Below are 126,669 nucleotides of genomic sequence, written 5' to 3'. Positions count from 1 at the left end.
GGGGGAGGGGAGAGATCTCTTTTTACCGTATTATTTTTAACAATAAGCAGGCGTCAAGCAAATGTAACCTTTGAAGAGAGGGGTATGTGACTTGGGAAGGGGAAACTTCGCTCAAGAGGCTTGGGAACCTGAAGGCGAAGGGTGCCAGGCACAGAGAAAGGGGGTGTCCTCCAGACAGGGGAGCCCTGGGGAGCTGAGGGGCCTACCAGGGTTTGCAAAAAGGAATGGCCCAGGTCAGTGGAGGAAGGGTGTTCTAGAAACCTGTGAGAGGATTTTCTTGCCCACAGGCTCAGGCGCGGATTTGAGAACCTGCGTTGGAACACGGAAGTATGAGCTTGGGGAAACACAGGACCAAGTCCCACCCTGTCTGCTGCTGATTGGCCCAGCATGCACACCTGACCCCCAGCTGGACCAACTGGATTCTTACCTGCGGGGTATAAAATTGAACCTAAGTGTGCACATGTGCTCAGCCAGGAGCTTGGAGCTAAGAGGTTGCACGGAAACTGGGGACTGTAACAGATTTCATGGGCTCCGCTGAAGCCAAGAACGGATGGCTTCTGTACAAGAACAGATCTGTACAGAGAGAATGGCGTGAGAGCCCGTGGCCCTGGAAAGGAAGAGACAGAGAAGAAAGGAGCCTTGGCTTCTGATGCTACATTTCCCAGAGCCACTTTGTAACCCCGTGGGATTGTGGAGGTGAAAATTAAGGCTCAGGAGCTGAACTGACTTGCCTCAGGGTCCATAGTAAGTATGGGGGGGGTAGCTCCCATTCGAACCCAGGACCCTCTGGTTTTAAAACCAGTGCTATTAAACACCCCCAGGATACTGTTAGGAACTCACTGGCTATGGGGGAATATCAGAACCCCAGCACTCTGGGAAGATATGGAAAACTGGTCTCTAGAGAAAAGAATGACTGAATAGATGAATGCACAATTAAAAAAAAATTTTTTCCCCCTATTCTGTGCTTTGTCCTAACATCTCTGCCCAAGATTCTCCAAACTCAATACCTGCCTTAGGCCACCAGCAAGGGAGTTCTGCTCTGGACCCCATGCTTTTGAGGACTCCCTCCCCCCACCAAATCCCTGTGACCAATGGGATTGTGTCCACCCAGAATCTAAACCTCCCTTGGAGATTATACTCTGGGAACCTGTGGTAGACAGGATGATGTCCTCAAAGATATCCACACCCTAACACCTGGGACCTGTGAAAGAAATTTTGCAGATGTGATTAAATTAAGGACCACAGGATGGGGAGATGATCCTGGATTATCTGGGTGGGCCCAACATAATCACAGCATCCTTATAAGGGGAGGGGAAGGGTCAGAGAAGAGAGGTGTGGTAATGTCAGCAGAGTTCCAGTGAGTCACAGCCATGAGGCCAGACAGCCTCCAGAAGCTGGAAAAACCAAGAAAATGGATTCGGGTGTGAAGACAAGGAGTCAAGTTCTCTCATAGAACTCTGAGAATCCTAAACTTCAACTTCGTAGCCTTTCTGTCTGTTAGGGTATATTTGTCAAGGCAGGAGGACCCAACAAATTGAATGGTTTGCTGGCTTGATTTTATAAAGTTTAAATAATTAGACATATGGTATGTGAGCCTCCCTGTATACTCTTGGGCCGGCCTTGCAAATCTTAGTGGTGGGCCTGGCCAAAGTATCAGTTAAAGAAGAAAAGCCTGTTGCCAAACCACTTCATGTTAATGGTGCTTCAAGGAGGAAGGTCAAAGAGAAAGGCAGTTCCCTAAAGGGGGTGAAGTGAGGCAGAGAGAACAGCAGTTATGGGAGTTAACAGGAAGAAGAGGTCACTGGCAAGTGCTGAAGTTCTCAGTATCAGAAAGGAGAGGCTTGCAGGGAAAACAGAGGACACACACACACACACAGATGGGAGACGAGACCATGTGACCCTCAGAAACAGAAAGGAGATTGGCCGGCCTGGTGGCTCAGGCGGTTGGAGCGCCGTGTTCTTAAGCTGAAGGCTGCAGGTTCGATTCCCACATGGGCCAGGGAGCTGTGTCCTACACAACTAGACTGAGAAATAACAGCTTGAACTAGAGGCCGGGGGAGGCGGAAAAAAGAGGGGTGGGGGAAGAGAGGAGATAGAGCACTAGAGAAGGACAAAGTGCAAGACAGAAGCTGCTAGGTGGCAAAATACAAACTCCACGAGGGCGGGACTCTGGTAGATTGCTTGGCTACCACAATCACTGTACACAACCTTTTCCTTTGCCATTTTCCATAACAGAGGCTGGAAGGCTAACATACTCAATTTCCCAGCCTCCGTTGCCGCTAGGAGTGACCATCTGACACATTCTGAGAAGCAGCTAGAAGTCCCTGTGAAAGGTATACTTTTCCCAATAAAAAGGAAAAGCCTTGCCAGGAGGAAAATCCTCCACTCTTTCACTTTTCCTTCTCCTTCTTGCCTGGAACCAAGAGGTGCTTCATAGAGGGGCAGCAGCGATTTTGTAACTATGAGACAACCAACATGAGCATGAAGGTCTACGCTCATTTTGGTAGAACAAATATATGGAGAGAATTTGGATTGTTGGTGGTATCTTTGAGCTACCACACCAGTCGTGAACTTCTTTTTGTAAGCCATACAGAAACCTCAGTCTGTTTAAGCATACCTAACAGATCCAAAAAACTTACCTATTTTGTTGACTATTGTTTCCAGTGCAGAATTGTGCCTAGCACAGAGTTGGTACTAATCAAAAATATTTTAAATTTCATTCAACTGGTTCTGAGACACACTGCTATATTCTTATGCTGACCCGTCTATTTTATATAAACCAGATTGATTGTGTTCTTTTCTTGCAGCCCAACAATTCTAATCAAGGCAAAGGGGTTAACAGGATCGGGTTAGGAGTGGCTACTTGAGAGGTGAGCAGAAGGTGGGCTTTGGGGAAAGTAGGACATGATAGCCTCGGCACTGGTCCCACTGACATCCCCCTCCATCCGTCTCTCCACATGGCAGCCAGAGGGGCATTTACAAACAGAAATCAAATAGTACCCCTCCCCTACTTAAAGTCCCCTCTCTCCATGGCTTTGCACTATCCTTCAAATAAAACCCAGCCCTGACCTCGACCTCAGGGGTCACACCCCATGTCCTCCTCTCATCTACCCTCTAACTTCAGTTCTCTACCCTTCAGCCACACTGGCTTTCTTGCTGTTCCTCCAATAAGCGAAGACCACTCCTGGCTCAGGCCCTTTGCACATGTTGTTCCTTCTGCCTGCGAGCTCTGCCTCCATAAGTCCACATGACTAGCTCCCTCATCTCCTTCAGCACTCTGCTCAAGACACCTCCTCCGAGAGGCCCTCCTTGAACACGCTGGTGATTACATCCCAGCTCAGTCATGCTCTAGCTCACCATCACTTTCTGAAATGATCTTGCTAATTTTTCTGCTTGCATATTTACAGTTCATTTCCCACCTCTGGACACTAAGTTCCCTAAGGGCAGGACTTATGGTCTAATTGTCCACCGCCTGGTATAAAATAGGAAGTAAGGGGCCGACCCGGTGGCTCAGGCGGTTAGAGCTCCATGCTCCTAACTCCAAAGGCTGCCGGTTCGATTCCTACATGGGCCAGTGGGCTCCCAACCACAAGGTTGCCGGTTCAATTCCTCGAGTCCCACAAGGGATGGTGGGCTGTGCCCCCTGCAACTAGAAACGGCAACTGGACCTGGAGCTGAGCTGTGCCCTCCACCACTAAGACTGAGAGGACAACAATTTGACTTGGAAAAAAGGCCTGGAAGTACACAGTGTTCCCCAATAAAGTCCTGTTCCCCTTCCCCAATAAAATCTTTAATAAAAAAAAAAAAGGAAGTAAGAAAGTAAATGCATGCTGAGTGACTAAATAAAGGACGGACGGGGGAGAGTTACTGCACTCAGTTTTGTTGTAACCTTGGACTGCACTTTCGGGCCAGAACTTAATCCCTATGTTTGGGAAACAGATATTAAAAAAACCAAACATAATCCAAATATTGATTCCAGTGAGTTCAGCTCTAATGGTAATGATAAGAATAATAATAATAGCAGCAAACACCTACAGTGTGCCAGGCACTGCTCTAAGTGTTTTGCATGGATTAACTAATAATAATAATATTAACTAATAACTATGAGAATTCTTATAACAACCTTATGAGGTGAGTCTTCTTGTTATCCCCATTTTAAAGAGGAGGACACTGAGGCTCAGATAGATTGAGTGACTCGTCCAAGGTCACACAGACAAGAAGGGACAAAGCCAGAATTTGAACCCTAGACATCTGGCCCCAGAATCCATAACTACTGGATTCCTGAAAACATCACAAGGACCCCACTTCTAGAAGGCATTCACTCCCACCCTCCATGACGTTTGTCCTCCAAGCTGACCCACCCCAGGCTGACCTCTGAGGCTGATAAATGAGCTCTGACCCCTCATCATTTCCCAGCATCCTCAGGGCTCCCAGCGGCCCTCCAGCCCCGCCCGGAGCCTGCGCTGACCCTGCCTTGAGCTGAGTGAGCGCTTCCTCCACGCGGGGCTGGTTGTAGCGCACCATGTAGCTGTGCATGTCGGGATAGTTGCTGCGGATGTTCTTCTCCGTGGACCCGTTGGGCACGGTCCCAAACTTCAGGGGCGGGTACTGCTCCTGGGGCCGCTGGAACTGGGGCAGAATGGGGAGTTACTTGGGTGCCCCCTTAGGGGCTTTTGGGTAGAGGATGTCCTCGACCAGATGCTCCATTTTGGGGGACACTCCCCAACTGGTGGACACCCGAGTGCAGAAGTGTTTCTCAAACTTGCTCACCGTGACCCACAGTGGGAAACACTGCTCCCCACCCACAGATATCTATACATTGGCACATAGGTACACATAAGCAGGAGTGATATTGAAATATTTAACACCCTGCATGGCCTGATCGTGGTCCAATCAGAAAAGACACTGGCTACATAGCTCAAGAAAGTTTCCCAGAGGCCCTTGATGGGCCAGGCATTAACCCTTAACTTGCTGGATCATGAGAGGTCCCCGGGCAGCGGCTGGCATTGGGGGGTGGGGCTGGGAGCAGTTATTTTCCAATCTGTTCAGAAATAGTTCACTATTTTAACAACAGATACAGCCAGACAGGTGTCTGCTGCTTCAATGTCAAGTGTGTATATGACTAAAACAAATGTTTCATAAAACCATACTCATCCTAATTATGCAGATGCAGTCAAACATATTTTCTATTCTATTCCATTCCATTTAAAAAAATTGCTGTGGACACCCATTGAATTGATGTCTCAAACTTCTAATAGGTCATAACACCCGGTGAACCACTTTAGTCTCAAAGCATTCTCTGCTGACCACCAGTCCCTGAACAAAGTGTGACCTACGACGAGGCAAATACAGAAATCGAGAGGGTCAACATGGAGGGCAATGTTGACAGAACAATTTTATGGCTGTTGAGCCTCACATATTAAAATTTGGGTTTGAATTTTGCATGGCTTTGTTTTAAATTTTGCTTTTCCAGTAATTCATTTCTACTGCATTTCACAAAAGATTAGAAATTTCAAAAATTAGTCCTTCTTCATGGTTTGAGAGGAATGGTTGTCTAGAATATCGCATTTGGCACTACTTCAGCATTTGGGGATACTCTCTTTCCCTGGAAATATTTAAATAGTTCATTGTGAACTCAGAACATTCCATTCTACCACTGTGGAACTCTTTCCTTAGGGCAGAATCCCCTTAGGCCCTCCCACATGCCAAGCTCTGTGACCTCCAACCCCAGCCAGCACTGCTCTCCCCAAACACACACACCTTTCGGTCACTGAGCCCAGACACGGTGTCCACGTACTCCTCCTGGATCATGAAGGCGGCCAGGTTGGCTGTGTAGCTGGCGAGGAAGATGACAGCGAAGAAGGCCCACACCAGCACCATGATTTTGCTGGTGGTCCCCCGGGGGTTCTCCACGGGCACAGAGTTATTGAACACCAGGGCCCAGAGCAGCCAGATGGATTTCCCAATGGTGAAGGTTGAGCCGCCAGGGCCTGCAGGGGGCCAGGAGGGGGGACATGGACCCCAAATCCCTTTTGCTCAATGAGGGAGCAGAAAGAACTACAATTCCCAGTGGCCCTCAAGGCCTTTGCCACCAGGCTCTACCCCAAGGCTTGCTGGGAAATGTTCTATCAGTGGTTGGGGGTTTTGAGGTAGGGTGATGGAGGAAGAGGACTCACGCTTGCCCGTGGCCAGGCTGCGGTTGTAGCCAACGGGACTGAGGTACTCGAAGATGAAAACAGTGACGGCAACCACGGTGAGGCACATGACGAACATCATCACCCACACGGCAGGGCTGTAGGGCTCTGGGGACAAGGGTCACGTGGTCATGGCTCAGCCAAACAAAGGATTGGGGGACCACAGATATGTGAACAAGACGCAGCCCAGATCCGACCTTATCTTACTCTACCCCCTTCCCATCTTGGGAACAGCCTCATTGTCCACCTAGACCATTGGGAGCCAGTCTCTCTCAAAGACAGCCATCTCAACCATTTCCGTGGTTTCAACCACCTAAATATGTTTCCCGAGCTCCAGATCCACTTCTCCACCTTCCCCCTGGCCATCCTCCCAGGCCATTCATGTCCCACACTGAGCCCAGCACCAACTCCCCCGTTCCCCATCCTGGGAGTCCCACCATCCATCCAGTTACAATGCAAACCCACCCCCACCTCCCAATTCCTGTCCTTCTCCCCTCCCTTCCTCTTCCTCACCAACCACACCCTGTCAGTCCCTAGCCTCATCCTCCTGGTCCTGCCCCCGCCTCAGGCCTTGTTCTCTCTCCTAGATCATCTCCCCAGTCTCTCCCCCACCAGCCCATCCTCCCTCACCATGGCCCTAGCGTCTCTTTCTACACCCAGAGATGACCTGGCTCTCAGTGACCTTAGCTCGCAGCCCTCAATGGCTCCCCAGTACCCCAGGACAAAGTTCCCACCCCTCAGCCTTGCTTCCACCTTCCTCTCCGGTCAGATCACTCTCTTAAAAACCCATTGCTTTAACGGCCCACAACTCACAGTTCCCTGAACAAGCCACACCCTCTCTGCCTCAGTCTCTACAGCTCCCTTGCCAGAGGTGCCACCCTGACCTGTTCATCAGACAAGGTCATGTTCATGTGTCCCTGCCTCATACTGCTTCTGGGAGTTCACTGACAATAAGCCCAAATCACCATTTCCTTGAGATTAGTACTGGCTGATTTGACCTCCCTGGGCCAAGTGCAAGTGGCCAGCAGGATCACCACCCTGGACTGTCACTGCAGCATCTGGGGACATGCTTGTCGCCTCTGCTGGGCAATGTAGTGGGGCATACTTTTATGACCTTGTCACTCCCCTGCTGAAGGCAGGGGCCCCACGTGGTGCATCTCAAGGTGCCCGCACAGCCCTTGGTGAAAAGAGGCCACAAAAGACATAGATGGGGAAATATACCAGAAACAAAACACAAAGGAAGGCTGTACCTTCTCCCAGCCCTTCCTCCTCCCAGGAGCTTTGCTCAGACTTCAGAGAGCAAGCGGGAATTGACAAGAACTGCGGCCCTTGGCTGGATGTACACTTCTCTGTCTTCTCCAAGCTCCGTAAGTGAGATCTCTATACTGTTCCAATTCACCTCAAAGCCACAAACCAATCCAGGTGCCAGCTTCCTAAGCACACCCCAAGCCTGTCTCCTTGTCTCACCCTCATTGCCATCTTCCTACCACCACCTGTAGTTAAAACCCTTGCCATTTCTGTAAGAGTAAAACCCAGTCTTCCTACCAAGGCCCTGGGCAATCTGCCCTGTCCCCTCAGCCCTCACTTCCCACCCCTCCTCCAACCTTACAGGCTATTTCACAAATACTCCATGCACATTCCTGCCTTGGCGCTTTTGTCCTTGTTGTTCCCTCTGCCTAGAACACTTTTCCATCCAGGTCGACAATGGGCTAGGTCACCTACTTAAAGGGGACTGCCTGCCCACCCACAGTAGCACCAATCTTATTTCCTTTCTTCTCTTCCTCTGGCTTAATTTCTCCCAGTATTTGTCACCATCTTAAGTAATCTTGTCCCTGTATCCCTTTATTTTCTGTCTCCCCCACAGGCCAAGAGCTTTTAGAGGGTAAGGCTTTGTGTGCAGTTCAGAGTCTGGCACATAGTAGGTGCTCAATAAATACTGTCTGATGGCTGTATTGAGCACTTACCATGTGCCAGTGCCATGCTAATTTCTTTTCGTCACTTCATATTTGTATATGAGGTTAACAGGTTTTGTGGGACCTGAAACTTATACAATTTGAACGGTTCTCTTTAAGAAATAAAGAATACAAATTTAGGAACACAAAATCCGGTACAGGGCCCTGAAGAGCATGAGCAAAAGAAGGCTCCTGAAGCTCCTTAACTTCATGGGCAAAATGCTTCTGGGAGGAGAAATTACTTCTTTCATGTTACGGATTAGGAAACTGAGGCTCAGATGTAAGGCGACTTTACCAGTCACATCACTAGTACAGGCAATACCAGATGAGACTGGGGCACATAGCTGCCCTGGCCCGACCGCCCGTCCCTGGGCCCCAAACTCACCAAGGAAGGCTGAGGGAGACACAGTGCCGTTGCTGCGCGCCACCATCACGCTGATGCCCGTCTCCACGAAGGGGACAGAGAAGTCCACAATCTCGGACCGCTCCTCGTTGATGGTGAGGGAGCCGATGGCCATGTCTGCACGCTGGTAGAATACCTGGGGTGAGGGAGTGAAGCGGGTGAGGGAACCCTCCTAGCTTAGGCGGATAGAGGCAGGAGGCGGGCAAGACCAGCCGGGGAGGGGACCAGTGACAGAGTGAGAGAGAGGCTAGGAAAGTCGGAGTGGACGTTAGGGGGACGCGAAGTGGAGCAGGAAAGATGGAGGTGAGAGTCTAGCAACCAGGAGTGGGAAGAGGCGGCTCAGGCCGTATCCCGCCAGCTCTGCAAGCCCTCAGAAGGTTTTGGGCTGCACCCTCTCGGCCCCACCCGCTTCTAGGAGTTCCACCCTCCCACCCCACGTCCTCCGACCCAAAGTGTCCTCTTGGCCCCGCCGCTCCGCCAAGTGTGGGGTGGGGGTCCTTCTCGTGGCCACGCCCCTTCAAATCCAGGCGTTCGGTCTGTTTAGCCACGTCCCTCCAGCCAGAGTTCTCCCCCTCGCGGCCCTGTCCCCTCGGATTCAGGCTTCCCGCCCCCCACCTGTCCTGACAACACCCCCACACTGTCCCTGCTCGCCTCACCTCCCCGATCATTCCATTCCAGACGCCGTCGATCTTTTTCCCGTGCTTGCCGTTGGTGACTAGGTAGAGGTCATAGCTGAAGCCGATGGTATGCGCCAGCCGCTTCAGAATGTCGATGCAGAAGCCCTTGCAGCACCGCTTTTCTGGGCGGGGGGCATCCGGCGGAGGGCTGCGGGGAGTGAGCAGGCTTGGGGACGTTGGGGACCCCCGCTTCATGGAGGGAGGGACAAGCAGCAGCTAAAACTGAGGTTAGCCCTTTCTGGGGAAACTGAGGCTCAAAGGAATTAGTAACTGTCCAAGGTCACCAAGCTGGAGGGCTTTGTGGATCCTGGGTCCCAAGGGAAGAGGGGGCTGGGGCCAGAACTACTGGGCTTCAAGGGAGAAGGATTTTGAAGCTGGAACTCCTGGATCCCAGGTTGGGTCACCTGTGGGTGCGGTTGAGCTGGCTCCGGCAGGGGACGGAGTCTCGAATGCAAGTGCCGCTGATGGGGTCAGCGGACTCCACAATGACAAAGGGCCTCTCCTCCAGGGTGGCCACCGTGAGATGCTGCGTGTCATCCACTGGCTGCAGGAAGCGGCCGTAGCGGGACCACAGTGGGTACTTGAGGCGGAGGGTCTGCTGCTCCCAGCTGCCCACCTTGGCCAAGAAATGGGGATTCAGGCTTCCTGGGGGCACTTCTAGGATGCCCTGGCTTTCATGGGATTCCAAGCTCCCAGCTCCTTCTCCCTCAGATCCAGGAGTCTGGGCTCCATCTCCCTCCTCCACTTATGTCTGGCCTCCCAGTTTTTTCTCCCAGGACCCAGAAGTCTGGGCTCCTAGCCCCTTCCTCCCTCAGACGCCAGAGTTCAGCCCCCGTCTCTGCCAGGACCCAAGAGTCTGGGTCCTCACACCCTATTCCTCTGGATTCAGGAGTCTAGGCAATCTCCAATGCCTGAGATCGGGGTTGAGACTTACCACCTCCCAAGTCCTGTCTCTGGTGAGGGAGATGACCACCAGAGAGGGGTTCACCAGGAAACCATCCTCATTGAAGGAGTAATCCCGGTTGTCCCAGGTAATATTCATGAAGTACCTGTCCAGGAGGAAGGGCAGTGACATATGGGGACCTGGACTGGACCTTGGCAGCTGAAGGCAGAGAAAGTCCTCTGTCTACTGACCAGTTCCCAGCCGCCAGCTGGAATCTCTCATCCAAGATCGTGAAAACCCAAATATGCCTCTTTTCTGCTAGGCACTCTCCCCTCACTACCGAGTGTTCCCACACAACGTCCCAGACCCTCGGCCTTGGTTTGACGTGCTAGAGACCCTGTATATTCTAGCCCCATCTGCCTCTGCAGCCCTCTCTCTGATCCCTTCCCACCCTCAAACTCTTTCCACTCCAAACCCAATTTGTGCCCCACCAACTGAATGCAAGGTGTCCCCAAACATAACAAGTGGTTTCCTATCTCTAGGCCTTAGCAAGTGCTGTTCTCTCAGCCTGGAAAACATTTATTCTGTCCCTTCTCATCCTGACCAATTCTTATGTCTTCGAGATTCAGCTCAAATGTCCCTTCCTCTAGGAAGAAGCCCCCAAGGGATCCCCAGATCTCTTCATTATGCGATGGCACCCTGTATTCCGAAGGCCTGTCACATTGCCCCAGTCACTGGGCTACATCCTCAGCTTCCCGCTCACTCCCCTGCCCAGGCCATGAGTCCCCAAGCCCCATCCTTCCTGCCCCTGGGATCTCTCTGCCCCATCCCCTCCTACCCATCCCCATAGCCCTCCTGGACCCCTGCCCCAGCCTTCTGGCAGACGTCTAGCCTCCAATCTCTTTCTCATTCAGTCTGTTCCCTATTCCACCCCAGAGAGGCCTTTCTACACTCCAAACTGACTCCACTGCTCCCCTGCTCATAACCCTCCCATGGCTCCTCTGTGCCCCAGAATAATGTTCAAACCTCTCCACCTGGTGTTCAAGGCCCTTGTGGTTTGGCCTCATCTACCTCTCCAGCCTCATCATCCCCAACCTTTAATTATCTGCCTTTATCCACCCTGAGCTATCGTGTCTGCCCAAATGAGCCACCAACCTGCCCAAATTTTTCTTCCCTCTGGGCCTTTGTACATGCTGTTCCACTGCCTGGAATACTCTTTCTGGTGAACTCCCAACCACTCTTAGAATCAAATCCAAACCCCTTAATCTGGTCTACATGAGCTGGGCCCCATGTGTTTTCCCATCCCCTAGTCTTACCCTCTCTTCCTTGCCCATTAAGCTCCAGCCACATTGGCTTTCTTTCAGGATCCCAAGCAGGTAATTCCAGCCACCAGGGCCTTTGCACCTGCCGTTCCCTCTCCTTTCTCTTCACTCAGACCTACCATAGTTCACTACTTTATTTATTTTACCTCCAAATCTCACCTACTCAGACACCTTTCCTGATAACCTCACCTAACCTAGCATCGAAGGTATTTCTTATCACATTCCATCTATTTTCCTCTCAGACATTACTAGTACATGCTAGAATTTTCTTCTTTCTTGTTTGTCCCCTATGAGATTGTAAACTCTATGAAAGCAGGGACCTTGTTCAGCACTATATGCCTTTGTGCCTACAGCAGTGATTGGTACATAGTAGACTCTCAATAAAGGGCTTTTCAATGAATGAATGACTGAATGAGCAATTCATCCTTCAGGTCTTAGCTTAGATATCTCCTCTTCCCGGAAACTTCCCTGACTCCATAGGCTGACCCATGACTTGTGTAACTTAATTTGGAAGGCTGATTGGGGCCAATTAAATTCTTCTCATTTGGAGGGATGGGTAGTGGACAGGATGTGTTGAAATTATGAGTATTAGAAAGGAACAGAATCCTGGGTAAGTGGTAGTAAAAGAGGAACTGGACAGCCTCTGGGAGTGACGAGCAGGGCCGGGGGGTCGTCTTGGCCTCAATTCCTGACATCTGGGTTTCTGCGCATGATCATCTTACCAATAAAGCCCCTTTTCCCTGAGGAAACTTGAATGAGACTCTGCTCCTTGCAACCAAAAATGTCCTGGCTTCGACAGTACTCTTCCCAGTGCCCCCATGATGCCCATTTAACCTCCATTATTGCAAGCGTCATGCTGTGTTGTCATTATCCCATCCGTGTAAGCCGCCCCTACAGGACCCTGCATTCTTTGAAGAGAAGTCCATGGTCTTTTTCACCTGTGTTCCCAAAGCCCAGCATGAGCCCTAGTTCCTAGCGGGCATTCAGTAAGTATTTATGAACAAGGGATGTTTTTCTCACCGTTTTGTCCCTGGAGCCTGATTCCCAACTCACCACTTCTCATTTTTCCCCCTAGCTTTCTTCCCCACCCATTGCCTCTTTCCGAGCTCATTTCAGGATACAGGCCTCTCCTTCCACTGTTTGTCACCCAACTCATCAATTTCCCACTCACAAAGCTTCCTATGGTGGATATGCTGTTTTCTACCAAACTCTGTTCTCCTCTTCTAAAATAATAGCACATATGCTGGGGGCACAGCTACCCAGCTAGTCAATATTCCCCAATCTGCCTTGCAGCTAGCCCAGGCCATGTGCAGGGCGACATTCAAAACATCTAACAATCAGTACAGTATGGGCACTAGTCGATTGAAATCCACGTCTAACCAATCTGCATGGATGTGGCTGTAAACAACCAATAAGCGAGTCCTGGCCACGTGACTACGTTCTTACCAATGGGATGTCAGATTCGTTCCTTCTGCCTCACTCACCCAAAATGAAATTGCTTGCTTTCCATTCCCCCACTCCTTCCTGCTTCTCAAGAGCTGGAATTCAGGCTTGCCCATGACCCAGCTTTGTGTGGAAAGGAGATGGCGGAGCAACAAGTTGGAAGGGTCCTAGTTCCCTGAATGGTCACATGGAGCAATGTGGTCTCCTGATATCCTGGATGGCACATCTCTGGATTATTAAGTGAGAGAGGAGCAAACTTCTACCTTGTTTGGGCCATTGGATTTTTAGGTCTTTTTGTTATTGAAGTTGTTTATACTGTAATTGGGGTATTTCATCAAATCTAAGATGCTATCAATTAGAAGATGTATCACTATGTCCATGTACCATAAAGAGAAAAAAAGCACTGCCCATTAAACCATGAAAAGCCATGAATTATGAGACACATCTTGATTCGAAAGACATTAAACTGAAAAAATGTACATCGCAAAATCATAAAATATAGTAATACACTCATTGTGTCTCAAGTGTTTTTTCCAAATTACATGATTTAAGCCCAGAAAGGAAACCCAATTACACCCATTTTACAGAACAGGAAACTGATGCTCTGAGAGGAGACGCGATCCATTTGAGGCCACTCAGGCAGTGAGTACCTTAGATAGTTACGCTCTAGAGTCTTTCCACGCCCCTCCCACTCCGGCCTCACTCACCTATGTAGACTCTCCCCTCGATGGGTGCGGTTCTGGGCACGACAGTCATGGCCGAGCTCAGGTAGGAAGCCATAGTCACGCAGCAGGGCCTGGGCACCTCTGGCTACTACAGCCACACCAGCTGCCACACGCCGGGCCAGGTCATCCCTCCAGCCAGCCGAGCGCACTGCAAACAGCCCAGCAGGCAGTGGAGCTCCTCCTGGCAGAAGAAGGGGCTCCCCAGGGCTGCCTGAGCCCCCACCTCCAGCCAGCTGGGGCCCCACCATGAACCAGACGTAGCCAGGCCCTGTGAGGCCAGCCTCCTCAGCTGCCCGGAACACAGGCTCGGCCTCCTCGCGGGCACAGAAGAGCAGGCGGATCTGTGCGCTGACACTGCGAAGCTGGGCACTCAGCACGGCCTCACCCGCCCCAGGGTCCAGCGTCAGCGCCCCACGGTGCTCCCAGCCCACCAGACTGCCATCAGTCAGCACCTCGATGTAGGACAGGAAGGCCCGGTGGCCAGGGGCACGTGTGGTCACAGCTACAAAGGATGTCCAGTCATACTCCTCCAGCACCTCAAATATGACCTGGAGCTGCTGCTCTGTGGACGAGCCTAGCTGTAGGAAGGTGGAGCCCTTCTCCTGCGGGAAAGGAGGAGGATGTCAGGCCTCCTGATGCAGTGATCACAGCTCCCAGGAGTCAGTAGGGACCTTCAGCAACCAACAAGGAAGTCACGGCTCCCAGTGGTCAAGAGGGGGGTTTTATCTCCCAGAAGCTGATAAAGGGACCACCGCTCCCAGCCACCACCAGTGGGTCACAGCTCTCAAGAGGGCAGACTGACTAGCTGTCCACAAAACCCACCTCCTTATCCTGCTGGGGCACAGAGCTAGACCTCGGTTAGGTTTAGGTACTGTGACTGAGTTCTAGGCTCATCCATAACAACTCTCCACCATGCACCTTACTTTCTTCCGGTCTGTGCGTGGATAGAGAGGCCCCAGAAGAGAACTCTGAAGTCCGGGGGGATTACAGAGCCACAAGAGGGAGGAGCCTGAGTCTCTGAGCCACCACCTGGAGGCATGCCACCTCCAATCAGGTATAAATGTTTGGATTTTATATGAGTGAAGAACAACCGTCTATTAGAGTGAGCCACTGAGACACGGGGGTTTATCCGTTAGAGCAGTAACATTACCATAATGAATACATTCAGCATCCAGGGAGTGAACTACAGTTCCCAGCATCTACTGAGAGGGACTACATTTCCCAGCATGCAATGAGGGTACTGAAAGTGCTGTCTCTCCCAACTGGAAGAAGCTTTGCTGAATGGGCTTGCCCTTCTCTGGTTTTCCTCCTACCTTTCTTTTCCCTCCTTCTCTGTTTCCTTTTCGGGACTCTCTTCCTCAGTCTGAATTCTAAACATAGGAGTGCCCTAGTCTTCCCTTTTCTACTCTGTCCTTTCTCCCTGGTGATCTCATCTAGACCCATGGGTTTAAATACTGTCTCCTGTGCTATCCAATATGGTAGCCACTAGCCACCTATGGCTATTCAAATTTTAATTAAATAAAATTAAATAAAATTTAGTTCCCTGTTGCACAAACCACACATCTAGTGCCCAACATTCACACATGGCTAAAGGTTATCATACTGGACTGAGTAGATCTAAACAATCTTCACTGCAGAAAGTTATTGGATAGCACTAGAGGTGTTGATGGCTCCTATCCTCAGTTACCATCTCTCTCCCAAGCTCTGGACCTTTCTCCTCAATATCCGCCTCTGGATTTCCAAGAGGCATCTCAAAATTAGCATGTCAAAAACAGAATTCTTGACCTTCTACGCCCCCATCCTCCTCCCCCCACAAAATCTGTTCCCTGTCTTCTGTATTCACACAGATGTTCAGAGCTCAAAGCTAAGTCATCCTTTCCCTTTCACCCACATTCAGGCCATCTCCAACTCTTCTTGGCTCTCTGTTCAATACATAACCCAGTTGTAACATAACCCCAGTAGTAACTACTTACTACTGCCCCTGTCACAATCCCCATTGTCATCACTTTCTTGCCTAGACAATGACAACATCTTCCTAATAGATCTTTGCTTCCATTCTTGGATCTTCCAGTCCATTCTCCAGACACAGCCAGAGTGATCTTTTCAAAATATTAATTGGATTGCATCCTTTTTTGCTTGAAAACCTTCCAATGATTCTATGTTAGAGTCAAAGCCAAAGTTTTCACTATGGCCCACAGGGCCCTGCATGAACTGGCCCCCATTGTCTCTGACTTCATCTCCCGCCACCCCCACCTCTTTGCTCTTTCTCAAAAATATCAAGATTCTTCTGGATTCAGGGGCTTTCCAATATGATAGCTACTAGCCACTTATGGCTGTTCAAATTAGCTGTTACCTCTCCCAGGGAGACTTTCCCCCAGCTCCTCCATTCTGGGCCTACCCCTCCCCATTCCCCAGGTCCAGCTCAGTTGTCACCATCTCAGGGATGCCTCCCCTGACCATCATCTATTGAAGCCCCACGTTAGTCATTGCAACATCCTGTTGTTTTTCTCTAGGATAGAGTTCATTATTTGTTTTGTCTGTCTCCCCATTAGAATGCAATACATTTCCTTTTACAATTGCAGTCTCCAGAACGTAAAATACCCCTGGCACAGAATCAGCCCTCACTAAATCTTCCAGTAACACAATGAGAAGAGCAAGTGTACTTACTCCCTAGGCATGTGCCCTTGGTTATATGTACAAGGGATAGAGCAGCTGTCTTGAGGGGATGAGGTCTCCCAGCATGCAATGAGAACCCTGAAAGAGGACCTCACCCTTGGCAGGTGGAGGTGTGCTGAAGGGACCAAGTTCCCAGCATTCAGTGAGGGCACAGATGGAGCTATGAGGACCACTCTTACTTTCATCCAAAGACACTGAGGGACTACATTTCCCAGAAGGGAACGGGTGTACAGAGAGCAATGCTCAGCAGACAGTACCCAGAGTGGACCACACTTCTGATCAGCAATGGAGTCATGAGGGACCACATCTCTTGATGCCATGGAGCTGGCAGCGAGGAAGTAATAAGTTCACCCCGAAGGTGATCTGCCTACAATTCCCTGGACAACTCCATGCCAAAGAAAAGAAGTTGGACAGAGGCCTTTCCCAGAATGCTCTGGACAATAGAGAACTACAAGTCCCAGCATGCAACAGTGATCTAGTCACAAAGCCACTGGTCTTCACAGCAGGGAACTGGTGGGGATTTAGGCTCCACCCACACAGGTGGCCCTATCCTCAGGCGCAACCCACCACTGTCACACTGGTTCCATCCCTGAGTAGGCCCCGCCCCTTCTCTGCACCTCCTATTAGCTGACCCCTTTTCCTTCTCAGTCTGCACACTAGGCTTGTTCCAAATCTGCCCTTCGTTACCAGAAGTCCATTCCAGCAGGCCACTCCTGTACCCTCTGGAGGCAGGCTTCTCTCCAGGCCACAGCCAGCACCAGAGTCTGCCCCAACCTCCCCTGAAGGCTTCTGGCTTTGACCTCTCATTGGCTGGGCCTTCATCCTTCCAGGCCCACCTTCTGGATTCTAGTTTTCCACATCTTAAGCTGGGTAGGCCCCAGCCCCAACCCCACTCCCAGGACCAGCCTCCTCTCTAGACCCCGCTCCTGTAGTACTAGCGTAGGCTCTGCTTTCTCCATGGCCTCGCCCCTCACCGGCAGCCCCGCCCTTCCCCGACTGACCACACCCTAAAACCCACTTGCTTGCTTGGTGGTTCTACACATCCACAGCCCATCTCTCACTAGTGATTCCTCCCTTTTTCATACTCCTCCTTTCACCGTTGGCTCTTTCCTCCTAGACTCCATGCTCAGCAGGCCGAGCCTTCCTCAGTACCTAATACCTCTCTTTCTTGGTTCCTGTCTCCGCCTTCCTGGCTCCCACTCCTCACTAGACTTAACTTCTTTCTGAACTCCATTCCTTTCCAACTGACTCTGCCCTCGCTGATCCCAGATCCTACCCCTCCCTCCGATCTTGCCATCTCAGGCTGATCCCTTTTTGTTCCCAGTCCCGCCCCCAACTGGCGAGTCTCCCCCATCCCCTGACTCATCTCTTTTGCAGACCCTCAACCCTCCCCATGTTTCGATCATCCAAGACTGGTTTCTCTCAGACCCTCCTTCTAGATGAGTCCGGAGGCAGGCCCTTGCTCATCCTATAGACCACGCCCCTCCTCTTACCTAGACTTGACCCCAGCCATCTGGCTCCACCCATACCAGATGCTGACCCTGAGGATCGGCCCCGCCCCCACTGCAGGTCGCGCGCACCTTGGGCGTGAGCACGAGCGCGGCGCCGCCGTGCACGGCCACGATGGGCAGCGAGGTCTGTGCTGACAGGAAGTCGAGGATAGGCGCGACGGCGGGCGCGCGTGAATCGTCCTCGAAGACGACACCGTGCACGCGCAACCCCGACAGCAGGTCACAGAGCTGCAGCACTAGGCTGCGCGGGTCCGAGCCGTTGAGCACCAGCGCCACCGGCCGCACGTCCAGGCCCGGGCTGCGTACAGCCGCCGCCACGGCCGGGCCCAAGCGGGCCGCCTCGGTCGTGTACGCGGGCCCCGAGAACACGAGCGCCACGTTGAGCGGCCGCGCCCCGCCGGGTACCCCGCCGTGCCCGCCTGCCCCGCCCGGACCCGGCGCTTCCTCCGGGAACGGGCTGGCGCAGGCCAGGGCCAGCAGCAGCAGCATCTTAGCGGGGCCCCGAGGGCCGCCGGGGCCACCGGCGCCACGCATCGCCTGCGGGCCCCGCCGGGCGGCCTCTGAGCGCCCAGGCCCGGGAAGGAACACGGGAGGAAGGGGGGTACACAGAGACGGGGAGACACCGGAAGCAGAGACACAAATGAGAGAGAGACACACAGGTGGGAAGACAGAGACAGGGAGACAAGATACAGAAAGAGACACGAGGATGAGACACAGGGTGGGAGAGACTCAGAGATAGGAGAGGGAAAGGTTAGGGGGATAGATACAGAGATGCAGGCAGAGGGAGAGAAACAGGGAGAGACGCAGAGGGAGAGACGGAGAGTGCAGATGGGTAACGGGGACAGGGAAGATACAGAAGTGGGGGAAATAGACAAGGTACAGATGGGCAGGACAATGAGACAGGACAAATGGAAAACAGACCCACAGAGATGAGATCAGAATAGGAGCAGAAAGAGAGACCCAGGGAGATACGGAGATGCAAACAACAGAGAAATGGTCAGGGAAAGAGTGACAGGAATAAGGAGAGAGATGGAAGGAAAACCAGAGAGGGGTCGAAGGGCTCAGAGTGACAGAGACAGGGAGATGAAGCCGAGAGAGATAAGATGGAGTGACAAATAGGGAGAGAATATTAGGGAAGCAGGGAGAGATGCAGAGATAGACGAAGGAAGGCAGGAGAGGTAAGAGTGATGAGAAAGTTGGACAGAAAGCGGAAGACGGAAAGAAACCAAGGAAGACCGAGAAAGAGACCCCACAGCCATCAAGAGACAAGCACACACGAGATGGAGAAGCAGGCAGATTTAGAGGTTGAGGGAGGAGGCAGCAGAGCAGACAGAAAACAGAAAGACAGAAATAGCGAGGCAAGGCAGAGATCAAGACCCCCAGCAGGGACGTGCCCAGCACAGACATGAAAGGAAGGCCGGGAAGGCAAGTGACAGGAGGGATCAAAAATAAAAGGGAGAAAAAGGAGGGAAAAAAGATGAGAAAGGGAAAAGGGGTCAGGTGTGCGGGGAGAGAGAGAGAGAAAAAAAAAGAAATTAGTAGGGCATCCTAAGGAGAGAAAATGCCCCCCGTGATCTGACCCCTCCCTCCACCACAACCCCCAGCCCATTTTTTGTTCCCTTACTCCTGTCCCTGTACCCCCATTCTTAGAGAGAGAGAGTCATGGCCCAGGCTGGGCTGTGGGGTTGGGGGGCACAGCTGTGGAGAGCTGGGGGATGGGGGTCCTTGGCTCCCAGCCCAGAGCAATTTAGTAAATTAGAGGAAATACAGCATCTCTTCCTGTGTCCCCTGTTGAATACTAGCTAGCTGCCTGGGGTGATCAGGCTGGGAGCCCAGACTCCTGGCTCCTGGCTCCGAGGGAGGAGACCAATGGGGGCCTGGACTCCTGGTTCTCAGAGAGGGATTGCAGCCTACACTAGGGGCTTCCTGAAGGGGTGAGGGTCCATACAGGGAAGGGTTCTCTCTTGGCTGTCAATCAGGCTCCTATCTGGTTGCCATGGCAGCACAGGCCCCACTGACCGCCAGAGTGGGGGAAAGGCCCACACCCTCTCCTCTGCCCAGAGGCCTCTCCTCCCACCCCATCCACCTTCCCAGAGATCCTGGGCCATGTCTCCCCAGGAATGCAGGTGGGGGCTACTAACATGCTCATCCCTCCCAAATCCTGCCTCCCCATGCCCCTCCTCTCCTCTGCCCTTCCCCAAGCAGCTGGCTCAATCAGCGCTCAGAATAGCCCCCCTCTGCCCCAAAATAACCCACAGCTGTGGCCTGGCCCCCGTGGGGTTAACACTTGTTCTCCCTTCCGGGTGGCTGCTTACCCTCAGCCCCTCCTCTGCTCTCTCAGACCCAGGGTCCTGCTCCCTGCTGAAGCCCGGGAGGGCAGCTCCATGCCCATCAGTCTGGGGAGGCTGAATGTTGGGTCTTAACCCCGAGGAACTCAGAGGGCAGCCCCTACCCCTCCGGTACTGAGACACAGTATCCTCAGGCTCCAGAGGTCTCTGGAGGCCCAATGCCCAGAACCTGCACCCTCAAGAACCACATTATCCAGGCCCCCAATCTCTACCTCCTCCTGAGTCTCAGGCCCCATGGGGCCAAAGAATCCCTGTCCCCTGCCCTGTCAGACTCAGCAGATTGAGCCCCAACCCCCTCCTCTCTCAGACACAGATGCCCTGCCCTCCAACTTCTCCCATAGACTCATAAGTCCTCACTCTCGGTCCCTCCTCCCTCGGGACCCAGGAGTCCTGGCCCCCTCCTGCCTCTAGACTCGAATCGGGTGCCCGGCCTCCCATGCCCAGGAACTGGAGTCCAGGCCTATGGCCCTCTCCTCCCGTAAGGACCCCGTTTTGTCTCAAACCCCATCAGTCCCAACATCATAGGCATGCCCCCCTCCAGCTCTAGCCTCCCCAGTCACCCGACTCTGGTCCCATACATAGCATAGCCTACCCGCCCCCCCCCCCGCTGAGGAAGAGGAGGGTGCCAGAGATTCCTGGGGTGTCCCTGTCTCCATCACTCTCCCCCAATCCGTCACAGAAGAGATGAGAGGCCACTTTGATCAACAGCCCGCCCCCCCCCTCTGGTGCTGCAGACGGTGGCACCCCGTTCCCCTCCACCTCAACATCGTTCTCTCCCCACCCTAATCCTAGTGCTTGGAAGAGGCTGGAAGGGTATTCCAGAACCCTGAGGAAGGGGTGGTAGCTTGGGACAATGGGTGTCAGGGGCCTGGGTGCCCTCAAGGTCCTTGGCAGGGGTATTAATAGCAGACTCATAGCTCTGAGAAGGGAGGGGAGAGTGAGAGGAGAGAGGGAGAGGGACAGCCGGCCAGGGGGAGACTGATGCGGGCAGGAGATGCAGAGGGAAGGTGAGATGGAGAGATGGGGGTATAGATATATGGGGTGTCAGGTATGTGGAGCTAGGGAGAGGGAGCAAAGTATCAGAGAAACGGGGGCGTTAGGTCTGAGGTGTAAAAATCCAGGAAAAACGGGCTTAGAGAAGGGGCGAAGGAGAGTCCCAAGAGACAGGGAGCTGGGGGTGGGGGTCAAAGACCCTTGCTCCCATTCAGTCCTTCGCTGAGGCCGGTGGCCAACTTTCCCTGTCCAAAATCTGGGCGTCCACGACCCCACCCCCACCCCTGCATCCCCGACCCCGGCCTTACCTTTTCATGACCCTGTCCTGTGGGGGTAATTGCTGGGGGCTAGGACCGGAACCCGGAGTCCAGCGGCCCGAAGATTAGCGGAGGGCTCAGGAGCCGCTGGGGGTGGCCAGGCCCTGGGGCGGCGTTGGCAGCGGTGGTGGAGACCTCCTGCCTGTCCCTGGCTCCGGCTCTCCCTCTTCTTCGGTCTGTCCTGCCCTGTCTGTCCCCCAAGGTTGCGGCCACCCCGACTAGGCGAGGACGCCGCTACACATGTTGCGCTGGAAGTTGGGCCCCGGACATTGCGGAGGCTGTCGGGGTGTCCTCTCACCGCCCCGACCCCGTGGGGATCCCCCTTCCGCCCACCCGGGGTGCCCCCCTCTGCCACTTCAGCCCCGGCTCCTCCCCCCGTCCATGTGTTGGGTCCCGCCTCTGCCTGGATCATTCGCACCCCCCCTTTGTGCCCTCAGCGACCCCCCCCCGCGTCTGTGTCTGTCTGTCTGTCTGTCTGTCTGTCTGGGTCACCTCTGAAGCCGATGGCTGGTGTGTGTGTTTGTGTGAGGAGCGGGAGACTGCCTGTCTGGGGAACTGCTTGCCCCTTCCTCGCCTGGTCACCTCCAGACCCCCTCCCTGGGCGCCCCCACTCTCAAACACATGCAGAAACACACACGCACACACGCACAACCTCACTTCCCTGGGATTCCCCTCAACACCCCCGGAGCTTGAGGAGGGACACACACACACACACACACACACACACACACACACGGTCTGATGGGGCCAGGCTGCCACTGCCGTCAGGGGCTGCACGGACAGACAGGAGGACACAGGCAGCCGGGGACGCCAGACGCCCAGGTACACACCATCCATTCAGGTTTGGGGTCTGGGGGAGGAAACTGGGGGGGCGCACGACACCCAGGTAGGCGGCTCAGGGTCTGTACAGACAGACAGACCTTCCCTGCCTCCCTCTCCGCGCGCTGCAGCCCTTACAGACACACCCCCCCCTCCACCAGCCCAACCCCAGACACCCAGACCCACAGATCCTCACCCGGCAGATGGCAGACGCACGAGAGACCCCTGGGGGCCCGGCGGACTCACCCAGGCCGACACCCCCCCAGCTGGGCACCGGCGGCGGCGGAGGGAGGTTGCGGGTGGAGGGTGGTGGCGGCCGCGGCTTGGAGGAGCCGGAGCGGGAGGGACTCGCACACTCGCTCTGTTCACACACACACACACACACACACACACACACACACACTCACTCAGGATGCGATTAACATTCAGTCCCCGTCCGTCCCTGCCAGGAGACCCACAGCCCCCACTCTTGGCCTCCCTGGGGACCCCTCCTCCTGCCAGGGCAGGGGGAGGGGTTCTTCCCCCTCTCCAGCTTCCAGCCCCTGCCTTCCTCCTGGAATAAGAGTGAGGGGTTGCAAATAAAAAGGGGGGGGCAGAGGGAACTCATAATCGGGCATTGAGACATTAGCTTTGGACCTGGGGACCTGGACTTCAGGGCCCCAGGGGCTGCTGCCCTCTGCCCCTTCCCCACTTTGAGGCTTAGGAAGTGGGAGGCTATTCCTGGAGTTGGGTCTCTAAGATGCTAGCACCCAGCTTTTGGCTTCTATTGCTCTAGAAGGCCAGGCCTGCAAACTAGGTCTCTATCACGAAGGCCGGAGTCTAGGCTCCTAGGTCCCTTTTCTCTCAGACTCAGAAATTCAAGTCTCCAGACCCTTTCTCCCCCAGGACCCAGGAGTCCAGGTCCCCAACCCCCTCTTTGCTCAGACCTAGGACTCCAGGTGACTGGTGCTCTCTTCCTTTAGACCCAGAAGCCCAGGACGCCAGATCCCTCCTCCCTCAGACCCAGGAGTCCAAGTCCCTGGCTCTTTTCTCCACTGGTACCCAGTAATACAGGCTCCCTCTTCCCGAATCCCTTTCAGGCACTCAGACCACCTGACCCTCTAGCACAAACTACCCTCAGCGTCCACAAGTCCAAGACATCTGGATGTCACCCTTAGGCACTTAATCCATCCAACCCTCTGAGGAAACAATACATCTGTACCCCTTCTTTTATTGAGGGGCCCTGGCATCACCTGTGGGTACTCAAACATCCAGGAGGAAAACAGCATCTATCCCTTACTAGGCAGAGCCTGGCCCTTGCAGGGTCCCTCAAGGCCAGCTGCCCAGCTCCTACCACTCCTGCTAGAGAGGCTGGGCCCAGCTCTTCTATAAAGTGGTGAGGTGGAGTGTTGCACAGGACACCTGGGTCCCTGAGGGCCGAGGCCCAGAGTGTGTGTGTATGTGTGTTTGTGTGTGTGTGTGTGTATGTGTGTGTGTGTGTGTGTGGTAATTCTGGAGTGGGCCTGGAGCCAGGGCTGTGGGCTGCAGACTCCAGGGTCTGGGAAAGCAGGGGTGAAGGCTTACATTCCAGAAGAAGAAGACTGGGGCCTGAATTTGTGGGTCCCAGAGAGGGGAAGGGATTGTGCACCTAGATTCTTTGGTCCAGGATGCTGGAGGCATAAGATGGTTGAGGTGGGACCCTAAGGAAGGGGGCTGGGGGCAGGGACTCTTGGATCCTGGGAGGGGAGTGGGCTGGGGGACTTGGACTCCTGGGTCCTGAGATCCTGGACTTCTGGGTGTGAGGGGGGAGGGGCTGGCAGCCTGGACTTCTGGGTTCTGGGAGGGGAAGAGGCTGAGGGTTTGGACTCCTGGGTCCTGGGAGTGGGACTGGGGCCCTAGACTTCTGGGTCTGAGGGTGGAAGCGTTGGGGTTCCAGATTTATGAGGCCTGGGGGATGAATGTGCTGGGGTCCCAGACTCCTGGGTCTGACAGAGGCTCTGGGGGGCTGCTTTCTTGTCTTTTGGGTGGATTAGAGCTAGAGGACCATGAAAAGCTAGCCTCTGGGTCCCTGTCTAAGATTTTTAAAGCTCAAAGGCCAGCCTCCTGAATCGCTGTCAAGGGCAGAGTCTGGGCATAGACTGCCTGGAAGAGCAGGTGCCGGATTTGGGAGTTTCAGATCCCAGCGAACCCGCAAATTTCTAGGAGGTAGCCTTGGGGGTGCATTCAGCGCCAACTCTGCAAGCCGGCCGGTGCAGAGTAGGGGGCGCCAGAGAGTCAGGACTCCGCCCTCGGGGGCGGAGCCTCCCCGCCCAGACTCCTCCCTCTCCTGCTCTCCCCCTTCTCCCCAGCTCAGGCTCAGCCAACAGCTCCCGCCTCGGCTCCCCCTCCCAGCGCCCCCTCCCAGGAGCGGAGCCCACCCGAGGGCCCCTCTCCCGCCCTCCAGCCCAGCCGCCCGGCCAGAACAGCAACCCCAGGGGGCAGACCCCCGCCAGCCTGCCTCCCTCCAGCCCTGCCAGATCCCCCAACCATGAATCTCTTCCGATTCCTGGGAGACCTCTCCCACCTCCTAGCCATCATCTTGCTACTGCTCAAAATCTGGAAGTCCCGCTCGTGTGCCGGTGAGACGCCCACGGGGGCGGGAGAAAGGGGGGCGAGTGCGGGGGACATCCCAGGACTCGGGGAAGGGTTTGGAGGCGCTAGGGGACCAGTCCCTCCCCCTGCCACTTGCTGGGGTTTCTCCTTCCAGGCCGGGGTCACCGGAGGGTCAGCTCCCTTCACCAAACTGGGGGGTGCATACAGTCTGGTGGGGGTGGCTCCAGGCACCCAATTCAGCCTTCCTCCAGCCACTATCTGGGCGGCCGCCGGGATTCCGGAGCATGAACAGGGAGCCGTGGCTAGCAGGGAGGTGGCTGGGAGTTGGTGACGTGGACCGTGGAGGCCAGGAAGAGAGCGGAAGGGACGCGTCCGGTTCTGGGGGCGTTGAGGTCAAGTGGGGGCCTCCCGAGACCCCACCTGGTGTCTGAACTTGGGAGGACCCGGAGGAGACCGAGGGTGGCCATGAGGCCTAGCCTGGGACAGAGCCTCGGCCTGGATTAGCTCTGGGGCCCGGCTGCCCCCTGTCTGTGAGCCGCGGGAAAGGACCCTGCTCAGGCAGGCGGGCTGGGGCGGCCTCCAGGGACAGCTGCACTCCAGAGCTGCCTCCAGGCCGGTCCCAGGTGCTGGGCCTTGGTTTATTCCCCGCGTAGCCCACCCCCAGACTCCCCCACTCTCTCTGGACCACAGGGATTTCAGGCAAGAGCCAGGTCCTGTTTGCTGTGGTGTTCACTGCCCGTTACCTGGACCTTTTCACCAACTACATCTCACTCTACAACACATGCATGAAGGTAAAGGCTCTACCTCACCTACTGTGCCCTCTTGAGGGGGGACCCAGGTGAGGATCCCAGGGAGGGGGAAGTGTGGGTCCCAAGACTTGTGGCTCTGAGGGAGCAGAGGGCTGGCGGCATACAGATGGATGGTCGGTGGGAGGAGGTGACAGGGGCTGAGACTCCTTGGTCTGAGGGAGAAGGGGCCTGGGGTTCCAGACTTCTGGGACTGAGCCTGTTGGGGGCACAGGCCCTGTGCTGTGAGCTGAAGTGTCCTCCTCCTCATCCCCCGTGACAGGTGGTCTATATTGCCTGCTCCTTCACCACAGTCTGGATGATTTACAGCAAGTTCAAAGCCACTTATGATGGGAACCACGACACATTTCGGGTGGAGTTCCTTGTTGTTCCCACGGCCATCCTGGCGTTCCTGGTCAACCATGACTTTACCCCTCTAGAGGTAGCCTATCTGGCAGGGTCCTTGTAGTGGGGGGATGGGTTGTGCCAGAGTGGCTGTTGACAGTGGACCCTCTCAGAGGCTTCCTTCTGCAAGGATTGCTCAAACTTCCTTGTTTTAGGACATAAAGTTCAGCGCAAGGGCTGTGGACTCAGGTGGTATTAATGCCACAGCAGTAGCACTCACCGTGTGCCAAGTGCTGCTCTAAATATTTTGCGTGTATTAACTCATTACTTTTCACACCAGCCCCATTTTACAAGTGGGGAAACTGAGGCGTATGGAGTCTAAATGACTCGTCCAAAGTCATTGGCGGTAGCCTAGGAATTGGGAACAGGGGTTTTGGAGCCAGGCTAGTTGAATTTGAATCCCAGATCTGTTCCCTTCTAGTAGCATGGCCTTGGGCCTGTGACTTGACCTCTCCATGCCGAAGTTTCCCCATTTGTAAAGTCGAGATCAGTTCATTGTGAGGATTTACTGAAATTAGACAGCATCACCTAGTAGTGAAACACATAGACTATAGAACCAGAGAGCAGTGATTCGAAGCCTACTTAGCAGCTGTGGCACTTTGGGCAAATCAGGTTTTCTGTGCCTCAGTTTCCTCACCTGTAAAATGGGGATAATCAATTCCTACTTCAGAGGGTTCTAATGAGGAGTTAATATTGGTAAAGCACAGTGTCTGGCACTAGGTAGGAAGTGCTATGTCAATGTTTGTTCAGACTGAATTGTTCAATACCATGCTGGTAACTTTTAGGCATTAGCTGTCGTGGTTTTTATTCTGTGGCATTTTGGTGAGACCTGTGCAAATTCCTGGGAGGAATTTTGGGAGGGCCTGCATTAAGTCTGCAATCTCCTGGCTCCTGGAGCCTGGCAGGAATCAAATTCAGATCAGGCTCTCCTCCCGCAGGCCCACTCCTGCCTTGTAGGAAGCTGCCCCTGAGTGACCAGGTGGGCTGATATTTTCAAAAGAAGCCACAATTCAGAAGATTTCCTGCAAGATCTCTTTAAATTTTGGCCACAGATTCAAGGTGTATTTTTAAAAGTACCCTGCAAGCCAGACAAATCTGACATAGGGTGACTTTGGCCCATGGGTCCCAGAAATGTCAGGGAGGCTGCACCATGCTGTGGCGGGAACCCTGGGTGTGGCTGCAGGCCCTAGACTTTTTAGACATATCATTGTCACCACCTTGCCCAGAGCACTCACCCAAGCTGGGCCCATTTTTCATATGGGGAGACTGAGGCTGAGGGAGGCAGTGGGGCTTGCTCCAGGTGGAAGAGGCCACACCAGAACCCAGGCCTTTTGACTCCAGCTATTTTGGTTAACCTCATTCACAGTGGGGGAGGTCACTTGTGTCAAGTGTGTGTCTGGCTCCATGCTGGCCATTCTTAATATAATATCCTGTCTGATCCCTCGGCCACCTGGGGAAGCAAACATCTTCAACCCCACATCTTGGAGGACTAAGGTGAGGCTCAGAGGGGAGAACTCACAGGATCTGAACCCAGGTCCTCGTGCTTTCAAAGCCCACGCTATTAGTTGGTGCAAGATCAATTATTCTTTAATCATAGAGGAAAGTGTTCTTTAAAAATTCAGACATCACGAATAGATAAAATAAATGTGATGAAAACATGACCTTCCATCTACTCTTATGTTGCAATTCTATTCCCAAGGATAACCCCAGGGTAACAGTTGGGTGTGCGTCAATTTAATGGGTACCTTTTCTGAGAGCCTCCACTAACCTGACTTGCTAAGAGCCTTGCTGGAGGACTCTGAGCAATTATGGAAACATACCCTGGAGTCCAGCTGCCTGGGTAGGAAGCTGTTTCTATCACAGTTTAGCTGTGTGACCTTGGCTTCAGTCTCCTCATCTGTATAATGGAGATAAGAATAGGACTTAACCTCAGAGGTGAAGGCAGTAACCAGTTAATACCTATAAGGTGCAGGGAGCAATGCCTGGGGTGTAGTAAATGCTATGTAAGCCTGCATTGTTATGAATATATTTTGATGTTCCCCACTTCCCTCCCACAAACTAAAACAACTGGGGAGGAGCCATACCTGCCATCTGGCCTGGTTCTCTGAGGGGAGGTTTCAGTGGATCTCCAGATCACAAATCACCTCAGGTGGGACTTTCAGATTGCTAAGGACTGAAAAAGGGCCAACAGATGTCTGTAGCCTCTTCCCCCTCCCATGATGCCCTGTCCTGCTTACGACTGATAGTTATTGGTCCCTAAATGTTGGCCTGTGACAAGCACATGGGGAGATCACTTCCATTCATTCACTCATTCATTCATTCAGGCATCAAATATATGCCAGGCATTGTGCCAGGTACTGGGGTCATGGGCTGAACAAGATGTAGGATCCTGCACCTCATGGCTCACATTTTGGTGAGAGCTGCCAAGAAAGAGAATAAATGGGGTGATGTGACAGCCCTTGGGGGAGGATGGTCAGGGAAGGCCTCTCTTAGCTCTCTCTGGTGAGCTGAGGCTGGAAGGAGGTAGAAGAGGCAGAATGTGACAATCTGAGGGAAGAGCTGAGGGAATAGCAAGTGCAAAGGCCCTGGGGGTGGATAGGAGCCTGGCATGTTTGAGGACCAGAAAGAAGTCCTGGCTGTAGCCCAGAGAGAGAGGGGCAGGAATAAGAGATGAGGCTAAATTGGGGAGGGTTTTGAAGACCAAGGTTAGATTTGGATTTTATTCTGGTTGTGATAAGAAGTAGCTACTGGAGGGTTTTAAGCCAGGGGGTGGCCCAGTCTGATTAATGTCTCTAAGGATTGCACATCAAATTTCGCTCCTATGAGGGCAGGAAAATCATCTCCATTTTACAGATAAGTGGAGACCTGGAGAATCTGGGTCTTTTGCCCAGGGTCTCATAGAAGGAAAGTCTCAGAACCAAGATTCCAGCCTGGTCCTTTTGGACTCTCAGCCCTTGATTTGAATCTCAGCTCTGCGACTTACTAGCTGCACGGTATTGGGCAAGTCTCTTTTTCTCTCTGGGCCTCAGTTTCCTCCTGTGTAGAATGGGGAAGCTCAAATAGCCCTTCCCCCATGGGGTCGTTGTGAGGATTAAATTAGAATACGCATGACATGGGCAGAGTGGTGTCTGGCACACAGTCAGTGCCCAGCAGGCTTCACTGTCCCGTTTTCCTCTCTCCCCAACGTCACTGTCTGCACCTGTCACCACAGTCTGCCTTCTCTCCCACCCTGTCCCCTCCCGCCTCATCCTGCCCTCTGCCCCTGCTCCCTGGCCTCCCCGCAGATCCTCTGGACCTTCTCCATCTATCTGGAGTCGGTGGCCATCCTGCCGCAGCTCTTCATGGTGAGCAAGACAGGCGAGGCAGAGACCATCACCAGCCACTACCTGTTTGCGTTGGGCGTCTACCGCACGCTCTATCTCTTTAATTGGATCTGGCGCTATCACTTCGAGGGCTTCTTCGACCTCATCGCCATTGTGGCCGGCCTTGTCCAGACAGTCCTGTACTGCGATTTCTTCTACCTCTACATTACCAAAGGTAGCCAGCATGGGGGGCCCGGCTGGAAAGGGTCCTGCTCCCTTCCCTCTCCTGCCCTCCTTCTCCTCAGCCCTTTATCACTCAAGGGAGGGAGAGTTTCTTCCATCTTCCAGGGTCCTAGGCTCACTGCCATCCCTGGAATTCAGCCCTTCATCCACGGCCTCCTTGAGGACCAAGGAGTTTCTCTCCTCCGCCCCCCACGTCTCTGAGTGGATAGCAAGGCAGCAGGGGCCGCCTTCCTGCCTCCTCCCTGGACCACACACAGAGACCCAGCCTCTGCGTGTTGAGGAGGAGACAGGACAGAGAGGGACAAGGGTGGCCTTTGACTTTTCCTCTCCCGGAATTTGTCCTAAACCCCCCTCCTGCCCTGAGGTTCCAGATCCATAGGGTTTCAGTCTTACACCCACAAGATTCCAGAATTCCTATCTCCCCAGCCCTAGCAGTGCTCAGAAAAGGGATGGCCTCCTCTCAGTTCATTAATCTCTATCCTCACCCTCAGGGATTCAGGCCCACCGAGATCCACTCATTCATTCATTTAATCAACACATTTATTGCACATGTTCTATGTCCCTGGCCAGCACTAGGTTCTGGGGATGCAACCGCAGGACAAAAGATGGACGAGGCCTTCCCTTCCCCTTATAATTCTAGTGGGGAGGACTGGTGAATGAACCGGTAAAGAGAGATGATTGCAAGTAGTGCAAAGGGCTATGACAGAAAGAAACCAGGATGTGTTAGTGAACAGCTGTGGAGAGTGAGGGGGCTACTTCACATGGGAAGGGGGTGTCGGGAGGCCTCTTAGAGGAGGTGATGGGTAAAGCAGAGACCTGAGAAATCAGAAGTCAGTCGGTGTGAAGGAAAAAGGATACAGGAGGGCAGAGATTGGAGGCCCCACGAGACCCCTCAGGATTAAGGCTGTGAGGGTGGAAGATGGTGGTCTCACCAGCCAACGTTGCCAGAACCTGTGACCCCAGCTCCCATCAAGCTCCAAGGTCCCTAGACTAAGAGTCCCTTGAGGGTGGAAGAGGAACAGCCTGCACAAGAAGAAATATGGCCTCTTCTAGCCTAAATGCGCAGCCCCTGGGATGAGACTAGGCTCTCCCCGCCTTACCTCTCAGTAATTCAGGCTGATTCCCGTTTATAATCCAGGGTCGTGGGGCCGACTGTCCTTGCATCTCTGCCCAGCCCAAGTGTCCAGGCCCCTGCTCTGGCTGTGGGAGGCTGTCCCCTCTGCCTGTGGCCCGATGGTCATGCCCGCCCCCTTTTCTCTCCTCACAGTCCTAAAGGGGAAGAAGCTGAGTTTGCCAGCGTAGCCCTGGTCCTCGCCATCCCTCTCCTCCAGCGTCCGGCCAGAGGCAGAGGAAGGTGACAAAGACAAGAGCCTTCCTGTCCAGGGTGACTCTGTTAAGAACCAACCTCTCTCCGCTTCCCATCCCCCTCCTGCCGGGTTTCAGGGGGCGGTGGATGACCCAGGACTTGGGGAGCTCAGGACCTGGGCTGTTTGTAGTTTTTTGCCTTTTAGAGAAGAAGAAAAAAAAAATCTTTCTGCTATTTAGTTTTTGATTCTGATGACTCCTTTCTCTTCTACTCTGGCCCTGATTTTTATAAACTGTTTCGAATGTCCGATATGGGGGGGGGGGTACCAGGTCCGAGATCTTGTCTCTTCCCCAAGTCCCTCAACTCCCTTTCAGATTCTACCCCCCGAGCCCCACTGTTTGCCAAACACTAAATCTGCTACACCTGCCTCCCCGACCTCCCACCCAGGTCATGAACACAGCCCCCAAACTTCTGGGCTGGGGAGAGTGAGATGGGGAGGAAAGGTCTCCACTGGTTTTTCATAATAATTTTTTCCCAGAGTTCGGGGTTTTTTAGTCTTGTCGTTTTTTGGGCAATTTAGGGGGCGAGGGGCCGGTGTGGGGAGGGGCCTGGCCAGAGGGTCACCATGACTCTGCCGCCATGTTTTTGTACAGAATTGATGGTTGATTCTTTGTTCTCTTGAAATAAATCGAGGAAAATGGTGCCTCTCTTTGGCTACTCCTTGCCCTCTCTCTCTCTGGCGTTTGTGGGGTCCCGGCCCGCTCCTCTGCTTTTGCTTTATCCGGTTACCCGTCCTTAGGCAACTAAGGCCTGGGAGGAGCAGGAAGATGAGAAACTGGGTTTCCCAAGACTGAGCTGCACCCTGACTCCTCGCAGCTCCACTGAGAAAGACACTTGGGAGAAAAAAAAAAATCTCAAAGATTCTTCTTATTTTGGCACAGAACTTCCCTGCCTGTTCTCCTGAATCTCAGGGTTCCAGAGGACCTACAGATGTCACCAACGGGCAGGCCCCGTCCCACCTTCATCTGGCATTTTGTTGAGCCATTCTTTTTTCTTTAAGAAAAAAAAAAGAAAGAAAGAAAAGAATCATTTGCCAGTCTTTAAAAAACAGAGTTTTGCATTAAAATCCAAATTTCTGGCTTCTCTTGAAAAAAAAATCCATCAGTCTGACAATGCCGGGTTCTCGTTTCTGGGTGGCAGCAGATGGCTGGAGCTGAACGGATGGGATGCGAGCTTTCCACCACAGTCCCCAGGATTTGGCTGAGGGGCTGTTACCATTTATTATCGGGCTGACATGGTTGTTTTTTATTTTTGTTTGGTGGAGTTAAAAGGAAAGTGAGATATTTTCCACATTTCCCTCCAGATTGACTTCATACCTGGCCTGTTTCCTTCACTTGCGTTACCTGCCCGGACCTTGTAATCTTTGGGGTTTTTTTCAGTCAGACTCCCTAGATGTCTGCTGAGACCTTCCTTAACCGCCCCCAGGTCTGTAGGACGGCTCTGGAAGCTGCAGGAGGCAGGTAGCTGGCATTTCCCTAGCATTCATAAATGCTAGGCAATGTGGGTTATACAGAGCTGCCCACTGGACCCTCACAGCTTCTCTGAAGTGCGGGCACTCTGGAGGAGGAAACTGAGGCTTAGAGGGCGAGTGTCATAGGTGGGGGTCCTGACATGAGCCTGTATATTTAGCCACTGCTGTAGAGTTTTGCAGCTGTTTATGTTTTTCTTTTAAGTGGAGGGACCTTCTATTTAGAGGAATGGTGCCCAGAAATCTGATAGGAAAAACGCAGGAACAGGGCTGCTAGGGTGGCTTTGGAGTTGGCAGGTGGCACGTCTTTGAAAACAGTCTGAAAACCATCAATCTCAATCTGGTCAGAGTCTCTAGTTTTCCAACCAACATAGCTTGGGCCCAGAGAAGTTAAGTGATGTCCCAGCTTGTCCAGCTAGTGACAGTGAGGACTAGAGCTCAAATTTTCCCATCACCCAGGTTACAATGCTGCCCACTCCACCGCACTGCTGCCACCTCCAGATGCCCAGAGACTGCATCCTATTTATGCTGTACCCCCAGATCTGAGCACAGGGCCTGCCACATGGGAAACCTCACAAAGGGACCACAGAAACCACATTTGACTCCCCACAATTTATATCCCTTCATCCAGTTTGTAAATGAATGAAGGCCACCGTGACACGTGTGGGTGTGTTTGGTTTGGCCTGCATAAAAAAACTTTTGTTTTGTATTCATTGCCAACTAATTCCACTTAAAAAGAAAGGGATGTCCAGTTGTTCTAGAAAAACCAGAAGGTTCTAGAGTTGCACTGTCCAATATGGTAGCCAGCAGATATATGCAACCATTAGCACTTGAAATGTGGTGAGTCCAAATTGAGATGTAAAATAATGCAAAGGATTTTGAAAACTTGGTATGAGAGAATGTAAGATACTTAATTTTTTATATTGATGACATGTTGAAATAATATTTTGGATATACTGGGTTAAATAAAATATATGAAAATTTCACTTGTTTTGTTCTACTTTTCTTAACATGGCTACTATTTACTATTTAAAATTCCGCCCTCTGTGGTTCTCACTGTATTTCAATCGGACAGCGTAGCTCTAGACACCCCAGGCCCATGGTACTGAATAGTGGGTGCTGAGTGCAGGCTGCCCCTGTCCCCACCAGTCCCTTAGTGGGTGCTTTGCCCACTGGGGTTACCCTACAAGCAGAAGCCTATGCACAAGTCCCCGATGAGCTTCAGGGTTCTAGAATAAAACCCCCTCCGCACCCCTAAGACAGTCTTCCAAATATTTGAAGACAGGGATCTCCCTGAGCTCAGGCCTGGACTCGCCATCCTGTTCCTTTAATGACTCCTCACACAGTTTGGTTTTGAGTTGGGTCCCTTGTAACTGGGGTGAGTGAAAGGGCTTGGGCTTCAGTGTCAGTGACAGGCCGGCCCCGTGTTGGTCCAGGTTCTAGCGCTGTCTCCACAAGCGGGAGCATTCTCTCTCTTTGAACTTGAGCTTCCTCACTGTACAGGGGGGTGCCTCGTGCCTCCCTCTCATGGCTAGTGTGGATGTGTAACGGGTCCAAAAGACATGTCCCTTCCTGTCATCACCTCTGCCTAATCTGCCACTATCATGGTGGGTCCCAGATGGAGAGTCCAGGAGCTGTTACGGACCCACTGCAGAGACCCTGGAGTGACCCTGTAGGATTTCTCCCCATCGTGGGCCACTTGACAGACCAGAGAGGAACAGACAAGAGAAGGACAGAGCTGTTTTCAGAAACCCTTCTGGAGGGAGGATGACGTCTTTACTGAGCATGAGGCTGTCTAGCTGTCGGGCATCATAACGAGGCGGGGGACCTTCGGAGCAGTCAGATAAGTGGACAGGGCAGAGCTGGCATAATTCACGTTGTTGGGGCCAGTGCTGGGCGTGTTGATGGGGCTGGCAGCAGAGGGGGGGGACAGAGTGGTCAGCACCACGCCACCCTCATCCAGGGAGTGCTTGTAGGGGACTGGAGCATCAGTCCGGAGGTCCTGGAGGGCCAGGTAGGCCTGGAATATCTGTGGGCAGAGAGGGGCGTGCTGGAGGCTGGTTTGGATTGGACAAGGGAGGAGAGGGACCCGGGCTGGGGCCTGGCCTGGGAGGGAGATGCAGGGTGTGGCTGTGCCCACTGCCACTGGACAAGGGCACCGGCACGATGCCCGGTGCTGGGCTGCGTCTGCTCGGAGGAAGGGATGCCTTCTTTTCAATTTGCCTGAGAGTCTCGGAAGGGGCTAGTGGAGGCCCAGGGTTGCTGAGTGAGAGCAAGCTTGTTCTAGCCCTCCCGCCCCTGCTCTGCAGAGGATGCTGGGGACAGAAGGCTCATCCTCACCCAGATGAAGATGGAGAAGAAAGCAAAGGTGATGGCGGCCTTGATACTGCTGCTCCCCAGGAGGAACTCTTTGGGTGGCGAACGCAGCCGCTGGTTGGTCAGGAAGCAGAAACACACGAACCAGGTGCCTGTCCAGAGGACTGGGGTTGCAGGAGAGAAGAGGGGTGGGGGGAGAGCAGGCTCAGGGAGGACTGCTGGCGCTGGAGTGGAGCCACGCTGTCCACACACATGGCTATTTACATTTCAATTAATTCAAACTGAATTAAAAATAATTCAGCTCCATGGTCATACTGGCCATAGTTCGAGTACTCGGGGGCCACATATGGCCTGTGGCGCCCATATCGGGGAGCGTGGGCACCGAACATTCCCACCCTCACAGAAAGTTCTTGGACAGTGCTGGACTCAATGCCCTTTGAGGGCCCTCCCAGCCCTGAGACACTGGACTGGCCCTGTGCCGAGAAGGAGGAAGGGGAGAGGGGGAGGATAAGGTCATCCAGACTGAAAGAAGGAGGCCTGGTTGTGAGGAAAAGAAATGAGCATTTATTTAGCCCTTACTGAGTGCCAGGCTCTATGTAGGGTGTTTGGCTAACCGAGGCGAGACTTTGTTTGGAGGCCTGGATCTGCCACTCAGCAGCCCAATGACATAACCTCCTTAAGCCTCAGTTTTCTCCTCTGTAATACGGGAATATGAGCAGGGCTTACCTTCTTGGGTGGTTCTGAGGAGTAAATGACACACGGGAAGTGCCCAGTAAAGGTCAATATTACTAGAGATGTCCTTTCTTTTATTGCATCCTCAGAAAAACCCTGCAAGGTGGGGTTTTCATCCCAGATTCTAGTGAAGCTCAGAGAGGGGAGGAGACCCATGTGAGCCTACAGAGGGCCCCGGAGTTGAAATTTCGAACCCAGGTCTGTCTGGCTTAGGGCTCTGAACTCCATCTCCTAACACTCGGAGGCTTTTCAAGAAATGGGAGGTGAAGAAAGGAGGTAAATGGAAGGAAAAAACTGGGCAGAAGGGAGGCCTCTAGAATTGGCCTGGGGATCAGAAGAGGTGACCCTTGCACTGAGTCTAAAGGGTGAGACATAATTCCCCAGAGAGGAAATTGCAGGTGTAGACAAGCCGTGAGAAGGGAGGGACAGAGCTTTGGGTCACACGTGGAGGATGGTCAGAGGCTGGCTGAGGGGCGAAGGGCGGTGTCCTGGGGGAGCGAGAGCAGGGCAGCTCTGGGCGGGGGTCCCCAGGACTCACCAGCCAGGATCAAGTCCAGGAGCTGGAAGGCTGTCTTGAAGCGGGTGCTGGCGATGCGGCTCTCGTGGGCGTCCAGGGCCAGGAAGGTCAGGCAGCTGAAGAAGGCCAGGAGGCCGGTCCCCACGGCGAAGCTGCAGGCCACGTTGTTGCTGTTGAACACGCAGTGGAGCTGCGAAGAGCCCGTCTTGTTCTGGTAGCCATCGGTCAGCAGGGAGGAGAAGACGATGAGGGAGAAGACCTGTGGGTGCGGGAGGGGCATTCCCAGGGCCCGGAGAGGAGCTCAGTGTCTCCCCAAACCCACTCATCCTCTCCATCTGTGGCCCCATCCTGCTGACATCCAGTGGACAGTTCTGGCCCCTCCCTCCCTATCAGGTCCTCAGCGCCTCCAAGCCTGTCCCTCCTCCATCATCTCCATGCTAGCTCAGGCCTGCTCCCCCTCACCCCCCCCCCCCCGCCCTCCTCTCAGGCCTCCCTGCCTCCAGTCTCAGCCTCTCAGCCCATCCCCACAGCCCAGAGGAGTCTTTCCACACCTTCCCCTCCCCCCCACCCTACTCACAGCCCCCCATGGCTTCCTAGTGTCCCCAGGTCAGAATCCCAGCCCCTCAGGCCAGACTTTGAGGCCCTGCATGGTCTGTGCTCTCCCCACTCACCCCACCTCACCCATGCTCCTCTTCTACCACCCCAAACTGGTATCTGTCACCAAACCCTGGTACCAATTAAAATGCTAAGCATACTGCCTGGTATACATGACGAGCTCAGTATTTTCCATCATGATACTTCTCTCTGCCTCCAAGCTCTACTCTCGGCCTGCAACTTCCTCCTTCCTCCCAGTTTAGCTAATTCCCATTTCTTTTTTAAAAAATAAATTTGTGAAATAGTCTAAAAACATGGAAAGGACGGAGATCAATGTAACAAACACCCAGGACCTAATGAACATTTTGGTTTTTTTTTTTCTTTTGCTTCAGGACTTTTAAAAAAGCAAATAAACCTTACTGAGAGGGTAGCCCCGTCCCTCTCATCTGTGTATGCTGCCAGCAGCACATTATAGTACAATTGTCCACAGCTGTGCTTGTCTTCCATGGTGTTTGCTTCACGGCACGGAGGTACTACACAAGCACTGGCCCATGACATCCTTACAACCACCCTAGGGTGTGGGCACTACAAACGGCCCTGGTTTTTAGCTCATGGAACTGAGGCACAGAGAGGTCAATCAGTTGGTAAGTGGCAGTGTCTGGATTTGAAGCACACTGTCTGCTTTAACCCCATCCTATACTGCCTCCAGCTGGACCAGACGCCTTGAGGGCAGGGGTTCCTATCAATGCCAGTCAGTGGAAATTGGGAGCCCCAATTATTTGTCCCAGTCCCAGTGCAGCGTGGTGAGGTCTATGTGAGATGTGGAGGGAACTGGCTTGCGTATGCGTTGGGCAGTGGACATTGGTCCAGGGAGGCTTTCTGGATGAGGTGATGTCTGTGAGGAGTGCTGCAGGGTGAGAAAGGCTAAGGAATGGGGACGCTGCCAGGAGGGCAATAGGGAGCAATAGCAGGGCTGTGAGGCGGGGCGGGCAGAGTCAGCTCTGGGTGTATGAAGGCCCCTTTGGGGCCATGTAGAGATGGACTGGAGGGGGTGAGACTGGAGGCTGGGAGGCCAGGGAGGAGGCTGGGGCCTGGGGTCATGGAGAGAGTTGAGGTTTTAGCAGAAACCAAAGTTGTGGGGCTGGATTCGGGAGGAAACAGGGTGAGATCTGAACTGCACTTAAAGATGGAGTTTTCCAGGCAGACAGAAAACAGAAGGGCATGTGTGCTAAAGCCAGATCTGCAGAGCGGGGCTCCTTCAGCAACGGGGAGAAATCTCACGGATCCAGGATCCAGTTTGAGAGGAAGCTGGAAAAGTGGGCGGGGCCCGACCCTCAGAGGCCTTGACCACCAGAGGGGCCCCCGCCTTGTTGGTCGGGAAAGTGAAATTTCTTACTTGGATTTGATTACATGCATGGAGGGATTCTGAGCAGAGGATGGCCAGGGTCAGACCTGGGAATTAAAGCAAATCTCTAGGGTCATGATAGATTGGTGGGGGCAAGACAAGACGCCAACAGATCGTCGGAGATTGGTGGGAAGGCCCAGGCTAGAAATGCTGAGGTCTGAGCTGAGGTCTGGGCTCTGGGGAATCCAGTGATATTTAGGATGTAAAATTGGACTTGGGGATTAATTGATGTGGCAGTGTTGGGGACAGGAGCAAGGTGAGGGGTACTGGCATCCACTAGAATTTGAACCCCTCCTGGACAGGGTCCACGTGGGACCCTTCTCTCTCTCCTTGGCAGCTAACACCAGATTGGACCTCAGTAAATGTGTTGAAAGAATAAATGACATTGGGCCTTTCTTCTTTGCTCTTGCCCTGCCCTTCGGAGCGGGGACGGGGGAGGCAAAGGATCGACCCCTAAACTCCTCAGCTTCTGCTGATCTTCCTCTCTCCTTTACCTTAACTGCCTTCTCTAAATAATAATAATGATGATGACGATGACACTAAGGAGTCGCTCTCTTTGGCTAGCATGTTTGCATTAACCACAGGTATTTGCCTCCATTCTGTTTGGGAGCTGAAGAACCGAGTCCACAGAAGGGGAGAGAGAGTCTTGCCCTGGTGGTCTGAGGCAGGGCCAGGTCAAGGACAGGAAGCCCCGCCGATCATTTTTGAGCCCATCTGTATTCATTGTATCTGCCTCATCTCCCTGAAGCCTCACACCAGCCCCACGTGCTAGATGCTAGTAATTAATTTCTGTTTCACAGGTGATAAACGAAGCCATTATGGTAGAGTGGAAAGAGCCAGAACATGGCTGACTCCATCAGCTGTGTGGCTTTGGGAAAATCATTCACTTCTTCGAGCCTCAGTTTCCCAGTCTGTCTCCGTGCTGCCAAGAGGGGGCATGCGGGGGTGGGAACTTAGCCTTAATGATAGTTCTCATGATTCACCCAGAGGAGAAGTATCCTCTCAAGGTCATTCTGTGGGGGAGAGGGATTGGGATCCAGCCCTCCTGACTTCCAGGCCGGTGTGTTGTCTGACTCTGTTCACTGACCCTGAAAACCTTGGGCTGTGGCACTAGAGATGTGGGGAGGGGGCTCAGCTGGGCCGGAGGGATCCTAGCCCTCAGAAGCCTGAGTCCAAACCTCCTTCCACGCCCTCTCTGGCCTGTCCTCAGGGAGGGAGCAAAGATTCATCAGTTAAGGCACCAGCTGGCAAGCGGCGGTGAGGACAAGCGCACCAGCTGCCCAGAGAGTCCCTACTGAGGAGCCAGGCCAGGGGGGAAGGAGGAGAGTTCGGGAGGGAGGGAGGGAGAAGGGTGGGAGGATGCAGGCGGCGGGCAAAGTCTGTGACCAAACCGTCTGGCACGATTGTTCGATTGTTAGGCCGCCCTTTCCTCCCCCTTCCCCACACCAGTCCACACCAGCTGAGCCTCCTTCTTCCTTGCCACCGGCCCTTGCTTCCAAAGCTTTGGAGGTGTGTGGTTCTTTCTGACTTGCTCACCAGCTGCATGATGTCCTTGGACAAATCACGCAAACTCTGCGAGCCTCAGTTTCCCCTTGGGTCAACTGGGGGTAATAATGCCCATGTCATGGAGTCGTGGTGAGGAGCAGAAGAGCTAACACCAGTGAGGGACCTGGAACTAGGACATGGAACTCGTAATTCCTCTCTTCCCCTGGGTGAGAATGACAGTGGACACGAGTCCCCATTATGCTAGGCCCTGGAACACCAACTTTCTCCTCGTTCACAAGTAATGATTTGTCCCAATAATAACTGCTATTTAAGGAAAGTTTACCACGTGCCAGGTCCATGCTAATCACTTTAGGGACATTAACTTGTTTCGTTTTCACAACAGTCCTTCCTGTGAACAGGATATTAGTGTCCTCTCCTCACACATAGATACAGAGGTTCTGAGAAATCAAGTCACCTGCGCAAGGTCACATAGACATAGGGTGACATGGTAAGTTATCAAACAAAAAGGAGGTACTTTTGAGAATGAAAGGTGGTGCTACTGATAATTACAGTCAGGACTGGCCCAGGCAAACTGAAGAGTGTCACCCTATGTGGCCAGGATTCCAAGCCAGGCCTGTTAGATCCTCTGACCACAGGTTCCAGAAGGGGTAGGAAGGAGATACTCTGGATTAGGACCCTGGGTTCGATCCAGGGCACCCCACCTACTCCCATGACCCGTATCAAGTCTCATTATCTTCCTTGGCTTCAGTTTCCAACTGTCATTGCTCTCCTGTCAGTGGAGAGCAATGTTGACAGCACTGATCTGACCCCTCAGGTACTGACGTCCAGAGAGGAACAGTGATTGGCCCAAGGTCACACAGCCAAGTCTGGGCTGAATGAGGATTTGAGCTCAGGTGTCCTGACTCTTTGAGAATATGGTGATAATTAAACAAATGCCCGTAAAGCTCTTGCTTGGCACAGTGCCTGGCATAGTGATCACGCAACACCTGGTATCTTACTTCTATGTTATATATTATCTTTCCACCTCTGCTTGCTGCTTTCTTCCTAGCAGCTCCAGCCACTGCTCCTCTCCTTGTCCCTTGTCTGAGATGGAAAGTGAACAGACTCTAGCACCTCACAGACACCAATTTGAATCCTGCCTCTTACCGTGTGACTTCAGACAACGCTACTGGAACTTTCTGTCATAATAGAAATGTTCTTGAGCCACACTGTCCAATACGAGAGCCATCAACCACATGTGGCTGGTGGGCACCTGAAATGTGGCCCCTATGACTGACGAAGGGAACATGTTATTTTAATTAGTTTAAGTTGAAATAGCCACATGTGGCGTATGGCTACCTCCTTGGACAGTGCAGCCTTATAAACATGATTTAACTTCTCTGATCCTCAGTTTTCTTATCTCAAAAATGGGGTTCATAGCATCTACTTTGAAGACTTGTTTGTTCCTATGAGAGTAAGAGATGCTTAGAATAGCATAGGACCTATAGTAGGCGCTCAGTAGACGGTGACTTCAGGGGGCAGCCGGTTAGCTCAGGTGGTTAGAGCGCGGTGCTCTTAACAACAAGGTTGCCGGTTCGATCCCCACAGGGGCCACTGTGAGCTGCGCCCTCCACAGCTAGATTGAAACAACTACTTGACTTGGAGCTGATGGGTCCTGGAAACACATACTTAAAAGAAGCAAAAGTTTTTAAAAAAGGTGACTTCAGTTATTATCTCCCTTTTGCTTCTTTCCCCCCATCTGTCCTCTTGGGGCCCCCATTCCCTGGGCACTGTGTCTAAGAGGTGAGACCTGTTTTCTGTCACCCATGGGGTAGCTGGGCCACAGGAAAGCCTCACCCCTGCCAAGAGCCGCAGGATCGTTTTTGGCCTCTTCAGAAACTGCACAGCTTCACTGTCAGCCAGGTCCTGGAGGCTTTCGGGGATGTGCATGGCGGCTACTCTGCTTCCGGGGCTCCAGGAGGCAAGAGCCGGAATGCGCTGCCTCCGTCCAGAGGCTCCCGGCACACCCTGGGGCTTGGGTGCTGCAAGAGAAGACAAGACACATAGTGGGTGGTTAGAGTCATTGGCGTGGGGTGAAGGGGCTGCCGGGTGTCCCAGGAATAGGGAGCATGGGATGGGGAGGTGCTGGGGTGTCCCAGGAACGGGGGTGTGTGGGGTGAGGGGTTTACCAGGGCTCTTAGGAGTCTGGGCATGGAGTGAAGGGCTTGCTGGGGGCCCCAGAGGAGGGGGTGCAGGAGGAGAGGGCTGCTGAGCGAGGGTCCCATGATTTGGGGTGCAGGGTAAGAGGGCTCCTGAGAATTCCAGAGGTAGGGGTATGAGGTGAGGGCCCAGCTGGGGGGCCAGAGGTAGAGGTGCCGGGTGAGGAGACCCCGGGTAGGGAGGGAGAAAGGGCAGAGAAAGGACTGGGATATTGGGGTCACATCCCCGACATTGGATGTGCCCCTGGAAAGGGCCCCCTTTAAAGGACTGCTCTCCCTGTAAGAGGACACAAGTGGCATTTTCCAGGGACTAGGCGTGCTGGATCAGAACCATTGGAAGGTCTGAACAAAGGGAATCCTCTTCAGGTTTGGGGTGACAGCACCCATAACGGAGAACCCAGGGAACGTTTTTGGGCTGTCCTTATGATTTGGAGTCATTTATGTAGAATAAGGGCCCTCAGAATTCATCTTCACCTTCATAAAAGCGTATTTCCTCAAGTCGGGGGTCTGGACTTCAGATGTGAGGGGACATGGGCTCAGAACTAAGCTGTCCCCTCAAAATGAGAAGGCCATACACCCCCGCACTAGGCTACCTTCTTAGAATCCGCTCTTCCCTTTCAGGACTCGGAATGGGAGTGGTGGGGCTTGTAGGGGGCGCTGTCTGACAAAGAGCCACCCTATTCTGGAGGCCCGGGCTGCATCACCTGGAGAATTGCTCTTCCTTCCGCCCACCCTCCCCACTTGGTCCTTGGTGTCCCCGAGCCTTCTTTTGCTTCCGCTTTTTCCCGCCTTTTCGTCCCTCCACAGCTGATTGGGTGTGCCCAAGTCCCGCCCCCTCTCTTCCCGCCTACTCAGGAGCTGACACGAGCTGGGGCGTGGCCATAGCGGACGTTGGGCTGCCCGCCGTTGGATGGCCGCGCGCGGGAGTTTGGTCCCGCCCCAGTCCTCCCAGGAGTCTCGTGCCGGCTCTGCCCCCTTCCCTCTGAAGCACGCGGAAAAAGAGACACTTCTGCTGCGCATGCGCTGCTCCCACACAAGGCCCACGGTGCTGAAAGGCAGGCATAGCGCGCGTGCGCAGTTGAGACGTTAGAAGACGGACAAGTGCTCGGAGACCCAGGGTTTGCGCATGCGTCTGTGCGCATTCCTCTTACTGCTGGTTGAAGCCCATCCTCGAGGACCCAGGACGCCTTCCTGCACATGCGCAGGAGGCTCAATGACAGTCGAGCGTTGGTTAAGGTGAGGGAAGGGCGGAGGATTGCATGGCCGGGGGAGGGCGGCCCTGCACCCTCTATGTAGCCTTTCCGCGCATCTTCTATGCTCCTAAAATCCACCTCATCGCCTAGACCCCGCAGAAACCAGTTGTACCACTAAAGGGAGTCTGGGTCCTCAAAACACCCCAGGAACTAAGACCTTTGACTCTTCCTTGGGACCCAGATCAACTGAGCAGTGTGGGAGGGGATGGGCAAGAAGGGCTACGAGGCGGGCGGATGGGCTGTGCGCTCCGCCAGTGGTAGGGACAGCGCCTGGAGGTTGGGATAGGGCGCTTTTCCTCCAGATGTCCTTTGACCCATGGTCATTTCCCTCGTTTAGGCTCCCGGGACAGGGGCTGGCCATGCTGCACGTGACTCGGGGGGTCTGGGGATCCAGGGTCCAAGTACGGGCCCTGTCGTCGCTGGCGGCTAAGATGGGGGTGTACCGCAAGATGTGGAACCCCACGGAGCCCCGCGACTGGGCCCAGCAGTACCGCGAGCGGTTCATCCCATTCTCCAAGGAGCAGCTGCTCCGTCTCCTGATACAGGTACCGCCCGTCCGTCTGGGTGCAGGAGCCTGGGGACTACGACTCCCGGTAGGCCTTGCGGCGGCATGGCCCTACATGCTGTAGAAGGCTGCCCTGGCCCCTCCTGGGAGTTGTAGTTCCGGTTCCCGTTCTAGTCCCAAGTGGGCGCGGAGTGAGTTAGAACGTAGGAAGACCTCTAAGATGCTGATGTAGCTGCAATTCCCAACTCTAGCTTGTTCTGGGGCAAGCACTCTCTGGGGCATGTTTTTTCCTCTGCACAATGGGCATAATAATCCTCATCATTACTATTACTACTACCTAATAATAATTATTAATATACCTACGAAGCTATAATTATATTGTTTGATCTCTTCCTATATGGAACTGGGCTAAGCATTTTCCATGTATTATTGAATCATCAACAAATGAGGTCACTGAAGCAGGAGAAGGAAAGTGACAAGCATAAATAATTGGTTAAATATGTATGCTCTGGAGTCAGACAGCCCTGGATTGGAATCTCAGCTTCCCTTTATCTAGACATTGTGGCCCTCAGCCGGTGACTTCCTTGAGCCTCAGTTTCCCCTTCTGAAAAATGGGGGTTATAATTCCATTGGCCTCCTTGTAGCTCTGGAGAATGATAACATGCTGGTGAGTAGTGCCTGACACACAGTAAGCATTGTGTGAATGTTGGTTAAGTGTCAAAGTGGGAACTTGAACCTCTAGCTCTTTCAGCTATCTGTTTTTCACTAATACTGGGCTACCTCAGTTTCTTTGTCAATAAAATTAATGCCCAACCCCTCTACAAAACAAAATAAAAAAATCAAACCCCCACAGCTCTGACTGTTGGTATGAGCTGCCAGGGACAGAATTCCTCCCCATGAGGAAAGGGAAAGAGGCTTAAAGAGCAGTTTTGCTTCCTGAGGTAACAGGAATTCCACTCCAGTCCTGCGGAGAAGGAGGCTTTGGAGGAGTTCTCGGCCCATGTGGACTTCTGCACTTTGTTCCACTACCAGCACATCCTGACCCGGCTGCAGGTGAGGACGGGGCCCCTCCAGTCTTGTTGTGCTTGTTTGCTAATCCATTCATTTAGCAAAACTTCTCTGAGCACCTATATAGAGCTTGGCCCGGTTCTAAGTCCTGCAGATACAGCAGTGAACAGGATGGATGAAGCCATGCCCTCTGGGAGCCAACATTCCAGCTGGGGAAACAATAAATAAACATAAAATATGGTACCCAGGAGTGGTAAGTGCTATGAAGAACAATAAATCAGAGATTGAAGCAGGATAGACAGGGATGAGATGGGGACTTCTTTTAGACAGGATGGTCAGAGAAGGCATCTCTGATGAGAATGTGACAGGTGAGCTAAGATGTGAGTGAAGAAAGGGAACATGCCTGGTGTATGTCTGGGGGAGGATGTTCCAAGCAGAGGGAAAGCAAGTGCAAAGGCCCTGAAGTGAGAGAGGGCCTGGAATGCTGTGACCACTGTAGTGACCACTGTAGCTGGAGAGGAGTGAGCAAGGGAGCGAGGGTGGGAGATGAGAGCAGAGAGAGAGTGGGAGAAATTGTACCTGGCCTTGTGGCCCGTGGTGAGGACTTTACTTTTACTCTAAGTGAGCTGGGAGCCACAGGAAGACTCTGAGCAGAGGAACAGGAGCTGATTTAGATGTTAACAGGATCCTTCTAACTGCTGTGTAGGGAACAGACTGTCAGAGGCAGAGATCTATTAGAGTCTATTATATTGGTCCAGGCAAGAGGTAATGGCAGCTCTACAAGAGAAATAGCAGTGGAAGTGGTAAAAAGTGGTCAGACGCTGGTAATGGAAGGCATCAACATTCAGCTGTGCAGGCAGGGCCATGAGGGAAAGAGAAGAGTCAGGGGTGCCTCCAGTGGTTCTGGCCTGCGCCTCCAGAAGGATGGAGCTGCCATTTACTGAGATGTGGAGGGTGGGGCAAGGGCAGGAGGCTGATCTGTGGGGAAGACACAGCTCAGTTTTGGACTTAGTAATTTGAGCTGCCCATCAGACAGCCAGGTAAAGAGATAGACTTGAATATGGGGTCTGGAGGTCAAGGGAGGAGTCTGGGCTGAGAAGCAATCCTGGGAGGGTCTAAATGTGCTAAACGGGACCGTGAGGGGAATTAGCTGCACCCTGGGGTGTGCTGGCCTTGAGATCAGGAAGGGAAACTGGAACCTGGGAGGGGGACGGGCAAGGAGCGGCCAGAGAGAGAAGTGAAACCCCAGGAGAGAGTGGTGTTGGAAGCCAAATTCTCAGTATTCTCCTCTCAGGGTCCTGCCTGTGTTGGGGGTCCCAAGACCACCTTCAGATTCATTGATTTTTCTAGAGGGACTGCCAGAGGTCAGAAAAGCTGTTATGCTCACAGTAGTAGTTTATTACAGGGAAAGGATAGGGACCAAAGTCGGCAAAGAAAAAAGGCAATGGGGCAGTGTCCAGGAGAGGCCAGGCGAGAACTGCCAGTTGTCCTCTCCCAGTAATGTCACATGAATAGCACTTAATTCTCCCACCAGCGATATGTGACAACACAGGGAGTATTGCCAACCAGGGAAGCTCACCTAAGCTTTGTTCAGGGTTTTTATTGGAGATTGGACACTTAGGCCTGGCCGACCACCTGCATGGTTGGTGTAGTTACTTAGTCTCCAGCCCCTCCAGAGGTCAGACTGCTACCTTATGGCCCAAGGCCCCCACCATCAATCACCTTGTTAGCATAAGCTATTCTATGTGTCCCAAGGCCCCAGGAAAGCCAAGACACTCTTTATCAGGCAGGACATTCCAAAGGCTTACAGGTTCCCTCCCAGGAACTGGGCAGGGGCTAGTCCTTTGTTTGAAATGCTCAGGGTTGAGACTGTCCAGGTCTGCTGAGTAAACCCTTCACTGCACACTGCCACGCCCTCCTACCGGGCCCCTCTTTGCATTGAATAGGAGCAATGGACAGCGGCTCCTCCCTCCTTGTTGCTGAGAGGCCACTCTGTGCTGGGTTCATTGACTCCTTCCTGAAGCACCGAGATGCAGCTGCCACGAGCCCCGTCTGCAGAGGCAGAAACCGAGGCTCTGAGGGGGCCCCAGGTGTGACCAAAATTGCACAGTTCTCAGGTGGCAGAGCCAGGATTGGCGCCCCTGTCCACCTGCCTCCAAATTCTTCCCTGGGACACCCATGCTCTCTGGAGGCAGGGTTTTCTTTTTTTTTTAAGTTATTTAAAAAATGTTTATTATATAAACACTTAAATATATAGAAATATAGAAAGAATAATCGGGGAAGATGCATATTCCCACTGAGGCAGGAGATTTTAAACTAAGGTGCTGAGTGGAAGCACCAGAGGCTGATGTGACACACTGGTTACCATTTGCTGATGACCTCAGTCCCTTGAGGAAGTGGCCTGGGGCAGGAAAAGAATTAGAACAGCCCCGGTTCACTAGCGGCTTGGTTGTACACTAACCATGGAGGTGACCTTGGGAAGTGGCCTTTCTCTGCTCCTCCTTTCCCTTATTCATGAATTTGCTCAGTAGATGTTCACTGAGCACTTACCGTGTCACCCAAATGGTTCCAGGTCCTGCAACACAGCAGTGAGTCTGACAGATGTGTGTGTCTGCCTCATGGGGTCACGTTCTACTGAGGGAGACAGACTCTCAACAAGGTACAGAAGGAAAATATATTCAGAGATGCTAACTGCTAAGGATAGGGTTGCCTAGTTTATTCATTTGCTATTGCTGCCGTAACCAATTACCATGGACTGGGTGGCTTAAAACAGCAGACATTTATTCTCTCAGAGTTCAGAAGACCAGAAGTCCGAAATCAAGGTTTGGGCAGGTGGTTTCTTCTGGATGCTCTGAGAAGAGGACTATCTCAGGCCCCTCTCCTGGCAATGGTGGCTGCTGGCAATCCTTGGTGTTCCCTGGCTTGTGGACACGTCACTCTCATCTCCATCTCCATCTTCAGCCGCCTTCTCTGTGCCTCTGTGTGTCCTTTTCAGTCTTTTATATGGACACCCCTGTTGGATTGAGGGCTCACCCTTATCCAGGATGTTCTCGATCCTTACCTTAATTACACCTGCAAAGACCCTATTTCCAAATGAGACTCTGACGTTCTGAGGGGACACGAAGTTTTTCGGGGACACTATTCAACCCTCTTCATCCAGTTAAATTTGAATTTCAGTTAAGCTGTGACTAAGTATATCGATGGCCCATGTAATATCATTCTCAAATACTGCATGGGACATACTTAAGCGGAAAACTTATTTTTTGTTTATCTGCAAATGAAATTTAACTTGGTGTCTTGTATTTTATTTTATTCTATTCTATTTTATTTTTATTTTATTTTATTTTAGCCTAAACCTAGTAATCCTAAGGACAGAGATAAAGAAAGCAGAGGTGTTTTGCAATTTTAGGTAGGGGGGTCAGGGAAGGCCCTATCCTGGCACTGTCGAATTCCTATCAACGTGTGGCTGTTTACATTTTAAAGAATTGAAATTAAATAAAAAGTTTTAATTTCATTCCCCAGTCACATTCACCATGTTTCAAGTGCTCAGTAGCCACCTGTGACCAGTGGCAACCTATTGGCACAGGTCTAAATGTTTCCATCATTGAAGGAAGTTCTACTGGATAATGCTGCTCTATACCCTTTATTTCCATTGGAAAGGGTGACCTGTAAATATACAGGTCTACACCATCTGCAGTGGTACCTCTTAGATCTGGCACCTTTGTATAATGCACACCTTGCCCAACCACACAGGGTAGCCCTGCTCAGCCTAGGGGGTAAAGGAAGGCTTTTTGAGAGTGATAAGGGAGCTGGAATACAATGGAGGAGTAGGACTTGAGTAATGGAAAGGGGAGGAGGCAGGGAGGGGACCAGGGAGAGTCTCCTAACAACATGTGCAAAGTCCCTGTGCCTGGAGGAATGAAAGCCAATGTGGCTAGTGTAGAACAACCAAGAGGGATTGTGGTGTCAGGCCCTGGGAGAGCTTGCAGGCCCCAGTGTGGAGCACAGTCCTTCCTGAGGGCTTTAGGAGCCCTGGAAGGACTTTAACAGGAGAGTGACATTGCTGGGTGTGTAATTCCTGATATACCACTTCGTGGCTGTGTGACCATGGACAGTTACTTAACCTTTCTGTGCTTCAGTTTCCACATCTATAAATGAGGATAGCAATAGTACCATTCTCACATTGTGCTTCAAACAATGCCTGACACTTAGTAAGTGCTACATAAATGTGTGCCTTTCTCATTTATTACTGTTACTGTTTGATGAGAGCTCCCTGGCAGCTGTGTAGAGAACAGATTGATAGGGGAGGGGTGGGAAGGGATTTGGGGAGACTGTTGAGAAGGCTGTTGGACTCATCCAGGCATGAGGAGGCGATGGTGGTATGGATGGGGAGGAGAGAGCTGGCCGAAGTGGTGATCTGTTTTGGAGATGGAATCTGCAGGATTTATTTTGCTAGGGGAGGGAGCAGCTCGGGTCATTTGCAACGTTCAGGTTTCTGGCTTGAAGCCCTGAGTGGATGTGAAGTTCCCAGAAAAGAATCTGGCTCGCGGTGGACGTTTGATGAATGCAGATTTCTCTCTCCTCCAGCTCTAAGATTCCCTCACTCTCAAAGTGCAGCTCGTACCTGAAAATGGAATTTCTCAAGGTCACTCCATGAGTCTCTTGTGGCCTGTGGGACCTGCTCTGTCAGCGAGGGCTGAAGGACTCGGGCACAGGACTTCATTTTGGCCTCAGGTGCTATCCTTGGCCAGCACTTCCCAGCCCTGGGAGTTAGTTCAGAAGAGGATTAACCGGATTTGACTCTCCCCTGTGTCACCTGTCTTTTTGCTCAGTTATTGCTGAGTCTCTGGGCCTTTCCACTTCCAAACCCTTGCCCAGGCCATTCCTTCCACTTAGAGTACCCTCCCCTCTTTCCTTCCACTAATTCAAAGCCACACCTGGCCTGACCACATTGCTCCTTAAGGCTGCCTCTCCTGAGAGAGACACAGAGGACGGGTTTATGGGCTTGTTTATGGGGTAATTTCCCTCTAAGGTTTGTTCTTTGCTCCCGGACAGTCATCTGTCATCTTGAAACTCAATCTCTCCATGAGCAAAATAGGCCAGGCAACTGGAAGCTCATTCTTTCATTTATTCAACAATTTTTTGGGTGACTGGATACATAAGGTGAGGTAGACAAGGCAGAGGCTAGTTCTTTAGGAACTTTGAAGGTTATGGGAAGATTCTGGAGTTTAATGCAGTAGGAAGCCATTGGAAGGATAGGATGTGGGATCTGTTTATAATCTAAATAAGCTCTTTGTGACAGCCGTGTGAAGATTGGTTTGGAGGTGGTGAGAGTAGAAGCAGGCAGAACAAAACCCCAGTGCAATTGTTTAGAGGAAAGGCCAAGGTGGCTTAGCTGAGAAGGTAGCAGTGGAGATGGAGGGGAAGATGGAGTCAAGAGCAATTCAGAGATTTAGCCGGTGAACTTGCTAGAGGACTGGATATGGGGGTGATAAGGAAGGAATCAGGATGCCTTTAAGGTTTCTGATCAGAGCCTCTGAAATGGATGGTGGTGCCATTTCCTGAAAGGAGAAGACTGGGAAGGGGGAGAAATGAAGCATCTTCCTTGGACCATGTTAGATACGAGGTACCATTAGACGTCCAATTGGAGATGTCAAAGAGATCATCAAATATGAGTCTGGCAGTCAAAGTTGAGGCCAGGGATGGTTGAGGAGAATCGGTTTGAGACAGGAAATCCAGAATGGTGGTTTTCTTGGAAGGTTGGAGATGTGGGGCTGTGATATGTGAGCTTGACATGTTGGATTGTGGTGACGGTGATATCCAAAAAGTCAAGTAGAGAGTTTGTATTAGTTAGTATAGAGGCTTAGCTGCTGTAACAAGTAGACCCCACAACATGATGATTTAAAGGAGGTGGGGAATAATTTCTCTTTCCCTTAATATACCTGTGGTAAGTGGGCCAGGGTACATAGTTGGCCCTGTTCCACATGAGATTATGCTGGGACCCAGGTTCCTTTCATCTTGTTGCCTCCCTTAGGGCATTGTCTTCATTTCTGTGTGGTCAAGACTGGATCGTGGATAGAACAGTGTTCTAAGCTGGCAGAACAAGGAAAGAGTGAAAGGTCCAGTGGGGCAAGAAGTGAGGAGGAAGGTGTACCCATCACTTCTATTTACATTGTGGATGAAACCTTAGTCTCCTGGCCACACCTCGCCTCAAGGGAGGCTAGGAAATGTAGTCTCAGGGCAGCCTGTGTCCTATTACTGTGAGAGAAGGGAGAATGGAAGCTTATAGACCGGAACAGGATATTAGGTTTGGGATTTGGAGGAGAGGTCCGGGCTGGAATATGGATGGTTAGTTATCTGCAAGGTATGGGAATGGTGAGGCAATTTAGGAGCAAATTTGAAGAAAGAAAAGGGAAGAGGGCCCAGAATTAAGCCCTGGAGTACCCATCATTTAAAGGATGGGGCCAAGAACATCCTGAAGTGTACCCACAATCCCTCATGCCATGACCTAGACTGATTTTCCTCTCTGGTTCTTTCCTCAGGCTTTGTATGACCCCATCAATCCTGACAGGGAGACGCTTGACCAGCCTTCGCTGACAGACCCTCAGCGTCTGTCCAATGAGCAGGAGGTGCTTCGAGCTCTGGAGCCCCTGCTGGCCCAGGCCAACTTCTCCCCACTTTCTGAGGACACCCTGGCCTACGCTCTGGTGGTCCACCACCCTCAGGATGAGGTGCAGGTACTGTCTTCCAAAGGAAAACCAACAACCCCAAAGGAAAACCTTGGGGTGGGGGTGGACCTTTGGGAGGCAGAGGTTGCTGGGAGTTATAGTCCTGAACACCAGGCACTAGACCATGTGGTGCCTTTGGTAAATCAGAAAAAAGCACCTCTTTCTCAGGTCACCTCACTGCCATCTGTTGGAAAAGTATAATATATGGATCTTCTTAGGACTAGAGACTTTATTGTCATCTGCCAGATAATTGTAATAATAAATAATACAAAATGCTTATCCTTAAAGTGAACAAAATTATAATAAGATTACTAAAATCTTCCAAAGTTCCACATTTTTGTGATTTTTAAGATGTACTTTTTTCCTAAAGTCATTTTTTATTGTCTCTGAAATTGGGATATGACTTGTGAATGGTGGTGTGACATAGTTTAATTGGCAATGTTTTCTCTTTTAGTTGCTTCATAGAATAATGGAGTGTCTTAAAATCAGTGGCATCATCGATTCTAGGAAATATGGTAGTACAGATGACTATCATGTGAATGGGCCATCTTAGATGGTGTGCCCTTGTGCAGTATACAACATGAACAACCATACATGGTTGCCCTGCCCAGACACTGGGTGATGATAAGCCTGGGAGAGGGGGCCAAATTACTGGGAGGAAAAACACCTCTAATTTTAATATTCTGCACCCACACCCCAGCCCATGCTCAGCTGTCTCTGCATCCTTTGTCCCCCTTGGCAGGTGACAATAAATTTGGATCAGTATATCTACATACAGTTCTGGGCCCTGGGCCAGCGAGTTGGGCTGATGCCCCGTAAGTCCACCGTGGGCTCCAAGCGTGGCTTCTTCAAGTCTCCCCCCGCAGAGAGGTGAGGTGGCCTTTGTTCTCCAGGTGCAGCGAGAGGGAGCAAGGTTAGAGTCGAGAGGGGACTGACAGGTCAGTGTCTGGATTTCGGTATCTGGGGCCTGGATGGGAAGTCAAGAAAGGGGGAGAGGTGAATCATCCAAATGCTACCTTTTCTTCCCAAGGGAAAGTAAGAACTGTATTTCCCAGGGGAAGAGAAAGGGTAGGGACACTTCTCCCATTTTCCAAATAAGGAAAACTGAGGCTCAGAGAAGGAAGGCCATATTCTGAAAAAGTGGCGCTGCTGGGATTCTGATGAATATTATATTTTTAACAGAGGATATTCAAATTCAGAGTAGGGTGAGGAGAGCCAGATCTTATCATTGTCGGCCAGTGGGCCTGTCAATTACCAATCTTTCTGGAAATTAGTTTATCAAATGTAGTCACGAGTCCAAAAACAAAACAAAACAAAAATCAAAGACAAAGAACCCCTCATATTCCTTAAACCAGTAATTCCACTTCCAGGAATCCATTCCAAGGAGATATTTATACTTGCAGAGTGTGCATTTAATTATCTGTCTCTCACACTGCACTATGAGCTTCACAGAGGCAGTGACTGACTCATTTTGTTATCTCTCCAGAGCTTCATAGCACTCCCTGGCACCTAGCAGACACTCTAAAATATATGTAGAATTTGAATTTGAAAATGAACTAAACAAAAGAATTTTATTCAGCTCTCTTTTATCAAGTATATAAAATCAGAAGCAACCTGTGTCCAACAGTAGGGGATTGCATTATATAACTGATCCCATATTGTTGGGCACTTAGCCTATTTCTGATTTTCCTCCCACCATTGTTAAGTAGCTTTTAAAATGACTGTGTGACTGCAGAGTCAAAAGAGAGTGTCCTGGGATTAGAGGGGGCTCCCTGGGGCAGTCCTGACCACCCTGGCCTCTCTGTCTCTATCCGTCAGGAGATACTTTAAGCGGGTCGTGCTAGCGGCCCGAACGAAACGGGGGCACCTGGTGCTGAAGAGCTTCAAGGACATACCGTTGGAGGGCCTGGAGCAGCTGCTGCCTGAGCTGAAGGTGCGCACGCCCACCCTGCAGCGCGCCCTGCTCAATGTCACACTTGTAGTCTCAGGCGTGGCGTTCTTCGTCAACGTGGGCATGGTGGTGCTCTCAGACCTCAAGATGGCCACCTCCCTGCTGCTGCTGCTCTTTGCTGCCTTCATGGGCCTGCGGGCCTCCAAGGTAAGTGGGCCACACACCATGCCTCCTGGGTCCCTGCTTCTTGGTGTTCAGCCAGAAGGTCAGGCTACCCTATTTTTTTCTTTATTTCATGCATTATTCCTGCTTCATGCTGTGTTTTATTCCTTTCCTTTATCCTTCCTACCTTTCCTGGCTCCCTTCCTCCTTTCTTCTATTTTCTTGCTTTTTTCTTCCTACCTTCCCTTCTGGCTTCCCTCCCTCCATCCATCCCTCCCTCGTTGTCTTCCTTCTCTACCTTATTTACTCAATACAATCTTGGGTGGGGTTTTGTGTGTGTGTGTGGGGGGGTGGGTTCCGTCATCTCTGTATTTCACTGTCATCACCTGGAAAATGGGGATAATAATGAGACCTACCTCACTATGGTTGTGAGAATTAAATGAGTAAATCCACAAAGAGCACTGCACTGTGCCTGGCAAGTGGTAGGTGCTACTTGAGTGTTCACAGCCACTCACTGAGCTCCTGCTTGGAGAAGCGCTTAGTGTGTTTTAGAACCATAGCCTGCGTTAGAGTCTAGCTCTACTGTCTTCTAACTGTGCAACCTTGAGCAAGCCATTTCACTTCTTGGTGCCTCAGCTCCTGCATCTGGAAAGTGGAGATGACAATATGACCTAATTCATAGGGTTGTTGTGGACTTTAAATGAATTAATACACATATGCTGCTGAGACCAGAGCCTGACACGTAGTACGGATGGTACTATATGAGTATTAGATATTGCCATTGTTATTATCATTACTACCTGGCCTGTTGTGCCCTGAGTCTGGGCTTCCCCATCCTGGCCAGGTGTCATTATCATCAGGGGAACTGTTTTATAAATGCAGCCTCCTGGGCTCCCACCCAAATGGACTGAATTGGAAACTCTGGGACTGGGGTCCAGGAAGCTGTTTTTAACAAGCTGCTTTCCTGATTCTGCGACATGTGTGTGTGGGGCCGCTTCATACAGTTGTGCAGGTTGTTCACCATCCAAGGAGGCTGAGGGGACAGGTGAGGGCTAACATCCAACTTGTGCCTTGCTGACCCAGCCATGTGCCCTGTTAAAAGGCTGAGTTGGCCTGGAGGGGCTGCCTTGTACTCATCATCCCCAGGGTTGGCACTGGCCCCGGGGTGTGGGCTGGTGTGAGGCGTCTGCTGTACCCAATCATTCACTCGCTGGTTCGTTGGTTTTCAAGCTGCTTTAAGCCATCCCAACGGGCTCTCAGGAAGGCTGGCAATAAATTCCGCAGATAACAGCCAGAGTGTGCTGGCTGAGAGGAGAAAGGGCTGGGGAAGAGTACGGGGAGCAATTCCTGCCCAGAACCAGGGGTCATGCGGGATTGATGAAAGCTGAGGAAGGGGAGGACTGAGCCTGTTGGAGCAGGGTTTGGGCGAGGGGGCTGGGACCACAGGGCTGGGATCCGGGATGCAGGGTGGAGAAGTGAGGCCCCCGAGGGTGGGTGGCAGGGGCCTTGCATGCCAAGGTAGGGGCCCTCGGCTTTCTCCTTAGGACAGTAGGAGCCGTGGAAGGGTTGTAAGCACGGAGGGAGTGCATGACATCCTGGCTCTGAAGCGCCCAGTTGAAAACCCAGTTCACTAGTTTAGTGCATCCATTCAACATTTTCCCATGCCCCAGGCTGAGCCTCCCAGCCTTAAATGTGCCCCCCGCCCCCAGCCTCAGTCCACCTGCCCCTCCCTGTGCAAACTTGTTCCCTCCAGTGCGTCACTCACTCCTAGATCGCCTCTCCCAGACCCCAAGCCCCCGTCCCCACCTGCTCTCTGGACACCCCGTGCCCTTTCCACACACACAGCATCCACACTGAGCTACGCATCCATATTCCCCAAACCCCTTTCTCCTCCCGAGTTTCTGTGTTGGGACACGTGCTCAGATCAGACAGCTGGGAGGCTGGTCCTGCTGTAGGATGCGGACCCCTGTTTCTTGGCTCTCAAAGACATCATCCACTTCTGCGGTTTCCACAAGCAACTCTCCTCCATCTCCTAGACTGTGCTCAGTGCTCAGCCTGGAGCCGCCAACCCTGCCAGGCGGAATGTAGTGTCTCTCACACACCCACTCCTCCTCCTGGTTCTCCATCTATTCATGGCTGTGCCCTAGTCACTGGCTACAACCTTGTAATTTGCCCCTCACCTTGCTCCCCAATCCGATCCGTCAGTCCCCAGCCCGTCCTTCTGAGTCTCTCCGCCATCTTCTCTGCTCTGTCCCAGCCCCAGCTCAGACCCACTTCCCAACCTCCCAGTTTGTCCCCTACAGCCCAGCCCTTATGGTCCCAGACTGGCCCTGCTCCTCTCCTGCTCACAACCTGGCATCAGAGCCCTTGCTTCTCCAGCCTCAGCCAACACAATTCTATGCTTCAGCTCCACCAAAATATACTGGTAATGCCTCCTTCCTCTGCGGCCCTTCCCTTCCCTCCCTTTGCATACGCTGTTCCTCCTACTGAAATGTCTTTCCCCCCTTATTGGGCTGACCAACCCCGCTCACCCCTTACCCTTAGCTCAGAGGCTCTGCTCCAGAAAGCCTTCCCAGATGTCTCAGGCTGGGATGGTGTGCCTTTGGGCTCCCGCCATACCCTGGTTCACTGTGGGCCCCTAGCCCAGCACTGAGTAGGCCGGGTGGCGGGCAGCCTGAGGAGGTTGATGAGCTGGCATCCCTGAGACACATCAGGGTGGTCCTGTCCTGGAGGGAGTGGTGTGGGGCACACGGAAAGACCTCCACATGCCTAATGAAGGTCACAGTGAGCACTTTCAGAATCTGAGGACACAGCTGCTCATCGGTGGGAAGTGATGTCCATCCTGAACCTTGACTATGAGGTAGTGTTTTTATAGAATGGACCACAGATGGCTGGGCTCGTTCCAAGGCCTAGAGGCCTAGAGTGGGGTGTGCACAGGGTGATGTTCAGGATTAATTGGTTCGTTCAACATGGGCTGCATTCAGAGGGGAGGAGTGGGATGTGAGTGGGAGGAATCCTTAGGGACCAGGCTATGCAGCGCCTCTGTGCCAGGTCAAGGAGCTCAGACACTCTGAGGGCACTGGGGAGCCATGGGAGGATTCTGAGCAGGGGCGGAGCAGTGTCAGCATGGGGGCTGTGAGAGGACAGACTGGAGCAGGGAAACTGAGCCGGGGATGAGGCTCGAGTGATGAACTAGGTAGGTTAGTGAGGAGGCATAGGGCAGAGAGAGTCAGGGCAGGAGGATGGGGCTGAGGACTGACAGGCTGGTAAGGAGGGGGCGAGGATGGTGCCAGAGGTGTGACCTGTGATTCGGTAAATGATGGGGTTGCCCCAGATGTGAACCCTAGGGGAGGAGGGAGGAGTGGGCGGGGACGGGGGGTTAGGTGAGGAGAGACCCTGCACTCAGTGTGGGCTGTGGTGAGTGCTGAAGGGAACATGCAGGTGGCAGGCGGTGAGCCCACTCCAGGGAGGTCTGATCTCATCTGTGTGTGGGAGTGGCGTGACCTGCTCCTTTAACCTATGAGAACTCATTGCTATCAGCTTGGTAGAAACAGCCAGGAAACTCAATGTATTTTCATACCAGATGGTTCCTAACGCATGCAATTTCTGAATCTTGCCTTCAGCGTAGAAATGGCGATTTGTTCCAACGTAGGGACATAAACCTGCTGTGCTGAGCGTGTAAGAAGAGAGCACAGTCCACACACAGCCATGTCATTGGTACCATGCAGGTCATTTCAGTGTTTTTGCAGGCGTGTACTGACTTCAGAGGCAGTTCACCAACACTCTAAGGGCCGAAGATACTTACTTGTATTTAAAAGGCCGGAGTGTGGACGAATGTTCAGTAGTAGCTAATATTTAAATGCTTGTCATGCCAGGCTCTGTGCCAAGGGTTTCATTAACCGTATATTGACTTCCTGAACATTTCCTGTCATCTACCTCCTTTCAGACGGCCCTACCCAAGGACTAGGTCTTAGAAACCTATTCATGGCCGGTAGGGGGCAGAGTTAGAACTGGTTCCCAGGCCTCGACGCTCCTTTTGAGCCCATTTTGTGAATGTAAGGAGGAATCCGGGAAGAGGATTTAGTATGAGCCCCAGGGGACACTGTTGGGCTCTAATTTCCCTCCTTAGGGACACCGAGTATGGGGAGAGAGGTGCAGGCCGGGAGAGGGCCAAGGGTGGGGAATGCGGCATTGAGCAGACAGCTGGGTCCCAGACCCACCACTCCCCTCCTCTATCCTCAAAGCTGCTTTTGGAATATTTGCTGTTTAACACTTTTCTTTACGATTTAATATTTTAAACCATTTTTATTATTGAAAAGTTCAAACAAATGCAGAAATAGAATAGTATGATGAGCTCCCATGTAGCCTTGCATTCAGCGTCTACAGTTAGCAGTAGTCAATTAGGTTCCACCTAAACACCCGGCTCTCTCACCACTGGATTATTTTAAAGCAAATCCTAGACATATCACTTGTAAACACTTAGTATGTGTCTAAAAGATAAAGACTTTTTTAAAAAGTCATTGTAACAAGAAGTAATAAGTCTAAACCTCGTATCGTCTGGAAATCCTTGAACAAAATACATTAATGTGTGTCTCAGGTGAGGAAACCAGCACAGCAGTTGCAAAATACTGTTGGTGGCCTTGGACTCACTGGGGCGAGAGTGTGTGGGTTAAAAATACAAATAGCTGGGCCCCGGGCCTGGAGATCAGAACCAGAGGTCTGGGGAGGGCCACGGGTTCCGTGGGAAGGGCCGCACTGGTGTGAGTGACCAGGGAAACGTGTATGTATGGGGTCCGAGCACGACCCTACCCGTCCTGGTGGCCAAGCTGCAGCTCTTTGGCCTGCAGATGTTCGGACAGCGGCGCAGCGTGCAGGCACTGGAGCTGGCGCACATGCTCTACTACCGCAGCACTTCCAACAACTCGGAGCTGCTCAGCGCCCTGGCTCTGCGTGCGCATGCCGAGCATACGAAGGAAGCGCTGCTGGCGCACAGCTTCCTGGCCCGTAGGCCCTTGGACAGGCACAGCGGGCCGGAAGGTAGGACCTGGCCCTGGGACCCCACCCATCCCATCTTGGCCTGATTCTGACGTGGCCCCACCCAGAACCCACTCTACACTGTTACTACAGGGTTGAGACTCCCTTAGTCCCAAATGGCCCTGCCCCAGTAAGATAGCATCCCCGTGCTGCCTGCCCCCTACTCCCTGCTCCCACTGTGAACCTGACCGATTTCCGAGGTGACCCCGGCTCTCAGCTTCAGGGACCCCTGAACCCAGCTTACGATCTTGATAGAAGTGTTTTTTTCTTGCAGTGGTCTCCCTTTCCTGACCTCAGCCTTAGTAGGGGTCTTGGATCAGACAGACTCCTGTTGTTGCATACCCCTCTTCATGCCCCATTCCCTGCCTGCTCCTTCCAATATATGAGCCCACTTTCCCTACAAGAGACTCTTGTCCCTTCCCTGTATAAGCCCCAGATCGGCCCTTCCCAACAGGAGCCTCCACCCATCTCTGGCTTGTCCCCAGATGAAAACCCCAGAGGTGAGCCTCTCAGCCTTTTCCCCATTCCCCTCCTAGCCTCATTATACCCCTAGGCTTCTCCCAAACCCAGGCCCCTAATATTCCTTGCCCTGCCCCCTCCCAGTCCTTCCTGGTCCCTCTGACCTCACAACACCTTCCTCTCCCCCTGCAGAGACCTCTCAGTGGCTCCAGTCCGAGGTGGAGAACTGGCTCCTGGCCCAGTCAGGCTGTGACGTGGCCTTCAACGGAGCTCGGGCTCTGGGTCACCTGCAAGCTCTGACCTCCAGCAACGGGATGTACCCGCCCCCCGGGTTCCCCAAACTAGAGTCGTTGGCTACAGTTACTTTGCCCCAGACCGCACCCAGGAGTGACAACCCCTGACAGAAACCTCTCAACCCAGCCCCACCCAGCCACCTGGTTAGGAACTAAACTCCGCCTTCTCCATGACAAGCTGTCAATCACGGCTACGCTTTGCAGCGCCTCAATTTCCAACGACGGGCAATCACATTATAGTGTATTCAGAAAGCCGCCTATCAAGACAGCCTACATTTGCTAGCCCCACCCCTTTTGAACAGCTAGCCAGTCAAAGCTTTTTGGTTTTGCTTTATTTCCATTTCTGAGTCCCACCCCCGCTGAACATCCGAACGTGGTTTGGCTGAGGAGGGAGTGTCAGCCAATCACAGCTGTTCAACGCTACCAACCACCTGGCACAGTTGTTAAATTGTGCTCTCCTGAGGTTATATATCATTGTCTTTTTAGCCTGCTCCGGGCAAACTGCCCATCATATTCACCAAGGCAGAGCTCCAGCCTGCAGCCAATGAGAGCCGGTTAGCCCTGCTCTCTGGCAAACTGCCAATGAATTTCTGTGCATTCTCAACCTTAGGTAGCCAGTTGTCGCTGCATAGAAGCAACTAATCAGAATTTCTAAGGGAAACTATCAATTACAGCTGCATGTAAGTCAGGCCATCTGGTCAACTACTGATCAGCTTGTTCAGGCTGAAGGGGTTGGGAGCCTTTTGCCAGGAAGGAAGTTGTGGGCCAGGAGGAACCAGAGACCATTCTTATCCCAAGATGCACTTCCACTTAGGCCCCAACAATCTCCGGTGCCTTCCCTGCCCAGGTCCCTTAAGCTTTCTACAGAAACTACCTCGGTCTGGATCTTCGCTCCAGCAGTGGCCTGTGCAATATTTATTGGGCTATCAATTCCCCACTCCCCTCTCCCAAAGGAATAAATCATGGTTAATAAATCCGGATGAATGGGATAGTTTGCAGGGGTTGGAGAGAAAAAGCATCAGAATCCTGGAAAGAAGAGACTCGGTCTTGGGGGAATGCATTGGTAGGTCCCAGTCAGAAGAAGCTGTAATCCTAGAGAGAGACTGGGCGTGTAGTTTGTGAAACAGACTGGCTGTGGATCACAGAAGAGGATCTTAGAAAGGACCTGATTGTTGAGGAGAGGCCCTGGTCCCCCCAAATACTGAATCTTTTGAATATGGGAGGCCATGTGCAGTTGTGTTCACTGCACAAAGGCACACAGCGAGGGGATGAGTGAGTGTAAAATTCAGTTTCCCCCTCCCCATGTGTCCTAATGTGGGGCTGGGTAAGCCTGGAGGAGTGGGGTGGCATCTGATTCTTAGTAAGGTGTCATACTAGCTTGAGGCAGCATTTGGGGACGAGGGGAAAGGAGAGGTTGGACTGTAAGGAGGTAAGGAGACTGGGTTCTAAGAGGGAAATGGAAAGGTGTCTTCCCAGAGGGAGGGACAGAATGAGAAAAAGAGACCAACAATCTAGAACAACACACGCACATCCAGCCTCGTTGATGACCCTCGCACAAGGAGAGAGAAGACTGGAAACCAGGACTCCTGGTTCTTTTGCAGACGTGCCTGAAAGTCTCCACTCTGGAGGAATCCTGATATTCGGTAGAAGGGCCTAGGGCATGGGGTCTGTGTAAGGGAAAGGCGGCCAGGGACCCGGTTCGGGTTTAGCAGGGACTGGGGGCAGGGCGCTGGACATTCTGAGGGCGAAGCTGCTGCTGCTGGGGGCTGCCCCAGGTTCAGGAGCTCAGGCGTGAGCAGCCTGGGTCCCTGGAGGAAGAAAGGAAGGAGGCAAAGGCAGAGCTGGCAGTTCAACGGTTTTATTTTCCCAAGGCGGGGTGAGGCAGAGAGTCCGGGAGGGGGCTGGAGCGGCACAGCGATGCAGAGCGCTCACTCCCGCTTCCGCAGGTGAATGTAGATGACACCACTGGCCAGGGCGAGGGGGAAGGCCACCCAGGCTAGAGCGAAGCAGTAACCGAAGGTGCCCTTGGCGGCACGCTTCTCAAGGATGTCCTCCACGTGAATGGCGTAGATCAGCGCCCCGGTAAAAACCGTCACGCCTGTGGGGAGACGGGAACCCCGTGTCACGTTGTAGCCTCCAGAAGACTGCATTGCCCAGCAACCCATGGGGCCAATCAGCCGCCGGAGGGCGAGTGGGTGGCCGCGCTGCCTGCTGGGAGTCCCGGTTCGCTTACAGCGCAGAGCAACCAGTTTACTGCAGACTGGCTTTGCGATTTAATCTCCAGGTCCCTTTTACTCATCCACAAAAAAGGGACGATAACATCTACTCATCTACCCACCCACATAAGGAACATTTTCGAGGGTCTTTCTACAAGCCACGAACACAAAGAGTGAATTAATGTTAATAAAAGAAGAGGGGGGCTTCGCAGGAACCTGGGAAGATAATGTTCCCCAAACTGAGGGCTATAATTAACTTAGCCCTTTGCACCTGAAGTCATAAAATTGAAAAATACATAAAACTCCCAGAAGTGCAGTAGGTCCAGCAGAAACAGCAGTTGGCTGCCATTGTAAGACCACCACTACTATGATTTAGAGTTCTCACCTGGGTTATTGACTACCTATACCCACCTCCCATTCCTGGGATTTAAATTATTTGCCCACACCACATTTCTCAGTCCTGGCTCCTTGAAGCCCCAAGTGCCAGCTCCCCCATGACTCAGAGATATACGATACAAACCATTTTTGAGTCACTGAAAACCACAACTCCCATAAGTCCCTGGGAGGGAGACAGGTGCCAGGCAGACGAGAGGCTGCTGATTTCTTTTTTTTTTTTTTTACCAGACATCCATTCTCAGGGGCCCCAGCAGCCTGACAGGCACCCCCCCCCTTCCCTTCAATTCCCAGGGAACAGTGCTCACTGGTGAAAAGTTGGCAGAGGCCAGTGGCATAGAAGAGTCCTCCTCGGCGCATGGTGTACAGTTGAAACATGAACAGGATGAAGGACAGACAGCAGAGGATAAGGGAAAGCACCATGAGGACCTGCACCGCCTTCAGCCAGCCTACAACAAGGAGGAGATAGAGGTGGAAGTCACAGCAGGTCCAGATTTCCAGCTCCACCTGCTTATTCATCATTTGCACCCCCACCCCCACCCCTGCACACACCGCCATTTAGAGCCATACAAGTTTGGATACTTAGTATCACATGTATTGACCTTGATACCTGTAACTTTGCTAAATTCCCTTATCAGTTCTAGAAGTGTCTTTGCAGATTCTTTAGGATTTTCTACATAAACAAGCCCACTGGGAATAGAGACATTTTTATTTTTTTACTTCTTCCTTTACTTTTTCTTGCCTTGTTGCATTGGCTACCTCCAGTACAACACTACTGAATAGAAGTGCTGAGAACAGAAATTGTTTCACTCTTAAGGGAAAAGCATTTCATCTTTCACCTTCTTCCACTTAGACATTTCGATGGATGCAACTCCTCCCCTCTAGAACTCAGACGCATCCCTCACCCCTCCTTTAGAACCTTGAAAGGATTCAATCCCATCTCTTTAGAACTTCAATGTGATTCCAGCCCCACCCCCTTGGAACTTGGACAACTTGGTCCCAGTCATTCATTCGGAACACCAGTTCTATCTCCTTAGAACTTTGGAAACATAATCCTATCTTCTCAGAATCTTGGGAGCTTTCTCCTCATTCCTTAAGCCTATAGCATGTGGCCTCCACTCTTTCTGGATCATAAGGGAGGAGGGCTTTTAGCTCATACTCTTTAGAATAGGAGCATATTGCCCCCCACCACCAAGATAGGTGGGTCATACATCAGTCCTACTCACTCAACATTGAGACCCAGATCTGCCAACTCAAACCTTGGCAGAGTCCCAATCCTTGGTCCCAGAAGGAGACTTGGGGTTACCCCTCCCCTTTGCAGACCAGTCCCCAATGCCCCTCACCATTCTCGCTGACATTAATGCAGGTCCACGTTTTGTTGTCATTGGTCCACATGCAGTCATACCAGAGATTCAGGGACTCCTTCCCTGGGAGGGTCCACCAGGACTGGGATGGACAGAGAAATGGGTAGGGATATGAAAGGAAAGTGGGAGTGGTCAGGGAGTCTGTGGGAAGGGTGAGGAAAAGGGTGAGGGAAGGGGCTGAACTGGGGAAAGCACGGGTTTAGTAGGAAAGGGGAGGAGGTCAGGGCATTAGAGGCAGAACTGAGAGGGGTAGATGGCAGGGGAAAGGGGTGGGACTGGAGTGACATTCGAGGAGGGGCGTGTCGGGAGTCTGCAGGAGAGCGGAGGCCCTGCTGCTGCTGCTCCATAGGCTTACCTTGTCCAAAGTGGCCACGAAAAGCAGGATGAGAATGAGGATGTGAAGGGCAGAAACCACCAGCAGGAGGAGTGACATGGCTGCAGTGGAAGCCTGGGGCAGGGGACATCAGGATATGGTCGTTTCAAGAGGTTGGCACAGGGGCGGGTGAGATGCCCGAATCCTCCTGGAGAAGGGGGGTTGAGTCCAGACTCCTGGGTTGGAGGGAGGAGGTGGGCTGAGGGCCCAGACTCCTGAATTCCACAGGGGCTGGAGAGGGCCAGGGATGGACTCTTGGGTCCAGGAATGAGTAGGACTAGCAGTGTCTCAGAGGACTAGCATCTCCTCAGAGCCCTGTCCCTGGGTGCATATGGAACAGGCTCTGAAAATTCAAGTGTACAGCCCTCCAGATTCATCAGAAGCTAAGGGTTGTCCCCAGAGACAGGCATCCTTGGCTCACCCCACCCCTCTCCTGGGGTGAGGGGGGGTGAGGGAGACGGGGTGAGTCATTGGTGACTCATCCCACTCTTGACTCCAAGTACCAGGGAAACCCCAGCCCCTGGCTGCCCACGAGATCCCCACCCCACCCCACCCTGCTGCCAGACTTGTGCCTGGCAAAAATGGATGAGATGCCTGTTGGGAGGAGAGAGGCCTGAGAAGAAGGAGCCAGCCTCCCACTACCCTTCAGTGAACAGAAGGGGAAGGGGCCTGGAGGTTCCCCAGACTTGGGGTGTTCTCATGCAAAGCCCTGATCTCCAGGTCCTCAAGGGAGAGTGGACAGTTGTGGGGAAAAACTACAGGATATTTTCAGGTGGAGGGCTCTGTTGGGAACCCCCAAACTTTGCCGGGCCCCACCCCTTCCTGAATCCCCACCCAAGTGCTAAGAGATTACTTCTGAAATTACAAGGATTTCCATAGGGGTGTCCTTCCCAAACAGCTGCACTCCCAAGTAAATAAAGAAATCCCAGTTCGGATAACGGACTGGAAACTTACCGAGAGCAGCGGAAAAAGTCAGAGTTGGAGTCTGTTCCTCGCTTGGGCCTCCGTGCCCCGCCCTTCTCCTCCCTCCTTCCACCCTCTCGAGGCCCCCGCCTCCCTCGCTGCCTTCCTCCCTCCCGCACTCTCCTCTCTGGCCCTCTCCGTCCTTCTCCCCTCCAATCCTGGAACCCTTTCTCTCTTTCTCTCTCTCCCTCTCCTTCTCCCTCTCCTTCTCCCTCTCTCTCTCCCTCCCCCTCTCCCCCTCTTCCCCTTCCACCCCTTCTCTCCCTCCCTCTCTCTCTCTCCCTTCCTTCCTTCCTCTCTCTTTCTTCTACCTCTTGTCTCTCTCTCCTGTCCTATACCCCTGTCTTTCACTCTTCTCACTTTCCTGGTTTTTCTTCCTCTGCTCCTCTGAATATATACTGACCCTTTTATACCCACCCTCACCGCACCCAGCTGAAGTCTGCAGCTAGAGGGAGGGCCCAGGCACTTGGGTTCTTCATTCTTTGAGCCCCCGCCCACCGCCCCCAGACAGGCATCGTTTCTGGGTTTTCCTCCGGGTTGAGATGAGAAGTCCTTGGAGGGAACAGAGCAGAGCAGGACCCTGGGGTGGGGCAAGCATCAGGGAGTGGGAGGGTCCAAGTCTCAGGCCTCTGCTCTGGGTCTTATCCTGGGACCTGGGATCTGATGTCTACATTCCTTGATGGGGTTTAGGACTGGATACTCAGGGATGAGAGTCTGAGGGAGGAGGCCAGATTCCTGCCATGTGGAGTAGGCTGAAGACTGGTGAAATTGGTACCATGGTGTGTGTCAGTGGATGGGAAATGGGGAAGTGTGAACTCTAAAGGGGGCAGGAGGTGGAAGTTAAGAATCCAAGCGCCACTATTTCCTGCCTGGGGAACCTTGACCAATTATGTCAATTTACTGAGCCTCAGTTTCCTAATCTGTGAGGTGGGTATAATGATATTACTACTGACAATATGCTAATACTGATAATAAGTCTGATACTTATTCTAAATGAATAAGGTAATACCAGTACATTTACACACCTAACACATTTATTCCTTTTTTCATCAAACATTTATTGAACATCTATAGTTAATAATAAAGAAAACAAAATGTGACCCTTCTGTTACTGTGGAGCTTACCTACCTAGTAGAGGGAGACAGAATAAAGAGAAAACATATCAATGAAGAAGATAAATTTCAGATAGCGATAAGGGCTTGAAAGAAACAAAACAGAGTGACAGAGATAGTGAGTGTGTATGTGGAACCTACTTCAAACTGGGTGGTCAGACTAGGCCGCTCCGAGGAGGAGGTGACATCTGAGCTGAGACCTGAAGACTGGGAAGAGGAAGTGCAAAGGCTCTTGAGAACAAACGCAGGTTGTTTGGGGAGCAGACAGAAGGGCCAGTGTGGCTGGAATACAGGGAGTTAGAAGGAGTGGAAGGAAGGGAAATCAAAGAGGGCCCTTGAAGACTAGGGGAGGAGTTTGGACTAATTTCTTCTAAGTGCAGTGGGAAGCCACTGAAGGTTTTAAACAGAAGTACAGTACCAGGGATCTAATGTTAACTATTATTATTGTTAATTTGGGGGGTTATTGAATTAGGGTGGGAGGTGATGAGTACTATGTACCTGGGTCTCTTGGAAGAGCTGAATGCTGGTGAATAGTGAGGGACAGGGGACCAGGTGTCTGGGATCCAGATATGGAATCTGAGAGATGGCAGACTAAAATTCTGGGTCCCTGCAAAGGAAGGGAACTGGACCATAGCAAGTCTGGGTATCTGATGGTCCCAGAGCTGGGGGAGGGAGAATGGTTGGTTATGTGGATTCCCAGAGGGGATGAGGAATAGGCAGTTTAGCGACTGGGTGGGTACTCACGAAGACCTGGAAGCTGGGGTACCTATAGCACAAAAGCTAGAGACACACTGGCTGGATTCAAATCCAAGCTGCTTTACTCTGATTTGGGGCAAGTTACTAATAATCTCTCTATGGTTCATTTTCTCTACCTGTAAAATAGGGATAATAATAGTGAATGCATTAGGGTAGTTGAGTAGTGCCCGGTACATCGTAAGCACTGCTGTATGTGCTAGTTATACTAGGCATTGGGGCCCTGGGTGGGTCTGTACTGGGGGACCCTAGATTAAGGTCTCTAGGATTTGGGAAAGGGGCAAATTCTTGGGTCCATTGGGTCCCAAGACTAAAAAGTTGGGAGTACAAAATGAGGGTCCCTGTTTTGTGGAATATGTGGATAGTCACAAACTTAAGTCTTTGAGCAGGACAGAAACTGGGGGTCTGAAGTCAGAACCTCAAGGAAGGTAGAAAGTCTGGGTCACAGAAGGAAAAACTAGGGACTAGAGGGTCACTGCTTTTCAGGGAGTGCAGGCAAAGGGAGGCCAGCCCCCCTCCCCTAACTGATCAGGGGACGAGTCTGGCAACCAGAGTTTAGGGAGATGGAAATTTGAGAGGGGTAGGTGGAGAATAGGAGAGCAGGACTCTGAATCAAGTTCCCTGAGTGGTATTAGCGCCAGACTTTCATATCCTGGGGATGTTCAGGGGGTCTCCCATTTAGGGCCCTTTGACGGCGGAGAATCAGGGGCCCCGAGAGCAGTGGCGGGATCTCCCCTTCTTGGGCCTCCAACGCTACGAGCTTAGCGGAGCGCCTCGCGGGCGGTTTCCTCCCACAGGAAACCACAGGCGTTGGGCACACCCAGCCTGCAGGGAGGAGCGCCTACTGCCCGCCATCTCCGGGGAGGCCCAAGTGGGCAGCAGCGGACCACTAAAGGGGCGTGCCCTACGGAGCGAGGAGGTGTGGTCAGACAGGGGCGTGACCGGAACGCGGGGGCGGTGCGAAGAGCCTGGTGCCCCGCCCACTTCCGCCTCTCAGTCTGCGGACCCCGTGGGCAGCAAAGGGTTTTTTCGTGCCTTAAGAGGCCGTTGGCCGCGCATGCGTAGTGAGGTGCCGGGAGGACCTGAGGCGGTGGTGAGCATTACTCCCCCTCACAAGTCCCGGCGCCGGCACTGCGTTCCTGCTAATGAATCCTCAAAATAACGTGGTCCTAATCAGCTTAAGACAAGCTTCTCTCCGGCCCTTCCCGAACGACCTCGGTCTTCCAGACGTTTTGCTCTCAACCTTCCTTCCAATTCCCGGAAACACAGCCCGATCCTCGCAGGCCCGTGTTCCCCTTGCAGCCCTTCCCGACCGCCCGCAGGCCTTCCCAGCTAGTGCCTCCTGGTTGGCCCCGCCCCCACAAGTCTTGGGACCACGGTCCTTGCCGCCGACTCCTCACGCGTTCTTCCAGCCACGCCCTCCTCGGCCCAAGAAACCCCGCCCTCCTCAGGTACCCGTGCTCCTCCCCTCGAGAGTCCCCGCAGCCCCGCCCTTCCCAGGTACCGGTGATTTCCCCAGCCCCAAACCTCACAGACCCTTCCGGCTCCGCCCTTTACAGATCTCCGAGCCTTCCCCTCGCAAACCTGCAAACCTCGAAGCCCGGATTATAGCGGGCCATTCTGGTCCCGCCCCTTATAGGCCCACAGCCTCACCCCTCACGGGGCTCCCCAACAGTTCTGTTTAAAGCCCGGGAGATCCCAGCAGGTCTTCTCGCCGCCGTCTCCGCCACTCCTCCCCAACCTCCCCTCCCACAGCCTCGATCCCTCCCCTTATCTCCCCAGTAACCAGACCACAACAGTGAGCTAGGAGCACCAAGGACAGGGCAAGCACTCCAGCAGGTAGGGAAGGGGCCTTGTTCCCTACAGCAGTCCTTCCTCTGTGATCCCTTCCCCAAACCGCCCCCTTCAGAGATATCAAGAGCCTAAGGGACCTGTCCCCCACGCCGGAGTCAGAGCCAAGATGCAAGACAGAGAATGTGGGAGGTGGGAGGTTGGAAGGAGTGTGGGGAGAGGCCAGAGAAGTGTCCCCCCTCTAACCCATTGGGGGAATTGAGACTCAGAGAGAGGCCAGAGCTGATTTTGGGGTCATCTTCCAATTCCTCATCCCTCACTGTGCGTTGCCTACCTCCTCCCCGCCCTCTCCTGCTTGCTGTCTGAAGGGGTCCTGTGTTACCCCTACAGGAGTCCCACCCTCTTTGGGAAAGATGCCTTTTGGATTCTCTGCAGGAAGCAACCGCTCCGACAATGGAAGCGAGGCCTACCTAGAGGGAATGGGTAATTCATACGATCTTTTATTTCACTCATTCTTTTTCTTTATCTCATTCTTTTTCTCAGGGTTCCCAATTCCAGGTCCTGTGCTTCAGAGCCATGGGAACAGGGTGGTCTTCTAGGAGAGCCTTCTAGTGGGGAGCACAAGTGTGGGAATGGACATGGAGGGAGGCATATGGGTGGGCCAAGACTTGCTGCAGGAGAAGTTTGAGTGGGGCCCAGAACTCCTCCCTGGAATCACCAAGGGGAAAAGAAAGGGGAGAGTGTTTCAACAGAGAGAACAGCACGTGGCTGGAGCAGGGTTTGTCAATCTCCGCACTGTTGACACGTGGGGGTCAGGTAATCCTTTGTTATGGGGCCTGTTCTGTGTCTTGTAGGATATCTAACAGCATCCCTGGCTTCTACCCACTACATGCCGGTAGCACCCTCTGCACCTCCTCTACCTGCCCCACATTGTGACAATCAAAAATGCCTCCAGACAATGCCAAATGCTCATGGGGGATAGAATAGCTCCAGGTTGAGAACCATTGGGCTGTGGGAGGTGGGGAGCTGGTGGAGACATGGAGAAGTGGATAATCAGCTCCTATGGGGCATTGAACACCAGGCTGAGGTGTTGAGACTATCTTGGGAGCGCCGGGGTGCCAGGGAAGGCCTGGGAGCAGGGGAGGAGTCCGCTCTGAGTGTAGAAGGAGCCCCTGGGGCTGTGAGGGGAGGCTGGGAGGTTGGGGAGAAGGCTGGAGTGATAGTCCAGGCAGGAGTGGATGAAGCCTGAGCCTAGGAGAGGGCCTGAGCGTGAGGAGCAGGAGGGTGGGACTGAGGGTGGCTCGGCAGCGGAGGGGTGAGGGGGAAGGAGGGAGCAAGACTGCTGCTTTGGTCACCTGTCTTCAGCTTTCCCAAGTTCCAGGTCCTGTGCAGTGGATCCTTGAGGACCGTGAGGCCCTCCAGGAGCGCCCTCTAGTGGGGAAACAGATATATGCCCAAACCGGAGAAGGAGTGGGTTTTAGAGGGGAAATCTCAAGGTTAGCTTGGGGTACAGAGGAGTATGAAGGGATGAGGAGGTTTGAGGCAGTCCTAGAGGGGTGTTGGGGACTGGGTCTGCAGTGCAGTTGCAGCTTGTCATACCCTAAGGGAGCTAGGATTCCTACCTGGGTCCTAGGGAGGGAGGGGCTGGGCCTGGATTCCTATTGAGTCCCTTGCCTGGTCTGTCCCTCAGTGGACTGGGAGCTGAGCAGACTGCAGCGGCAGTGCAAAGTGATGGAGGGTGAAAGGCGGGCCTACAGCAAGGAAGTCCACCAGCGCATCAATAAGCAACTGTGAGCCGAGCGCCTGGGTCTCAGAGCTGGAAGGGGGCTGTGGAAGGGTTGGGGGTCAGACTCCGGTCTGAAGCCGGGGCAGGCCCCGTGTATCCGGCCTTTAGCGATGCTGACCTTTGCCCCTTGCTGGCCTCCCCTCCACCTCCCTGCCTGGGCAGTGAGGAGATCCACCGCCTAGAGGGGGTGCGGGACAAACTTCAGGTGCAGATCAGCGTCGCCCAGAGCCAGGCCAAGCGGCTGCGGGACAATGAGAGGCTGGAGAACATGGGCCACTTGCTGAAGTGCCAGGCCCAGGTGCAGGCCGAGATCAAGGAGCTGCAGGAGCAGGCCAGGACCTTGGACAGGCAGGTGGGTTCTGAGACCAGACTATGGATCCTACTTAGGGGCAAGTGTCGTAACTGCTTTGAGACTTAGCTTCCTCATATGAAAAATGGGGTTATCGAAAGCATCGCTTGGCATTGGGGTGCCAAGGCTCCAGAATGTGGGTGTGTAGTGCTGAGCACAATCCCACACATTCGAAAGGGGGGCTGGTGCAGTTAAGGGGAAAGGTTCACCTTCTGGAGTCCATGAAACCTGCGTTAGAATCCTGGTCCTGCCACATCAGAGCTGTGTGACCACGGCAAGTTTTCACTTCTCTGGGCCCTAGTTCCTTAATCTGCAAAAGGAGGATGTTGATAATGGAGCAGTCTAGACAGGTGTCTAATCCTACCTGCCTCAAGAGCTTGCTAGGTGACCATGGAAACAATTTTGAAACAAACACGTAACTTTTCTATGCCAGTGTTCTTTCACATTTTTATGACCATGACTGGTGATGCAGTTCTTACACACATAGATGCAGATGGAGGTAAACACATGTGCACATACACGTTTATCTGAAACAAAACCTTCACCAAATCGTACTTTTTTTCTATGTACAATTCTTTCTGTTATTTTCTCTTCTATTCTTCATTTTAAAAAGTTGCTTTTCTAGAGCAAGTGATTTCTTGCACACTATGGGATCACAAACAGGAGTTTGAAAGTTACTTGTCTGTATCAGTTTCCTATTGTTGCTGTAACAAATCATCACCAACTTGATGGCTTAAGATAATACACATTAATTATCTTACAGTGCTAGAGGACAGAAGTCCAAAATGGGTTTCACTTGGGTAAAATCAGGGTATCAGCAAGGTGAAGCTTCTGGATGCTTCAGGAGAGAATCTGTTTCTTGGTCTTTTCCAGCTTCTAAAGGCTGCCTGCATTCCTTAGCTCTTAGCTCCTTTCTTTATCTTTTAAGCCACCCATGAACACTTGAGTGTTTCTCAGGCAGCGTCACTGTGATCTCTGCTTTTATCATCTCCTCCCCTTCTCTGATTCTGACTCGCCTGTCCTTATAAGGACCTTTGTGATTACATTGGACCCACTCAGATAATCCCGGATCACCTTCCCATCTCTCAATATCCTTAACTTGATCACGACTGCAAAGTCCTTTTTGCCTTTTACAGCACATATTCACAGGTTCCAGGGATTAGGAAGTGGACATCTTTGGTGGCGGGGGGGGGGGCATTGTTTTGTCTATCACATGATCTATAGTCTGTTTTATTTTACATTTGACTTCTAATCAATCACTTTGTTGAGCTCTCAGTATGACCCTGAGCTGCTTTTTGGAAGCTGAATTCTGATTCATACATGCCAAACTTTTGGCTGTTTCATGGTAGTACAGTGGTTTAATGAATGCCGGCTGCTTGAATTGGTTTTCCTTGGTCTTTCATGGAAACTCACCAGAGTCTGGCCCAAACAGGATGATTTTATTGTCTTGACCCCATGGATTTCTTTGCCCTAACAAACGGAGAATTATAGGTCAGGTGGAGGATAGGAAGAGAGCTCTGTAAAGTTCCCCATGAGGTCAAGAAGGGATGTAGTTATCTGGTGACATTCACTCAACAAAAGTTTATTGAGTGCCTACTAAGTGCCAGGCACTGTCCTAGGTGTTGAGGATACAAGTGAACAACACAGACAAGGACCCTGCTCTCATGTAGTTTACATTCTACTGGTGAGACAGATAATAAGCCAACTGAAAGCTGAAGAAATAATTTGTTTAGAAAAAATCATCCAGAATCAAGCACAGAGAGACAAAAAGTTGGGAAATATGGAAGGGTGGTTAAGAGTCATTGTAGATACAGTGAGATTAAATATATGTCTAATAGGAGTTTCAGAAGAACAGAAAGAGAATGAGACAGAGGGAATGTGTGACAAGATAGTATCTGAGAATATTCCAGAACTAATGAAAGAACAAATCCACAGATTCAGGGATGCCTTAGAATCCAAGATAGGATGAATGAAAATTTATAGGGAAATTTCAGAATATAAAAGCATCCAGAAAATTAAAAAAAGATACTACTTTCAAAGGAGCCATAGTTAAACTAATAGCGGATTTCTCAAAAGAAACATTGGAAGTCACAAGTTAGTGAATGAGATTATAACTTCATTGTTCAAAGAGGGAAAGCTGTCAACTTAGAATTCCATACCCAGTGAAAATACCATTCACAAATGAGAGAGCAGAATAGACATTTTCTGGCAAAGGAAAATGTGGAGTTAGACGTGGTGTTTCTCAAAAGGTTTGTGTCTTGTGTGACTTGACCTGTGAATTCAATAGCACCCCCCAAAAAAACTGTTTCTAAATGCTTACTCTCATTTTTTGAACCAATCACATCAAAGACTGATGACAGACAGTCCTTGGACTTGCCCCCAGTTCATTGCACCAGTCTATGTAGATACAAAAATGTACTTGATAAAATTCAGCATCCATTCATGTTAAAAAACTCTGAGAAAGCCAGGAATAAAAGGAAATTTGATCAAGGGCAACTATGAAACATCTACAGCAAACACCACAATTGATAGCAAAACATGAAAAAAAATCTCTTTGAGATCAGTAACAGTATAAGGATGTCAGCTAGCACCACTTCTATTTAACATTGTACTGGAGATCCTACCCAGTGCCCTATGGCAAGGAAAAGAAAAGAATTTAAAGATTGGAGGGTGAAAAATGTGAAGGGAGTAAGAAGCACAATTAGTAGTTACAAAATAGTCACGGGAATATAAAGTACAGCATAGGGAATGTAGTCAATAATATTGTGTTAACTATGTATGGTGCCAGGTGGGTACTAGACTTATCTGGGGAATCACTTCATAAATAATATAGATGTCTAACCATTATGTTCTACACCTGAAACTAATATAAAATAATATTGAAAAAAAATAAAAAAATATTGGAGAGGGAGAAATGAAATTGTCATTATCTGTAGATGGTATATTTGAACGCATAGAAGGTCCAAAAGAATCTGATGATAAATTATAGTTAACAAAGGATTTTAACAGTATGGCTGGGTACAAAATTAACATACAAAGTTAATGATATTTCCCCGTATTTGCGATAACTATTAGAAAATAAAAGAAGACAAGACACATTTATAATACCCAAAAGAAATACCTAGAAAGAAATCTAACAAAATTGTGCAAGACCTCTATGCAGTAAATTATAAATTTTATTTAAGGATATTAAAAAAAAACTTAATAAATTTAGAAATGTACTGTATTCATGTGTTGGAAGAATTAGTGTTGAAAAATGTCTGCCCTTCAAATTGATTTATAGATTCAATGTAATCCCAATCAAAATACTGAAAGCTCTTTTTTTAAATGGATGGAATTGACCAGCATATTTTAAGCTTCATATGGGAGTGTAATGAACAAGATGGCTAAGATTGGCTTAAAAGAACAATGTGGAAGCATTTGCTCTACCAATTATTGAGATTTTTATAAAATTGTTGTAGGGCTAATCAAATGGATCAACAGGACAGAACAGAGAGCCCTGAAAGAGACTTACGCATATATGGACACTTGATATATGACTTCAAGAAATAGGAAAAGAAGGACTCTAGTAATGCTGCTGTGAAAATCAGATATTGATAACGTGAGGTGAAACCAGACCCTTACCTCTTATTGTACCCCTGAAACTAATTCAGATGGATTAAAGTTCTAAATTAAGAAGGATTTCTCAAATAAGTTACAGAAATCTCTACTTCTAAAAGAAAAGATTGATATATCCCATGATTTTAAAGTTAATAATGCGTCTGTCAAAAGAACCAGAAAGAGTGTACAAAGTTACAGAATAGAAGGTTATTTGCAACACATATAGCTGACAAAGGACTAGTATCAAGAACATATAAGGAAATGCTACAAATCATTAAAGAGTCAACCCAACTTAAAAAATAATCAAAGGATTTGAGCTGACAATGAATAAAATAAGAAATTCAGATGTCCAAATAAATGTAGGAATTACTCATCACTCATTAGTAATCAGAGAAAGGCAAATAGGCAAATGAAAATCACAATGAGATACTATTACACACTAACCCGATTTTCAAAAGTTGGTGTCTAAAAATACCAAGTGTTGGGGACAGGAGGAGCAGTGGGAACTCTTATGAACTATTGGTAGGGGTATAAATTGTATGTATTCTGAAAAGTTTTTCCCCTATTATCTATTACATTTGAAATAGACACACCTTACAGCCTGACACAGCATCACATCCACTCAGCATGGTCACCAGAAGCAGTCTTGGGTTCCATCTGACATTCACACTCATGGGATCTTATAGGCTATAACTTGGCACCAGGTTCACTTAACTTTGTAGAAGGTTAGAGGACAGAAAAGAACAGCATCTTGGCATGACAGCATCAAATGCATCTTTCTGGAGGGTCCAGGATCTGCTTCTCATCATCTCCAGTTGGGTGATACCACATGCATGGATGGGTGCTGCCCACCCTGGCATAGTGAAGCTTCATACACAAGAGAAGCCACCTCTTGTCGCAGCTCATGAGGGTAACTTGTAAGCTCCTCCACCCCAGAGAGACCAGGTTTCTATTTAGTCTTGGTCCTGTAGGCCCTTGGGGTCTATGAACCCACTCACAATCCTTTCAGGGGTCATTTTTTATCATAAACATTGTTTCCTTGGAACACAGCTGGCATTCCATATTTACCTTAACACAGTACGTTACCACGGGAACAGTGTTGGAAGAAAGTAAACCAAAGTCATATTCCAACAGAAAACAAGTTTAGATCTGTTGTTAACTCTTTCTCCCACCCAGCAGTTACACTTCTGGATATAGACCCTGGAACTAGGATTCATGGGAAAGAATGTTGAGAGATGTGTTACTCATATTCGCTAGCTCCAAACTGAATACAACGAAAATGTCCATCTATATTGAATGAATAAATATCCTTGGTGTATCTGTATAATGGAATAGTATACAACAATGAAAAGTGAATGGATCACAACTACACAGAGCAATAAGGATGAATCTTACATTTGAAGGAAGCAAGACATAAAATATACAGGTGGCATTATTTCACTTACATAAAATTCAAAATCAGGCCGAACCAAACTTGTTCAGGGAGTATATACACAGGCTATAAAACAATAAAGAAAAGTAAAGAAATGAATGTCACTTAAGAAAGTATACTAAACAGAATAATGACACCCCCCCCCCAATCTCCAGAACCTGTGATTATGTTCCTTTACATAACAAAAGAGACTCTGCAGAGGTGATGAAGGATGTTGAGATTATCTGGGTGGACCCAATGTAATCACAAGGGAGAGAGAGAGAGAGAGAGAGAGAGAGAGAGAGAGAGAGAGAGAGAGAGAAAGGAGGAGGAGGAGGAGAGAAAGTATCAGAATCAGAGAAGATGATGTGATGATGGAGAGAGTAGGTGTAACATCAGAAGCAGAGGTTGGAGTAGCCACAAGCCAAGGAATCCAGCCCCTAGAGGCTAGAAGAGGCAAGGAATGAATTTTCCCATAGAATCTCCAGAAGGAATGCAGACCAGCTGACAGCTTATTTTTTAACCCAGTGAAACTGATTTCAGACTTCTGACCTCCAGAACTGTAAGAGAATAATTTGTTTGTTTTACAGCAGTAAATTTGTGGTGCTTTGTTACAGATGCAGTAGGAACTAACACAGGCAGGATAAGGGTTCTCTATGGAAAAAAAGATGGTAGTGATGAGAAGGGAATATCTACAATGTGGTCAGTACTCTAGTTCTTGACCTGGGTGGTGTTTCAAGCATGTTCACTCAAAAATATGTACATACACAATCTATGTACAATAACATTTTTTAAAGAAAAAAAATGTTAACTGTTAACTATCATAGACCTAAATGTAAAATCTAAAACTATGAAACTTCTAGAAAAAAACATAAGAGGAAATCTTTGTGAGCTTGGGCAATGATTTCTTAGATAAAACACCAAAAGCATGATTTATAAAAGGACATACTGATATATCACACTGCCTAAAAATGTAAAACTCTTCAAAAGATACTGTTCAGAGAATGAAAAGGCAAGCCCCACATTGGGAGAAAAATATTTGCAAAGCATATATCTGACAAAGAACTTATGTCCAGAATATATTATAAACTCTCAAATTCAATAAGAAAACAAATGACCCAATGAGACAAGTGGGCAAAAGACTGGAACAGACACTTCACCAAATATATAAGACAAAGATAAACACCTGAAAAATGCTCAACAGTATTAGTCATTGGAGGAATGCAAAATAAAATCATGAGCTACTTCTATACACCTATTAGAATGACTAAAATGAAAAAGACTGACCATATCAAGTGTTGGTGAAGGTGTGGAGCAACTGGAACTCCTGTACCCTTCTGATGGGAATGTCAATGGTACAATCACTAAAATCTAAATGTACAACTGATATGATTCAGACGTTCCACTCCTAGGTGTTTACCCAAGAGAAAAGAAAGCATATATTCATACAATTAATTGTATGTGAATGATCATAAAAATGTTATTTGTACAAGTAAAATTCAAAATGGAAACAACCCAAATGTCCACCAACCAGTGAATGGATAAACAAATTGTAGTACATCCATTCAATGGAATACTACTCACCAATGAAAAGGAATGGGCTATTGATACACCCAACAACATGGATGAATCTCAAATTAATTGTCCTGAGTGAAAGAAGCCAGAAATTTCCCCCTCAAAAAAAGAGTATACATTATGTGATTCCATCTAATATAAAACTAGAAAATGCAAAGTAATCTGTAGTGATAGAAAACACATGGGTGGAGGGAACAATCAAGATGGCGCAGTAGGTAAACATTGTGTTTACCTTCTCTCACAACTACATCAAAATTACAATGAATCTACAAAACAACCATTATTGAGAATCGCCTAAAATCAAGCTGAACTGAAGCCTTTCAACTAAGAATGTGCAGAAGAAGCCACCTCTAGACTGGTAGGAAGATCAGAGACATTAAAGATCGGAAGGGCTATTTTGGCTATGGGGGTCCCTCCCCATCCCTTAGGAGGGTGAGAGATCCCAGCCTGGCCTTGGTTCATGGCTTGGCCTCTGAAGGTGCTTCCAAGCACAGCACGGGTGGCAACCATCTGTGGATTTCTTTCTGGCTCCTACTGGCTGGCCCCGGGTGGGGGAAGGGCTGTGGCTGAACTTCACCTACAGTGGATCACCTCCAAGGTGGTCTTGGCCACTCCCAGTGGCCAGCTTCAAAAAGAGCTGGAGTATCACCCAGCTGCCTCCAAGTATGACACACCCAAGGAGTGGATTGGGCAGGCACTAGAGTCCTGCTGAGGCAGATCCTGCTCCGTAGTGTCAGCCCCTGCACAACAACTCTTCCACTGTAGTCAAGGCCAGTCCTCACAACCAGTGAGCCCAAGGGTCAGTCCCTCCCATTGATGTGCAATTATCAACCAAGGCTCAACTACAAGAGGAGGGCACACATGCCCCACACAAGGGACATACGTGGAGCGTGTGGCTCAGGTGACCAGAAAGACTGCACCACTGAACCCCTCAGCACACCCACTACATAAGGCCATTCTATTAAGACCGGGAGACATAGCAGCTCTACCTATTACATGGCAATAAACACAAGGAGGCAGCCAAAATGAGGAGACAAAGAAACATGTCCCAAATAAATGAACAGAACAAAGCTCTAAAGAAAGAACTGAGTGAAATGGAAATAAACAATCTGTCAGATATAGAGTTCCAAACACTGGTTATAAGAATGCTCAATGATCTCAGGGAGAACTTCAACAGAGAGATAGGAAGCATAAAAATTGAGATGAAAACCACACAAAAGAACGAGTCAGAAATAAAGGATATAATAATGGAAACGAAGCATATATTACAGGGAATCAACAGTAGATTAGAAGAAGCAGAGGATCCAACCAGCGATGTAGAAGATAAGGTAGTAGAAAACACCCAACTAGAACAGAAAAAGAAAAAAGAATCCAAAAAATTGAGGCGGGTTTAAGGGACCTTTGGGACAATATCAAGCACACCAACATTCACGTTATAGGGGTACCAGAAGGAGAAGAGAGAAAGCAAGGAATTGAAAACCTATTTGAAGAAATAATGACAAAGCTTCTCTAGCTTGATGAAGGAAATAGACATTCAAGCCCAGGAAGCACAGAGAGTCCCAAACAAGATGTACCCAAAGAGGCCAACACCAAGACACACTATAATTAAAATGCCAAAGGTTAAATACAAAGAGAGAATCTTAGCAGCAAGAGAAAAGCAGTTAATTACCTACAAGGGAGCCCCCATAAGACTGTCAGCTGATTTTGCAATAGAAACTTTGCAAGCAAGAAGGGAGTGTCAGGAAATATTACAAGTGATGAAAAGCAATGACATACAGCCAAGATTACTCTACCCAGCAAGGCTGTCATTTAGAATTGAAGGACAGATAAGGAGCTTCCCAGACAAGAAAAAGCTGAAGGAGTTCATCACCACCAAACCAGTATTACAAGGAATCTTAGAGGGACGTTAAGATGGGAGGGGGGTAAAGGATGGGTGAAAGGGGAAGGGATTAAGAAGTACAAATTGGTTGTTATGCAGTAGTCATGGGGATGTAGGGTACAGCATAAGGAATATAATCAATAATATTGTAATAACTATGTATGGTGTCAGATAGGCACTAGATCTACCAGAGTGATAGATGGGAAGGGGGGACAGGGTGAAAAAGGTGACGGTATTAAGAAATGTAAATTGCTAGTTAATACAGTATGGGGAATATAATCAACAATGGTGTAAAGATCATGGAAGGTGCCAGATGGGCACTGGCCTTATCAGGGGGACCACGTCATGGACTGTGTCCAATGAGCTGCACACCTGAAGCTGAAGTAGGATAATACTGAATGTCAACCATAACTAAATATATAGGTATATGTAGTCACGGGATGTGGAGTACAACACAGGGAAGATAGTCGATGGTATTGTAACAGCTATATAAGATGTCAGAGGGATAGCAGCTTGAGGGGTGGTGCTATTTATGAGGGGTTTAAATGTCTATCATGTTGCTTTGTATACCTGAAACTAATAATAATAAAACAAAGAAAACACATGGGTGACTGCCTGGGGGAGGGGGCTGTAGGAAGGAAGTGGGGGGAATTACAAAGGGGCACAATGAAACTTTTACGTCAAACTTATCAAATTATATACTTGAAATATATGCAGTTTTATTGTATGTCATGTGTCCCTCAGCAAATCTGACCAAAAAATTTCCTACCTCACACCATATAAAACATAAATTCCAGTGGGATTAGACACCTAAATGTGAAAAGCAGAATTTGAATACTTTTAAAAATTGGAGGAGAGTGTTTTCTAATCTTGGGAAGAATTTCTTAACAAGCAACTCCTAAACTTTCTTTGTTCTTGGAATCCATAATTTCTTCGCAATATTTTAGCCCCTAGAGAAACCTCTGTCAAGGTGTGCTGGGAAACCAGTTTTTTGGGAAAAGTGCCCCGATTAGTTAGCATTGGCTGATTTTCAAACATAAATGCTCTCATCTTGACTGTGGTGAACATATCCGAAGGTGACCCTCAAAGAGCCATGCACCTGTATAATCCGCTCCTCTTCAGTTCAGGCAGAACCTGTGACTTGGTTCTAGCCAATAGAATATGGCACAGGTTATGGGATGTCACTCCCTTATTAGGTTATGTTATATAAGACTGCACCTCAGCAGGCTGAAGAGAGACACTCTTCTGCTGGCCTTGGAGAGGGCCACATGGCAGGGACCATTCAGGGGCTCCTAGAACCTGAAGATCTCAGTCTATAGCTGCAAAGAACTGAATTCTGTCGCCAACCACATGATGAGTTTCAGCTGAGACTGAAGCCCTGGTGGACACCTTGATGGCAGCTTGTGACACCCTCAGCAGAGGATTCAGCTGAGCTGTGTGGATTCCTGACTCATCGAAACTTCGAGATAATAAATGAGTGTTGTTTTAAGCCACTAAATTTGTGGCAATTTGTCGTGCAGAAATAGAAAACTAACGCAACGGTTAATGTGAAGCTACCAACAATTTAACTCATGAAATTCCTGAAAATGTAACAACCGGCTTCAAGAACTGTCCTGGAGGGGACAGTTCCATTTCTTAAGTAGTTTGGACCAAACAACCCAGTAAGTGTTTTCATCCTCACAACCTAGAAACCATTTGAAAAAATAATATACATACATTGAAAAAAATCGTTATTTCATCCTTCAAAACCACCATTACCTGTGGGCTGTTTGTGCCTGTTGGGCACTGTCCTGCTTTTCAGATCTTGACGTCAGATTGGACATGACCACTCTCATTCCATGTGGATTTCTGTGCGGTACTTGCCTTTCTTTTAAAATTTGGAATCTTACTGGGATAATAGTAGATTCACATGAAGTTGGAAGAAATACTACAGAGATTCTTGTGCATTTTATCCAATTTCCCACAGTGGAAACATTTTTGGGTATTTGATTTTTATCATAGCAACTGCTGAAAACTCAAGTCACAAACGTGACAGCATTGAAAGGAATACAGCCGCATCTCCTGTTGAACCAAGGGACGAACTTGAGCTTGTGTTCATGTGGTGTCTGACCAATGTCAGTGTGTCTCCCTCAAAAATTTAAAACAGCCCCGTGGTGTCCCCTGTGAGTTTGTTGCCATGCTCTGGGGTGTCGTGGTGGATGCATTCATTTTCTGGGAGCGGCGGTCACAGACTGGATTGCTTATATGACATAAATTTATTGTCTCACAGTTCTGGAGGCTGGAAGTCCAAGATCAAGGTGTCAGCAAGGTTGGGTCCTTCTGAGGGCTGCGAGGGAGAGTTAGTTTCATGCCTCTCGCCCAGCCTCTGGTGGTTTGTTAGTGAGCTTTGGCACTCCTTGGCTTGTAGAAGCATCACCTCGATCTCTGCCTTCATCTTCATATGGCGTCCCCCCCCCCCGTGTGCATGTCTGTGTGTGCAAATTTCCCCTTTTGATAAAGACACCAGTCATACTGGATGAAGGCCCCTCCCCCAATGATTGCCTCTGTAAAGACCCTGTCTCCAAATAAGGTCACGTTCTGAGGTCCTGGGCACTTCACAATGTCAACTGTGAATTTTGTGGGACACAATCCAACCCTTAACAGCATACAAGTTGGGAAACACAGTCTTAAGCAATTCATTATTCATTTAGTCTGAACATTTTATTGAGCACCTACTCTGTCAGGCACAAAAGACAAAAATTCGCCCTCATGGAACTTCCAGTTTAGTTGGGGAGACTGCATACCCCAAATCAGTAAAGATGAATGTGGACATGAGAACAGGTAGGAAGCTGGTTTCAGGCACAACAGACTTGGGGACCCTAATGGCATCACGGTTCATTCTCATCGTCTCTTGCCTCTGGTCTCCACTTTGTCTATTGGCCTCTTTCTCCCAGGATACTCTGTGTGGTGGGGACTATGACAGTGGGAATCCTGGAGTCCCATCCACCCAGCTCATGCATTTCCCCCCAAATACTAGGAAAGGATTGAGGTTGGCTCAGCCTGGGTCACATGTCCATCTCTAGGCCAATCACTGTGATTGTCTAGACCCGTGTCATGTGGCTGGGAGGGTGGCCTGTGGTTGGAAGCCAGAAACACATGGAAGGTTGAGTACTGTCAGCAGAAGGGTAGAGCAGATGGATGGGGCCACCAGGGTGGCAGCTGTCAGTCACATTCAGCCACTCACCCTCCCACTCATCCCCTCCCTCAGTTTTTCAATTTCTCTGGCATTCAGCCAACAAACAGGTGCCATTCTCTTTCCTCCAGATCCAGGAGTGGGAGACCCGGATCTTTGCCCATAGTAAGGCTGCTGGGGCCCCGGGAGTCATTGTGGACCAGAAGGCCAAGATCCAGAGAAGGATCAACATCCTGGAAGACCAGTTGGATAGGGTGAGGGTCAGCCTCTTGGCTCTTTCCAGGACTGAACTCGGGGGTTCGGGGAAGATGGAACATGGTGTCAAGTTCTGGAAGCAGTGGACCAGATTCCCAGATGTGGGAGGGCCTGAAACACTGGACTCCTTGATGGGGTCAGGAGGCAGGATCCTGGAGAGACAGAGGGTCCCTAAGGAAAGGAGACTGATGCCTGGGCCCTTAAAGATAGCCAGGTGATGCTCTCAGGATTTCCAAATTGGGAATGGGCCCCATATCCGAAAGGTGCTCCCTCCTCAGCTGCGTGGGGAGTAGGGTGGCTGGCCAGGCTTCAGACAGACTCTTGCACCCTCTCTCCCACCTCCCAGGTCACCTGTCGCTTTGATATCCAGCTGGTACAGAACGCAGCCCTGCGGGAGGAGCTGGATCTCCTGCGGGTGGAGAGGACCCGCTATCTGAACGTGGACCGCAAGCTGCAGAAGGTCAGTGGCCCTGAAACCCAGGACTCCTTGGCTCAGCCGGGGTGGAGGGGAGGACAGGAGCCACCCTGCCTTTTCCAACACTTGGGCCTCAAATACAGAATCGACAGAGCCATAGGTTTACTTGAGTTCAGAGGGAATGGAGACCCGTCAAAGTGTTCCAGGATGCCTCCAACAAAGAAGCAACCTCATTTAGATTTGCGGAAAGCACAGATGTCATTTTGGCTATTATCACCCAGGGCAACCACTGAGCAAGCCAGACCATTTACATTCCGTGGGTTTTTGAATAACCTTTGAAGTCCTTTGAAGAGTGCTCTCTTCCAGCCCCCACCTTCCTTTCCCTGCAAGAATAGAACAAAGAACTACCGTATTTTGCCTTGTATAATGTGCACCTTTTGGCCTAAATTTGTGAGGGAAAAATAAGGATGCGCATTATACATGAGTAGTACTAATTCTGTATCTATATAAGTGTTTTTAACTCTTTTATTTCTGCTTATAAGTAAAAGTGTAACTCTAGAAATCAATAATATCTATATGCAAAATAATACCCTGGAATAGGATCATCAGTTTTGTTGAAATTATGACGAACTTGCAACAACAAAGAGTTCTTGGCCTTCTATGATGTGTAAATATCCTAAATTTGTTAGGGGTACAAAAAATTTCTTGTACCTTGTTTCTGTTCTTGTGTCTTGTAATTATTTGTTACATAAAATTTCTTGTACCATAATATGTTAAAAAATAAATGCTAAAATTCCTTCATAATACTAAAAACAAGTACCTAAATGTAAACAAATAAAAATTTGAATTAAAAAATTAAAACAAAAGCTATTTTCCCCTGAAAGTTTGGGCCAAAAACGTGGGTGTGCATTTTACATGGCAAAATACGGTTATATATCCTTCACCAAGATTAATAGTTTGCCACGTTTATTCTGTGTGTATGTAATTCTTATTTTAATCAAAAATCATTTATCATGTTTGCTGAACTATTTGAGAGAATACTGCAGGCAATATGTCCCTCAGAACTTCAGCCTGTATTTCCTAAGAACAAGACCATTTTTTTTTACATAAACACAGTGCAGTTATCTAAGTCAGGGGCTTTAACATTGTTACAATTCTAAATAGTCCATATTTAGAGTTCATAATTGTCCCAATGATGCCCTTTATAGCTAATTTGAATTTCGGCTCCAGTTCAAGACCCCACGTTGCTTTTGGTTGTCCTGGCTCCGGTAATCTGGAACCATCCCTTGGCCCTTCTTTGTCTTCATGACTTTGACATTTTGGAAGCACCCAGGCCAGTTGTGTTGTACGAGGTCCCTTAATATAGGTTTATCTGGTCTTTCTTCATGATTTCAGGCAGGTTGTGCATTTTTGGTGGAATATTGCAGAAGTGGTATTGTGTCCTTTGTGTCCACTGTAGGGGGAAGCACGTGATGTCAGTGTGTCCCATAACCAGTGACATAGACTTTGGTCACTTGGTTAGCCAGGCTTCTCCGGTAGTAGTTTTCCTGTCTGTAATGAATAAGTGGTCTGGGGAGATTCTTGGAGACTATGTGAATTCTATTCCTGACACACTGTCACTCGATTGTTTCAATATCTGTGAATGATTCTTGCCTGAATAATTATTACTGTAATGGCTGCCACATGGTGATTTTCCAGCTCTATCATTTCTCCTGCATTCATCAGATGGCAGTTTACTTAAGGAAGACCTTCTCATCTTCCCTGTAGATTTATGGGTTATCAGTAAGCATTCGTGTATTCTTACTTTATTTTATGGGTCATAATCCATAGTGGTAATTATTCATTATGATGTTCAAATTGTCCCAGATTTGGCTAGCGAGAACCCCTCAAAGCTGACTTCTGTGTCCTTTCTATAAGCCCACCATCTCTTTGAGTGCTTCCTTACTTTCTGGCCTAGGAAGATATTCCAGGTTTTCTTATATGTGTTCTGTTGAATTAGCTGTTTCTCCAGGGAGTTCTGGTTCTTCCTAGTGCAGAGAAGGTGTTGAGAAGCCAAAATACAGACACTAAGAGTCCTCATTGCTATGGGGGTGTCTTTGCTTTGAAGCCCTTTCTCTGGAGAGAGCTACGAAACTCACACATTTTAAATTTTAAAATTCGTGAGTTCATGTTGACACCTCTAACTCCAATCCAACATCACTGTATATTCCGGAATGTTCCCCATTTCTTCTTTCTACCTCTCTTATACCTACTCATTTGCTTAGTCTACAGTGCACACAAAAGAGGTCCAGAATGGCTACAGCTGTACACCACCCCTCAAACGTAAGGGTATGGTGATGAACTTATCTATTCAAATGATTGTATTTGGAAGTCACTTGGATTAATTCTTTTTTTTTTTTTTTTGTCTTCTATGTGGTTATGTTCTTTGTTTGAAATACAGTTAGGTTCATTTGCTTCTGTTTGTATCTAGTTTTAGTTCTCTCCTCTATCATTGGTTTAAGTTTCTTTATGAATATGTAAACCATTAACAGTGTCCCCAGATCAAAAACTATTCCAACAGGTATTCCAGAGAAAAACCATTTCTTCACCATCTCTTCCACTTTGTTCCCACCCAGCCCCTGTAGTTTCTGGCTATCCATTTGGGTTTGTTTTTGCAAAAGTAAATGTGTGTGTGCGTGTATGTGTGTATGTTTGTGTGTATGTGTGTATGCCTACATAATGCATACGTATATGTATGTATTGTGGATATGAGCATATACGTATGTGTATGTTTGTGTATTAACACACATTATATATGTGTATGCATGTGTATATATGTGTGTGTATATGTATATTGTATATACATTAGTGTATATATATATATACACATTATATATGTATATATATATATGTATATCATTTCCTCCCTTCTTTCACCTGAAAGAACCCTTTTTACCCATAAACTGCAAAGACATTTCCGTGGAACTAGAAACAGATGAATGTGGTCACAATAAGGAAATTCACACAAATTTCTGAGCCCGACCAGAAAGTTGGGTCGGTGCTCTTAGGAATATTCTGGCTTGAGGGTTTCTCCAGGACAAGCCCTCTGAGCTGGGTTTGGCTTCTGTTTACTTCCTACCTTTTGAAAATTCCTTTTACCAGCTGCTGCTAATTAGGAAAGTCCATGTTACACATGAGCCCCACTTCTCACTCGGGAACGCGGAGCCTGAAGGAAAGCCCCATAGCCATGAGGTGGTAAGAAGTGAGATCTGCTTTGTTCTCTCTGCAGAAGATCCGGCTCCTGCGGGACACCATCAGAGCCCTCATAGTCTCTTCCACCTCGGCTTACGCCATCAGGTAGGGCCCGGATTACTCAGTACACATCTTTTCCTAAGGCAGTAGATGAAGGGTTCCAAACTCAAGAAATTGATCATTAGAACCTACGTTTTTTTCCCCATAAGGTGCCCCTTTCTCTCCTGCACCGATTTTCCAGCTCCTTGGGCAAGGTCCTGCTCCTTGGGTGTATGAATCAACCTCTTGGGGCCCAGTCTGTTCCTGGCACTTAGCACATAGGGATGGAGAAAGAATTAAGTAAGACGGTGCACGTGACCGGGGGCCTGGGACCCGGGGAGCATCAGTGAATGAGAGTAATTAGATTGTTATTTTTCAGTGCTGGTTGACAGGGACAGAGTCTCTCAGGCCATACTCAGATCAAGAGACGTGTGGAATCAAGACTCCATGCTGCTTTGCTTATTGGCGTCTGTCTCTGTCTCTGGGGGCGCATGGGCTCCATGCTCCCTCTTACGCCATTCCCACTTCTTTCTGCGCGTCAGCCCTGTTGTCTGGCTCCAAATGGTTCCCTATTCTATTCAGTCTCTTGTTTCTATCTCCTGGCTTCTGCTTACTCATGGCTCATGATCCCTCATGACATCAGTCCTAGCCCAAATCCACTTATGGTTTTGGTGATTTGTCAGGATGTACAAAACAAAACTCACCACTTGAAGGCATACACCTCAGTGGCATTTAGTACATTTGTAATGTGGAACAGTCATCACTTCTGTCTAGATCGAAAACACTTTCCTCAGTCCTAAAGGAACCTTTCCCTAGTAAGCAGTCACTCTGTCTTCCCCTTTTCCCCAATCCCCTGGAAACTACTAGCTCACTCCCTGTCTCTATGGATTCACCTACTCCAGACATTTCATGTAAATGCAGTCGCACAATGTGTAACATTTTGTGTCTGGCTTCTTTCACTTAGTGTAGTGCTTTAGAGGCTCATTCACATAGCAATGTGTCAGTACTTCCTTTTTATGGCCAATTCTGTCATTACTTACCTGTGGTCCTCCATGACCCTTTCGGAGCCCTGACTGTACCTCGTGGCTTCTGCTCACACATAGCTTTGGCTTCTTCATAACATGACCTTTTGTAGCTTCTCACTATACATGCTTCTAGTGTCAGCTTCCTGCTGTCCCATGCTAAGCATTTCCCAGTTCAGGTCCTGGGGGAGAGAATCTGATTGGCCAGGCCCATCTTCTCCCCCAGTCCCACAGTGATGGCCTGCTGGCCTGTCTTGCATCATCCAGATCAAGCCTCCACCAGCACTCCTCCACTTGATGACAGTGAGCAGCCTGACTGGGTCAAGGACAGGGTGGTTTCAGATAGAAGGCGGGGCAGGTGTCATCACTGACACTTCCTGTCAGATCAGCCAGTGTCTCCTGCGCTTCCTTGTTGGATGACCTGGGGCAAGTCACATCCCCTTTTGGAACCTCCACTGTGACATGGCAATAATAATAATGATACCTGTGTCACAGAGACACTGATGTAGAGCACCCCCTGGAGGGAGCAGCTCTCAGGAAGTCGGGTTCCATTTTCCCTGCCCCTACGCTGGCATGGAGCCCAAAGCACAGAAAGAACTGTGAGTCCTAATCCCTGATGGGCTGTCACCAGAGCCTAGTGGGGTCAGTGGGGCTGGGGCTGGTCACTGGTGTCGGGGGAGGCTTCCCACTCAGGAGGGTTGACCTGAGCAAGCCTTCAAGGACTTTGAATAGCGCAGGAAACTGGTGGAGACAACCAAGGCTGGCAAAGGTGTGGCAGTGGGAACTAGAATGGTCTATAGGCAGGGACCCGAGGAGCCTGGCCTGCTGTTCCCCCAGCCTAATGACGCTCTGACTTTGGATCCTGTGGCCTTTGAAGAAGGCTTGGGGCACAACGAATTTACAGTTGGCTGCACTACGATTAAAAGCTTAGAAGCTACATTTTCAGATAAGCAGGCCAGGAATGGGTTGTGAATGAGGCTTCTTGGGTGTCTCCAAGGTCCTAACAGGGTGTGTGCTCAAGAGCTGGCGATGTCACCTACCTCTCCAACGAGGCCCTGTGGTTCAAGCCTCTTATATTTCTAACCACACGACCCCCAAACTCCAGCACAGTTACCTTAGCACTTGGGTCTCCCCCTCAGAGTCTGAGTACAATCTGTAACTGCGTTCATCGCCGTCTTGCCTCCTGTTCCATGGGCCATATAATAATGCCCAGCCTCCTGGCTGTCCTGTGCACTGTTAACCAAAGAAGTCGTTCTTTTATTTGAGCAAAAGGATTGCAATCTGGAGACGCAGATACAGGCAGCCATGGGAACTGGGCTTCGCAGAGAACAAAGAAAGGCAGGTTTATAGGGCAAAACCCACAAAGTATAATTCTTTTTTTTTACTCCAAAGTATAATTCTTTAATGCACAAGAAAGATGGCTGGGTTAGTTCCAATATGCAAACGAGGGGGGCGAAAACCACAAGGAGACCAAGTCCATATAAACCATGCATCAGCTATTGCTCCAGATGTTTATGGCTCCAGGCTGTTTACGGCTCTGCCTTAAGCTTAGTTTAGCAATGGGTTTAGCAATTGATAGCGGCCCTGAGAACTGAGGCGGGAGAGGGGCACAGACACCACTTCCCTGTAGCCGGCCACCTGGGGTTTAAGTGACTGCCTTAGCAATGCTTATTCCGTGTGATTGTTTCTCTTATCAGCGTGCACTGTGGGCAAGGCCGTCAGCCCCTTACATGGCCCAGCGCCCTCAGACCCTGACTCCGCCCCGCAACCCCATTCTCACGCACTTCTAGAAACACAGAAAATTTCCTGCCTTTTGTGACCTCCGGGTAACTGCAGCCGGATTCTGCCCCATCCCTGGGACCCCAGGCTGACTGCCCCATCCACACCCCAACCCCAGACTGACCCCACCCGGCCCTGAGACCTCAGGCGGACCCCAATCCAACCTCCAGTCTCCCTGACCAGGGAGGAGGCGAAGGCCAAGATGCTAATGCTGCGCGAGAGAGCGGACAAGGAGGTGTCCCAGAACGAGACGGAGGTGCAGACTCTGCAGCAGCAGATAACGCACCTGGAGAACCTGCACCGCTTCCTCAAGCTCAAGAATGATGATCGGCAGCCGGACCCGGCCGCCGTGCACAAGCGCGAGAAACGCGGTGAGGCCGGGTCGCCACCTTCGCAGGCCAGGGCATCGAAAGAGGCGCGGCCGCGCCTGGCTCCGGGTCTCAGCGCACCCGGTCCGGGGCCGGCCTGCAGGGGGCGCGGGAGAGCGCGGGGTCTGCCCCGCCTGGCGCGCCAGCGCCGCCCTAGTGCCCCCGACCCCGGTGGTTGGAGGGCGCCGCAGCCTCGGCTCATCCCGGCACCGCCTCTCACCCCCGAGGCCCCGCTGTGTTAGTGGCCGCCCTGGAGGCCGCGCTCACCGCACCCTCTCCCCCCAGCCGGGGAGGTGGTCGAGGGCCTCCGGAAGACCTCCCAGGAGAAGCTGGTGCTGCTCTACGAGGACACCCTGAATAAACTGTCCCAGCTGACCGGGGAGAGCGAGCCGGACCTGCTGGTGGACAAGTACCTGGAAAGTGAGTGCCTGCACGGCGGAGACACCGGGGCGCGGCCCCCTGCACCCGATCAGTGCGCACTGCGCGCCATCGCGGCCCACCTGCGCGGGAGAACCGGGAGTCGGGCTCGCTCCACACACTTTACTGCCGGCCCCTCCCCGTCCCGCCCCCACCCGTCTCCGCCCCCTGCCCCCGTCCTGTCTGTCTCCCTCCACACACTGCATCGCTCGGTCCTCTCGGGAACGTCTGCATCTGCGTCTTTGCGTTCCTGTCCGATTTCGCTGGGCGCGTGTCTCCCGCCGTCCCCTTCTCCTTTCCCCTTTGCTCTTCCCCCGCCTCATTCTGGGCCTGGGGTCCTTCTTCAAATCTTCCGTCCGCTCTGGTTCTCTCCCCGCGTCCGCATGGCCTTCTGTCTCTGGTTTCGTCTTTGCCCACCGCCACCGTGTGCTCTCCCTCACTTCTCTGCTTTTCCGTCTCTCTCGGTATTTCTGGGTCTCTGTGTGACTTCATCGCCATCTCTTTCACTCTGACTCGCTCTGTGTTTCTCTGTGCCCCTTTCTCTGCCTATATCGCTCCGCCTTTGTCTCTGTGTTGTCTTTCGAAACACCTCTTTCTCTGTCCTTCTGTGTGCCTCTCTGTCTCTGTTTTTCTGTCTGCATTTCCCTGGACCCCGCCTTTCCCTGCCCTTCCCCAGTGGAGGAGCGCAACTTCGCCGAGTTTAACTTCATCAACGAGCAGAACTCGGAGCTGGAGCATCTGCAGGAGGAGATCAAAGAGGTGAGTGAGACCCGCTCCGTCCTCCCAGCCCTGCCCGCGCTCCTCCCTCCGCACCATCTCCTCTGCGGGAGCTGGGCCCAGCCTTCCGCCCCTGCCCAGCAGATGCAGGAGGCCATAGAGAGCACGCGCAGCAGCGAGGCTACCCGGCGGTCGCTGCAAAAGCAGCAGCGGGAGGTGTTGCAGCAACGCATGGATGAGGTGCGCACAGAGGCGGACAACCTTGAGACCCTCTCCCAGGAATTACAGGGGCAGCTGGAGAAGCTCAAGGCCGGTGAGCGCCAGACCCACTTCATCTGGGAGGATGCAATGAGCACGCAGAGGGCCCAGACCCACGCCCGCCACTTGGAGGCATTTCACTGATGACTTTGTGTACTTGCTTATCAGTCCTTCCCATAACCATCATCCATCCATCCATCATCCACCCACCATCCACCCACCATCCATTAATCCAACTTTCCCATATCCATCCATCCATTAATCCAACCATTCCATATCCATGATCCATTTACCCATCCATCCATCCATCGTCCATCATCCATCATCCATTATATCCATCTACCATCCATTAATCCAACCGTTCCATATCCATCACCCATCCAGTATCCATCCATCCATCATCCTTCCAGTGCAGAGCTCAAGAGTCAGGCTGCCCTGGGTTTGAATTCCAGCTCCACCATTTGTGGGACTAGGAGGAACGAGGGGCACCCACATGTGGCCTGGTGAGGGTGAGGCCCCCTCCCTGAGGGGCAGATGGGGAGGAGTGGGTTTGGGGGATGAGAGTGAGCGGTCTGGGGGATGTTCAGGGAGGGACAGCGGGAGGAAGTTGTATATACAGGAGTCTGGAGTGCGGGTGGAGGAGGTGTAGGATGGCCGGTGGGAATGCCACGCTGTTGGGTGCAGGTTTTCATAAAGATCACGGGTGCCTCGTTTCATTAACAATAACCAGTTAACTAAATAAATACAAGGCAGCCAGGTGTGAGAGTGGGTCATGACAATGACCTGTGGCTCAACCAAAGACAGTGATTGATCTAGTCGTGTGTACCTGGGGTCTGGTATTAAAAACAAAGCAACACAACAACAACAACAAAAAGAAAGCAGCCTCATTGCTTCCATGAATGTCCAACGTCTCCCATGGAGCTCGCATGTTTCTTTGAGATGCTGAGCTGTGGACTCGGATGGAAGTCAGGTGCTTCTTACTGAGCTGTGTGAAGAAGTCTTTGAGGGGAGGTGCCTTTAGGTTTTCCTTCGACGCCCTCACCATTTGCTTTCCGCGGTTCCGAGCCCTGTGCCAAGTGTACAGCAATGCCTGCCCACTGCCTGGCTGTCTGCGCTGGCACAAGTCCCTCTCCATCTTGGAGACTTGCTTGCTGTCTCCATAAAATGGGACAGTGGGGACTTGAGGGGAGGAGATGGCTGGCACCCAGAGGGCACTGGATCCATGACAGCTTGTGGCACCGCCTCCCTCACCCAGATATCCAGCAGCTCTTCACCAGGGCCCAGTGTGACAGCACCATCATCAATGACCTCCTGGGGGTCAAGACCTGCATGCGGGACAGAGACATCGGCCTCTTTCTGGGCCTCATTGAGAAGCGGCTGGTGGAGCTCCTAACTGTGCAGGCCTTCCTAGCCGTCCAGGTGGGGATGCGGCAAGTAGAGGGAAGGAGCCCGAGCCTTGGCGGCCAGGCCACGGGGATGGGCCTGAGCTGACCCCTGGCTTATCCTCTTCCAGAGCTACACCTCCTCCAGCTTGGCCAACGCCGCCCTCCTGGTGCTGGGCCAGAGTCCCGAGGATCTTCCTAAGAAGATGGCCCCACCTCAGCTCCCTGACAATCTGTGAGGCATGGGGCTAGAGGGAGGAGGGAGGGGACAAATGGGACGGAGGTGTTGGGGTTTCTTGGAGACCTGAGGGCAGGTGTGTCTCAGGGGAAGTAGAAGGTGAAGTGGGCGAACCAGAGGAGTAGGGTCTCTCTAGGACAATGGACCCTGAGTAGGTCAGAGGGGAAAGGGTCTTCACGGCTGGCCAGAGCATGGCTAAGGGTCTCTGGGGACAGCAATGAAGAGCCATCAGCCTTTAGTGGGCCAAGAACATATCCCCCTTGTGTTACCCCTCTGTAGGGAGGACCCCCTCGGCTTTGACGCCAAGGAAGACTATCCTCTGAGTAAGGAGGAGCTGCTGAGCCAAGTGATGGAGTCGGTGAGAATTGGCAAAGGGAGCCCGTGGGGGTTGGGGAAGGATATTAGCCCTCCTCTGGGGCCCTAAGCCGCCTTCCCCTGCAGCTAGAAGCTCGGGAGCAAGCTCGGGAACAGCATCTGAAGGAGCTGGTTGAGGTCGTGAGGAAGGTCGACAGCAGCTCAAACATAACCATCTCCAGTACCCAGAAGACCAGCTCAGGCACACCTCTGGCGATCGCCAAGAGTGCTAGTAATGTTCCCGGGTCTATCCTGAGCTACAGGACTAGCGGCAACCTGACGTCTGGTGGAGGTCACGCCACCAGCTTCAGTGTTGGCCCCACTGGAGGTGACCCCACCTCCAGTGCAGGTCATAGGACCCACAGTGCCATCAGTGCCAGCCACGGCTCAACTGGGGGCCGTGTGACCTTCAGATCCCTCAGCTCTAGCAGCTACCTGGGGTCCACTGGGTACTTGGGGTCCAGTGGAGGCCATGGAAGCCTAGGAGGTGTGCACAGCAGAGGCACTGAGTCAGAATCGAGCAGAGGCCTGTGGTCCAGCAGAGGCCAAGCCTCGAGTGCTGGCCCAGCCTCTAGCACTGCTCCGGGCTCCACTACTGGCAAAGACTCCCAGAACTTCAACTAGGGGCACTCAGTCCCCACCCTGTCTCTGGCTCCTTGGAGTGCCTTCTCCGTGTATCTGCATCCCTATTTTCCCTGTGACCCTCTATCTTTCTCTCCCAGTTCTGGACCTCTGCCCCACATTTTTACCTTTCCATCATTGTCCCTGTATTCGTTTGCCTCAGCTCTTCATTATCTCATCTGTCTCCTGGTTTCTTTCTCTCTGTTTCTCACCCTCCCTTCCCATTCTGCCTCCCATTCTCCCATTATCTTGTTTCCCATTCAGTGTATCTGTCTTGTCTCCACGTCTGTTTCCCATCTCTGCTCTGACCTCTCTGGTTCTCCCCACACCTCCTGTTTCTGCTCCCGTTTCTAATTCTCACTCCTTGTCTCCGCCTTCCAAGCTCTCCCTGCATCTCATGTCCCTGTCTCTGTAGCTTCTCATTCCTTGCCCGCCCCAAAAGCCCCCAGTACTGATCAGTGGGGCAGAGACGTCAGGATCAGCATGACCTGTGACCATAGGAAATAAAGGTCAGAGCCTGACTTTATTACTGCAGCCTGGTTACAAGTGTATATGAGAAAGCAATCTAGAGATATGGCTGTTTCCTGTACCTCTGGCCCGGGGGAAAATGTATGGCCCTGTTCATCATTTTATTGAGACCTCCACATTTCAGGCTCTGCTGAGAACTTGGGCACCGTATCAGTCAGGATAGGCTGGGTTATGCTGCAATAACAAACAACTCCAGGATTTCAGTGGCCTAATGCAACAAAGGTTTATTACTCGCCAGTGTTATTGGTCTATTGTGGGTCAGCTAAGGGCTCTGCCCCCCTTATCCTTGTGTCCCAGGCAGATGGAAGAGCATCTATGGGAGTGTTGCCAATCTCTGGCACTGGGAAAGAGAAAACGGCAAAGTTGCATGACTCTTAAAGCTCCTACCTGGATACATCACTTCCGCTCATATTCATTGACCTAAATAGGACATATGACCATGTCTAACTTCAGAGCGGGGTGGGAAGTGCAATCTTTCTGTATGTCTGTGAGAGAAGAAAAGGAATATTTGTGCATGGCTCTAATGCCTACCACAGGGTCACAGAAATGAAGCAGAGTCTGTCCCTTTCCTGCTGTGGGGTGGTTTTGGGAGCGAGAGGGATTCAAATGCCATGCATAACTCTTTCTTGTCTTTGAGTCATGCTAGGTGCCCTGTCAAAAGGTAATGCTACCAAATCCAGACAGATAATCCATCATCCACCTTCCTAATCCAGGAAGGTCATACTCTGGGTCTCCTTCTGCTAAAATGGGTTGACAATAGTTCATACCTCAGAGAGGTTGTTTTCATGTGAGAATAAAATGAATTGGTACATGCAAAGCCTTAGAACAGTATCTGGTACATAGTAAATGCTTAAAAATGTCTGTGATTATGAGTATGACAATGTGGGAACAGAGCCCCAAAGAGCAGTTTTCAGGCTCTCAGCCTCACATAGAAAGGTGCTGGCTCAGGTAGTAAATGGCCATCAACTGTGATTGGATGGCCATCAGCTGTGTCTAGTTGGCCATCAGATGTAACCAGTGAGCCATTGGCCACTAATATAACTACTGTGGCTACGCTAGCAAAATAATGGGGACTAGCAAGAAGATGGTGGCTGAGCTAGCAAGTGTGGATTGCAGTTAGCACGGCGGAGTGTGGGGTGCGGATTGCAGAGAAGTGGACAGCAGGTTGCAGATAGTGTGGCTCCTGCTTCTTGTGTCTCCAACCTGGCTGCCAGTGAGACTATAGTGGTATGACTTCCCTGTCTATGGCTCTGTGGGTGTTCCTTTTTGGCCTCACCATGTCCTGCATTCTTATGTGGGGAGCGGGAGCAGAGACCCCGCGTGACTCCCTGCATGATAGACAATGAACGTGAAAATTAATACAGTGTTTTCTCACCTGTTTGGATAATCCAGCCTTGCTCTCCCCTCACCTAACCCTATCATCTGGTGAGGCCCACCCAGTGCTCTGCTGGTAAATGCATAGCAAGTGGCTCTTCAGGCAAAGAAAAAAATCCTGAGTTGTAGTGTACCCATTTCTGTGGTGTAAATATTGCCATCTCAGATTCATTTTGTTCCATATGAAGACTTGCATTTTTAAACCTGAGCTGTGGAGTGTCATTAATTTACACATGCAGGAGAAAAAACCCAGTTGATCCACGGAGCTCAATCTTACTGGCAAAAATAGAGAAAACACTGAATTAAATTATACTCAATAGCAGTGAAATTTGGAGCATTTACTGATTTCTCCAGGAGCGAGGCAGAAACGCACTGCTGCATACAAGCTGTGTGGCCTTGGTCAAGTGTTTTCACCGTTCTGAGCCCAGTTCCTCTTGAAATCAGAACTTGTAGTGAATCCCTGGGGGCGGCACAACGTTGTGGAGACATTTCACTGGGGGGTGTGGTCTGGGTGCCAACCCTTTCTCCATCATACTCTTTGTCAGCTGAAAAAAAGGGGAGGATAATCTAGGACAGTGGGAAACTATCCTACTTTCTCAGTGGAGACTCAGAGAGTCAGGAAATCAATTTATGAGGATCTAACCAGCATTTAAAGACAGGAATAGAGTGGAATAAAAAGCATTATGCACGTCAGGATGGTATTTTATGAAACTATGTTAATGTGAAATGACTTCTTACCATGCCTCACGATCAGAGAAGTTTGGAAGCCACTGGTAGACGCCCCCCAGCTTCGTACACTGATTTGCAGACCACTGACCATTAACATACCGGATTGCGACACCCTTTTCGACGCCGATTCCACTTTCTCCAAAACCAACATTTGGGGTCTCGCGTTGGCACTTACAGGCCGCCGCCGCCAGGTGGCGCCCGTGCCGCTCCGCGAGCGGGTCCTGCGTCCTCCATTCAGACGGTGAAAGGCTGCGATTCCCTTCTGGTCCCTCCTCGCAGGGAGGATCCGATTCACTGGGAATAGAATGTCTGATCATGAATACAGCCCCCAAGCAGAGCGCGGCAGGAGGGTTCGGGTCAAGGGGATGTGGCCATCCTGAGATCCATTCATCCCTTCTTTATTCCACGATGCTCAATAAATGCCTCCCGCTCCCAGAGCTCACATCCGGGTGGGGAGGACAAGATGCCAAATTCAGGACCCTGCCAGTACAGGGAGGCCTTCCCGCCCAGACGGGTGCGGGACAGCCCCCGGTGAAATCCCGCCCAGCCCCCAGCCGGCTGTGCAACCTTGGGCAGCCTGCTAAGCCTCTGTGCTTCACTTTCCTCTGCTATAAAATGGGAATGATAGCGCCTACTTCATAGGGTTGTCATGAGCATTAATATTTGTAAAGCACTTCAAAGGGGCCTGGCATATGTTTGTTAAAATAATTGTTAAAATTTCTCATTTTACAGCTGTAGGAACCGAGGACCAAAGGCATGAGGGTGGGGAGAGGGGATCCTCAAAGCCGTATTTCCCTGCCCCTCTTGGAGTTGAGCCCAGGGATTCTAACTCCCAGGTAGGGTTCTCTTCCACAACGTAGCGTTCCCTGGGGTAGAAGTGGGCCCAGCTCCCTTTGCACGGTCTGGGGCTGATGGGGAGGGGCCCGGATGCACCCAGATTCTAGGATAAATCAATGATTTGGGGAAAATAAGGCGGTGGGGGTGAGGGAGACAGGGCCAACCTGGAGAGTCCTCTCATCCACGGGAGCAGGGGTACCTCGTCCCAGGTCTTCCCCAAACACCAAAAGCTGAACGTAGCAGAGCTTTTGGGCACCATGCAGCTGTGGGCACCCACCAAGACCTGTGTCCTTTCTTTCTCTCTCCTTCTTTTCTTCCTTCACAGGTTCCGTAAGGTATAATTTGCAGACTGTAAAGGCCACCCATTGTCAGTGTACCACTCAATGACTTTTCATAAATTGTACAGTTATGCAATCACGTCGTTTTAGATCATTTCCATGATCCCAAAAGTTCTCTCTTGCAAGCTTGCAGTCAATTTCCTGTCCCACCTCCAACCCCAGGCAACCACAGATTTGCTTTTTCTGTAAATTCCATATAAATGGAGTCATACAATACTATTAGGTCTAAAAAACTTTTCTGTTGAACTTATGCGGATTGTACAACCCAGCAATTCTATGTCAAGAGTGGCTTTTACAGATATCCATCAGAGACCTCTGCAAAAGGTTTCAGCAGCAATCTCTGCAAGGTCTACATGAGATGCACAACAAGGTTTTACGTATCTCATGTATAAACGAACTTAACTAAAAAATAACCTACAGGGCAATTAAAATGAAAAACAATGACACCTGCAATCCACCTGGGTTAATCTTTCTCTGAATGGAAGTAAGACACAAAGAAATATTCAATGTGATATGAGTATGTAGTATAAAAATCAGCCACAACAGAAAATATGATATTTGGGGATATATGCACAGGTGGTGAGCATAAAGATGAGCACAGGAATGAATCACCTAAGATGGGAGACAGTGGCTTTCTCTTGGGGGTTGGGGGATGCCACGTGATGCAGACACGATTGTCAGGCTTTTCATGATGAACAGTTTATGGGAAGATATGGTAGGTGTGTGGTAATCACTTTACTGACTTTTAACTCTGTGTACATTTCCATACACTCTTGGGTAGCTACATTTCCCCATTTTTTAAAAATTGAAAATAAAAATAAAAAATCAAGATACAGAGAGCCCTGCTTTTGTATGTCTTCTGCACAAAAGAAAGCAGAGAAAAAGCCCGTTTCGTTCTTTCCTTTAGACCAGGCCTGTGGGCCAAATCAGGCCTATGAGCTAAGAATGCTTTTACATTTTTTGATGGTTGGAAAAATATAATCAAATGATTATCTCATGATATGTGAAAAAAGGAGATGCTAAAAGTGTTTATCCTTGGAGTGGTGCTGAATAATAGAGGCAGGATAGATAGCCTAAGAAATGGACACCCCCCTAGTACAAGGTGAGGTTACTGGTTACACAAGTAACAAGTGACTGTATCCAGTACCTCCAATGGGAGAAAAACAAGAACCAGTTCCATTCAGCTAGCCTACATCCCTATGACCAGGACCTGACCTTTAGCTAATTATAATGTCATTTATAATTGACGTTACTATGGCTCCCATCACTCATCTAACACCATGACAGCTCTGGAGGAACCAAATAAGGAAGAAAAAGCAGGAAATGGAGGGTCCCTCCCCCGGCCCCCCCACAGGGAGGAGATGAATAAATCACATCAATGGGATGTCACCAATTCCTGCCCCAGGAGGGATAAAAATCCCTGATCATGACTTCCTATGGGCAACTCATTCTGAGTTCACTGGAATTTTGCTGTCAAGTGTGTATTTTCATTTTCAATAAATCACGTTCACCTTCCCGCATCTGTCTCACTCTTGAATTCTTGCATGGAGACAAGAATCCCCCCAGTCACTGCTGCTCCAGGTTGAGTCCTCTCTGGGACATCCCCGTGAGCCTCTGGCAACAAAATGAGGTGATATATGTAAAGACTTACTCATGGTAAAGGGCACATGAGCATGAACAAAAAAAATCATTGTTGGTAGAGAAGATGATTTCAACATAGACTGGAAAGAAAACTCCTGTAATAAAGAAAATGCCGAAACTCCTATGTATCTAATAACACTGTCTCGAAATACAGTAAGCAAGAATTGACAAAACTAAAGATTTTGATAATCCACTTCTAGAGTGGGATATTTATTATAAACTTGCTCAGTAAAAGATAGAACAGTCAAACATTTTGTTAATAAGAGATTGTTAAACACTCAAGAAGGTTGACCTTCAAACATGTACTGAATAAACCCTGAGCCCACCCAACACCAAAGAAACACACAGTATTTTGAAACACACAAGAATCCATTTTTTAAAAAACTGGCCACATACTAGGTTTATCATTTAGCATTAACTCTGAGCTATAAAACTCTCCCCTAAAATGCCTTTTAACCCAACTAGGGGTTTGCTTCATGTAAGAAGTCTAGAATAGTCTATTGCATTGGACACACAAAAACATGCCACTGGGGAGTGAAAAATCTTGTATTCTGAGTGTTGTGTTGGGACTGTGACGCTAAAGTACCCTGTGCTCACTAAGGGAATTTCATCCGTTTCCAAGAGAGCAACAGGGAAAGAGAGCAAAGGGAACTTAGTTAAGAGAAAAAGAGTGATGAACATTGTCCTCTTTCTGACCGCGGTTTAGGAATCCACACCAGTGAATTGCTTCCTCATTGGCCAGGGCTAAAGCTCTGCCCACCATTGGTTATGAGGAAAACTGGGAAATGCATTTGAAAACATTAAACAGTGTTAACTCTGAAAAAAAATAAATCTAATTACCCTTCGTAAAGATGAGAAGAATGGGTGTGGCCAGGTAATTGACAGAATCAGCCACATGACACTGCAGTGCAAGTCAGAACAAATACCCCTTGTCAGTACCATACAAGGACTACATACTCTGATCGTAATGCAGTCAAATCTGGACCAAAAACAACAAACTGACAAAAATAACATCATAGAGCATATTCAACCCAAATCTAAGTCAAACGCAGCTCCCACAGGGCTACATATTGGTGAGCTCAGACGTACACTAGTATGCTAAGTGAACTATAAGGAAGCCACTACATATCAAAGTTTATGTGGCAGAGCTGGGAGGGTACATAGAGAGATAATCATCTTATAGGATTTTATTAGAAAAGAAAAATTGGAAAATAATAAATTTCGATTTCCATTGAAGGATGAGACAATAAAGGCAGCAATCATAACATTTACAGTATTTCTTTCCTACTAGGTACTCACTTGTGCCCTGTAAGTGAAGAGCTGGGAACTGAAGGCTTTCTCTTATCTATTACAATCAATCTGTCTCCAGGTGTGGTCTCATGTGTAACTTAAGAAATGAATGTTTAAAGAGGTTTTCCCCACATTCCTTAAGTCTTACAACGTGTCTCTGCAGTGAGAGTTCTTAGAGGGACTATGAATTTGAGACAACATTGAAGGCTTTTCCATATTCCTTAGATTCACAGGGTTTCTCTTTAGTGTGAGAATAAATATCTAGTAATGAATGAAGATTAACAACTTCCCACAGACCTTATCTTCAAGGGCTTTCTTTTCAGTGTGAATTTTCCCATTTCTGTAAGATACAAGAGTTCAAGGAAGACTTTCTCCTCTATGTTAACTTACTGAGCTCCCTTCCAATACGTCCTCTTTATGTGTTCAGTATTTTGAGAAAAATGAAGATTTTCCCACATTCCTTTCATTCACGGGGCCTCTTACAACTGTGATTCTTTAGATGGTTTTTAAGTCCTGAATTATTAAGGTAGGCTCTTCCACATTCCTGACACTTATAAGGTTTCTCTCCTGTGTGAACCCTTGTATGTTCGGTAAGTTTTGAGGATTTATGAAAGGCTTTCCCACATTCCTTACATTTATGGGACTTCTCCACAGTGTGCTTTATTAAGTGTTTATTAAGGTGTAAGGAATATCGAAAGGCTTCCCCACATTTCTTACATTCATAGGGTTTCTCTCCAGTGTGAATTTTCCTGTGTCTCAGAAGGAATGAATGATAAACAAAGGATTTCCTACAATCTTGACATTTATAGGTTTTCTCTCCAATCCGAGTGCTCTTATGTGAATCAGAATTTGAAACATGGGCAAAGGCTTTCCCATGCTGATTATTCTCATTATCTATCTCTGCCATATAGGACTGCATCCGCGCAGCACAGACCCAGTTATTTCGGAAGGTGTTTTCATATTCATTAGACTCAGACATGTTTTCTTTAACCCGAGTCCTGTGTGCCCTAAGGACACAGTCCTCAGTGAAGACTTTCCCAAATGGACCCCATTCATGAACATTCCCCTCCATATAAATTTGATCGTATATATGAAGCCCATGGTTCTGATTATCAATCCACATTTTTGATTTCAGCTCTGTTGGAGTTCTCACACTTGGCACCAACTGAATGGTCTGCCACAGTCCTCTATCATATTTGCTGTTTTTACAGATTTTTTGATTATTCATTAAGACACGATTTTGTTTCAAAATATTTTGGGGGACATATTTTCTTGTGGAATCAAGAGTACCTATATCTGTTGGTACACCTGTTTTCAATTCTTTGGGGTATATGCCCTGTGCAGGCACCAGCTTTGAGTTTGGTTTAGGGTTTTCCCTCTTTTTGTGACATCCACAGACTCTAACCAGAGATTTTTTCTCTCGGACAACTGCAACTTGCTTCACTTTTTGCCTCCTCTGTTTGTGTGGCTCCTCTGTTTGGCGGCATTCCAAGTCTTCTAACGTGGAGGGCTGGGAACTGTTGCTAATGAGACACACTCTGCTGGCTGCATGAAATGTCTTTTCAGCAAGAATGTCCTGCTGAGGGACGGGGTCTTTGGTGTTATGTTGACCATCTGAAATAAAGTGGCACAAAAGTTAAGTTCTTTGTTGCAAGTAAAGGGAGGCTTGAGAAGATAAAATAGGTAAAGGCCCATGTAGTTTCTTTTCAAATGTTCACTTGACATATGAGAGGCAAATATGAAAGAAAGGGAAGAAAGCAAGAGTAAGCAAGCTGAGAGACAGAGAGAGACGAGGGTATCTGGACTGGGTCACAGGGTAACTATGGTAAGGACAGTATGGACGGCAAGTTGCTAAGAAATGCTTTTGTGGAGATTGAGGGTGTGAGTGAGAAAGCCAAGTGGGAGAGAACTGGACAAAAGTTTGTTATGTTTCCCTCCCCAAAGTCGTATGTTGAAGCTCTAACCCGCAATGTGATGGCATTTGCAGGTGGGGCCTTCTGGAGGTAATTAGGGTTAGATGAAGTCACAAGGGTACAGTCCCTGATGGGATTGGTGTCCTCAGAGGTAGAGAACAAGCTGTCTTTCTCTCTGTCATGTGAGGGCGTGATGAGAAGGTAGCCGTCTGCAAATCAGGAAGAGGGCCCTCACCAAGAACCAAACCTGCGAACACTTTGATCTTGGGACTTTCCAGACTCCAGAATGTGAGAAATAAATGTGTATTGCCACCTGATTTGTAGCATTTTATCATATCAGTCTGAACAAAGATAGAGTCCATGTGCAATTTTAAAGTTGAAGGGGGACAAGTCCTTAGCTGAGGAAAAAAAGCTATGAGAGGATGGACCAAAATAAAAAAATCTAGGTACCTGACAAAGTACACACATAGATGGGCCTCAGCTTTCCATGCAGATGAAATGGGTTTTTAAATTAAATTGAGATCAAATTTACACAACATAAAAGTAACCATTTTCCAGTGCATAATTCAATGGCATGAAGGACATTCGCCATGTTGTACCACCATCTCCATCAAGTTCCAGGACATTGTCATCACCCCAAAAGGAAAATTTGTGTTCATTCAGCAGTCCCTCCATGTTCAGCCCCTGGCAACTACTAATCTTTCTGTCTCCATGGATTTACCTGTTCTGGACATTTCACGTAAATGTAATCGTATAATATGTGCCCTCTTGTGTCTGGCTTGTTTCGCTTAACATAATGCCTGCGGTTCACTCATGCTGTCACATGTATCAGAACGCCATTCCTTTTTATGGATGAATAACATGCCATGGTTTGTTTTCGCCTTCTGGCTACTGTGAATAGTGCTGCTATCTATCTGCACACCTCTTTTCAATTCCTTTGGATATATACCAATGTGTGGAATTGCTGGGTTCTTTGGTAATTCATATTTACCTTTTTGAGGAACTGCCCCACTATTTTCCAGTAGATGAAATGGATTCTTAATCAACATTTCTACATCATTTGTAAAATCCTTCCTCATAAGGACTCAGATCTGCCTGGTACTCAGGTGCCCAAGTGCAGGGGAAAATTCCCCTGTACTGTTCCCTGACCTGCTTCATGCTCCAAATGGACAGCAATGTGGGGTTCGCCTGGTTGAGGTTCTGGTCACTGGGAAACGGGAGAGTACGTGACGTAAGGGAACGGTGCCAGGACTTTGCATGAAACAGTGCATGCTTTGGTTTGCAGGGGTTCTGAAGCTGAGGAAGTGAATTTCTCATGAATGCACTGAATCTCCACTTTCCCCATGAATGCACTGAAACTCTGTACTCCACATCCACTCACTTAAGGACCTGCCAAAGGCTATTAACCACGAAATGAATAGAAATGTAATGCAGCGGACACATTTCCAGTTCCATGGTGGAAACCCTACGCCCACCACAGCAGCAGCTGTATCTCTGGAACTTAACAAGTGGGGTCCCATTTCTCAGCAGCCTCCAGGAACATAGGAGGTGCCTGATTTGGTTTTGTCATATGCCATGATGGGGTGCAGGAAGGGGCATCCTTACCTATGGAGGCCAGGTTCCTGTAGTTCTCCAGCATCACATTTCGGTAAAGAGTCCTCTGCTCAGCGTCCAGCAGGGCCCACTCCTCCTTGGTGAAGTTCAATGCCACATCCTTGAAGGTCACCAGGTCCTAAAAGCACATACCCATTTTGTTCTCTCCCAAAGATATGCTGAAACCCTAACACCCAGAACCTTTTTGTGACCTGATTTGCAAGCAGGACCTTTGAAGGCTCAAAGAAGGTAAGACAGGGTCATACTGGAGTAGGGTGGGCCCTAATCCAATGACTGATATCCTCTTGAGAGAGGAAATTTGGACAAACAGAGGGAAGAAGGTCACAGGACAATGGAATTAGAGACTGGAGTCATATGTCCACAAGCCAGGGAACGCCAAGGAGAGGCCTTCACAAGCTGTGTACAAAATTGTCCCACCTCTAATTTGAAGGCAAATGAGGCATAATTTACCAAAATTTTATATGCATTTACCCCTCGCTCTAGCATTTGCACACATGGTATTATAAAAATACCCTGGCCAAAAAGCCAAGTGACATATACGTATAATTATGTGTTGAAGGTGATTTATAACAGCAAAAGACTGGAAATTACCCCAAATATTCAATGACGGATTGCTTAAAATCTGTGCTGTACCCACATAACAAAGAACTACAGAGCCATGGATAAGAATGAGTAAAATCTCTTCTACTACGGATACAAAGTGGTATAATGTGGTCTCCAGGTTATAATTTATATTTTCAGTAAAAAGAAAAAAAAAAAGGGCCCAGGATATATACTGCAAACCAGACTTCTCAGTAAGAAACAGTGGAGGAGAAGGGATAGAAGTAAGACTTGTCTAAATATAACCTAGTTATATAGATTTTAATTGGGAACCATGTAGTGTTGACATATTCAAAAATAAGAAAAAAAAACCCTAAAATGGAAAAACTGAAACGAAGCATGTATCAAGCCAGCAGGTTAACCACCAGAGGTAAAAAGTTGATCAAAGGGACTCCACAACGTGTAAGATTCCATCATATAAAAAGAAAGGGAACCAGACGTCTTACCAGGTGGCTTTACTGCAGAAAGTAGCATGGTCACTGCTTCTTACAAAAATTTTATACCCACTGCAGAATCAGGAATAGAGGGATTATGTTAATGTTAGGAAGCAAGATCTTTAGTCTAAGAAGAAAGATTCAAATATAAAATAAAAACGTTTTTAAACAGCCAGCTTTATGATTGAGTATCAGCATGATCCCTTGACCAGTCTATGCTAAGAAAATGGTTAAAATTAATAAGCAGGAAGCAAGAGAAACAGCTGAGCCAGGAACAGGAAACACAGAATGGGAGTCAAAATATCTTGTGGTGCCAGAAGGCAGAGAAACTTTCCTTTACTCTATGAGGATGTAAGGTCAGCTGCAAGAGTCTTCCAATGGCCCAATTTAGAATATTCTGAACCACAAAACTGCAATTCACTGAAACACACTGAATACTAAAAACACACAAACTCACAATGATACTCAAAAAGGGAGTGTCAAATGGGGAATAAAAGAGCATTTCTCCTCAGTGGAGGTGGCTTTAGTCCTTATTCTGAAATTTTGTTAATAAAGAGGCACAATTAAGCCTTTAGTCTGCCTTTCTAGTGCTGACGACAGGAAACTACAGAATTCCGGCTAAAAACTTAGAAGAAATGATTGCATTGAAAAGCTATCATTTTGCAACCCAAATGAAATAACTGATTCAAGAAACAAACATTAATGGATGTTAATACATGGAGGTGTCTTATATAATGGCAAGAGCTTTTATATTCATACGATGTCTTATGGGATGGGATATATTATGGAGGACATATCACTGGAGATGTATCATGGCAAAAAATGTCCGCCCTAATCTAATCACACCCTTAGGTCTAACAGGGGAGCTGTCACACAGATTCGCAGCTGGGCTCTTCTACTGCCATTAACTCTGCGACTTCAACAGGTCAAGGTCATGAACAAAAGGCAGGCAAGTTCTAGTTAGACTATGAGACCTGAAAGAGAAACACTATCTATGCCATGTTTTTGCACCCTGCTTAAAAGAAATCTAACTTTAAAAGATATTTTTGGTGGAAATTGGTGAAATTCAAACTCTGACCATGGGGGTTATGAGGCGTTTTTTTTTTTTTTTCTTTCCTAACCCATACAAGTAGCTAATTCCTTAATCTGTGAACCTGCATGTTTATTACACTATTCAAAAATTCGACTTGTAAGTTTTATATACTCTTGTCTTTGTGAAAGTTTTTCATAAAACTCACATACTAAGCAAAGTTGGATTGAAACTTAATTTTATAATATTATATTTATTCTGCCATGTAATCTTACAGCCAAGCCACTCTTTAAAGAGCTCAGTAGTACAAAAAAGCTTTCTAAACAGTGATGTTAAATTATGGAAAGTGTCAAACACACACAATATAGTGAGAATGAAATAAAATCAAGGCCTGGTCCACCTTTTACACAGCTTCCACACTCTCAATCTCCCACCCTTTTCCCACCTCCATTCATTTCCCGTCTCTAATTGAATGATTATAAACAAAACTCCAGATATTCTGGCACTTCATCATTAAATATTGCTGGTATATAGTATTCATAAAGCATGAGGAATCTTTTAAAATGTGATCACGACATCATCACACTGAGAAATGCTAGCAGTCTGTTTTTATAGAATCAAATATCTAGTCAGTTTCCCAAACAAGACCCACATGTGTATTTGGTCACTTAAGTCTTTTTAAATCTATGACAGCAACCCCTTATATTTGCTGCAGAAGAGTGTAAAACAAGATCATTTTCATGAAATAAAGGGAAAATAAGGGGCTCTGAAAAGATACACAAGGATCTATCAAAATGGTTACTTCTGGGTGGCCAGGAGTTGAGAACAGGACAGGAAGAGGAAAGATTTCAAGGTTTGCCCTAATCATTTTAATTTTTTAAACACATTGATCATAAATAAATTACCAAACAGAATTGAGTTTTCAATTAAATAATGAATTTACAACTCAATTTACGAGTTTGATTTTTTACTTTGAAGTCACACTTTCCATCTGTTAAAGAGAAAACCCACAGGCCCCAAATGGCGTCACTCCCACGAAAAAGCCCATGATCCTAAACCTAGATTTCACACCAGATCTAACTGCAGTTTTAACCTCTCCCAGAAATGTAATTTTGATCTCCAGTCTGGAATTTTCTGAACAAGCACCAGAAAGGTAATCTGTCACATGGGCCCTCTCCATCCTTCTTTGAAAGAAAAGGCAGTCTGCTTTATAAATCCCTTGCCATTCTCTTCCCCCAAAGAAAAAAACAAAGAAAAAATTACCAGCCTCCGAAGAATCCTTTCTATCCTTTTGTCAATTGCTGCCTTGTCCCACCCAACCCTGCTTCCTATAAAAACCTTCCATTTTGTACAACCTCTTAGAGCACCCTTCTAGTTAATAGATGGAGTGCTGCCCGATTCATGAATCGTTTAATTAAAGCATATTAGATCCTTAAATATACTTGGTTGAATTTCGTTTTTTTAACACAGCTAAAATAGGAACTCCTATTTGAAAGATTTCATTTCAAAATTCTCTAGGGACACAAAACCGGTGTTCTTCCAGCCGGAATGGTATCCTCTCATCTCCTTCAAAAATATACTTACTCCATTTCTTAAGAAATGTGCAACTATACCAGTGTGGTATCAAAAAATTCAAATATCTATGCTGGGTCCTAAGATCCCCTGGTATTCGCTACTCCAGAGTGCTCATTAACTCAGGTTTTTACAAAGTAAAAGGAAATTTGACTCAAATAATTACAAAATTATGAAATGCTTGGGCAAAACTAGACATAAGCAGCCCACAAATTGTGAAACGATGTGTAAATCTACCCTGCTATCCATTAGATGGAGATAATCAGACCCAGATAACACCGGTCACAAAAAGTTTTTTTTCTTCTTCTACATACTGTTTTCTTACCTACTGAGAAACCTTGTTCTCTAAAAATCATATCCTACTCAAAACGAGACTGTTAGATATCAGACCAGTAAGAAAGGAACTTCCCATTTTTGGCTGGGGCAACTAAGTCACTCTGACAGAGAAGCAAACAGCTTCAGTTTGCAATTTGCAGAGTTTCCGATCAGGAGTTCGGGACGCGGCATTCCACAGCTTATCGACTTTGTGGTTTCCAAGGAAACAGCCAGGCCGGACGACAAACCCTCTGCACACAGCTCAGCCTGAGCTTATCTAAGCACATTTAAGTTTACCCTTTCTCCTCAATCTGATGACCTCAAACCTTCCGCTATCTGGCCGGTTCCTCTGGGGTGCAATCTCTCTTCTCGCAACAAACCAGTACAACGGGGGCGCCGGTTTCGTCCCTGGTGATCTCAGGCCCATTAGCTTGGGACAACCGGGAACAAAGAAAAAGAAGGCGTAATTCTGCGGCAGCTCAGGTCAGCAGGCAGAAGGAAACCATACACATCTGGCAGATGAAACAGCTCCCCACCTGTGTCCGGGGCTTCCCGCGAACCAGACCTCCCCGGAGTAGACGAAGGACAATTACGCAACTTCTTCAGACCCTGGGGTTTGCTCCTGACGACTCCCCTGCCTCTCCCTTCAACCTGGCCTTTTATAAACTTCTACCGCAGTCTCAGTTCAAAGGAAGCATGTGCCCATCGGACCAAACTCAAACCGCGAAGCACTTTCTCTAGAAGAACCCAACGGACAGCCTCTCTGACTGCCTGGAATTTTCCAGCTCACCCTAATCACAACCAACTCCAACACTTTCACGGGTTCAAGTAAAACACTTCCTGCAGCAGTCCTCGCTCTCCCCCAGGGTAAGCGGCGTTTTGCAAGGTTGCAGCGCGGGGAGAGCCCCCCCTGTAGCCCCGCAAGGTGAAGGGCGCCTCCTGAGCGCAACACGTGGGCCGCTAGGGGCTTCCCTTCTCCCCGGCGGAGAATAGGCTTTTGCACACAGCTACTCCCAACTCCTCGGAACCGACCCGGCCCACCGGACTCGGCACGCCCGCGGTGTGCACTCGTGCGACAATCCGGCAGCTGCACTTACCATTTCCCCAACACCAGCTTCGGGACGCGCATCCGTGGCTGGCGCAGCCCAAGAGCTCACGCCAGATATTGAAGGGTTGTAGAGCTGCAGACAAGAGGGATGGAACTGTACAAATAAGAATAATCAAATAAACCAATAAAACGACTCCCCTGCCCCACCCCCAACGATCGAGAACAAAGATGCGTCCTGCCCAGGCATTCTGTACCTGCTTCCAGAACCCCTCCTCAAAATGGACGGGTTAAGAGGGTAAAGGGAGGAGCCAAGCAGGAAGGGGCTCCGGAGACCCACACCCTAGCAGGAGCCCAGGGTCTGACTCCACCCCCAGCAGATTTGCATTTCCTGCAGAACTTTCTCACCAGACATTCCTGATCCTTGGACGCAGGAGACATTCCAGCCTAGGTTCTGCCTCCTACTGGTTCGCTTTCACTGTCTCCTCCACGAGCTGCGTGTTCTCAGGCTTGGAACCTTGCCTGGAAGAACACTCTGGAGTAGCTCTCCCTCACAGGCTTTCCCTATAGTCTAAATGCCTTCTCCACAGGTTTTGTTTGATTAGCCCCTATCCCGCAGTGGAATCCCTCAGCAGCTGAACTACTCAGACTTTATCAGGGACAACAGATGAGATGACATCCTGATAAAACACCTTACTTCGCGCTGATATCAAAACAATTTTACTCTTAAAAACATCCTCGTTTTTTTCATAAACAAGTGGATTTGAAATCATATCAACCCAAAGCACAATCATTTTAATGAAATGCTCCTTCACTTCTAGTAGTGCAACTCTACCCTAAATCTTACTTGTCTAATATTAATAAACACCTTGCTGGGAGCAGCCGGATGGCTCAGTTGGTTAGAGTGCGACCTCTCAACAACAAGGTTGCCGGTTCAATTCCGGCATGGGATGGTGGGCTGTGTCCCCTGCAACTAAAGATTGAAAACGGCAACTGGACCTGGAGCTGAGCTGTGCCCTCCATGACTAGACTGAAAGACAACAACTTGGAGCTGGAGAAACACACTGTTCCCCAATATTCCCCAGTAAAAAAAAACCAAAAAGAAAAAAAACCCACCACCTTGTTAAAAAACTAAAGTCAACCAAGTACAGAGACTATTTAGAGCGGTTTTAGGTTTACAACACAATTGAGAGGGAGCTATAGAGACTTTCCATCTACTCCCCACCCCCACACGCATAGCTAGACAACCCCCCCCAACATCACTAACCAGAATGCTACATGTTAAACCAGAGGTAAACCTACAGTGACACGTCATAACCACCCAGAGTCCATAGTTGACCTTAAGGTTCACTCTTGATGTTGAGCTTTCCATGGGTTTAGATAAATGTATAACGAAATATCCATCATTGTAATAGCATACAGTGTTTTCACTGTCCTAAAATTCCTGTGCTCTGCCAAGTTCTCTCTCGCCCTCCATCCCACCTATACCAGTTTTAAAACATTTTTAAAATTGTGATAAAATACGCATAAAAATTTCCACTTTAACCATTTTTAAGTGTAAAATCGTGACATTAAGTACATCCACACTGTTGCGCAACCATCACCGCTCTCCAGATCCAGAACTTTTTCATCTTTCCAACTAATGTTCTGTATTCATTAAACTCTACCTCCTCATGTCCTTTCCCCCAGCCCCTGGAAACCTCCATTCTACTTTCCATTGCTATGAATTTAACTGTTCTTCATACCTCATAGAAGTGGAATCATATAATATTTGTACTTTTGTGCCTGGCTTATTTCATTTGTCAACCGATGGTCGTTGGCACTAGATGGTCATTGGCACCAATTCAATGTCAACAAGAATCCCCAACTTGGGGTGCAGTGCAAACAGCTGGATTATGAAGCAGCAGTTGTGGAACACGATGGCTTGGAAAGCAGCCCTTAGGTGAGACCCCTCTCCAGCTCTGCTCCACACATGCAAGGCCTCTTCCTGTCTTCCCAGGAAACACAGTCCTCTGTCTTGCTGGAAAGTGGAAGTGCACTGTGGAGGGTGGGGGGAAGCTGACAGAAGGCCCTGATTGGTCTGCTGTAATGCAAATGACTCCATATCCTCACAGTTTGATTGGTTCAAAAGTACTGTCCTGATTGGTTGGAATAGACCTGCTCTGATTGGTCAGCGGAGATGCTAATGAGATTATAGGTGCGCAGCTCTGAAGGACAGAAAAGCTATTGGTTAAATACGATTCCAGGAACTCCTTTATGAGGGTTGGCTCAGGAACATAGAGCAGGCAGATAGTTGAACGCAGCAGGCCCAGTTTAGTGCAGCTTTCTCTCTAAAGGGTGGCTTGTGTGAGAGGCTCATATTTAGCAACAGTCTGCTAGGCTCTGTTTATAAATTTGAGCCCAGTTAGCCACCAGTAGCTCTTCTTAACAGGGCTTGCTCTTGAGGTCAACACATTTAATGTGTTTTCAAGGTTCATCTGTGTTGTAGCATGTATCAGTACTCCATTCCTTTTTTTTTGGTGGCTGAACAATATTTCATTGTATGGATAGACTACATTTTGTTTACCCATTCATCCATCTATGGGTGTATGGGTTATTTCAACTTTTGGCTTTTGTGAATTATGCCACTATGAACATTGGTATACAAATGCACCAGATTTTTTTTGAAGTTAGTGTTTTTATGGTATGGTTTATTTTGAGGTTTTTGCCTTCCACATTTTGGTATCATTTTATTTGAGTCTAATCTCTAGTAATCACTATAATTGAATTTCAAAAATACCATAGGACAAACTTTGTCTTTGAATTGGATTTGATCCATTTATATGTAAGGTAATTAGTGTTATAATTGGATTTAAATTGTTGACCTTAAAAAAAAAGTTATTTTCCCAGCAAAATGGGTTTACTCAGAAATAATAAAGAATTGCAATTCGGGACAAGCAAGCAAAGCCATAGACAAGTCCAAGAAAGAAGAGGAACATTTTTTATGGAGAAAAAGGAAAAAGTTGGGAGGGGCTGTTTTGAACAAAAGTCCATTAGAGAAAGGTGAGCATTTAGAGAGATGACTGTTTCTCATTGGCTGAGCTGCTGGGGGAGTTGATTTCTTGTAGGAGATGCAATGTACGTCTTTTCCTGATCAGACCTGTAAATGATAATTCTTTCCTGTTGACAATTCTGTTGGAGTCTGTAATTGACAATTCTTCCTGTAATTAACATGGAGCTGTACTGTGTGAGAGCTCCCCCTTCTGGTCTCCCAAATTTTAGTGAGGTTTCCCTTTATTAATTTTCACAAAATCTACCACTTTGCTATTTGTTTTATATTTCTCCATATTGTTGAGTGTTCCTTTATTTCTACTTCATTGCCTACTTTTGGATTATTCCATAATCCCTCTCTAAATTATTCAGTCTTTAAAATTTTATTTTCAGAAGTTGCCCTAGAGATCTCAAAATGCATCCTTAACTTAAAAATCTAGTATAAAATTGTAGTTTTACTACATTGAAGATAATGTAAGTATCATTATGACCTATTGGTGTTATGTATTTTGAAACAGTACATAATGTAAATTCAATAAGATGTTATCATTGCTGTTTTATACAGACGATATTTAGATTTACTCCTATATTTATTCTTCCCATTGCTATTTGTGTCCTTTCTGTATTTCTGCTCTCATCTGTTATTATTTTTCTTTTTCCTTTAGTGTAAGGCAGCTGGCAGTACATTCTCTCAATTTTTTGTCTTAAAATGATTTATTTCACTTTTATTTTTTAAATTTATTGGGGTGACAATTGTTAGTAAAATTACGTAGATATCAGGTGTACAATTCTGTATTACATCATCCATAAATCCCATTGTGTGTTCACCACCCAGAGTCAGTTCTCTTTCCATCACCATATATTTGATCCCCCTTACCCTCATCTCCCACCCCCCACCCTCCTTACCCTCTGGTAATCACTAAACTATTGTCTGTGTCTATGAGATTTTGTTTCTCATTTGTTTGTCTTGTTCTTTTGTTGGTTTTGGTTTATATACCACATATCAGTGAAATCATATGGTTCTGTGCTTTTTCTGTCTGACTTATTTTGCTTAGCGTCATACTCCAAAGATCCATCCATGTTGTCACAAATGTTCCTATATCATCTTTTCTTACCGCCGAATAGTATTCCATTGTGTATATATACCACAACTTCTTTATCCATTCATCTATCGAAGGACATTTTGGTTGTTTCCATGTCTTGGCCGCCGTAAAAAAAGCTGCAATGAACATTGGAGCACACGTGTCTTTATGTTTAAACGTTTTCAGATTTTTTGGGTAGATACCCAGGAGAGGGATTGCTGGGTCCTATGGTAATTATATTCGTAATTTTTTGAGGAACCTCCACACTGCCTTCCATAACGGCTGCACCAGTCTGCATTCCCACCAACAGTGTATGACGGTTCCTTTTTCTCCACAGCCTCTCCAACACTTGTTACTATTTGTCTTGTTGACGATAGCCATTCTAATTGGGGTGAGGTGATATCTCATTGTAGTTTTTATTTGCATTTCTCTGATGATTAGTGATGTTGAGCATTGTTTCATATGTCTATTTGCCATTTGTATGTCCTCTTTGGAGAAATGTCTCTTCAGGTTGTCTGCCCATTTTTCAATTGCGTTGTTTGTTTTTTTGTTGTTGAGTTGCATGAGTTCCTTGTATACTTTGTATATTAGCCCCTTATTGGAGGCACTGTTTGCAAAAATCTTCTCCCATTCATTTGGTTCCCTCTGTATTTTGTCGATGGTTTATTTTGCTGTTCAGAAGCTTTTAAGTTTCATATAGTCCTATTCGTTTATTTGAGCTTTTACTTCCCTGGCCTTTGGAGTCAAATTATAAAATTCTCTTTGAACCCAAGGTCCATAAGTTTAGTATCTATGTTTTCTTCTATGCAGTTTATTGTGTCAGGTCTTATGCTTAAGTCTTTGATCCATTTTGAATTAATTTTGGTACATGGTGACAGATAGCAGTCCAGTTTCATTCTTTTGCACGTGGCTGTCCAATTCTCTCAGCACCATTTATTGAAGAGGCTGTCTTTTCTCCATTGTATGTTTTTTGCTTTTTTGTCAAAAATTATCTGTCCATATTTATGTGGTTTTATTTCTGGGTTCTCAATTCTATTCCATTGGTCTATGTGTCTGTTTTTCTGCCAATACCATGCTGTTTTGATTATTGTAGCCCTGTAGTACAAGCTAAAGTCAGGGAGTGCGATACCTCCAGTATTGTTCGGGGTCTTTGGCTATTGCCCCATGAGAAAACTTTACTGATAGGGTTTTATCCCCTGCAATCAGGGCAAGAATTTTTATCCGGACAAACAACAAGCTAATGCTAAGGAGAGCATTACATGTGTCTTCTCTGTAGTCTCCACTCAGCCTTCTAATTTTACTCTCTGACTTTCTGGCCTTTCACTGTCCTTGGTCTGTGTCCCAGGAGGCAAATCTCCAGGGACTGCATTGCTCTGCAGGCTCCATACTGAGGTGGCATTTTTGCTTAATACCCCAACCTCAGTTCCACAAAACAATGCAGTGAGACAGCCACCAATTTAGATTTAATGTCCACAGAACCTGGGTACTTTCCTGGCTCCATCAGTAATCAATGGAATGAAGACTCTTCTGTCCCAATACACACCTGTTTGTCCTGGTTCTAGAGATCTTTGGGCAAACAGTATTCATATTGTGCCTCCATTATGACAAAGCTCCATTATTTCTCTCTCTCAAGGCAAGACTTATGCCATTAGTGATTGCTGCATGGGTTGAAATAAGAGCTAGTCCTATCTCTCATCTACAGTAAGACCTAACTTCGGCTGGCCAGTGGATAAAGGAGATCAGAATATGCCACCCATAAATAATTTTGCAATATATATGTGTATCAAATGATCACATTGTACACCCTAAACTTACATGTTATACGCCAATAATATCTTAATAAAGCTGTGGAGAAAAAAGTATATGCCATCCCCAAAAATACCACTTTGCATAAGGATTATTTTGCGCTGAAGGCAATTGAGAACTGAGATACAGGAAGTTTGCTGGCTTCAATTTATCTGCCAGAAATCAGGGCATATATTTCTCTATGAAAAGGTGCCCTTCCCTAACCTTGTACCAGGGAAAGAAAAGTAACTCTTATCACTGAAGATGGGGAGTTGACATCAATGATGAGACAGGAATTAACAGGAATGAGCTTAAAAATTAACCGTTGGGCTCTGAATCCCCCTGCTAGCTGTGGGAACAGAATGGTTCTCAAGAGAAGCCAATTGTAATGGCAACCCCCTGCAAGCTGACAAACACCCTACATCTTGAATAGAAAAATATAAATCCCCAGCTAAACAGAAACCCACCACAGCTTTCTACTCTAGATTCTGCCCAGCCAACTCTCCCTCCTATTTTGCTTTAATAAACCTTCTGTATTTCTGTGTGCCTCATGAATTCTTTCACAACCCACGGACAACCACAACAACCAAGAATTTGCATGATCAGACCTTACTAAACTAGTCTGCATCTTTCACTCATTTCCCCCATATATTTCCTAGTCTCCTCCCTCACTGTTTATTGCTTCTTGAAGCCCAAACCCTCTTTCCTTTGTTAAAATGGTTTATAAGCCCCCCATGTCTGCCTGTTTGAGTTTTACTTCTTTTCTGTGAACTCCCCAGCATGTAACTGTAATGGTGACCCTGTATCTTATATTTTTTGAAATTTAAACCTCTGATGTCATTCAATTTGACAGTGGTTTGGCTTGGGACTTTTTGAAAATATTTTTTTCCTTTCTTTGTTTCCCTCTCCTTCCTCCCACAAACCTTGATGACTGTTTACTGGGCATTTACCATGCATACCAGTTTCAATGGTTCTGTTTACTTTGGATGAGTGTGCACATCTGACCTGGTAATTTAGGAGGATTTTTTTGCCTCTGTACTGGATTCACTCCTGAGACTGGGGCAGACCAGCCTCTAGGAAGTGCCTGTTCCTGAAATTGCCTGGCCAACTTCTCCTTCCTTTGTTTCACCCCTCCTTGTGTATCTATAAAACCTTTTGGCAATATTGAGAGAGGAAGGCAGTCTTTGTGACAGGGAGTCTATTGTCTTCCCTTAATGCTGTCATTTTGGAATAAAATCTACTTTTCCTTCCATCAACCTTGCCTCTCGAGTTGTGGCTTTTGTGCGGCAAGCAGCCGGAACTTTTGCACGGTAACATACTATTAATAAAAATTGTATGCCTTTCTCCTGTTAATCTGACTTTTGTTAGTTTAATTCACAGGCCTCCAGACACTGAACCTAAGAGGGAGAGAAAAAGTTTTTTCCTCTTCAACTTGGGAAATGGTGCAAGAAATCAAATAGAACAGATTCTGTAATTCTGTTATGTAATGATTGAGTGTCGTTTAAGAAATGCAAAATGACTGTATTATCACACGGTCCTATTCCTTGATTTGAACCTGATCCACTTTAAAAAACAGAATATGATAAATGTCTAAGTTTTACTTTGTTTTGTGCACCTGAAATTAATAATAATAAAAAAGTAAAATAACCCCACAAAATAAAAGAAGCAAGTTCCCCATGGCAGTTTAGTATTTCCGCCTTCAGCATGATATTCCAAAGCTTTTGCTCTTTTTATAGTTAAATTAACTGATCTTTATGCATAATGGCTGAGTATTATTTTTAAAAGTTAGGCACTTATAAATTAACACATTACTGATACTGGAGAGACGAATCCTCCAAAGTGGGGACTCAAGTCCTGGGCCAAGAAGGCTCTTGGCTTCAAGTAGGAGAGAATTTAAATGCCAGCCCATACAAAGTTTAAAGTGAAAGTAAGTTTATTTAGTAGAGAGTAAGAAAAGGCCGCCCCACAGACGGTGTGTTGATCTCTAATGTAATTGGTAGTGGAAGAGAGACCCCCTACATCTGCCGGGCTAAGGTTTATATGCATCTCATTTCCATGGAAATGGCTCGTAGCCATCGTTTTGCCAGTGGCCTAATATTTTGCCTAACAGGTTCCCGTCCAGGATCGAAAACTTAGATCTCATTATTGAGCTGGAACAAATGTGGCCACATTTAACACAGATTTAAACACACAGACAGATCCAAGTATTCCCTGGATCAGACAAATGTTGTCTGCCAAAATAATTCTCCATATAATCCACCAAAAGAAAAAGAGTTTATTTGGGGGGGAAAAAAAGAAAACTGAACCGTCAAGAGAGGTTCTTGACGCCTGCACACATGGAGGGCAGCTCTCCGTGGCCAGGCAAAAAAAGAGAACTGAGTCCAGCATGGCTCGCTCCTATATTGACCTCCCTCCCCCGGGAGGTTACCACAGAGTTCAACAGGAAGTCAAAACCAGAGAGTCAGCAAGGGGCCCAGCTCCAACCACAGTCCTCCCATCTCCATGGTTAAGCATCCCAAGGAGTCAGTTTACTTTCAACACAGACAAAACCCAGAAAAACCAGTTTTGGATCCGAACACCAGATAAATTAGACCTAGGTAGGTGCCAGATTTGGATGCAACGTCATCTTACTCCATATACATGGTCCGTCAATCATCAGACAATTGGCAGGTGGGCTAAAACCAGAAACCAGATGTGGCCTTCAGACCACCAGATGCCCAAAGGCTGAAATAAGATGGGCTCCGCTTCCTGGGAAACAATGTTGCCAATCACAAGCACACTTCCAGAACCAGAGGAAGCTTGCAACCAGAGCCCTTTACTGGTGGTGGTGGTGGGGGGTTTCTGCCTTGCTGCATATTGCAGCCTCACCTACTAGCACCAATGGGTCAGTATTGTTATAGGAGTCTCGGTTCTTTTTCAGAATGTCAAGTCGTTACGTTTTTCAATCTAGTTGTGGAGCGCACAGCTCACTGGCTCATGTGGGACTCGAACCAGCGACCTTGGTGTTATGAGCACCGCACTCTAACCACTGAGCAAACTGGCCCCCCCAGTCTCGGTTCTTCTTGCCGCAGTGAAGAATCAAAGGTCAGCAAGCTGATTAATATGCAAGCAGGGTTTATTAGTGATTGTAATGTGGGGTCTCAGCTCCTGCTCCCCGCACAAGAACGCAGGATATGGTGAGGCCAAAAAGGAACACCAACAGAGCCATGGATAGGGGGTTCATACCACTATATTCTCGCTGGCGGCTGGGTTGGAGACACAGGAAGCAGGCTCCACACGATGCGCAATCTGCCGTTTGCCTCTCTGCCAACCAACCAACCAACCCCCTAACGTATCCACGGCAATTATATTAGTGGCTAATAGCTAACTGGTAACAGCTCATGGCCACCCAGCCACAATTGATGGCCATCTGATTACAGCTGATGGCCATCTTATAACCGAGCCAGCACCTTTCCACTTGAGGTCCAGAGCCTGGAAATTGCTCTCTGGGACTCTGTCTCCACAGTGATACATTCTCAGGGAAGAGAATGGGCCTAGGCCAGGTGAGAGAGAGAGAGAGAGAGGGAGAGAGAACACGTGGGTGAGAGAGCCAGTGCAAAAAAAAGAGCTTTTGTCTGGAGGACTTATAGTTTGCTGTGTGGGTGAGGGAGTTACATATAGATTTGTTGGGAAAAGGTGGTGCATGCTCTTTCACAGGAGGGTGTGACCTCCTAAAATGGGTGGAAGTCTGTTGAGTCAGATCCTTATCTTGCTCCAGACCACCTATTGTCATCTGTTGTAAAAACAAATATGTGGTCAGAGGCAGTTAATCAAAGCTAGTTATGAGCTTTTTCCATAGGCACTATGGACCCCCTCCCATCCTTCCTTCTCTATATTTTCTAAGTTCTACCTAACAGTATAACCCCCGGATGGCCCTCAAAGATATGTGGGGACAGAGTCCCAGAGAACAGTTTCCAGGCTCTCGGCCTCACGTGGAAAGGTGTTGGCTCGGTTATTAGATAGCTATCAGCTGTTTCCGGTTAGCCATTGGCGACTAATATAACAGCTGTGGCTGCACTTGGAGGGGTTGGTTGGTTGGCAGAGAAGCGGACTGCGGATTGTGGCTAGAAAGTGTGGTTAGCAAGCGGATTGTGGATTTCGGATTGTGTTGATACTACTTCCTGTGTCTTGCCTGGCTGCCAGTGAGGCGGGGGTGCAGGAAGACCCCTCGTTGGGGTACTGGCGGATGTTTGCTTTTGTGTCTCACCCAGTTGCCATCGAGAGTGGGGTGGTGTGGCTCCCCTATCTATGGCTCCGTTGTTGTTTCTTTTTGTCCTCACCATGTCCTGCGTTCTTGTGTGGAGAACGGGAGTTGAGACCCTGCATTGCAAGGAGCAAAATCCTCTGGCTACACATGCTGGGGCCACTCCACTTCCGGAATCAGTAACTAGAGGCAGGAAAACAGAGCAGTTATTCTATCCCAGTGGTGCAGGAAAGACGCCGGTGATGGATGGGCCCTGGTGCAACCCCCACCTCAGTGAGCAAAATCCCTGGGCATCTGCTTCCATAGGTCAATTGTGCACCAAGGAATCTACCCAGTCAGCCCCCCATACCCTCTGCAAGCTAAAAGACTCACTGGAGGAACCCTGAGGCTGTCCCAGCAGATTCGCCAGAAACTGAAACTGGAGGCCAGCTGAGTCCAGTCCTCATGCTGCCTGCACTGCTCAGCCAATGGACTGACACAGGAGTTGGGCCATAGATTAAGTGTCTATTATCAGAGTGATACTGAGACAGGTTAGTTAGTATGATATCAGGCAGTTAGAGACTTCTTGGTAGACTGAGCAAAAACAGAACAGAGGGCAATCTTCCAGGACAAAAATATCATCAATCATGCTCGGGCACAAATGGGTTTGTCTCAACGCCCGCTTCCAGGCTGAGCAGTAGAGTGAGTCCAGGAGACATATCCATAGGTACCCACATCCCAACATCCCCCTCCCAGGTAGAAATAAAGGTATATAAACACAAGCTTTGGCCTTAGCTAGTGGGCATCCCCGCTTCAGGTACCCCTTTCCTCTAGGGAGCTGTAACTCTTTGCTGACTATAATAAACTATCTTCCTGGGCAACTTTTTGCCTCTTCCTGGTCCGTGTATCCATTCTTCGGCTCCATGAGACTATGAACCCCGGCATTCACTAAGCAGCACCTTACATCAAAACAGGCCAAGCGAGTAGCCCCCTCCCAACCCCCTCCCTACCACTGAAAAACTTGAACTTTTTTTTTATAGAGATTAAGTTTCCTTTCTCTTAAAGTTTCCTTTTCCCCAGTTTTTTTTAGCTCCTATGCCCTACCTTAGATAATTACCCTAAAACTTGTGTTTTATACTTGTTGATAGTAATCGTTGAAGCCAAATGTTCTTTCTAACCTGTTCTGGGGGCAGCTCCTGGACAATTGACACCACCTGAGTGACCAGTTGAATGACCACAGGCTCCATAAGAGCTGACGGATTTTCCATCACGTAGCCACCCCGCATCAATAGCTTTGAGCTTTGCTCTTTAAGAAATTTATTAATTGAAATCTATTTTTCCTCATTTAGGGGCCTTGGGGATACAGATGATCCCCAGCAAGATTACCAGTCCCAACCTAAGAAGCCAACACGATCTTCCAGGCGGATCTCAAGACCCCTTCCTCTCATCTAAGATCAGATAGGGCAAGAGTTCCATGAATCCCCTAATAGGTAGGGGCAGCTCTATGTCCCTGTCCAGCAGGAAGCAGATACAGAAGAAAAGACCTCCTGTCCCTCAACTTCCCATAAAGATTTTATGGGGATCTCATTTCCCAAGGGGAAAACAAGGCAGGCAGGTAGAGATAGGCTTTGGGTCTCTGCATTCCTGCACGTCCAACACAACCCACAGAATGTGACCGCCCAAACGACCTCCCCTCCCCACCCAAAACTTCCACTTTTCATTGTAATTATCTACCCCTATGAGGAACAAATGGGTACAAAGTACCCAACTACATTAAACCGGCCACTCACACCTGTGCAGTAATGACCACAACGACCTTCATTTCACCTGGGCCTCATTTACCATCATTATAATATCATACATATGCCCAGAAGTTCATTAATATCATTGTAACAGACTGAATTCTGGGAAGGGACACGCACAGTCTAAAAGGATGAGGTAATAGCCTCTTGTCAATCACAGGTGTCGATCAAGTGGTCCCACACCCAGAAAGGAACAGCCCATTAGAGAAAAAAAACGGATAAAAACTCCAAGGTCTCGCCAGTCAGGGCCCTGGCTCTGGCCCTTGGACTTTTGGGCCTTTGAATCCCTTGGGCCTTTTGAGCCCTTTCTTTTGCTGAGCCCACTCCAAAGAATTTGGAGTGTACTTTTTCTCCTAATAATGACGCCTTTGGCCCTTTGAACCTGTGAGCCTTTGAGCTGTGGCCCACTCCTAACCCTTTGGAGTGTACTTTTGTCGTGCGGGGGACCCTGCTCGCTGCGCCATTTGTCATGTGGGGTGGCCTGCGGGGTCTCAGCTCCCGCTCCCCACATAAGAACGCAGGATATGTCTAGGCCAAAAAGGAACACCCACGGAACCATAAGTAGGGAAATAAATTAATATAAGACCCAGTATTGTATTGTATTGTATTGTATTGCATTGCATTATATTATATTATATAAGACCCGGTCTTATTTTACTATAAGTAAAATAAGTATAAAAAAAGAGTATAACTTATTTATTTATAGTAAAATAAGACCGGGTCTTATATTAATTTTTGCTACAAAAGACTCATTAGAGCTGATTATCCGTCTAGGTCTTATTTTTGGGGAAACACGACATTTCCTCTCCCCATCTACTGCAGCCAAATTCTTCGGGAATTGATGTCTGACTCTTTGCTCTCAGCTGGAAAGGATGAGTTGAACATTTAGTAGGGACACTGGCAGTCATGTGAAGGAATGTTATCATTCGTACATGAAGTTATTGATGATTTTTTCTCATATTTCCCAAATCTGAACCTTACTATTGAGAACAGTAACAAGACTCTCTCACATGTTCTGTGGATGATTTGGAGATTTGAAAACCATTCATAATCATGGATATTATCAGTCCTGCTTTTTTCCCCATCCACTTTCTCCAAATGTGAATCTTACTAACATATATTACTCAATTGCCCAGTGGGATAACTTGGAGGTTTTTCTCTACCAAATGCTTGTTGAACAAGGAGGGTGTATATTAAAATCTGATCAAGATGCCTCCCAGAACAGTGGTTCCCAATTCCCAAACTTGTCTGCAAGTTAGAATCACTTGGGGGATTTTTGAAAATTCCTAAGCCTAAGTCATATTGCAGACCAATTAAATGACAATATCTGGGGTTGAGACACAGGCATTAGAATGTTTAAGAACTCCCTAAATTTCCTCAATAAGTTAAACAAAGAATTACCATAAGACCCAGAAATTCCATTCCTAGGTGTATACCCTAAAGAGTTGAAAACAGGTGTTCAAACAAAAACTTGCATGTGAATGTTCATAGGAGGACTGACAATCCACAAGAGCCCAAAGGCAGAAACAACCCAAAGGTCCATCAATGGATGAATAGATAAACACAATGTTGTTCTCAATACAATGGACTGTTATTCAGTTACCAAAAGTAATGAAGTTCTAATCCATACTACCACATGGATGAACCTTGAAAACATTATGCTAATTGAAAAAATCCAGACACACAATACAGCATGTGAAATGTCCTGAATAGGCAAATCCATTGAGACAGAAAGCAGATTAGTGGCTGCCAAGGTCTGGAGGGAGAGGGGATGGAGAAAGGGATGGGTACAAGGTCGTCTTTGGGGGTGATGAAAAGGTTATGAAACTAGATAGAGGTGATAGTTGCACAACATTGTGAGTGTATTAAATGTCACTGAACTGTACACTCTTGAATGGTTAAAATGGTCAATTTTATGTTATATGTATCTTGCTATAAAAAAACCCCCCAAACAACAACAAAAAACTTCCCCAGGCGATTCATTGTGGGGATAAGCTCGGGAACTATTGAGTTAGAAAGTTATTTTACCAAGTTCTTTGCTGGGAGATATCCAAAGAAATGACATTCGGGTTTGAGAAAACCATAATAATAATCAGGGCTAATCAGTTGGCTCTATATGTCATTCCAATGGTCTGGACTTCCTATTTAAAGTTCATTTTAAAATTCACATTCAATAAAATCTACTTTTTTCAGGGTGAAGTTCTGTGAATTTTTGACAAATGCATAGAATTTCGTAACCATGAACATAATCAAGATACAGGAATGTACAGGTTCCATTACTCTCCCAAATTCTCCTGGGCTGCTCCCTTGTGGTCAAGCATTCCCCAGCCTTAACTCCTGGCAACCACCAATCTGTTTTACATCCCTCTATTGGCCTTTTCCAGAATGTCATGTAAATGTCACCACACGTTGTGAAGCCTTTTGAGACTGGCTTCTTTCTTTCTCTCAGTAGCATGCGTTTGAAACTCATCCATGTGGATGGCTGTTAAAGAACTTCATTCCTATTTATTTCTGGGTAATATTTCATTTAATCGCTGTACCGCAATGTGTTTATCCATTCAACCATTGAAGGACATGTGGGTAGTCTCCAATTTTTCTGGTTTATGAATAGAGCTGCTATAAACATTCCTATACAAGAGGCAAGGCTGCAATACGTACCAAGGCCAACCATCAGGGAAGTCATGATGCCATCCTCACTTATGTGACTAGAAGAAATAATACATTGCTCCCTGCTGTTCATCCTTAGTGTAGAAATAGTTTTTCCCTGAGTCTGCTAGGGAAAGAAAGATGGGAATAAATTTGTGACCTTTTAAACATCATCACGACTCATCTCTAGTCTGCAATGATCGGGGCATCCTGCAGCAACTAGGACACCTGTGTCCCTGAAACACGTCAGAGACCTTTACAGTCCATTTCAAGGGAAACTGAGGAAAGAAAATGTTTGCTCTATTCCCATTTTTTTACACCGATAAACTTTTTTTTTTTTTTTTTGATAAACTTTTCTAAGGGCCAACATTCGCTAAACATTCCTGGAAAAATATTTGTCACCATTGCTCCTTTAAGACTTTAAGCCCCTGGAATCTTTTTGTTTGTGTGTTTGTTTCAATATAAACATAGATCTCAAACAGGATTACCTAAGGGATATTTTATAATGTGGATTTTTTTTTACATAGATTATAAAAATAAAAGGAAGTTTGGTCTTTTCATTGTTCATAGCCCTCTTCAAGAACCATTTAAAGTTTTTACTATTATATAGTTCTATTTTTTTCCCTATGTCAGTGACACATAATAAACAAACAAACAAACAAATATGTTTTCTAAAACATGCAGATTCGATTGTGAGGCTACTGTTTCTGTTAATCCCTTTACATATGAAAAAAACTGAGGACCTGTGAGGTCATGAAGCTAATTAGTTGTACAGAGTGAATACAGACAACAAGAGCTGAACTGATTATTTCTCCACTATAGATAAGTAGCCTGGATTTTAAGGATGAAGATGCTGGAATTTTGGCTCTTTGACTGCGTGTCTTTAGGCATGTTTTAAAATCTATACATGCCCGTTTCTTGTTTCTCTTAATAGTGATAATAATAAAACCTACCTCTTAGGAAACAAGTAAATTAATACATGAGAAACCCTGTGACAGTGCCTGGCACATGGTAAGCTTTCTATGAATGTGAGCTATTTTTGGCAGCCATTGTCCTCATTGCGGTTGTAATACTAATAACAATTGTCTATTATACCATACTATGCTACTATTTTCAAGTGAAAGTAGCATGGATCGCAGATAGTGCTTACAAAACATGCTGTATTAGATGATGAGACAGGTAAAGAGTTAACAGGAGTGAGCTTGTGAGCTTATGAGTTAGCAGGAATGAGCTTAAAAATTAACTGCTTGGCTCTGAATCCCCTGGCTAGCACTGCACCTGCAAGCTGACAAGCACCTATGATGGATGCATCATAGGTGGGGAAAAACAGTTCCCAATTGCAATGGCAACCCCTTGCAAGCTGAAAAACACCCATCATGGATGGAAACAGAACAGTTCCTGGAAGAAGCCAGTCTTAACAGCAGTCCCCTGCAAGCTGACATCCATCATAGATGGGAACCGGACAGTTCCCAGAAGAAGACAATCATAACAGCAACCCCTGCAAGCTAATAAGCACCCTAAGTCCTGCACAGAAAAATATAACACCCCCACTAAACAGAAACCTGCCACGGCTGTCTCTATCAGACTCTACCCTGGAAAACTCCTTTTGCCAGTATTTCTCTTACAAATGGAAACTTGTGGCAGCTGCCTTCTCTGGACACTGTCACTGGCTCTCTCTCTCTGACTTTCAATAAACCTTTTCTTGCTTTTGTACATTTCAGAGTCTTGTGAATTCTTTCATGTTCTGTGGATGACCAGGGGTAATTATAAACCAATACACCAGATGTCAATTGAACAAAAATAATATTTTAGATAGTCCATCAATAAGAGGGTTTATTTGGGGAAAGAAAAAGAAAAGCACCACGGTAGTGTGGGAACATGCACATTCTGGCCAGCTGCCTACATGCCAAAGAGAGCAATCTCCCAAGATTGCTCCTTTATATGTCACCCCCCCACCCCCACGAGAAGTTAGAACGATAAAGTTTAATAGGAAGTCAGGACTAGACAGTAACAGGAAACCCAGCTCCATCCATAGACCTCCCAACTCCCTGGTCAGTTTCCTTAAAGTACCATTTTGCTTTTGTCACAGATATCCTCAGTTTTTGTTCCCTTCCCTTCCCTTCCCTTCCCTTCCCTTCCCTTCCCTTCCCTTTTCTTCCCTTCCCTTCCCTTCCCTTCCCTTCCCTTCCCTTCCCTTCCCTTCCCTTCCCTTCCCTTCCCTTCCCTTTTCTTCCCTTCCCTTCCCTTCCCTTCCCTTCCCTTCCCTTCCCTTCCCTTCCCTTCCCTTCCCTTCCCTTCCCTTCCCTTCCCTTCCCTGTACAACCCTCAGTTGTACGTGTTGACATGTACAATTGACCCTTGAAAATGAAGTGATTTTAAATTAGTGAAAAATCATTGAATTCATTAGTTAAAACAAATACTTAATGAACATTTACAGTTGGTACTCTTCCCAGGACAGGAAGAGTACAGCTCTTATTTTGTTATACTTCCTAAGAAGTCTTTGATCTATGAGAAACATGTCTATGAAGAAAATACCATTCAGAATAAAGAAGAGATTGGCCGAGGTTACATGCAGTGGGCTAGCACAGGTTGATTTTATTTTCTTATTTACACTGAGGTGTAGCAGACATACATTAAGGTGGACCACGTGAATAGCCAGATTAATTTTTCTGTATGTAATTTCCAAAATATGTAAGGAACTCACACAACTCAGAAAAAAAGCAGATTAAAAAATAGGCAAAGGACCTGAACAGACTTTTTTTTTTCCCCCAAAGAAGACACACAAATGGTGAATAGGTATATGAAAAGATGGTCAACATCACTAGTTATCAGGGAAATGCAAATCAAAACCAGATGTGGAGAAAAAAGGTAACCCTTGTTCACTGTTGGTGGAAATGTCAGTTGGTACAGCCATAATGGAGACCACTGTGGAAGTTCCTCAAAAAATTAAAAATAGAAGCACCATATGATCCAGCAATCCCACATCTGGGTATTTATCCAAAGGAAATGAAATCAGGATCCTCAAGAGATATCTGCATTCTGTGTTCACTGTAGCATTATTTATAATAGTGAAGACATAGAAACGAGATAAATGTCCTCTGGCTTCTTCAGCAATTTAGTCTTTGCTTTGATTTTCAGTAGTTTGACTTTAATGTGCCCATGGGTTTTTTGTTGTTGTTTGTTTTTTGTTTCTTGTATATTTTCTGTTTGGATTTTCCTGAGTTTCTTGAAAATTCTTAGTCACTATCACTTCAAATTTTACTTCTCCCTCAATGTCTTTTTAGCTCTAATTTTAGCACTTCAGTTGTATGTACATATGGCTTCTGAAGCATGTCCCTTATAACTTTTATTCTCTTTTCTGTTTTTTTTTTAATTTATCTGTTCTTCCAATATATGGTGATGGACAGAGAACTGACTCTGGGTGGTGAACACACGATGTAATATACAGACGATGTATTACAGAATTGTACACCTGAAATCGTTGTAACTTTACTAACATTTGTCACCCCAATAAACTTTAATTTTTTTAAAAAATCATCTGTTCTTTATGCTTCCATTTGGTTATTTCCTATTAATGTGTCATTGTGTTCATTAATCCCATCTTCTTCTAGACTTACTATGCCATTAAACCTATCCAATTAAGTTTAAGTTCAGATTTTGCATTTGCCAGATCTTGATTTGATTCTTTCTTACAGATTCCAGGTCTCTGTTGAAATTTGTCCTTATTTCATCTATTTTTTTTTATCTTGTCCTCTATTTTCTTTAACATGTGAGCCATTGTTAATTTGAAGTGTTGCCTGCTCGCTCCAATCTGGATAATGTATTGATCTGTTTCCAACATTAGGCTTTTAAGAAATTATTTATTTATTTTTTTCAGTTACAGTTGTCATTCCAAATTATTTTATGTTAGTTTCAGGTGTATAGTATAGTGGTTAGACATTTACTTAATTTACACAGTGATTCCCCCTGTGTAGTCCAGTACTGAATACATAGTTGTTGCAACAT

The 126,669-nt window shown here is 48.6% G+C and overlaps 7 protein-coding genes across 17 annotated transcripts in view; 3 read left to right on the top strand and 4 right to left on the bottom strand.

Annotated features, from left to right (window-relative positions):
- The window catches only part of GRIN2D (glutamate ionotropic receptor NMDA type subunit 2D), a 37,739-nt gene extending 14,839 nt beyond the window's left edge, over positions 1-22,900 (bottom strand). Inside the window, exons 1-11 of one of the 5 annotated variants that reach the window (XM_081032825.1) lie at positions 22,460-22,900; positions 21,436-21,692; positions 17,856-18,846; positions 13,582-14,201; positions 10,161-10,275; positions 9,631-9,842; positions 9,206-9,374; positions 8,532-8,685; positions 6,177-6,302; positions 5,761-5,990; positions 4,469-4,629 (exon numbers count right to left, since the gene is read on the bottom strand). In XM_081032825.1, coding sequence (XP_080888951.1) covers positions 4,469-4,629; positions 5,761-5,990; positions 6,177-6,302; positions 8,532-8,685; positions 9,206-9,374; positions 9,631-9,842; positions 10,161-10,275; positions 13,582-14,201; positions 17,856-18,320 — 2,252 coding nt within the window. In that variant the 5' untranslated portion in view covers positions 18,321-18,846; positions 21,436-21,692; positions 22,460-22,900. Of the gene's footprint in view, positions 1-4,468; positions 4,630-5,760; positions 5,991-6,176; positions 6,303-8,531; positions 8,686-9,205; positions 9,375-9,630; positions 9,843-10,160; positions 10,276-13,581; positions 14,202-17,855; positions 18,847-20,101; positions 20,588-21,435; positions 21,777-22,459 lie in introns of those variants that run through there. The other 4 variants (XM_081032822.1, XM_081032824.1, XM_081032823.1 and 1 more) reach the window with 4 other exon arrangements.
- Positions 22,901-24,570: 1,670 nt separating this feature from the next.
- On the top strand, positions 24,571-33,388 carry KDELR1 (KDEL endoplasmic reticulum protein retention receptor 1). Its single transcript, XM_081032363.1, has 5 exons — positions 24,571-24,860; positions 25,525-25,625; positions 25,903-26,061; positions 29,309-29,561; positions 30,837-33,388. Exons 1-5 carry the CDS (start codon positions 24,770-24,772, stop codon positions 30,869-30,871), a joined length of 639 nt encoding a protein of 212 aa, XP_080888489.1. The 5' UTR covers positions 24,571-24,769; the 3' UTR covers positions 30,872-33,388.
- Positions 33,389-34,198: 810 nt separating this feature from the next.
- Positions 34,199-41,402, bottom strand: SYNGR4 (synaptogyrin 4; the record flags this gene model as incomplete). Its single annotated transcript, XM_081032229.1, has 4 exons — positions 34,199-34,432; positions 34,744-34,883; positions 35,990-36,227; positions 41,310-41,402. The coding sequence occupies 4 exons, from the start codon at positions 41,400-41,402 to the stop codon at positions 34,199-34,201; spliced, it is 705 nt and encodes a 234-aa protein (XP_080888355.1).
- A 1,330-nt stretch (positions 41,403-42,732) lies between these two features.
- Positions 42,733-62,315, top strand: TMEM143 (transmembrane protein 143). 2 transcript variants are annotated; one of them, XR_013992185.1, is made up of 9 exons: positions 42,780-42,907; positions 43,262-43,469; positions 44,378-44,482; positions 50,980-51,174; positions 51,908-52,035; positions 52,984-53,263; positions 58,066-58,255; positions 58,527-58,752; positions 58,904-59,975. XR_013992185.1 is itself a non-coding variant. In XM_081032228.1 (8 exons), exons 1-8 carry the CDS (start codon positions 42,798-42,800, stop codon positions 59,110-59,112), a joined length of 1,425 nt encoding a protein of 474 aa, XP_080888354.1. In that variant the 5' UTR covers positions 42,733-42,797; the 3' UTR covers positions 59,113-62,315. The 2 variants fall into 2 exon arrangements, 1 of the variants encoding a protein (XP_080888354.1); XM_081032228.1 differs by lacking the exon at positions 58,527-58,752 and having other exon boundaries at positions 42,733-42,907; positions 58,904-62,315.
- On the bottom strand, positions 60,848-64,739 carry EMP3 (epithelial membrane protein 3 (MAM blood group); the record flags this gene model as incomplete). 3 transcript variants are annotated; one of them, XM_081032230.1, is made up of 5 exons in its annotated part: positions 64,305-64,739; positions 63,333-63,425; positions 62,957-63,059; positions 61,922-62,062; positions 60,848-61,102 (listed from the first exon to the last, which is right to left on the bottom strand). In XM_081032230.1, the coding sequence occupies exons 2-5, from the start codon at positions 63,408-63,410 to the stop codon at positions 60,933-60,935; spliced, it is 492 nt and encodes a 163-aa protein (XP_080888356.1). In that variant the 5' UTR covers positions 63,411-63,425; positions 64,305-64,739. The 3 variants fall into 3 exon arrangements, with proteins under 3 accessions (XP_080888356.1, XP_080888357.1, XP_080888358.1); XM_081032231.1 differs by having other exon boundaries at positions 63,333-63,498; positions 64,305-64,694; XM_081032232.1 differs by having other exon boundaries at positions 60,933-61,102; positions 63,333-63,526; positions 64,305-64,368.
- Positions 64,740-67,536: 2,797 nt separating this feature from the next.
- On the top strand, positions 67,537-97,451 carry ODAD1 (outer dynein arm docking complex subunit 1). 4 transcript variants are annotated; one of them, XM_081033126.1, is made up of 17 exons: positions 67,943-68,017; positions 68,360-68,452; positions 69,660-69,759; positions 69,918-70,107; positions 81,873-81,995; positions 82,343-82,456; positions 85,680-85,747; positions 88,666-88,853; positions 89,136-89,270; positions 89,944-90,026; positions 90,129-90,297; positions 91,498-91,661; positions 91,756-91,859; positions 92,142-92,220; positions 92,304-92,448; positions 96,201-96,304; positions 96,631-97,451. In XM_081033126.1, the coding sequence occupies exons 2-17, from the start codon at positions 68,383-68,385 to the stop codon at positions 96,637-96,639; spliced, it is 1,845 nt and encodes a 614-aa protein (XP_080889252.1). In that variant the 5' UTR covers positions 67,943-68,017; positions 68,360-68,382; the 3' UTR covers positions 96,640-97,451. The 4 variants fall into 4 exon arrangements, with proteins under 4 accessions (XP_080889249.1, XP_080889252.1, XP_080889251.1 ...); XM_081033125.1 differs by having other exon boundaries at positions 90,126-90,297; XM_081033123.1 differs by lacking the exons at positions 67,943-68,017; positions 96,201-96,304; positions 96,631-97,451 and adding an exon at positions 67,537-67,629 and having other exon boundaries at positions 90,126-90,297; positions 92,304-94,173.
- A 1,017-nt stretch (positions 97,452-98,468) lies between these two features.
- Positions 98,469-108,614, bottom strand: ZNF114 (zinc finger protein 114). Its single transcript, XM_081032138.1, has 4 exons — positions 108,506-108,614; positions 108,150-108,233; positions 103,093-103,219; positions 98,469-101,188 (listed from the first exon to the last, which is right to left on the bottom strand). The coding sequence occupies exons 1-4, from the start codon at positions 108,536-108,538 to the stop codon at positions 100,038-100,040; spliced, it is 1,395 nt and encodes a 464-aa protein (XP_080888264.1). The 5' UTR covers positions 108,539-108,614; the 3' UTR covers positions 98,469-100,037.
- Between the last annotated feature and the right edge of the window lie 18,055 nt (positions 108,615-126,669).

Source organism: Rhinolophus hipposideros, assembly GCF_964194185.1.
Source record: "Rhinolophus hipposideros genome assembly, chromosome: 21".
Classification (NCBI taxonomy): Eukaryota; Metazoa; Chordata; class Mammalia; order Chiroptera; family Rhinolophidae; genus Rhinolophus; species Rhinolophus hipposideros.
This window is presented reverse-complemented; position numbering and strand designations above follow the sequence as displayed.

What these genes read in the sequence shown, in the direction of transcription:
- KDELR1 (XM_081032363.1), top strand. Translation starts at nt 24,770, where the DNA reads ATGAATCTCTTCCGATTCCTGGGAGACCTCTCCCACCTCCTAGCCATC. An exon ending in TCTACAACACATGCATGAAG is followed by an intron (nt 25,626 to 25,902) that starts GTAAAGGCTCTA and finishes CCCCCGTGACAG; the next exon opens with GTGGTCTATATTGCCTGCTC. An exon ending in ATGACTTTACCCCTCTAGAG is followed by an intron (nt 26,062 to 29,308) that starts GTAGCCTATCTG and finishes GCCTCCCCGCAG; the next exon opens with ATCCTCTGGACCTTCTCCAT.
- TMEM143 (XM_081032228.1), top strand. Translation starts at nt 42,798, where the DNA reads ATGCGTCTGTGCGCATTCCTCTTACTGCTGGTTGAAGCCCATCCTCGA. An exon ending in AAGTCTCCCCCCGCAGAGAG is followed by an intron (nt 52,036 to 52,983) that starts GTGAGGTGGCCT and finishes TCTATCCGTCAG; the next exon opens with GAGATACTTTAAGCGGGTCG. An exon ending in CAGGCACAGCGGGCCGGAAG is followed by an intron (nt 58,256 to 58,903) that starts GTAGGACCTGGC and finishes CTCCCCCTGCAG; the next exon opens with AGACCTCTCAGTGGCTCCAG.
- ODAD1 (XM_081033123.1), top strand. Translation starts at nt 68,383, where the DNA reads ATGCCTTTTGGATTCTCTGCAGGAAGCAACCGCTCCGACAATGGAAGC. An exon ending in GGCCTACCTAGAGGGAATGG is followed by an intron (nt 68,453 to 69,659) that starts GTAATTCATACG and finishes TCTGTCCCTCAG; the next exon opens with TGGACTGGGAGCTGAGCAGA. An exon ending in CCAGGACCTTGGACAGGCAG is followed by an intron (nt 70,108 to 81,872) that starts GTGGGTTCTGAG and finishes TCTTTCCTCCAG; the next exon opens with ATCCAGGAGTGGGAGACCCG.
- ZNF114 (XM_081032138.1), bottom strand. Translation starts at nt 108,538, where the DNA reads ATGTCTCCTGCGTCCAAGGATCAGGAATGTCTG. An exon ending in CCAAGGATCAGGAATGTCTG is followed by an intron (nt 108,234 to 108,505) that starts GTGAGAAAGTTC and finishes TCTTGTCTGCAG; the next exon opens with CTCTACAACCCTTCAATATC. An exon ending in CAGGAACCTGGCCTCCATAG is followed by an intron (nt 101,189 to 103,092) that starts GTAAGGATGCCC and finishes ACTTTATTTCAG; the next exon opens with ATGGTCAACATAACACCAAA.